The sequence below is a fragment of the Mustela nivalis genome (genome assembly GCF_964662115.1).
Source record: "Mustela nivalis genome assembly, chromosome: 16".
NCBI classification, from domain to species: domain Eukaryota; kingdom Metazoa; phylum Chordata; class Mammalia; order Carnivora; family Mustelidae; genus Mustela; species Mustela nivalis.
Window position 1 is genome coordinate 65,408,830 of NC_139035.1, and position 143,848 is coordinate 65,552,677.

At 43.7% G+C, this 143,848-nt stretch overlaps 8 protein-coding genes across 13 annotated transcripts in view; 6 read left to right on the forward strand and 2 right to left on the reverse strand.

Annotated features, from left to right (window-relative positions):
* Positions 1–1,093: 1,093 nt before the first annotated feature.
* On the forward strand, positions 1,094–2,124 carry LOC309850236 (olfactory receptor 6K3-like; the record flags this gene model as incomplete). The annotated part of the gene is given in 2 exon segments (XM_082703917.1): positions 1,094–2,021; positions 2,024–2,124. Coding segments are annotated over 2 exon segments (945 nt in total). The 5' UTR covers positions 1,094–1,177.
* An 11,035-nt stretch (positions 2,125–13,159) lies between these two features.
* OR6K2 (olfactory receptor family 6 subfamily K member 2) lies at positions 13,160–14,125 on the forward strand (the record flags this gene model as incomplete). Its single annotated transcript, XM_082703914.1, has 1 exon — positions 13,160–14,125. The coding sequence occupies one exon, from the start codon at positions 13,160–13,162 to the stop codon at positions 14,123–14,125; it is 966 nt and encodes a 321-aa protein (XP_082560040.1).
* Positions 14,126–23,620: 9,495 nt separating this feature from the next.
* Positions 23,621–88,127, forward strand: SPTA1 (spectrin alpha, erythrocytic 1). Of its 6 annotated transcripts, none has more exons than XM_082703910.1 (52): positions 23,621–23,797; positions 24,820–25,180; positions 26,630–26,755; positions 28,417–28,557; positions 29,284–29,430; positions 31,388–31,521; positions 32,067–32,211; positions 34,503–34,657; positions 35,613–35,748; positions 35,855–35,956; positions 36,146–36,283; positions 36,902–37,012; positions 38,516–38,593; positions 38,740–38,895; positions 40,981–41,185; positions 42,791–42,972; positions 44,367–44,610; positions 45,852–45,974; positions 49,475–49,692; positions 50,531–50,623; positions 52,418–52,555; positions 53,489–53,640; positions 54,227–54,413; positions 55,725–55,826; positions 56,789–56,880; positions 57,632–57,776; positions 58,572–58,753; positions 61,719–61,818; positions 61,932–62,129; positions 62,892–63,035; positions 63,641–63,744; positions 64,230–64,392; positions 64,649–64,780; positions 65,289–65,426; positions 65,604–65,708; positions 66,767–66,975; positions 68,486–68,606; positions 69,146–69,267; positions 70,069–70,201; positions 73,998–74,096; positions 74,794–74,956; positions 75,531–75,607; positions 78,768–78,977; positions 80,668–80,964; positions 81,851–81,963; positions 83,077–83,094; positions 83,550–83,601; positions 84,700–84,887; positions 85,797–85,850; positions 86,230–86,376; positions 87,010–87,154; positions 87,669–88,127. In XM_082703910.1, the coding sequence occupies exons 2-52, from the start codon at positions 24,944–24,946 to the stop codon at positions 87,816–87,818; spliced, it is 7,251 nt and encodes a 2,416-aa protein (XP_082560036.1). In that variant the 5' UTR covers positions 23,621–23,797; positions 24,820–24,943; the 3' UTR covers positions 87,819–88,127. The 6 variants fall into 6 exon arrangements, 3 of the variants coding, with proteins under 3 accessions (XP_082560036.1, XP_082560038.1, XP_082560037.1); XM_082703912.1 differs by having other exon boundaries at positions 52,421–52,555; XM_082703911.1 differs by having other exon boundaries at positions 23,625–23,797; positions 24,941–25,180.
* Positions 88,128–91,481: 3,354 nt separating this feature from the next.
* Positions 91,482–92,423, reverse strand: OR10Z1 (olfactory receptor family 10 subfamily Z member 1; the record flags this gene model as incomplete). Its single annotated transcript, XM_082703923.1, has 1 exon — positions 91,482–92,423. One exon carries the CDS (start codon positions 92,421–92,423, stop codon positions 91,482–91,484), a length of 942 nt encoding a protein of 313 aa, XP_082560049.1.
* A 14,377-nt stretch (positions 92,424–106,800) lies between these two features.
* OR10X1 (olfactory receptor family 10 subfamily X member 1) lies at positions 106,801–107,766 on the forward strand (the record flags this gene model as incomplete). The annotated part of the gene is made up of 1 exon (XM_082703066.1): positions 106,801–107,766. Exon 1 carries the CDS (start codon positions 106,813–106,815, stop codon positions 107,764–107,766), a length of 954 nt encoding a protein of 317 aa, XP_082559192.1. The 5' UTR covers positions 106,801–106,812.
* A 16,916-nt stretch (positions 107,767–124,682) lies between these two features.
* On the forward strand, positions 124,683–125,636 carry OR6P1 (olfactory receptor family 6 subfamily P member 1; the record flags this gene model as incomplete). Its single annotated transcript, XM_082703916.1, has 1 exon — positions 124,683–125,636. One exon carries the CDS (start codon positions 124,683–124,685, stop codon positions 125,634–125,636), a length of 954 nt encoding a protein of 317 aa, XP_082560042.1.
* Positions 125,637–131,418: 5,782 nt separating this feature from the next.
* On the forward strand, positions 131,419–136,730 carry OR6Y1 (olfactory receptor family 6 subfamily Y member 1). The gene is made up of 2 exons (XM_082703913.1): positions 131,419–131,574; positions 135,008–136,730. The coding sequence occupies exons 1-2, from the start codon at positions 131,524–131,526 to the stop codon at positions 135,989–135,991; spliced, it is 1,035 nt and encodes a 344-aa protein (XP_082560039.1). The 5' UTR covers positions 131,419–131,523; the 3' UTR covers positions 135,992–136,730.
* Positions 136,731–142,540: 5,810 nt separating this feature from the next.
* The window catches only part of LOC309849980 (olfactory receptor 10R2-like), a gene marked incomplete at both ends in the record, with an annotated part of 19,398 nt that continues 18,090 nt past the window's right edge, over positions 142,541–143,848 (reverse strand). The window contains one exon of the mRNA XM_082703067.1: positions 142,541–143,506. Coding sequence (XP_082559193.1) covers positions 142,541–143,506 — 966 coding nt within the window. The remainder of the gene's footprint in view (positions 143,507–143,848) is intronic.

Sequence of the window (143,848 nt, forward strand, 5' to 3'; positions counted from 1 at the left end):
GATGAGAATAACTGAGATGCGTGTGTGCTCGTGTGTGGACATGTATGCGTGTGTGTGTGCACGTGCACATATGTGTGAATGTTGGGAAGGAGATGAGAGCGCAGCAACTTCCTGAGGCTCCTGAGAAAATGAAGTGGCTGAGCTGAAACCTGAAGGAAGCCCGGGAGTATTCCAGTGAAGGAGAGTGAGTCCAAAGGCCTTCCAAGACAAGGGTCGATATTCACGAAGCCATCCCAGGGAAACGGTGGTGAACCCTGAAAACTGCCATAGAGCAGCAGGAGAGAGCAGCAGGTGGGGATTCTGGGTCTTTGGGTGTAAATTCCAGGAAACACACCTGTGCTGGAGACAGATGCTTGATGACTATGCATTGCTCATCAACAGACAGTGCAGAGGACATGATGTTAGCAACCACCACAGGAACGTTCTCTATGGAACCATGAGCCAGGTAGAGAAGACGGGTTCATAACGTGTAAAATAAGGAAATGGTGATATGACACACACCCGGGGGGAAGCTTCCATATAGGAACAGGCAAACCTGCAGTGGGTTTTCAGGAAAGCCAAGGGAGAAAAACTTCAAGTAGTGGTGATCAGGAGTTTCTGTGGCACAAGTATGGTCATAATAGAACAACTGGAACTTTCCATTGTTTTGCAATTATCATGTCACTGACACGTAGGACAGAATGGTTTCTGAACATGGCAGTAAAGGAAGGATTCACACAGCAAATAGTTGAGGTGTGAACGAGATCCAAACAAGATGTTAGTATTACTCTTGGAAAGCTGATCTGGGAAAGAAATGATAATGGATAGGGAGGGATGCCAGGGACTTGAAGACATTGATTCACTTAAGACTCACAACTCTGATCACACCGACATATTTTCAACGACAGAAGAAGTTGCTGAGTCTCAGCCCATTATCCTCCAAATAATAGGTGGCAGGATGAGAATTCAGGTTCAGTATGTTTGATCAGAACCCATGCTATTAATATTAATGCTATACTGTCCCTCAAATAAAAAGGATTACAGATACAGGCAAGTCACTTGTTATTTTGAACCTGGGAAATGTCAAAACACAAAATACCAAGGAAGAAAATAATATTTATGTTCACACTGCTTTGATTTTCTTCTCCTTTGGTTGGGTATAACCTCTCCCTCATTCACAGGTAGCCCTCCTGGGCATATGGAGAGTGCAAATCTATCCACAGTGACTGAATTTATCTTCACTGGGTTCTCCCAGCTCCAAGATGGTGGCCTTCTGTACTTTTTTCCTCTACTTTTCATCTACACCTTTATTGTCATTGGGAACCTATTGATCGTCTTTGCTGTGAGGCTGGACACCCGTCTCCACAATCCCATGTACAATTTCATCAGCATCTTCTCGTTTCTAGAGATCTGGTATACCACAGCCACCATCCCTAAGATGCTCTCCAACCTGGTCAGCCGTCAAAAGACCATCTCTTTTATCGGTTGCCTCTTGCAGATGTATTTCTTCCACTCACTGGGAAACACCGAGGGAGCCTTGCTGACTGTCATGGCCATTGACAGGTACCTCGCCATCTGCAGCCCCCTGCGCTACCCGACCATCATGACTCCCCGTCGGTGCGCACAGATTTCTGTGGGCTCTTGTGTCTTTGGTTTCCTCATCCTTCTACCCGAGATTGTGTGGATTTCTACCCTGCCTTTCTGTGGCCCCAACCAAATCCACCAGATCTTCTGTGATTTCACACCATTATTACATTTAGCCTGTACGGATGCCTCGGTGATCTTAGTACAAGATGTGATTCATGCTCTGGCCATTCTGATAACAGGCCTGATTATTTCTCTTTCTTACATCAGAATTGTCGTTGTGACCCTGGGGATCCCTTCGTGGGAGGGCCGTAAAAAGGCCTTCTCCACCTGTGCTGCCCATATGGCTGTCTTCCTGCTGTTTTTTGGCAGTGTGGGCCTCATGTATCTTAGATTCTCTGCCATGTATACGCCATTCTGGGATGCTGCCATCGCTCTGACCTTCTCTGTCCTTGCTCCTTTTTCAATCCCATAATATACAGCCTGAGGAATAAGGATATGAAAGATGCTATTAAGAAACTCCTCTGCCCTCACAAGATGTTTAATTTCCTTGGTAGGTGATTTAGGCAGGAGTGCCCTGTATACATGGGGCTTCCTCACAAGATATAGACCCCCGCAAACGCTAGAACTTAAAGTTATTATGCAGTTCGTCCCAATTTCTTCTCCGCATGCCGATGAGTAGGTTGATGATGTTCTCTGAGGACTTACAGAGAAGATCAACATACCAATTCCACTCTTTGTTTTTTAGGATCAGCGGACTGTTTTCTTTCCTGTATCTTCCATTTTGTTTGATTGATTGATTTCTTTTTTTTTTTAACCTTTAAAATATCTTTTATTTTTTTAAATTTTTTTAATTTATTTATTTTTTTAATTTTTTATTTTTTATAAACATTTATTTTTATCCCCAGGGGTACAGGTCTGTGAGTCACCAGGTTTACACACTTCACAGCACTCACCAAAGACACCTCCAGATTTAAAGTGAGGAGGTGGAAAAGAATTTACCATGCTAATGGACATCAGAGGGGATTGATTGATTTCTTAAGAGAAAGAGAGAGCACAGGAGGAAGAACGGAGGGGGCAGGGAGGGAGAGAAGCAGACTCCCCGCAGAGTGCGGAGACCATGCTAGGCTCGATCTCACCACCCCAAGACCATGGCCCCATCTGAAACCAAGAGTCAGACACTTAACTGACAGAACCGCTTGGGGCACCCCATATTTGTTTGATTTTAATTTACTCTTTTACTTTAAAATGATTGATTATGTAAATATTGATAATACAGATCTTGACTTTTATGATACTATCTCTTTACCGAGCTCCAGGTGACCTGATGGAACCCATGTAGCTCACTCCCCATGACACTAAGGTGACTAGTCCTACTTCTTTCAAGAAGTCACTGAACATTAAGTAGAAGCAAGAGTTCCTGGTATCCAGAGCATAGACCTAATCCCCCATCTTTTTTCCTCTCGAGTCAGCCTTGCTAATATTTGGAGATCTATGTGCCGGCGTTCTCGGCATGTGAAGATGTCCTGAACCCAGGCATCACAGACTGTATTTGGTATTATGTTAACTACTATAAAGAGAAGTTGAGTAAGTCAGACGTCTGCCCATGAGCACTTACCACCTTATGTAGGACCAGTGTGAGAATGTTAAGACATAATAAATGCCTACATTTACATTTATAGCCAATGACATTTATTGATTTAATTAACCTCTCTAAGAAATTGTCTATTTTCCCTACCATATTTCCCTACCATATCAGTGCTAAGACATATAACTTGTGTAGCAGTTCTAATATAATACTATGTGACTTGGTAATAAATATTTTAGAACTCAAAATTATATGCTAAAATCTATTGATGTCTCCACAAAGTACTTATGCCAATTCAGTTTAAATACGGCAAAATATTTCACGGATTGGGCATAAAAATTATTTCTTTATTTTGAGCCTCTATATTGTTTCCTCACTATCACCATTCTTATAAATGTGGCAAATATCATTTTTTTGCATAACATTCTCTCCATTAAAAAAAAAAAACTTCTGTTTCAAGATGGATTTTAAGAAACTGACCTATTAAAGTAAAATGTGCAAATATGTTTATAGCTGTGGGTAAAGGTACTGTTTTTGCGAAGGTTACACTAGTAATGCTTGAATGTGGTACTTCTAGTATAACTGTAAGAGCAACTGATATGATTAAAGAAGAAGTCTGGTTATTCTGTGGAGCTGTCTTTACTATCACTGACAAGTTGAAATTGCAGGAGGACTATAATAGAGTGATAGATTTCAGTGGTAAATTGAGTTATTAGTCCTGGTTCTTCACATCCCTGGAACAGAAGAATAACTCCACAAATTTGCAATGAGTGAATTCATGGTGGGTGGTGTATACTTCTCTGCCCCTCAACTTTGGATAAGCCTTTTTAATTATTTGATGATTGGGATGTCCGTGGGCATTCCTGAGATCAAATCTGTGCCCTTGCAGTTGGATTTGCTCCCAGCAGCTGCTTCCTTTGCAGCGTTGGACCCATGAGTCCTTGTGCCTGAGAATCCCTGGTTCAGAGAATGCGAGATACTTGGAGCTGACCTGAACCCACCTGCCCAAGCCTCGTGTCTGGAGCCCAGAACCAGAGCCCAGAGCTGGGAGTCCAGCCTAATTCCCCTCGTTGCAACTGGTGAACAGACTCACGAGTCTGAGGCTAAATGATTATTCTTTTATTATCTGCTGTGCATGGGCTTTGTCTGACATAGCACCAGCCTGGGATGGCAGAACTTTAATAACTAGTGCTTATTATCCAATCTTAAGATGTTCTTGTAGGTTGTAAGTATTTTAGAATTGTATTGCTAATTTTAAAAAGCAAAAATGAACTTTTGGGACTTCACCAAAATCAAAAGCTTCTGCACAGCAAAGGAAACAGTCAAGAAAACAAAGAGGCAACCCAGGGAATGGGAGAAGATATTTGCAAATGACAGTACAGACAAAAGGTTGATATCCAGGATCTATAAAGAACTCCTGAAACTCAACACACACAAAACAGACAATCATATCAAAAAAAGGGCAGAAGATATGAACAGACACTTCTCCAATGAAGACATACAAATGGCTATCAGACACATGAAAAAATGTTCATCATCACTAGCCATCAGGGAGATTCAAATTAAAACCACATTGAGATATCACCTTACACCAGTTAGAATGGCCAAAATTAGCAAGACAGGAAACAACGTGTGTTGGAGAGGATGTGGAGAAAGGGGAACCCTCTTACACTGTTGGTGGGAATGCGAGCTGGTGCAGCCACTTTGGAGAACAGTGTGAAGATTCCTCAAGAAATTAAAAGTAGAACTTCCCTATGACCCTGCCATTGACTACTGAGTATTTATCCCAGAGATACAGATGTAGTGAAAAGAAGGGCCATCTGTACCCCAATGTTTATAGCAGCAATGGCCACGGTTGCCAAACTGTGGAAAGAACCAAGATGCCCTTCAACGGATGAATGGTTAAGGAAGATGTGATCCATATACACTATGGAGTATTATGCCTCCATCAGAAAGGATGAATACCCAACTTTTGTAGCAACATGGACGGGACTGGAAGAGATGATGCTGAGTGAAATAAGTCAAGCAGAGAGAGTCAATTATCATATGGTTTCACTTATTTGTGGAGCATAACAAATAACATGGAGGACAAGGGAAGTTAAAGAGGAGCAGGGAGTTGAGGGAAATTGGAAGGGGAGGTGAACCATGAGAGACTATGGACTCTGAAAAACAATCTGAGGGGTTTAAAGGGAAGGGGGGTGGGAGGTTGGGGGAACCAGGTGGTGGGCATTAGAGAGGGCATGGATTGCATGGAGCACTTGGTGTGGTGCAAAAACAATGAATACTGTTATGATGAAAATAAATTTAAAAAAAAATTCTATTATTTTCAGAATGATTACTCGCATCAAATGTGTGGTTACTTAACCATGGTGCCTGTTTTTTTTTTGTTTGTTTGTTTTGTTTTTTTGGTGTGTGTGTGTGTGTGTGTGTGTGTGTGTGTGTGTGTGTGTTTGAAAGAAATTTTACACATTAAAAGGATTTTTGATCACTTAGAAACAAAGCAAGTGCTAAAGACCTGAACCTGTGAAGGCAGGGGGTGGGGTAAAGAGATTTAGGAGAGTTGCTCTTTGGAAGTTACATTATCTTTCCTATACCGTTGTCTTCATCATTTTGTGGCTTATAGTCATCCTGCACTTGAACAGCGAATGAAATTAAAATCATAGTGTTCAAAATCTTTTAAGGTAGAGTAAATGTTCAGTACAAAATCTTATGTGAAAATAAGAAATGTGCACCATAGTGAAACATTGTAGACATTCCCCTTCTTTATTCTTACTGCTTGCTGGGTGCAGAGAAGCACAGTGTTCTGTGTTAGTCCAAACATAGAATAAAATTCATATGAAAACTCTGTGATAGTCTCTAGCTAGAAACTGCTGTGCTAGATAAATCGGTGTGTCTTTGTCTGAAGCCATAATACCATTCCTTATTGCTTATTTTGGGCGAGAAAATCATTATACTTAAGGGAAAAGACTTCTTTAAAAAAAAAAAAACAAAGAAAAAAAAACAACAACAACTGATCTAGGTCAGTAATTTAAGAGAAGATGAGGTTTATATTGTAAGGCTCATAATTACATAAAAAGATTCTTGAACTCTTTATTAAGTCTCTGGTTGGAGGGGATGTGGACACAAAGAAACAGAAACACTTGGCTGCAAATATAAACCGGTGTAGACATTCTGCAGAAAAATCTGGTAGAACTTAAATTACACTGAAGTGTATCCTGTTTTAGTAATCCTCCTCCTAGGAGTGTGTCCCAAAGACATTCCACACTTGTTAATAAACCCCAACGTGTGAAGATGTTGTTTGGGTATTGGGAAGTTGGAAGTAATCTGTAATCTATTATGGCTAAAAGGGATACCTAAAATATGATGAATGAATACTTCAGAGGGTCATAGAGGTGTTAGGTACCATAAACTTAATGAACACAAAGAAACATAAATAACTGAAAAATAATGCTGACTGAAAAAAAAAAAACAGTGCAATGAAATCAATTGAATACAATTGATATAAACAGAGAGTACTTGTAGGTAAAACACAAATGCATCTTTTATAAGAAAACATACCTACAGAAGACATCTTAAAATTAAAGTTAAAATAAATCAAAATAGCTTTATAGGGAGAAAATAAGAGGAAGAATGAAAATAAAGGAAAACAAATAAGAGTAAGTTTCAATATACATTTAGATGTAATCCTTTTTTTTTTTTTAACAAAATGGATCACACCCATTAGTGTTACATTTTTTTTTTTCAACTTGCTTTGGTTATACTTTATTTTTTTTTAAGATTATAAAAAATTAAAATTAAAAAAATTTAAAAAAAAAGGATAAAAATCTTAAAAAATGTTACATTTTCTGAGTTAAGTTTTCTGAGTTAACAATACATTTGTTTATGTCTCTCCAAGTCACAGTACAGAGATCTATGATTTCCATGTAAAATAACCACAACATAATAGTTTGTATCATGATTGTACCTTCTGTTACTCATTTAATCCCTATTGCTGTAAATTTGAGTTTATTTTAATCACTTTTAATCATAAACAAGGCCATAGTATGAAACCACATATGTTTGCACATTACAATATTGTTGTAAGATTAATTCTGGAAATATAACTGCAATATTCAATAGTATTCAAGATTTAAAAATGAAGTAGATAATGCCAAATCACCATCCTAAATACTGTAAAAATCTATATAACCTGCAACACTGAGGGCTTATATTTCAACACATTACCGCATGCAATGTGTATTACTTGTTGTATTCTTTGCCAGCGTAAGGAAACAAAATAAAACGAAATAAATGAAGACACACATTTATTTGAAAGCACCAGAATAATTTATTTAACAATTTATTAATATTTAACAAGCAGAGCAGCTCTTTTCTGTTGCCTCTTTAATTCCTAATTATTATGTGTTGACATTTTTCTATGAGACTTTTGTTTTAGAAAATTTAAAAAACTTTCATATTACAATTTCATATAATTTATGAAAACAGTGTTTTTTTTTTTTTAGTAAATCTAAGATGGCTGGAACTATATAAGTTTTTTAGACACGGTTTCATATACTATCTGAAGGCAACCATTATCTGAATTTAGAATGATGGTACAGAATTAAATGTCATTGTGGGTTTCTAAGTAAATGTGTTTCTATGTAATAGTCAATGTCTTTCATGGAGTCTCATAAAATAAATACAATGCTTAAAATCACGTAGGATTTTAAATTCCAAATTAATTTTCAGAGTAATATTTTGAAGTCAGAGAGATATGTTGGGTCAATTGTACGAAACTTATTATTCTTCGCCCACCTCTGATAAGGGGGGTCTCACCATAGAGATATTGGCAACAGTTTGCCAGGATTTCTGGGGAGCTTTTGCTGATGGGCTCTCAGGCCACAGTTTTCTGCCCTGATGCAGGACAAAGGATGCCTGGTACTTAGAGATCTACTTTGCAACCATAAGCAAAAGTCCAAGAGAATGACTTGTCAATTTGGGATCAAATAAGAAAGGAACATTCCTAACTGATAACAAATATACGTTATTATTTAATTATGAAATAAGAATCAATGAGCAGTCATCTTTTGAAGTACAATGTTAGCATCAAGTTGAACTTGTCCATGTGACCATGCAATTTGTAGGAAAATACAATTCCCATGTAAAATATACTAAAACCAAAAAAATGTAATTTCCTAAAAATTCAGATTTGGGTTTCTAATAGCTGTTTACAATAACAAAACTAGAACTTTTTATTCTTTTTAAGATTTTATTTATTTATTTGACCGTCAGAGATCACAAGTAGGCAGAGAGGCAGGCAGAGAGAGAGAGAGGAAGGGAAACAGGCTCCCTGCCGAGCAGAGAGCCAGATGCGGGGCTCTATCCCAGGACCCTGGGATCATGACCCAAGCCAAAGACAGAGTCTTTAATCCACGAAGCCACCCAGGCACCCCAAAACTAGAACTTTTTTAAAGAAGAGTTGCTTATTCCATAAAACAGGGAAGGAGAAATTCAAAGAGAGAATGGCATATCTTAAGGCCTAAAAGCAAGGTTGCGTTTTCCCAAATTTGGCTTACTGTCCTGGAAATAAGTAATCAGGATGTAAGTTTGGGTCTCGGTTTTTGTTTTCCACCAATCTCTTCCCCTTTGCTGTGTCTGCTTCCTTCAAATCTGAGTCTTGGACTTTCAGCATTTTGATTCTATTAAAAGCCAATCTCACCAGAAGTACCACAGAAAAAGGAAGCTTATAAAAACAATTCATTCCAATGCCTCAGGCTCCCAGACTATCTCATTGGTTCTGGATTGAAGTTCCCCAGAACTGGGGTTCTCCTAATTGTCAGGCTGAACTGTTTTTCCTAATTAGAGCCATTGTGGGAATGACTGTTTTCTTGTCTTAATTAGTTTATGTAAAATTCCCAAAAGTGTCTATCTTCCTACTCAAGTTATGCTCAGAAAAAGATACACACATATAAGAGGGAGGGAGAGAGCTCTACAGGGAGCATCAGATCTATATTTCATTGCCTGGTGAAGGATATAGAGTTTAGATAGAGGACTCGGGTTAGGGACATAGCACAAGAATGAAGGAAGTTGATGGTTGGCCACATCAGGGTAGGGAAAGTTAGAGTCTTCATCTAGATTTGTCCAACTTTGGAAGCCAACAGCAGCAAGGTCAGTGAATTAACTAATTTTGGGGAACTGGAGATATCTGAAGGAAGAATGAGCCACCTGCATAAGAATAGATAACCCAGTGTTCATGCAGATACCATGAATAACTGTTGATAAGATTCTGAACAAAGAGGAGTTAGGAAAAATAATACTGTAGGACAAGTTAGTACAAAGCGTAAATGTTTTAAATATTACAGTTTCCCAGGAAATGGGGCCAAGGCTCAAATGATTGCTTTAAAGCCACAAATGAGCCTTGTAAGCAATTTCTGAAATGTTTTAGGAATCAATGTTTCAGGAATCAAGTGAGATTTCCAGTTAGCTGTTTGCACTAGATTTACAATTACTAAGTTTTAGATAGAGGAGAGTTCAGTGGGAAAAGTCCAATGGTTCTTCTTTCAGGTTTAGATCTTCCTTATACCTTTTTTGAACTAACTGCATTTCTTCGGGAGGGTATTAGGTCTGGGTCTGCTGGGAGGCACCTTCTTCAACTGGTAGCTTGGTTCAATTTAAAGATTTTATTTTTTATTTGACAGAGAGAGATTACAAGTAGGCAGAGAGGCAGGCAGAGAGAGAGAGGAGGAAGCAGGCTCCCCGCTGAGCAGAGAGCCTGATGCGGGACTCGATCCCAGGACCCTGAGATCATGACCCGAGCCGAAGGCAATGGCCTAACCCACTGAGCCACCCAGGCACCCGCTTGGTTCAATTTATAAAACCCTTCCCTGAGAGTCATAGTTAGAAGATGTGGTGACTACCACTGGGGAGATTAAGACTTATGGGGAAGAACAGGTATGTGTCTGAAAAATCAAGAGAACTAGGAATAGGTATATATATGGTAGATATAGATGATAGATAGATGATCAATAGTCATGAATAGAGAGAGATAAATAGATACTAGGTAGATAGTTAGACATAGTTATAGATAATAGATGGACAGACAGATGATCAATGATAGGTAGATCTAGTTCACAGGGAATAGGAAGAGAAAGATTCAAGACCTGTGGGATTAACTTGTTGAAACTAGAAAAGACACACATAGAAATTAGTGAGGTTTAAAAAAATGTTAGAGGTTTGAAGGAAGATGAGGATATTTCAGGTAGGAAAGATTTACTTTAAGGTAATGTTCGGAGACCAGAAAATGAAACTGACGTGTTTGGAATAATTACGTGTTTACTGAATTAGGGTTTGGTGATTAGTAATTTGCCATAACAACAGGAGATATGGGTTTTTTTTTTGTATAAACAAAAAAAATTCTGTACATTAAAGGAAGATGATGTAGTAGATGGTGTAGGAATTTGATGGGTCTTAATTACATAATCAGCGGACAAACACATCTGTAGCTAGTATAAGTAAGAAACTGTAATAAAATGCCATTTTCTAATTCATACACAAGGCTAGAACCTAATGAATGACAGAAAACAAAGGGGGTTTACGACTTCCTGTTCCAGTGATTAAGAGAGTGTTATCCTAGAGGACTTGAGCTGTTCCCTTTTCAAAGCAGAGACACCTCAGAAGAAGAGAATGGAGAGAACGTGAAACTCTCGTAGAGGATGGAAGGAGGTCACGTGTGTAAACTGATAATCTAGCAAGACAGACTTTGAGGGAATGGAAGCTTGTATCGAAAAGTAAGACCTCTGGAAGCTTTGACAGTGGTGTAAGGCTTATGAGTAGGCATCAAATTCGGTGAAGGCAATGAAGATAAAAGATACTGATGATAGAGCAAGAAAAATGGGAAGTTAAGCATAACCGGATGGTTCATTGGGTTTGAGAAGTGAGGCCACGATGGATATAAAATGACTAATGCTGGTATCTAGATGAACAAAAGTAAGGAATTCACTAAGGGGCTCTGGTGGTGTGCTGTGGATGAGGATGGGAGCACAATAAAAAAGTATCACCACCGGAGTCTTCAGCTTCAACGACAAGAATTTATTTTCTTTCAATTCTAGGAGCTCGGGGTCTGCGATCCACGTTTGGACAGAATTGCTTTCTTCTGAGGCCTTTCTCCATGGTTTGCATGTGACTGCCTTCTCCCTGAGTCTTTCTAAGGTCCTCCCTCTGAAGCTGGGTCCACATATCCTCTCCTTAGAAGTCCACTGGTTATATCCGATTAAGGTCTACCCTAGTGTCCTCATTTTGATTTCATTATCTCCTTAAGGACCCTTTCTTCAAGCAGAGCCACATTCGGAGGTTCCAGGGGTTAGAACTTCAACATGTGAACTTTGGGAGGACAGATTTCAGCTTGTAACAGGTGGAGACAACGCGTTTGGGTGAAGGTGGGACCTCTAAGTGGGAGGGTTCTGAAGAAAGTGTGGGGCTCAAGAAAGAGAAGCAAGATGAGAATCTGGAGTCACACTAATTAATGGGAGTAGGAGGCCAATAGACACTGATAAAAAGTCTTGAATAAATAAGATCTTTTCATAAAATATATGGAGTTAGAAACAAAGAACAAAGAAAGAAATTTGGGAGGTGCAACACAGAATAGCCAATGAGGGGGACCAGGGTACTGTGGTGTCAAAAGGCAGAAAGGGAAGGACTTCGTAGGATCAGGTGATTGAGCTTTGGAGGTTAGCAGCAATGAGGACAGAGGGAGGCCACTGAAATTTTAATCAGAAAGCCACTGATACACTTTAAGAAAACTCATATGGAGCGTTGAGAGCAGATCATTGATTCAAAGGGATTCAGGAGGGAATGAAGACAATAAATACATATTCACGCATTAGGGAAGAATGATGTTGGTAAAGAGGAGAGAAATCATCTGTTTAGAGACAGTACTTCTCTCATAAGATAAGATTTGTGCCTATTTGATAACAGAAAAGAAAGACTCAAATAAATGATTCTGAAAAGGGAATAAATTAATAAGACCATATCCTGCAATGTGATGTTTCCATTGCATTCCATGGAGCCTACAGACTCTCTCTCCACCCCAGCTCCCACTAGAGCAGCTCTGCATTTATGGCTCCACGTAGTAACTTCCTATTAATTATGGCATTTGACCAAAGCCTTTGGGCACAAAACATATTTGAGATCCATTTTCCTACAAGAGGGAGGAGAGAAGGAACTGGAGACGTTAGAATGGCCCATCTTTTTTTTTTTTTTTTTAAGAAAAATAACACATAAACATTGATATCATTGGTCTCCTCTGAACATTCTCTGAATAATGATTGCTTACATACATTATGTATATTATATGTATATAAGGAGATAGAGGATATGTCAGAGACAGGGAAGGAAGAGGGTGAAATTCGCCAGTGATGGTTTGTCTTTGCCATTAAAATATTCAATTAAATCACATGCCAGGAATCAGATGAGGAACTGGAAGCCTGAGGAAAGAATTCTGAAATCATTGTGGGGAGATCGTTAGGGTATCAAGTAAGACTTGAACGAGGGGAAAAAACTCACCTACTGTTCCTTCACTGCCTTGTCTAGTTCTTTCTTTGTCTAAACACATGGTTTTAAAATGGGGTTCCCTTAACCAGTAGGATTAGAATCATTTAGAAATGTGTTAGGCATGCAAATTGTTTGGCCTTACCCCAGATCTACTGAATTAGAAACTCTCAGGATAGGGACCAGCAATTTGAGTTTTAACAATGCCTCCATATGGTTCTGAAGATGTGAAAATTAGGGAATCATTGGTTTAAAATATTGACTACACTTTGTGACTGGAGATTGTCCCATACTATAACTTTAGTTGTGAGCATCGTGGGGTATGGACTATTTCCTTCTTTCTTTGTCTTCCTCCACATCCCCAGTACAGGGATCTACACAGAGTTGGCATTTGGTAAGCATATTTACTCTCTGACCAATAGTAGACATCTCCTACAAGGTTGAGTGCACTGGGAGTTGGAAGTCCTTGTTTTCGACTAGAAAATGGAGAGCCCCAATCAAAGCACCAATCAGGAATTCATCTTCTCTGCCTTCCCTTATTCCTGGGAAGGTTCTGTCATCTGTTTTGTTCCACTGCTCTTCATTTACACTTTCATTGTCTTTGGAAACCTGGTCATCATCACAGTGGTCCAGCTGAACGCTCACCTCCACACTCCCATGTACTTCTTCATCAGCGCCCTTTCTTTCCTGGAGATCTGGTACACCACATCGACCATACCGAAGATGCTCACCAGCCTGCTGAGTGAGAAGAAGAGCATTTCCTTGAATGGCTGTCTCCTGCAGATGTATTTCTTCCACTCCACTGGCATCAGTGAGGTTTGTCTCTTGACAGCTATGGCCTTTGACCGCTACCTGGCCATCTGTAGCCCTCTCCATTATCCCACTATCATGACCCCCAGGCTGTGTGTCCAACTGACTTTGAGTTGCTGTGTTTGTGGCTTTATCACACCCCTCCCTGAGATTGCCTGGATCTCCACACTGCCGTTTTGTGGCTCTAATCACCTTGAGCATATCTTCTGTGACTTCCTCCCTGTGCTACGCTTGGCTTGCACAGACCCACAAGCCATCGTCATGATTCAGGTAGTGGATATTGTCCATGCAGTGGAGATTATTATAGCCGTGATGCTCATTTTCTTGTCCTATGTTGGTATTGTGACTGTAATTCTACGCATTCAGTCAGCTGATGGCCGACGCAAGGCATTTTCCACGTGTGTTTCCCACCTCACTGTCTTTCTGCTCTTCTTTGGCAGTGTGGCCCTCATGTACCTACGCTTCTCTGCCACCTATTCCTTATTCTGGGATACAGTCATTGCTCTGGCCTTTGCAGTTTTGTCCCCCTTCTTTAACCCCATAATCTATAGTCTGAGGAATAAAGAAATAAAGGAAGCTATAAAAAAACACTGGGGTCAAGCTAAAATCTTTTTTCATAAGACCAAGGACCTCAAGTAAGATCTAATTATTGGAAGTCTACATAGTTGTTGGTGACTTCTCATTCTCAGCTCTCTGTGATCTTTTCCCACCAGCTTTTACTGAAACTGGTCTTCTGGAGGTCACCAAGAACAAAATTCACTAAAACTAGATATGTAATAGTTTTAGTGATTTTAGTGTATGTAATAGTTTCTTTCAGTCTTTATCCAACCTACATATGGTTGGATCTGACTTTGTTAAATCAGCTTCCTGCCACTCAATTCAGTCAAGATAAATTCATATTATGGAAATGATCTGGGTCAATATTTAATTTTAACATAGTCAAATGTTGATCAGATATGGTAATTGAAAACTCATCTTCATAAGACAAAGTTCCCTCTGTGGTATCACTAATGGATATAGTTGGAAAATAACCCTAATTCCTAAATTAAGTATTCACTGTTTTCCTAATTTAAATTTAATTAGCCGGCATACAGTACATACTTAGTTTCTGAGGTAGGTTGCAATAACTTATCGGTTGTGAATAACACCCAGTATTCATTATTGACGAATATCTGTATAGACATGTTTCAGCAGGTTCTCCTATGCCTCACCTGTTCCATTCACACCTTAGCAGTACTGTACAACATGAGTCCCATGTCTAGATCGGTAACGAGCCAAGGCCATCACAACTATAATGTGTGAAGTGAGTGGAGGCCATTTTGCTCAAGACTCAATCCATTTCATTATTGCTGGTGACTGTAAGAAGCTAGGACCATGGGTAGGCCTCTGTAATAGTGACAGGGGAAGAAGCTTGACAAGGCCATTAGCTGCAATTGTGCAGTAGTTTAAGACTATGGCAAAGAATCTTAGGTCAAGAAGATCACTGAATAATACTATAAGTGCAAAAACAAAATTTAAAACTTAGTCTTAAAAAAAATAAAGCAATATAACCATCAAGGAATCAGTGCTTTTTTTTTTTTTCATAATGAGTCCAAAATCTTAATCTTTGTGTTCAATGCAATTAAAGATATTGTGAATTAAGTGATGACATCAATAAATCCCCATTGAATGAGTAAGCCAGCACAGCCACGCTGCATCCAACAGTACTGAATGACTCTTCCCTTTTCCCTTGGCTTTGAAGATGCTGAACTCTCCTTGTCCTATTTTGTTTGAGGGCTCTTTCTCTTACTGAGTCTTCTTATACATGCTTCATAAAGGGTGATTTTCTCCAGGGCTCATACCCCAATTAAGATGTAATAAAGGGTACATTTACATTTAGTGTAAATTTACATTTACTACAAGGTAAATGCTAGGAGATTTCCTCTCCTCCGTAGCCCGCCCACACAACTCCTATGATTGTCAGTCTCATTTTCCCATGACTGTGCCACACAGCCAGGCCCTCATCCTCACTCCTTAATGTTATGACACCAGACGGAAAGACAGGAGTAAGGGGGAAAGGCTGATAAGAAGAAGCTAATATGATCTAATAAAAATCTTAGATAGAGAAGGGAAGGTAAATGAGAGAAAACCCATAGGCTGTGGGTGGAGATGCCCTAACAAAGAAAGTCTTCAGCATCTACTTGATAGGAGAAAACAAGGGAAAACAGGAAAGAGAGGAGCAGGGAGACCAGTAGTGTTGCTGGGTTTGAGTAGTGCGGCAACGTCTCGTGCTCTTCCGGAGAAATGAGGAAGGAATTACTTCACTCCTTGACTGACTAGTTATTTTAACTGTACTTGCCCCAAGGGTAATATCGTTAGAGAACTGATATGCATGAACCTCCAGCAGGGAAAAGGGTTCATACTTTTCTTATCTCTTCTCTCCACTTTCTGTATTATAGAATCCTTTCCTAGAAATTTTCAGTGTCCCTAGAACTTCATAGAGCTAAAACTATCTCTCTTACATCCATACACTTCCACCTTCAAGCTGTTTTCCCAACTGAGGATGAATTATTTCTTAAAGCTTAGATCTGATCACTTTGTTACTTTGTTAAAAACCTATGATTAAACCTACCCTACTCTGTGAATGGAATTTTACTAGATAACGTGTGTGTGTGTGTGTGTGTGTGTGTGTGTATTTTGAGCAAAAACAATTCCAAGCTGAGGAAAAACAAAAGCAAAGGAAACAGAAAAGAAAGAAAAGAAACACAAAGGAAGCAGAAAATAAAAGAAAGTTCGTGGTGCGTTGACATCCATGAATGACTTTCTTACTATGCCCTTAGTAAATGCATAGGATTTAAGGAAATGTGTGGCCTCTGACTTGGTGAGCATGGGAGCACCTAACTCATTCTTCTTAATTTTAGATGTATTTTATCAACAACTCTGCTGCATTTATTAATCATAGTTTTGCTTCTTGTAATAAAATAACATTTTTTATATTCACAAATGCAATTATATTTATTGATAACAAAAATACAATTTTCTCCTTATTGGGCATGGACTGTATAGAAGATATTGTAATAAATGTCTCCTGTATATATGTTACTTGATAACAATCCTAAGAAATAGGTATTATTATCAATCTTATTGTGTAATTGAGAAAACTGTGACTTCTAAGGGTTAAATGACTTGTCTGAGGCCATGCATTTAGGAAGAGGCTGGGCTGTGATTCGAACTCCATTCACTTTTACTCCAAAAGCCTTGCACTTAACCACCATGCTACATTCCTAACATTGTGCTGATATTCTTGAGAAAACAGAGAGGTGAGGAGGACTCCATTCTCAGAGGCAATAGCATAGGCCATTCCTGGGGTTCTTGTTAATTCTATTAAAATAGCTCAGCTATTTCTTCAAGAAACTTTAAAAATGTATCACTATATACAAAGGAAAGTGCTAGGTGTTGGAATGATAGTGCTATAAGGCCCATTCTCTGATGTGCAGAAACTCACAGTCTGGGACCAGAGTTGACATCAGTTGACCCATGAGCTGGATCCGGGTGATGGGAGGTCTACACCTCTGCCATTGTTCTTGGAACATTGGTTCTGCTTGTCTTCCCCCCTTCAGGAGCTGCTCCAAGGACAGAGTCTTGACATGTTGATAAGGTGCTCACAGAATCTGGGCAGCATATACGACTGAACCCCATTAATGCACCTATATCAACTTTTAAGACTCTGGTGACTGGGTGTGAGGACCCACGCATCCTGTGGTCACCCAAGACAACCTTGTATGCAAGTTCCCTTTGCTTATTAAACCTGCCGTCTACCAATCTGGAGTGACCTGCCTTTTTTTGGGTCTCTCACTGCCCCCCAAATATGGAGACTGGTTTCAGATTACACCTGGAAAGATTCAGAAGAGCTTGTAAACCAACAAAAGGATGCTGTAGAATTTATCCTGAAAATGCTTTTTTTTTTTCCCCCAAATACTTGGAATCTCAGAGTAGGCCACACTAGGCATGAAGGCCATGTCCCCCATCCTGGGCAATGCTCATGGCTTCATAGTTCCATTATGTGGCTGCTTCTTCTGTGGACCTGTGGATATTTCTTCCACAATTGTGAGCCAACCAGCCACATCGTGGCTCAATAATTTCTATGTATCAGGCACTGATACATAGTTTCCACAGGAGAACTGGAGAGAAATCTATGAAAGTACTATGCACAAAGTGATAACAAAACTCATAAAATCATAGCAGACTTAGTATCTATTCTTGGCGAGTCAAGAAAAACTTCAAAGAGAAATTTATTTCTTCTGAGACATGAAGAACCTTTACTGTTTCTTTGCATTGGTTGTTTACCCATAGATCTCCACCCTGATTTAATTTAGGAGATTTCTTGACACACACTAAGGACAGGCAGTAGACTGCTTTTAAGGAATACCTTACTCTTTCATCCTCGATAATGGCGAGAGAGAATTTTTGCTGGGAGGACTAAAAGATTCTTCCTATGTAGTGGAAGTATTTATTCTAAGTAAAACCAAGAGCTGACACATTCAGAAAGTAAATTGAGGTAAATGAGCTTTAAAAAATTGTTTGCAATTAAACTTGTGACATTTAAAGTTATTTTTGCTCATTCATTCATTCTTTTTTTTAAAATTTTTTATTTCTTTTCAATGTAACAGTAGTCATTGTTTTTGCACCACACCCAGTGCTCATGCAATCCGTGCCCTCTCTAATACCCACCACCTGGTTCCCCCAACCTCCCACCCCCCGCCCCTTCAAAACCCTGATTGTTTTTCTGTCATGCATTCTTTACTTTAGAAAAGATTTATCATATGTCTATTATCTATTTTTTAAAGAGTTTATTTATTTGTTTGTTTATTTATTTATTTAAAAGAGAGAGAGAGAGAGCATGAGTGGGGGTGGGGCAGAGAGAGAGGGAGAAGCAGGTTCCCTGCTGAGCAGGAAACCCCATGTGGGACTTGATCCCAGGATCCTAAGATCATGACCTTCGCCAAAGTCCAATGCTTAACAGACTGAGCCACCCAGGAGCCAACTGTCTACTAAATAAGGATTGGTTCTTGCACCTTGAGGTAGACATTTATCACAGGTCTTATAAGGTGTTTTCCTCTTGATAGTAAGATATAATAAGATGCCCAGAAAATCATTTCATTTTGTTTTGAAGACTCTGGCTATCCCTACCCTTCTCTCTCTCTTTTTAAAAAATTTATTTTAATTTATTTTTATTGTTTCAGTGTTTTAAGATTCATTGTTTCTGCACCACACCCAGTGCTCCACGCAATATGTACCCTTCCTAATACCCACCACCGGGCTCACCCATCGCCTCATTCCCCTCCCCTCCAAAACCCTCGGTTTGTTTCTCAGAGGCCACATTCTCATGCCTCGTCTCCCCTCACCTTTCTCCTAATGCCCCGGGTCACTTCCTCTTGTGTACACCCACATGACATTTGCAGTGAGAAGTCTCATCTCTGGACAGTTTTTGAAAGACCATAAAGCAGTACTAATTTTCTTCAAAGTCACCTCAGAAATAGAGCTGGGATTCTCTTCACTGATATTCCTCCGAATCCTACAACACTAATTCATCAAAGTGCAGTGTGACCTTCTCTTGTTTCTGGAAAGCAGAGAAGATGATATAACGGAACTTTCGACGTAGACTTGAAAATGTCTTGTGTTTTAGTGACGGATTGACAAATGTCCTGGTTCAAGTGACTTATATTTGCAAATAACAAACCATTCCTCCACCTTTTAGAAACCATTGTTTTCATGAGAAAAATCAAATGTTACTGATGTCAGTTTGCTTGGTGCATATATATGTGTACATATGTATACATATACATACATATATGCACAGTTTGCATGGAGCCAACTGTAAGCACGGGGGCTGTTAGCATACTCTTATTATATACGTGATGTGGAAAGTGGGCCCTCTACTTTGTAAACTCCCCGAGAATAGGCATCTTGCCTTGTTCACCTCTATGTTCCCAATGTCTGTGAGAATTCTTTGTCCCTAGAAATGCTCAATAGTAGTTTGCTGAAAGAATAAAGTTTTAGGATAGAGGTAGTCTATGTTTCTTGACAAATTACAAGTGATAAAAAATTAAGTTGTAGAAAAACTCAGACTTTTCCCACATCCCCAGAGAAGGACGGGGGGGGGGGGAGATAATGGGAAAGACCTGATATCTGGTCTGTTTGCAGTTGCACATGCAGCCGTTGTAGCAGTGGAATGCAGCCACGTCACAGATAATCCACGTAAATTTCTATGACTGGCATAGATGTTAAATAGAACTTTCATTGACATTGTGGGACTCTAGTCCCTTAAATACAAGAACTAAACTTCATAGTTTAATCATGGCTATGAAGGAGATAATATGTTCAGTCCTGGCCCTTGGTTCCTCCTTTCCTTTATTTTAATGAGAAATAATATTTTTTCGTTGAAGTCTTTTTTCCCTGAGTGGGGCCATGGCACCAAACTTGCTATTTTTATAAGGTTTATGAGGACTTAGGCTTATATAGTTTCCTTCAACACTGCTGTACTCAAAGAAAATTATTAGCAGACGGGAACATCAAGCAACTTAATGTGATATTTTTAAATGATGTGTTGCAAATCATTCTTTAAAAAACACAGCCTTAGCTTTACGAGGAATTATTCCAAAGCAGATCCCAGACCTTTTCATTCTGATTTTCAAAATTAATGATTCAAAATAAAATGTATGGCTTGTAACTAAAATATAAAGTGAGCCATATAACAATTCTAGGAAACAGGTCAATTGGTCATTACTACCCCCATTAGGTACTTAACAAAATTAAAGCAAATTTCTAATGCTCATGGGGTTGTTAAATGGAGGCATCAAGCCTTTTAACTGACGGTCCAGTGTACTTGCCATCAGTCCCACCTCTCCTTCTGCCTCAATCACTTGGTTCGTTGTATAAAGCAAATATCATGGGTTTTGCTTTTTCTTATTCAGTGCATTGATACTAAATAAAAAAATATTAAAAAATATTTAAAAAATTAAAAAAAATAAGTAAGAGAGACTGAGAGAAGATTATAGTAGGGAGCAAAAGAGCTATATTTTTTAATGATAGGATTGCAAACTTGAATAATATATATTCTGAATAGAGTTAAGGCACAAATAACTTTAAAGGACCTGAAGTGTTAAGAATTAACATCAACATATTTAACTGTAAAAAGATCACTTCATGTTTTTGAATTATGTTACGTAATCTTCTAACCCACTTAAGAGGCAAAAATTGGAGACATTTTAAAACAAGAACTAATTCTGGAGAAGCAAAAATTAAAAAGTTTAAAATAATAAAATAATTATGACCTTTATCCCATGGGAAAGAAATGGTTTTATGTTAAAATTAACATCATTTCCTTGTTGGTTTATGAGCCAAGCAAGTGGGACTTCAGAATATACCCAGTAAGTGTGATATCAATGTTCGTGCTGCAAGTTGGGGTACTCCAGAATTTGAGGTAGAGAGCATCTCTTGGAGCTTCTGGGCCCAGGAAAAGATCTGATAACTCAGGGGAGGCCGCAGGCAAGCTGGACAGAGCTGATTAAATGGGTATGGGAAGCACAGATCTGCCTACTGCCGATAACCTTGACCCATACAAGAACCCTGCAAATTACTTTTGCCCTTGCAAAATGGAAGGTAAGACTCCTCTCTCGTGAAGCTGTCTGGGATGCACTCCAGCCTCCTCCACAGCCACCAGCACTCACTCACCTAAGAGCAGCATGCCAACTGAAAGACAGTACGGGGCTCTAAACCTCCTCTGTGTTCTAGTCAGTCTCGATGGCCTCAGAGCCAATGAGCATTCTCAGAAAACTGTAAAAGTAGCAAGAGAGTCAGGGGTCCAAGTGTTAAACCACCAAGATTTAAGATGTTCTCATCCTGTCCCTCCATTAATCCTCAAGTCACCCTGATCCTCGCCCCAACAATGGTGGTGCCAAGGGGACTGCAGCGACTCGGTCAATCTAGATGGACTGAGAAGATGGGGCAGGGCTGAGCCTCGCAGGCAGGGGTCAGAGCAGTAAGAGAAGCTTGTCCTATGAGCCCCTCCTGGCTGCAAAGGCTGAAAACCCAAAGAACACTGGTTATGACACATGAAACCTCGTCCCCAAGTCTTGCACACTGCCACATTGCTCCCTGCTCTAAAGAGTTCTTTTTTTTTTTTTTAATAATCATATTTTTAAAAGACTTTTAAAATTTATTTACTTGAGAGAGAGGAAAAGAAGCAGGCTCCCCACTGAGCAGGGAGCCCAATGCAGGACTCCATCCCAGGACCCTGAGATCATGACCTGAGCCGAAGGCAGATGCTTCACACACTGAGCCCCGAGGCGCCCCAAGACTATTGCTCTTACCCCCTTTTATTTTATTATTTCATAGTGACCAATCCTGCCCTATTATTTCTTGGGTCATAAGCTTATCCCAGGGTTGGCACCACTGGTGAGAAGTTTCTGGAACAGGACAACCAGAAATGTTGATGGATTAAGAGAAGCTTAGCTACAATAGACAAAGGGCAGGAGGTATGGCGGCGACCCTCACAGGGACTTGACTCTGCACACATACAACCAAAAGCCATCGGAGAGGACACCTCTCAGACACTACTTCTGTTCTCAAGTAAAAATAGGATGGTAATAATACCTGCTTCACAGAATTGTCTAAAGATCAGAAAGCAATGTGAATTAATCATGTCAACATGTAAGTTATATTAAGATAATTGATGGTGGTTCTTAACTCTTAAAGATTAAAAATCTTAAAGATTTTTTTAAGGTCTTTATTTATTTATTTGAGGAGAGGGGCAGAAGGAGAGGGAGAAGTAGGCTCCCTGCTGAAAAGAGAGCTTGACCCCAGGACTCTGGGATCATGACCAGAGCTGAAGGCAGATGCTCAACCAATTGGGCCACCCAGGTGCTCCTCTCCTAGATAAAGATTTTAGAGTGTCTTCTCCCCACTCCAACTCCTTCAGAGGTTCCTTGGTGTGTGTGATATAATTCATTGCCCAAGTTGTGTTTCTGCCTTAATACTGTTATATATTTGAATATAATGAAATGATATGGAAAAGTAAAACAATACTAGACTTTCAAGAAGATAATTTTAACCTCTCTCAGTTGAAGGAGAGGAAGGAAGGGAAACCAGAAGTGTAGAACCTAGCTCTACTCCAGTAGAACATGAAGCTAGGATATTTAGGTTGGAATCACACTAGAATGAAGTGTGGGCAGCATATCTAGCTCAGGGAGTTCCCTGCTTTGTAGAAGGGTCTGAAGCCATTCTACCATTTTCTTTTTGTTTGTTTCATTTTTGTAAAGTTGGCAAAAAGAAGTATGCCTTTGGAGAAGAATTTCTGTTTCTCTTTCTCTCCACCAAAAATACAGGTTGACTTTTATCCCACATTTTAGTACTAAAACCATTAAAAAAAAAAAGTGACTTCATTAGTTTGTTCAATGAGGTATCCTAATTTTTGCTTCATGAAATAAAAGTAAATACACATACATCTCACTTCCTTCATCCCTTCCATTTAAATGACTAAGAGTACAGCTAAATCAGATTTTTAAAAAACCCAATCTATGAAGCTAGGAATAAAATTTTCTTCCTATTTTGACAAAGACTCTACAGAGAGAATTAGGCTATCTTGTTAATTTCAAGACTGTTGGAAATCTGCACTTGGGTTTTCATGGAGTTGTTGAGTTATATTTTCTAGAGATACATTGGGGAGAAAAATCAAAAACAAAAAAATAAACAAACACACACAAAAAAACTATGCATGCCCTGAGTTCCTGTCATTCTGGAGTCCAAAGATTGGATGGTCCAGAATTCCATCCTGACTTACATGGAATCTAAGACTAATCAAAGAAACACAACAAAATTTTTACACAACCTTTTTTTTTTTTTTTTTTTACACAACCTTTTTTAACTTACATCTATTAACTGTTTTTTTCTTTTTAATTTTTCACTCAGAAACCTGACTTTATGTTCATAACACATTTATGTTTTACAAAGTCCTACTGAGAAACTTCTGGAGCCACAGTCTCTCTGAAGCGCTGAGTCACCCAGCATCTGCTCAAGTTAGCAGCTCCCTCAGCTGAACCTGTCTCCTGAAGATAACGTGGACTACAGCTGGCGGGATTTGGGGCCCAAGGTTGCTTTTTTTTTTTTTTTTTCTTTTACTCTTCCACATATGTAACGTTTCTTTCATCTTTATCTGGAGAAGACTAGACAACTTTTTGAGAATTGTCTTTGTCTTCCTCTCTCTTTTGGATACAATTTATCTTGCCAGGTTCTTGACCTTCCGGAAAAGTGAAACACTTTCCAAAGGAAACCGTGAGTACAGAATTCTTCCTAGTACAATTTGTCACCAATATAATCAGGAAAGCTGTCTCTTTTGAACTTTCTGCACTGTGTTTGATAGAATCTGTAAGAATTGTTTCCTGGCTTTTAAGAAGTAGAGAAGCTTAATTTTAACTCTTTCTGTGAATATATCACTTTAAACAATGATCTTGAGCTCGTAGCTACACAGTATCAAAATCTAGCAATGACCTGATTACATGGGGTCATAGAGAAAACAAGTAGGTAACTTGGAGCAAAATAATACACAAGAAAGATTGGGGTCTCCATAGAATCATTGGATTCTGTGGCCAAACTACAGAACATCCACCAAGTAGCAATTTTATTTTGGGAGGAAGAAGATTAAAAATTTGAAATTAGTGTTCAGTGTTCTGGCTGAGGTAAGCCAGGGAAAACTGTGCCCATATCCAGACGAAAGAAGGTAAACCCTACGGAGATTTTGCCGGCTATGATCTCAAATAGGTTGGATCCCACTTATGTTGTTTAACAGTGTGACATTTTGCATTGCAAAAGCCAATTACCAAGAGGTTAATAACTTGAAATTTATGATAATTGCTAAAGGATGTGCTGAACTTTTTATCTGTAGTGTTTGTGAATAAAGCAAATAAAAAAGATAAACATATATGGGCTATACTTTATGTGAAAAAACAAACATTTCCAAATGTTTGTGTATGTCATTCATCAAGTTTATTGCAAACCATGTTGAATTATTCATTAGATTAAATTCAGAATGATCAGTACAAGTCAACACTTTTCTAGCCTCTGTAAAGAAAATAAAACTACAACTCTTTTCATCCCTCTGAGATGTGTGATTTTGCTAATTTAAACTTGTCTCCATCATTAATCAAAATTAATTCTATTTATAGGACTTCATAAATGGTGGCACATATTTATGTGAAAAGTTGGGAAAATGTAATCACTGATAAAGAATTACTATCCTAAAGGGTAGCTGCATATGGTTGAAATTATGTAAATATTCTAGTGTCTTGTGACAACAGGTTTTTACAGGCTTCAAGACATCTGAATGTAAGTTCAACCTGTGAAAACACCTTGGAACACAGAAAGGGACATCACAGAGATTTGAGAACCAGCAAGAGATAGAAAATTTCTAACTTTCAGGCTATGGAGAGTGGCGGACCAAAGGTGCTGGAAACAGCAGAGCAGATCCAGGAAAGACGTCAAGAGGTGTTAACTCGCTACAAAAGGTTCAAGGATCTGGTTGCTGAGAGGGGTCAGAAGCTTGAAGATTCCTATCAATACCAGGTTTTCCGACGGGATGCAGAAGACCTGGAGAAGTGGATCTTGGAGAAACTCAAGATTGCAGATGATAAGAGCTATGAAGACCCGACGAACATACAGGTACTCCATTCCTGTGACTTCTTCAGAGCAGACTCTAAGATCTCCAGGGAGGGAAACATTCTTGTAATATAAGTGGGTATTTAACTATAAGGGCATGATGTCATAGAAAGTTCAGACTTCCTGTTAGGGACCATAATTCTGTCACTAAATGGCCTGTGTCCTTAACTTCTCAAGCCCATGTCTTATGTACAGAGGAAACTCACCCTATGGAAGTAATTCTGGTCTGAAGTTCTGTTATGCGCATAACAGTGATTGAGAGTTCGAGGAAGTTATGATGTATCAGGCAACTTTAATATTTCAAGGTTATGAAATGTCAGGGCTTCCACTCTGCTGGGAGATTTTGCCCAGGTTCCTCCCAAGGAGGAACTGAGCTATCTGTGCCCTTGCTCAGTCTACGTGACAGGGGTCAGGAGGAGGCTCCTCTCCCTCCTTCTATCACAGCAGGTGACAGAGTCATGACCAGAAGAAAGGGTTACCTACCTAAAAGGGGTAGTTGATGTTGGAGAGGAAGCACCTGGTTCAAGAACAGAGTAATATTTATTAAAAAGATTGATATACATATGACAACAAGAGTATTAACTGATAAGCAGAAACCTCTCAATTAAAAAAAAAGCCATTATATTAATGATCATTTTCATCATTGTGTTCAGCTTTCCATAGCACTTACTTCCTCTATTCTGAAGAGGAACAAATATGGGGCAACTTTTCATTCTCACTAAAGGCAAGTGAGACTTAAAAATAACAGGGTCCATATTGCATCACCACTTCCTCATATCAGGGAGATCATATGATAGTTGTCTTTCTCTGCTTGACTTATTTCGCTAAGCATGATACACTCTAGTTCCATCCATGTTGTCGCAAATGGCAAGATTTCATTTCTTTTGATGGCTGCATAGTATTCCATTGTGTATATATACCACATCTTCTTGATCCATTAAGTGGGTAGGAGAAGAATAAATGAAACAAGATGGGATTGGGAGGGAGACAAACCATAAGTGACTCTTGATCTCACAAAACAAACTGAGGGTTGCTGGGGGGAGGGGGGTTGGGAGAAGGGGGTGGGGTTATGGACATTGGGGAGGGTATGTGCTTTGGTGAGTGCTGTGAAGTGTGTAAACCTGGTGATTCACAGACCTGTACCCCTGGGGATAAAAATATATGTTTATAAAAAATAAAAAATTAATTAAAAAAAATAACAGGGTAATTACTGGAAACTCCCCAGAGTCAATGGGGACAGGACAGAACATTTTCCTGGGTCCCCTGACCTTGTGCCTGGATTGGCCTCAAGTGGTCATTTCTTTTAGGATGTGACTTCTCCAGCTCTGGTCATCGGTCATCTCTTTATCTAGGTTGTGAAACAAGTTGTTCTGCCCAAAAGTAAGAAAAGGAACTTTATACTCTAAGCATACTAGGGTTCATTAGCCTTAACTTCTGATTTCTAAACTTCAGGCCAAGTATCTGAAGCATGAATCCTTCGAGGCAGAAGTACAAGCAAAATCAGGGGTCATCCCTGAACTGGAAGAAATCAGGGAAACCCGATTTGCTGAGGGGCATTTTGCCCACGAGGACACCAAGGTAAATGTATGGTAGGGCTCTGTAAGAGATGTTTCCAATTGTTGGTTATGTCAGCAGAGTTTTAAGTGACTATGCCAGGTCTAAAGCTTGCTATAGGGGGTTTGGAACCAGGGTTCCTGCTTCTTCTCTTCCACTGGGGTGGGGCAGGAAACATGGTGGACATCTTCACGTCCCCTGAGGCAGGAAGAAGAGAGCAATGATACAAAACCGATCCCAGGACGGCATCGCATCCTCCTTGGCCTCCGGAAGAAAACTTCGCTTAAGATCAAGCCCTCTTTAACCTGGTTGCATGTGTCTCTGATGAACTGGCTTTCCCAAATGCTATTGCTAACGATTTCTTCTGACCTCAGAGTCCTTGTCCCTCACACTCTCCAAACAAGCAATGCGGTGTCATGTGAGTCTTCTCTGAAATACCTCTCCCTAGTCTGCGATACCTCCCTCCCTTCACAGCCCACATGCTGCGACTAATATTATAGTTCTCAAATCCCACTCTTCTGCTCATTTTGAAAAGCTTCTAAAATCCCTTCTCTTCAGAAAATCTTCCCTGAACCCTGAGGATTGAACACCACCATCACTTTGGTATTCATCACTAATCTATCAGTTCTTTCCTGACAATTCGCATGCTCTTCCAACACATTTGTGTTGATAGAGTCCATTCAGGATCTCTCGTGCACAAGTGGATTTGTTTGTTTTTACTGTTGAAGTTTGTTTGAAATTGTCACACTGAATTTATGTGACATGGTCTTTCTACACTTCATACAAATTGTGGTCCATTTTACTGTCAACAAAATATGGTTGGAGAACACGGACTTAACAGAAGATAAAGAAGTATCCTTATTGAAAAGGATAATCCGTAACAAGAAAATCTCAAAAATTATGTATTGATATAAAATAGATTTTTTTCTATATTACTCACAGCTTTGTGTGCCACTAATCACCTACATTAATTAAAATAGTTAAGACATGTTTGAGACATCTTCACAACTATCAGACTCACTGAGCTCCATCAAACCACAAGCACTGGAGAATTCAGGGAGAAATGTGATCTCCTGGCTACCGTAAACAATGGCGTAGTTGAAAAATTCCAGATTTCTGAGGACATGACATAGACAGTACCTTGAATTTGATAAATTATATAATCTGTGATCTTCTAAGCTAACCTGGCATCAAAGCCTGCAATTAAACAGTTTTAAATTCTCTCACTGCTTTGGTGCCAGTAATTTCCATTATAAATTAGCAACATTGTAGCTCTTACTGTTCCTGGCAAACAGCTCATGCTAAATTTCTTCCATGACTCGCCCGTACTTAGAACATCCTCTGCCTGTCCCCTACCTGTCCAAATCCTATCTGCTTCTCAAGCTTCAATTCAAATCGAGCACTGTTACGTGAATCCTTATTCCATGCTGTCTCATTATTTATGACCCTCTCATCCTCTAAAACCTCAAAGCATTTTTACATTTTTTTTCTCGTGTGGCAGATCACGTGTGGCTTGATTTAACATCTACTGCAAGGCTCATCGATTTCCTCCTTTAAATATCTGTTGAGCAATTAATGCACGAGAGAATGCAATTTTTATCCAGGGCCCTCTCTGCACACATCTCCATGTCTTGCCGCTCCTCAGTAGGTGCGGTGCCTGAGCAGTTTTGTGTCTCCTCCCAAAGGCCCATCTGGAAGAACTGCACAGACTATGGGACCTGCTGCTAGAGCTGACTCAGGAGAGGGGCGTCCTGCTGCTGCGGGCCCTGAAGCTTCAGCAGTACCTGCAGGAGTGCGCTGACATCCTGGAGTGGATCGGAGACAAGGTATGGGACCCACAGGACACAAGCAGGACTTTCCATCCCTGTCCCAGGCACCCCCCCCCCCCACCCCCGGCAATCTAATGCAGGCTGCTGGAAAGCATTCTGGGTGTCTGTTTCTGGATTTTGTTCCTTCTAAGAAGCCATTCTGGCAAAGATTTAGGGGTATCCCGGAGATCAGTGACCTTGTATGTGGGGAAAAGTGCCCTGTCTCCCTCCCACCAACCTTTGCTCCTCCTCCTAAGTTTTGCTCTTACTCTGGGTTCAGGCTGAGGGTGTTGCTAGCTCCTCTCCTAAGGGCTGCCTCTCAGTACATATAACTAAGGAGGTTTCTATTTTCCGAGTACCTGATGGATAGGCCTATAGTTAGGACTGAAGAGGCACTCACGTGAGGGCTCAGTCCAGGGCTTTTGCAGATACCAGTGGGTTGAACTGAGTAGAATCAGGATGAATTTATTTTTCATGTTCCAGAACACACAAGGGCACTTCCAGGAGCCTTGACCAACAATGTTCCTGATCTTTCTGAAGGGTTACCCCAAACAGTAATGTCCCTGGGACCAGGATACTCCCTCAGGAAATATATTCCTGCCTCCGGCTCTCTCCTGAAGGGCCTCTCCCAGGCTCCACCCGCCATTCCTTCTGAGCTTTCCTGGGAGTGTGCGCAATGGTTTTGGGCATTTGAACTGCAAAAAACGACTTGCTAGTGACTCAACAGGCTGCCTTTACCCACAGGAGACAATAGTGACGTCCGTGGAGCTGGGTGAGGACTGGGAGCGCACCGAGGCGCTGCATAAGAAGTTTGAGGAGTTCCAGGCAGACCTGGAAGCTCGACGGGAGAAAGTGGAAGAAATAAACAAGTATGCCAGAGAGTCCGCCGAGGTGAGGTGGGGCGCAAAGGGTCAGTGTGGGGGAAAGGTTCTGGGGTCCCAAACCTTCCAGCCATCAGTAGATGAGCTAAGAAGGACGTGGGACGTTGTGAGAAAACAGGGATGCATGGCCCTGAGGCAACATGCCGGGAGCAATTTCCTCTCCTGTCTGGGTCCATCTCTTGCCCGTCCAGGGAAATAGAGGCGTGAGCGGGTGAGCCAGTGTATGTGTGCGCACACGCATGCATGTGGAGGTCCTAGACCACAGCGAGGTCACTCCTGGGCAGAAGGCCCATCACCCATGTTCCTGCTGTACCTTTTCCTCATGAAGAAGAACCAGAACAAAGTAGCAAAGGATATAAAGTAACAGTGCGCTCTCATAATGTATACGATGTCATTATACATGATGTTTTTGTGAGTCATTATACATGATGTTTTTGTGAGAGGGGCAAGAAGGAAGGCAGTTTTACCTTCATTCACTCGAGACAGTGTTTAAACAGATTTTCAGCATCTGAGCAAACAATTTGGTGTGGGCATAAATAATATTAGGATACGCAGGAAGACTGGGGAGCCCGTCTGATTCCATGTGCTGTGAGGGAACTAGAAACTCTGACCGTCGGCTGCTGTGCCTGTCCATTTGGTTTCTTCATTGTCTCAGCTCTTGTACAGGGACACTCCTTCTGTAGGAACAGACCTGAGACTTCAGGCTGAATGGGTATTGGAGTACAGGAAGTAAAATGCATCTCAATTTTTTTTTTTCAGGTCACGTTTCTAATCTCTAAACTTTCTCTCTCCGCCACCTTTGTCTCATTGTGGAAGTTTCTTGGTTGTTCAGTGCTATCTAAAACACTGCCCCCAAACTTCAAACAACAAACATGTTCTTTTTCCCCAATTGGGTGATTCGGCTGCCTGGCTAGGCAATTCTTCTGACCCCACCTCAAGGGCGACAGTTGGGGTGGAGGGTCTAAAATGGCCTTGCCCCCATGTCTGGGGCCTTGGCTATCACTTTCCAGGAGTGCATGCTTTGTGTATGTCAGTGGCCCAAAGGTAAGAACAGAAGCTGAAGGGTCTCTTGAGACCAAGGGGCAGGAGCTTGGATCATGCCAGACACATTCTACGGTAACCCAGGCCGAGGCCAACCCAGACCCAAAGCCTGAGGAAATGGACTTCCCTTCTTGCAAGGAGGGCTTCATGGCAAAATAACATGGCCGTTTTGTCTAGTCGACCATAGGACGCATTGATTCTTAGAGAGTGTGGCCTCTGCTCTTGTGGAGTGAGACCCGCACACAGCTACAAACACAAAGGCCATCCATTCAGGAAGGGGAATGTAGACAACTCCATCTGGAGAGGATTCAGAATGGGGGTGGGAATTCCAAGAGACAGGGGCAGAGGGAGTAGGAAGGTTGGATGCATAGGAACTGCTCCAGATTGCCAAGTGTCCAAATAGGCTGATACCGTTAACTTGATCTAGTATACATACATCTCAGTGCTTCAGATGGTTTGCAATGATGTATGAGATTTTCTGCAAAATTAAATGTGTGTGCATGTAATTCTGGGAAGAGGGAAACATATCTTATTAGATTCTCAAAGGTGCTGGGACCCCAAAGGAGTTAAGAACCACAATAGTAGAGTTTTGGAAAATAAAGTCCTAGTTCACAGAGGGAATTTTTTCTTCCTGGGTTTTCTGGGGACTTGGCAGGCATCAACAAGGTGGAATTCTGAGAATAACTTCATGGCCGGGCGATCTGTTAATCGTCTTTCCCAGGGTCGCGAGCAAAGATAGAGTATCTGGTGGGTTGGTTTCTGGATCTTGGTAAAACTAGGGCACAGGGCTATGGTGAAGACTGGCATCTTGCTAGATGATCTTTCTCTATTCCTGGCAAAGTAGGAACCAGTGTGGAATGAAACGTATTCAATGATTTTTGCAATAGGCTCACCTTTGCCTATCCCCGGCCCTGGTTTCCTTCCAGGAGAACCATCCTGAGCTGCCCTTGATCAAGTTGAAGCAGGATGAGGTGAACGAAGCCTGGGAACGTCTCCTCAATCTGGCTCTGCAGCGGCAGGAAACATTGTCCAGTGCTGCAGACCTCCAGCGGTTCAGAAGGTATGAATCTGGCCAACACATTATGGGAAACTCTGCAACAGCACCGTCTTTGTGCTTGTGCTAGCTTCTGGCTACAGTTAGCAATTAGTGGCCAGTATCTCAAACCAGAGTAAATCATGTGCTTGCACCTGAGGCAGCAAGGGAGAGTGTAGTTACAACAACTGTAGTTACAACAGCGAAGTGTGTGGTGACTGGAGCCCAGAGCAATAGATCTGACACAGGTGAGTTAGTGATGGAAGTGCTGTGAGATAAGGAACGTGTAGCAGGACCTGGATGGGAGTGGAAGGTTGAGTGGGAAGAAAAGACAGTAAGAGCTCACCCAGATATGGGAAGTGTATCTAGAGGCCCAAGGACCAGATAACACTCAGGCCTCTCATCTCAAAGGAAACCATTACAAGCAGGAACTCTTACATTACTTTTTGCTAGTGAGTAGGAACTCAAGGTAATTGCTAACTGAGTGAACCAGGGTGGTCCTTGCTGTGTATGTTGCTTGCCCTGGAATGCCTGCCATTGACTTTGTTGGGACTCCTGTGGCTCTCTGGCAGGGATGTGACTGAAGCCATTCAGTGGATCAAGGAGAAGGAGCCTCAAGTCACCTCTGAGGACTATGGCAAAGACCTTGTTACCTCTGAGGCCCTGTTTCATAGTCACAAGGGCCTTGAGAGGAGCCTTGCAGTCATGGAGGACAAGGTAAGCCCCTGTTGGAAGCCTGGCTGGTCTCTTGGCCTGGGAGAGACATTTGGTGAATACCTTGCCTCCAGAGGACACAGTAAATTCACTATTTTGATAAAGAGAAATTCCTTATCCCTGAATACACTTCCTTGTTCTAGTTCATAACTTTCCCATGGAGTTTTATTTAAATATATGTACGTGTTTTATATACTCGTGTGTGTGCGTGTGTGTTCTGTAATGTACTTCATGATTTAAAAACCAAAAAGCTACCTCCAGGAATGGCTCCCTAATCTTATTCAGGACCTGCAGTCAGAGAATCTTTCCTTTTGTCAAACCACATTTCTGTCAGTTCCAGCTGAATCCTGTTTCTTTTTGTCCTTCTCTCAGTAGATAAGGGAAGAAATTTCTCCTTCTTCTTCACCTTCTCACCCTCCTCCTCCTCCTCCTCTTCCTCCCCATCTGCCTCCTCCTCCTCCTTCTTTTTTCCTTCCTTCCTTCCTTCCTTCCTTCCTTCCTTCCTTCCTTCCTTCCTTCCCTCCTCTTCCTCCTCCTCCTCTTCTTCTTCCTTCCTTCCTTCCTTCTTATTTTTTATCTTCTCCCTTCAGATAAACTCAGGGACACCTAGAGCATGTTACTAGATCCACTTTTCTGTTCTCTTCTGAAAGCTGGAAGACCCTAGTCCCTATCTCTAGAGGAGGAGACAGAGGCAGGTTGAACTTGGAGTAAGCCCCTGCCCCTGATAGGCTCCCATCCTTGCTTCTTCCCCTTACAACATTACCCATAACCTCAACCAACTCCTCCAGAGTGTGTACAGTGGAGTCAGCCCTGAAGGTTCCCATGTGCTGCCCCCGACCATAGCTTTGTCTCTAGAACCAGTTTCTGAAAACTATTCCATTATTCTATTTCTTTCATTCTTCTCCATTTTTGTATTTTGACTTTTTCCCCTAATAATGAATAATAAAATCCCATGATTTGATGCATAATGATAATGAAATTTTAAATCCTAGACAACACCTGATTGTAGTTAAATATAATGTAAGCACTAATGGTAGCATGTGGGAAAGTCACGCATACCCACATTTTTGACCCAATGGTCCTGCTCCTTAGGAATTGTTCACAGAATGGTCTGGCACTGCTAGAATTCTTGGCAGAAATTCTCCTGGGCAAACGTGTCTCTCTGATTCTCACAACAGTATTTATGAGACAGTATAGAGTGTGGTGAAGAACAGTCTGAGGTCCAACCTTGCTTCTGACACTTAGTAGCTAATGACCTTGACCAAATAAAATACTTCACCTCTCAGTTTTCATGTGAAGGAGGAAATAAAAATAGTTTCTGCTTCTGAGTGTTATTTTAAAAAGACAATAATTGAGTGCATGTTCAGTGCTGAGCAGTAAGCACTCGATAAGAGACAGAAGTGGTCAGTACATTATTGTTGCTGATGCAGTATGTTAGCGTATTCATACAGAACTATCCTTGGAAAACAGTGTGGAGATTCCTCAAAAAATTAAAAACAGAGCTTCCCTATGGCCCTTCCATTGCACTATTGGGTATTTACCCCAAAGATACAGATGTAGTGAAAAGAAGGCCCCAATGTTCATAGCAGCAATGGCCACAGTCACCAAACAGTGGAAAGAACCAAGATGCCCTTCAACAGACGAATGCATATGGAAGATATGGTCCATATACACTATGGAGCATTATGCCTCCATCAGAAAGGATGAACACCCAGCTTTTGTATCAACATGGACGGGACTGGGGGAGATTATGCTGAGTGAAATAAGTCAAGCAGAGAGTCAAGTATCATATGGTCTCACTTACTTGTGGAGCATTAGGAATAACATGGAGGACATTAGGAGAAGGAAAGGAAAAGTGAATTGGGCAAAATTGGAGGGGGAGATGAAACAGGAGAGACTGTGGACTCTGAGAAACAAACTGAGGGTTTTGGAGGGGAGGGGGTTGGGGTGAGCCTGGTGGTGGGTATTATGGAGGGTATGTATTGCGTGGAGCACTGGGTGTGGTGCATCAACAACGAATCTTGGAGCACTGCATCAAAAACTAATGATGTATTTCATGGTGACTAACATAACACAATAAAAAATAAATAAAATTATTTTAACATTTTAATTTACTATTTGTTATTTTTATATTTATTATGCATTTTATTTAATATCTTTATTTATTTTAATTTAATAAGTATGTTACTGTTATCAATAGTTATTAGTTGTTTTGTCAGATCCCTCCCATAAGACTTTGTCAGGATGAATCAGAATGCTTGGATTTCCCATTAGGTTTCTTTTTCATCCCAAAGGTGAAGGAGTTGTGTGCCAGAGCAGACAAGCTGATGCTTTCCCATCCTCCAGAGGCATCTCAGATCCAGCAGATGAAAGAGGACCTAGTCTCCAACTGGGGGCACATTCGAGCCTTGGCTACCAACAGATACGCGAAGCTGGAGGCTTCTTATGGGTCAGAAATCCCTCCTCTCTGTTGCTCTGACTATCTCTACAGGGTTCAGATATGACATCAAAAGCAGAAATAAAGAGTGAAAAGAATCTAATAATGAGGGACCCAGCCCTCCTGCCTACTGGTGGTGGTGGCAAAGGAAGCTTTATTTGTTAAGGGAAGCCCTCTGCTGTAGGACGTAACACCCAGAGCGACTCCTCCCCGCACTGTACCCCATTGGTCTTCCTCTACTTAGAAACTGTAGAATGCTATCAAATGACCCACGCACCTGGAGAAGCAGCTGAAGAAGCATCAAAATCCCCAGCCCTAGCTCAGGAACTGAAGTATATTTCCAAGCTGAACAGTGTAAAAATAAATCTAGAATTATTTCCTGAATGTAGGTTAGCTTGCCAAACTGTTGGGCATCATTTCAGTAGTTAGTGTTTATAGTTAGTCATTAAAACACCAGAGAGCAGTGTTGATCTTACTTTTACAATTCCAAATTACCTGGTGAGCATTTAATTATTTGAACAGGTAAACGTTTTAGTGTCTTGTTTTTAGTCATAGGGTTAAGGGTGAGCTAAGGCGCGCAAGGGCTCCTGATCTTAACACTGGTCCCCTTTCCTGCCAGGTGCCCCGTGTTATTCATGTGTCATGTCTTATTTATTGGCCTCATTGGGAGGACTTGACTTCACTTCATGGGCCTCTGGGGTGGTGTGACCTTGTGATGTTGGAGAAGCAAGGCACAGATGTGTCATCACACAATGACACACCCATCCCAGGAATCAGCAACCTGGAGTGAAGGACAACCTGCCCGACGTGCCCCACTAAAGGAACAGGAAGCCCATCAGGGGGACGGAAGGGGGAGGAAGGGGCAGGATTAGGACTGCATGTCTCAGCTCAACCCAACCTTAACTCTTGGCTCGGTCCACGTGCACCTGGTTTCTCCTTCCTGTCCTTTACCTTACCTTTTCCGCAGGTACCAGAGGTTCTTATCGGACTATGAGGAGCTCTCAGGCTGGATGAAGGAGAAGGCCGCTCTGATCAGTGCTGATGAGCTGCCCACAGACGTGGCTAGCGGGGAGGCCTTGCTGGACAGGCATCGACAACACAAGGTAGACAGGAAGAGCCCCCCGCCACCCAGGGGGAGGAAGAGGGAGGGGCCAGGAGTGCCAGAAGGTTTCTTGCTGCATTTTAAGACATTTTGTCTTGTGGCCACAGCACGAGATTGACTCTTATGATGAGCGATTCCAATCTGTCGATGAGACTGGTCAGGCTCTGCTAGATGCTGGTCATGAAGCCTCTGAAGAAGTTCGGGAAAAGGTAACCCAGTTGAACAGTGGGTGGAATTTTGATACATATTTAGTCCCACTTAATCTCATCATAATATGAAGCATGCTACCCACTCAGACCTTGAAGTCGTGAGAGAAAAGCCCACTTCTTGTCCATGTGTGCATCCTTCCAAAGCCCTCGCACTTACTAGGTGCTCATGTTGTCTCTTCCTTTCCAAAGATGACAGCACTTGCCAACAGCTGGGCGGCCCTGCTGGGGCTGTGGGACCAACGGCAGCTTCAGTACCTGCAGTGCCTGTACCTGCACCTCTTCTATCGCGACAGCGAGCAGGTGGACAGCTGGATGAGCAGACAAGAGGTAATGGGGGGGAGAGGGGCCAAGCCAGTGTCCAGAAGCCATTTCCTCCACCCCTCATTTATCCCATGACTACTGTCAGCTCCCTCACAACCACTTCTGTGGGCTGGAGATTGTCTTAGGAAGTAGAGGGTGATGTACAGGAAGAAGATGAGATTGGCCCCTTCTTTGCGGCTCTTACAATTCCCTCATGAACAGACAACTAGAGGAATACCTACATACACAGCAGAGGAGTGTTAACCTCCACTGAACATAAGGCCAGATAAATATCACATTTCTGAGGGATCAGGAATAGAAAGTTGTGACGAGTCAGGGAACGTCAACCAGAGATTTCCTGGAGGAGGTGACTGGTCCTCTTGGATGAGTGTTGGGAAGTCAGAATGGAGCAGGGATTGGCCAGGACAACTAACCAGAAACAAAGGTGATCAAGTTGTGTGAGAGGATTGGGGAGGAGTCTGAAGTTACTGCTGTTCAAGGTTGGTCCTTACCCACCATCCCACCATATCCCACCTTGCTCTCCCACTGTCTCCTCTCCATCCTTAGTCCTTGTCTCAGAGATGCTCCAAAAGCAATGTTTCTCACCAATGAGGAAGAGCTGAGATGTGTCTCTGTCTTCTACAGGCCTTCCTGGAGAATGAGGACTTGGGGAACTCCCTGGGCAGTGTGGAAGCCCTTCTTGAGAAGCATGATGACTTTGAAGAGGCCTTCACCGCCCAGGAGGAGAAGATCACAGTGAGATGCGGGCTCTGGCGTGGGCACCTGCTCTGTGTTTGTTTGTGTCACTTCATACAACACCCGTCCTTAGAGAGAACCACTCGTCACTTTTAGACATAACATGAGTGTTCTTTTCAAAAGAGAAAACATTGAGAAAAGTAATCATACCAATTTTTACCATCCCTTTTTGTATTCCACAAAGCATATTTAGAAAATTTTTAAAGAGGAATTTTTTAGCCACTTATGTTTTCCCAATGACCTGATGATTGTTTTATTTTTTCTGCAGCATAGATACTATTGGATCCGTATCTGACACAGAATCATGACTTGGAAGTTTAAAGTGTATTATTTACTTTTTCAGGTTTTTTTTTCCTCTCCAGTAATGTCTCCATTTAGTTTCCTCTAGTAAAATCTAGATGTCTAAGCAATACTCTTCTTTTCCAGTACATCTTCAGCTTTGTGTTCTCCAAAGTGACCACAGCTTTCCTGTGAACCCTACACTATGATGCCCCAGAAACTGGTCAATGTATAAGCCGGGCTCAGACAAGTGTGGGAGGATTTTATTGATCCAATGTACTCTATGTCTTTGGCGGTCCCCTCGGCCGGTTCTGGCTTTTAACCCATGCATCCTGCCACTGGCAACAGCAGCAACCAGAACAATAGAATTCCAAGTCAATACAGGGATTAATATGGCCCTTATCCATCCATACGCTTGTTCTGTTGATTTTTATTGGTAAAAATGAACAAACAGTATAAAATAAGTTGTTATTTATAAAATGGTATCATGTGTTTTAGATTATTTTCCCATTCTCTATCACTTAATGCACCCTGAGTTCTAACAATTTGAGAAGTTCATGTAAGAATATGAGTAAAAATTTCTAGCCCTTCTTCCTGTGAGGCTAGAGATATGAATACATATAATCAGGCAGAAGAGGGAGGGGGGGAGAGCAAGAGAGTGAGAGAGTGAGAGCGAGAGGCTGGCCACGGCACAAGACGATATCCACAGTGCTTCCTCTTGAAAACTTAAGAACAGGAGCACCTGGGGGGCTCAGTCTGGTAAGCCTTTGACTCTAAGTTTCAGATCAGGACTTGATTTCCTGGTCGTGAGATCAAGCCCTGAGCAGGGCTCTGCGTTCAGCATGGAGTCTGCTTGGGATTCTCTCCCCCAACTTGAACACATGCTCACTCTCTCTCACTCTCTCTAATAAATAAATAAATAAATAAATACAGTCTTAAAAAAGAATTAAGAATAAATCAAATGTTCACCTTCAAGTGGCATCAAAATTCATTTACTATAACCTCGATATTAAAAATATGGCATCAAAGAGTAATTAACTCAACGAAACATTCTGAAACGGAATTTGTAATAGAAATCAGAACGAGGTCCCAGATGTCTGACCTGAGAGTTGTTCACTTCCCACATTGCCATGCTTTCTCTTTCAAGAGCTAACCCAGTGGTGGCCACTTACTCAGGGGGCACTGAGGGAAACCCACTCCAGTTTTTGTTGTTTTGCTTTTCAGACTGTAGACAACAATGCAACGAAGCTGATCAATGGCGGCCATTACGACTCTGAGAACATTGCTGCTCTGCGGGATAGCGTACGTCGGAAGCCCCGAATGCGTGTCTGCCCGTCTGTGCCCTGGGGCCCGGGGAGGAGGTGGGGCCCAGGGACCGAGCTGGGCAGCGAATCTCATGTGTTCCTACTTGGCTTTGAAGACGATGAGTCTCATCTTGGTTTTTGCAGCTCTTGGCCCGGCGGGATGCCCTACGTAAGAAGGCGGCCACTCGGCGCAAACTCCTGGAGGATTCCTGGCTTCTGCAGAAACTCTATGAGGATTCAGATGACCTGAAGAACTGGATCAATAAGAAAAAGAAGTTGGCCGATGATGAAGATTATAAGGTAAGTGGGTTTTCGGACCCTGGGCACACTCATCAGGACTGTTTCAGGGGACCGGAGTCCTAGAGCTGAAAGGACTGGTGAACCTCTTTACAGAAAAGCCTGGTGAACCTCTTGCCCTGAGCCCCTCAAGGCATGATACTTGGTTAAAAGCAAAGAATCTGGTTTCCGGATTTCTGTGTCCCACAGCCTCTCATTTATTTTCTTCAGCACAAATTCTTTTTTCCCTTTCCTTTCCTTTCCTTTCTTTTTTTCTTTTCTCTTTTTTTCCTTTATCCCTTTTCTTTTTCTTTTTTTAAATTTTATTTAATTATTTGAAAGAGAGAGAAAACGAGGGGCTGGGCAGTGGGAGAAGGAGAAGCAGACCCCCCACTGAGCAGGGAGCCTGGCACAGGGGCTTGATCCCAAGATGCTGGGATCAGGACCTAAACCGAAGACAGACTCTTAGCTGACTAGTGCATCCAGGCACCCTTCTCCAGCACAACTTCTAACGTTTTATAACGGAGTGGGGGAAGGGAGGCATGGCTCCTTATTTAGCTGCTTCTTGTCCCTCCACCACCTCTGCTGCTTCCCTCTGCACCGCGTAATAGAAAAACATTATGTCTGATCCCGTTGTAGGTTCAAATTTACTCAAAGCTCCTCGGAACCTAAAGGTAACCTCAAGGTTTGACATAATGCAGAGTTACACAGTTTTGTAGCTAGAAGGGAACAACCCCTCATTTTATTGATGAGGAGACCAAGGATTTGAATTGGGAAGTGACTTGTGCAGAGTTACCCAGTTATTTGGAAGGCAGTTTAACATAAGTGTTAGAGCATGAATTCTGGAGAAGGTGAACCTGGGCTTGAATTCTCTTAGTTCTGTCTTATTTATGTGACTTTGGGAAACCCTTGACTTCTCTCTAAGTCATAGATTTCTCTACGTTGGGATTGTGTAAAACATGGATTTTTCATTCACAAGCGTTACGTCCTGCAAACTATTATACTCACATATATACACTCATACACTTTCACACTTAGTTGAGGCTAGAATGAGTCTCCTAATTTCGAGGCCAATACCTATTCACAATATTTACTTTTGTTTCATATCTTTATAGAGCTATGGGCACCTTATCTGTACCTTTCATCTTGTTAAACTTGGAAATATGTGTTTGTGTTCTTGGGAGGAGGTGTGGTTTCTGCGTACAGAAGGTATACAGACCTTCTCTAGAGGAAGAGATCATGCATCAGGACAGAAATGGGAAAAATGTTGTCCTCATTCATGACAGCTCCCTGTGTTTGTTTTTCCTTCTTTTTTTTAAATTTCAAATTTTTATTTAAAATTGAATTAATGAACCTATGTGGTAAAATGGGTTCCAGGAGGAGAGTGCAACGGTCCATCACTTTCCTAAACACCTACTGCTTATCCCCATCCCCCTTCCTGCCCATCCCCCCGCCCACCTCCCTTCACCATCCCTCAGTTTGTTCTCCATCATTAAGGGTCTCCTGATGGTTTGCCTTCCTCTTCCTGCCCACCCATGAGTATCTGTTTTTGTTTCCTAAATTCCATATATATGAATGAGATCATATGGTACTTGTCTTTCTCTGACAGATTTATTCCTTTTAGCATACTGCACTCTAGATCCATCCATGTCATTGCCAATGGCAAGCTGTCATTCTTTTTGATGGCTGAGTAATATTCCATTGCTTATATATACCACCTGTTACTTATCCATTCATCGGACAATGAATATTGGGTTCTCCCCGTAGTTTGGCTGTTGTTGATCATGTCTGATTGTTAATTTTTGCATGGCGTGCCTTGTTCGAAATGATCTTTAGGAGCTGTCTAGGCTGCACAAATCCATTAGCCATGTGTGACGTGTGGCTAGAAGGAGGGGTTGGCCACATGAGTTTGTTCACGTTCCCTGGCTCAGTAGTTGAACTAGGACAGTTCCCTTGTTTCCTCTCCTTAATGCAGTTGTATTTATAGTGAGAAGTAACCCCTTGTTTCCTCTCCTTAATGCAGTTGTATTTATAGTGAGAAGTAACCCCAATCCTCAATATTTCTGCTCCCCATTCTTCGGATAAGTTTCCTTCATCGTTTGGATTTAGGACATACAGAACTTGAAGAGCCGCGTTCAAAAGCAGGAGGAGTTTAAAAATGAATTGGAAGATTATCAACGCCTGCTCGACACACTGGAGAAAACTGGCCAGGAGATGATTGAGGCTGATCACTATGCCTCGGACAAGGTGGCCGAGCGTATGGACGAGGTGGTCAGCCTCTGGAAGGAGCTGCTGGCAGCTACAGAGCAGAAAGGTGAGAAGCAGAGGTTTTGGTGAACGTCTACCTCCTAAGTTCTGAAACCTAGCATTTTAATCTCTACCACTTTGAATTTTCCTGGTGACCTCCATAAAAAGGGAGGCTACTCATTTCTTCCTGTATTGAACAGAGTTTTTATAACTTAACATAAGTTTACCACATTATACACATACAATTTTATGTTTTCTTCAGGCACACAGGTTTAAGTGAAATTTCTTCCGTTTTCTTCACTTTGCTCCCACTTTTTTTTTTTTTTTCTGTCTCCTTAACAAATATTCCAGAGCCATGAATCCAGTATTGGCTATGCACTTGAAACTGGTGTTCTTAAGTTAGATTTTCCCTACTTGGGTTCTATAGATGAGACAAGATATTTTGCCCCAGGTTATTAAAGCAGACATCACAAGATTGTCAGCACCACATGTGATGTTCTTACAATAGTTTATTCTTTTTAAAAATTATTTTTATTAACATATAATGTATTATTTGCCCCAAGGGTACAGGTCTGTGAATCATCAGGCTTACACATTTCACAGCACTCACCATAGCACATACCTTCCCCAATGTCCATCACCCCGCCACCCTATCCCTGCCCCCTCACCCCCCGCAACCCTCAGTTTGTTTTGTGAGATTAAGAGTCTCTTGTGGTTTACCCTCTCCCAATCCCATTAAAAAAAAAAAAAACTTTTATTCTTATAAATGGAGTTTGATGATGCTTTTTTTCACATATCTGAAAGTGTTCAGGCCCTACTGTAAGCTCTTAAAAAAATTCCCACATGTCTGTTTGAATAACCTCTACTTACATGTAACCTCCCCTCTCTGGAAAATCAGTTAGTTGTGGTAATTAACACAAATAATGAGGTCTTCCTGTCAATATTCTTCTTGTGAGACGGAGACTCCATTTATAGACACAACTTTGCCCTGGTTATAGAATAGATATACCATGCTGATTCCTTTAGATATCAACCCAATTTGGGGTTTAGGAAAAAAAAATCCAAATTTACAGTAACAATAAGGTGGTACTGCTACTCCCCAGTATCAGGAGATACAGCAATTACTTAGCAGAAATAATATAAATGATCATTCAAAGAATAAAGAATTTAGCTGAGAATGGTGGAAAATTGTGAGGCAGGGCTGCTGATGAAGGAGGTACCAGGAAGGGCTGGTAATGTTCTCAGGAAGACATTTATAAAAAGGTAGTTCAAAATTTCAAATGTGAAACCCATCCCGATTTTTATACTTCTATTGGGGAATGCAGAGTTTGGGTTTGAATCCCTTTGAAAAGGAGGTCTTGATAGAGAGTTACGGTTGAAATATTAAACACCCAAGATGGTCAGATCTCACACAATAGGACTGTACCTCCTCAGCAGAGAATAAACATTATTTATCTTTGTTTTGGGAATGAAAGTTACTATATTTAAAAACAGATACCATCTAAATTGCACAAATTTAAGATTTTTTTTTGTATAATCACATATGGAATGGATATTTTTTCTCATTCGGATATCAAAATATTGTATTTCCCCTTAAGTCTTACGGAAGGTGTATTACTGTGTAGTGAGGAAGGGTGACGGTGTCTGTCACATTCTTACTGCCTCATTCTAGGGAGCCAGCTGCACGAAGCCAACCAGGAGCTACAGTTCAAGAACACTGCAGAAGACCTGGAGCGCTGGCTGGGGGACGTGGAGCAGCAGGTGGCCTCCAAGGACTACGGGAAAGGCCTGTCTGATGTACAGAACCTACTCAGGAAACACGGCTTCCTGGAGTCTGCTGTGGGCGCCCATCAGGTCGGTTGCCAGCTCTCTGGCCATGGTAGACCGAGCTCCCGTCCATGCGCTGAGCACACTTGTAATAAGTAACTATTGACAGAGAAAGAGAGCAAAGGATCGAAGGCAAAACTTCCAGAATTTTAGTTGGTCAGCTGTCCCTTCCTAAGACCTTGTGTGGTGCAGTCATTGTCCTAGGTGCGGTTGTCGGAACCCCATGGCCAGGGGATCTTTGTGGGCTCCCCTGTATCTGGTGTTGCACTCTGACTCCAGAAACTTGGACTTCGTATTCCTGCTCGTCACCTGCTGCTGATGGGACCTTTGATGCATCTTTTCACCTTCTCGCATCTCTATATGCTCATCTGTACTGCAAGGTTTGCACAACATGGTCTCTTCCTGTCCTAGCATTCCATGGGTCAAGGCTTGCAATTATCTTTAATCCTACTGCTTTATTTTTTGGTTAAGAACATTGAAGCCCATAGCTGTGAAGTGACTTCCATGAGGTCACAGAGAGAACTGGCAGCAGGGCGAGGACTAGGATGTGGATATGTAGGATGTGCACTCTGGAGTGCAGGGTTATTCCCCCAGCATCCCACCAGATTGTCACTTGAGTTTATCTAGTCAGTTGTGAGACTGTGGACACTGGGTGATTTTCTGGAGAACACACTTCCAGCTGACTCACTTTCTCATCCAAGGGCTCTCATGCTTGTACTTAAGCATGACTCTGTTGTTCCCTAGAAAGTCCTACTGATCTATCTTGTTAAAATCCACTTTTATGATGCCTGCTTCTTGGGTTAAATGGGAAAGACAGAATAATCTACAGGAAACAGAAAACGGGAAAGAAGACAAATCCCTTAGATAACTCCAGGGATGGCTTGATGAGGGTGCAAACAAGATAACAAAATAATGAGATTCTTTTTGGAAACACCCCATTTCATCTCCTGGGCATTGTTTCTGGGATGCCACAAACTTCAGCCTGGGGAGTTTCTGTGTTAGTCACACCTGCAGCTCATATGCAGGAGGGGTGTGGGAGGGAATCGGACAGAAAGTGCCCCCCCCCACCCGTTTTCCTCCAGGCCATGGTTTATTAACACTCTCTGACAGTTACTTGTGCTTTATTAATACTCCTGATAGTTAAGGCGCTGTGTCTGTGGTTTCCCTGAGTTCCTTGGCACACTCTCTGTATATTATGTTTTTCTGAAATGTTTAGGAATCACTTTCCTATAAATAGCTCTTGGGTGATGCTGTGGCCCTCGGTTCAGCATCCCCTGTCACTCTGTCTCATGGATTCGGTTAGAAGTCATCACACAGTACTGGGGGAGCTGATTCTCCTCAAGCCTCCTCATGCTGAACCCCACCCCCCTCTTTCTACTAAACAATGGCATTTCCTGACACTTATTCTGTCTCTCCCTCAGGATCAGGTGGACACCCTCACAGACCTGGCAGTATATTTTGAAAAAATAGACCATCCCGATGCTGGAGACATAAAAGCAAGGCAGGAGTCCCTAGTATCCCGGTTTGAAGCTCTGAAGGAACCACTGAGCGCCCGGAAAAAGACGCTTATTGACCATCTCCTCCTGCACCAGATCTGCAGGGACACGGAGGATGAGGAAGCCTGGATCCAGGAGACTGAGCCCTCAGTGGCTTCCACCTACCTTGGTTAGTTCCTAAGCATGTGTGGGTTGAGCCATAGAAGACCAAGGTCTGCAGACTCTCAGAGAGATCTGGGACAGCCTGAGACACAGTTGTGGGGGATGCAGAGTTTGCTCTCAGCTCTTCCCTCTCACACTCAGGAACAATTTTTCCATCTTCCATAGAAGATTTTGTTAAAATTCATACCGAACAGATTACCTCCTAAATTAAACCATGAACAATGCCATGAATTGAAGGCCTCTGAGAAGAGCTGGAGGGCTCAACCGTTTGCTACTTGCTCTAACTTAAGTTACTGCCAAGGCCCTTGGCTGAGCCATCATGGTTGGTGCTCGAGGTCCCAAATAATTTTGTCCATAGTGTCAGTGCCTCCCTTCTGTGAAGATCTGAGCTACAGGAAAGAGAAAAGTGGTGGGACAGCAGAAAAAAGTACATACACCTTCCTTTCCTTTGGGAGCTGTCCATCATTGCAGTGCTGGGGTACAAGCAGAATGCAAACTTCATACCCAATAGTGGGAGCATCTATGAGGTGTTGATGATGGTGACAGTGGAGGGGCCAGCCTGGGAGAACTTCTAGAAGAGAAAAGACATTTTGAAGGGTGGACAGGCATGGAGAGCTTCTGGAAAGTCATTTAGTGGGAAGTCCAGGGAAGGATTTTTGAAGGGAAGAGGGGGAACCGGTGGATGGGAGATAGGTAGTTGACATCTGGAACTGGAGTGCTGAGAAACTGGAGGGAATTAACGATGTATAGCATTTAGTGGGTGCTTGTTCATGCTAGCAGCAAGGGAGGCATATTTTTATAAGTTATTTCTAATCTTTACAAAGAAAACTTTAAAACATATAACACGTCATTTTCATGGTGAAAAACACCTAAGTTCAAGGATTTGATAACTTTCTGACATCCATAGGAATTAGTAAGTGGAAGAGTCTGCTTTTTACACCGTAATATGCTAAAACAAAATTGGTTGTGTGCTATTGAAATTTCTGGTTGAAGAGTTACTTGCCTTTCTGCCTATATTATTCTCTTTTGTAAAATAATGAGTTGAACTTTCTCAGTACAAAGAGACAAGGGGAACAACAGTGAGCAGAGTTAATTCAGACAAATGATATAAATTTCAGGAAGTCCAGACAGAGACTACAGCCTCAAAGGGAAAAACGTGTAGGTCCAAGAGTAATAAAAGGTAGAGTAGCCTCTCCTTATTTCATGCACTAGAACAATACCTGACCTTATATTTATTTTTCTCTGTAGGCAAGGACCTGATTGTCTCCAAGAAGCTTCTGAACAGACACCAAGTCATCCAGGATAACATTGCCAGCCATGAGCCAAGCATCCAAGCGATAACAGAGAAGGGAAACAAAATGGTAGAGGAAGGTATGTATGGTTCAGGTTGAACTGGTCAATAATCACATGCTAAACTTAAAGGAAGACGTTTGCTCAATTTCAGGGTTTTAAGGGAATTTAAAGATCTCTGATTCACATTCCCTTTTAATGCAGAAATTCCCCTTGGGCATTTCTGACAAACACAATGATGATACAATATTGCTTATATAATCCAATAGCAGGAAACTCCCTACCTCATAAACAAACCATTCTTCAGTTAAGCCAAAATTATTAAATAAAATATTTTTATGCTAATTATCAATATGATCTTCTGTAGAAGTTCTAGAATTTAGAATTTAAGTTACAAAGCCCCAGAAAACAAATCAGGTCCGTTTCCCACATGGGAATTTCTGGATCTGTGAAGACTTGCCTCAGATCATTTGCATTTATTTATTTTGATCATTTACATTTAAAGCAGTTATAGTCTGGATAGTTACTAGTACCATTTCTATAAATTCCTTATTTGTATAGTCTCAGTATCTCTCCTCCACCTGGCTTCTTGTTTTTAAAAACCCCCTACTGCTTAATGATGATGTTTGAAACTGAACATCAAAACATCAAGTTCTGGCTGTACTATAAGCAACACAGATTACATTGGATCTTCTCTCCTTTGATTCAAGAATAATTTGTTGCCAACAAAAGAAGGAGGAGGAGGAGGAGGGGGAGGAGGAGGGTAGGAGGAAAAGAAGGAGAAGCGTAAAGTGTTGCTAGCCAGCATCCGGCTATCAAAAGTATAGTTTAAAATTCACATTGCTGACCAAAAATTCAGATCTCAACTGAGGGATTCAAACTAAAAATGTTTATTTGCAGTTCCTATTTTACTATAGTGACTCCTCTTCTTTCTCTCCTTGAATTGTAATTGTGGATTTCATCTATTTCATTCAGTTCTATCAGTTTTTGTTTCATGTATTTTGAAACTAGATTTTTGTGTGCGTACATATTTAGGCTTGTTGTGTCTTCTTAATGAATTAAAATCTTTCACATTACGATAGATAGCCCTCTTTGTCCCTGGCCATACTCTGAAGGCTACTTGGTGCTACATCAGTACAGCCACTCCAGCTGTCTTTGATTCATGTTTGCACAATATATGTTTCTCCATCTTTTTGGTTGTACTCTATTTCTTTATGTTTAAAGCAGATTTCTTACAGAAAGCATAGAGTTATGCTTCACTTTTATGTTATGCAATACGGTAATCTCTCTCTTTTATGGGATTGTTTAGACCATTTAATTTTAAGGCAATTATTAATATGGTTAAGCTTAAATCTAACATCTTGCTATTCATTTTTCTTTGTCCATCAGTTTCCACTTTATTTGAATTAATGATGCATTTACTACAATTCCATTTTATCTCCATATTTGCTAGATATAGTTCTGTGGGGTACATGTCTATGGGAGACGTGTGCATATGTGTTTATTCTAGAGTAGTGATTCTCCAAGTATGGTTTTGATAATGCTAAGACATTATTTGCCTTTTTTATATTCATTCTTTTGTAAGTGCACAGTCAAATTTTCTACATGATGTTTGATAATGCCTTTGTTCTAGTGGCTAATAGAATTGGATATTCTTTTGTTTTAAAAATTTTTGTTTCAATTTCTGATATGGTGACTATTAATAGGTATCACCATATGAGCAAAAGCTCTTAGGGGTCCTCAATAATTTTTGAAGTTATAAGGGGATTCTTAACTATAGGGAACGAGCTAAGACTTGTTGGAGAGAAGTGGGCAGGAGATGGGCTAGATGGATGATGGGGATTAAGGAGGCCTTTTGTGATGAGCCCTAGGTGTTATATGTAAGTGATGAACCACTGAATTCTACACAAGAAACTAATTTTAGAACCCAATTTTCCATGTATGTTAACTAACTAGAATTTAAATAAAAGCTCGAAATGAATTTAAAAAAAATATAACAGGATTCTGGGAGCAAAAATTTAAGAGCCACTGTCCTGGGATTTAAATATATAGATCTTTAATGTGTCACATCCTAACTTTATAAAAGCTACTATTTCATGTGTAGAATAAGATCCGTAAACAGTATGTTTCCATTTCTCCTATTTTCTCCTTTGTATATCGATGTCACGCATTTTAATTTTACATATGTTATAAATCCCACTGTAGATTGTTGCTAATTTTGCCTTAGCAGTCAATCAGTTTTAAGAGGAAGAATGGAGTAAAAAACCCTTTTATATTTATTCTATATGTATTCACATACATTCACATATTTTGTTCTTTGTTCTTTTGACTACACTGATATTTTTACCTCATAATTTTTCTTCTACATGGAGAGCTTTCCCTAATCGCTCTTGTAGTGCAGGTCTGCTAACCCCACATCCTCTAAGCTTTTGTTGGTCTGAAAGACTTCATTTTGAAGCACATTTTTAGTTGACACAAATTCTTGGTTGGCAGTTTCTTTCTGGAATTAATGATGCTGCTGCTTTGTCTGTCGACTCGTGGGGCTTCTGATGCGGAGTCCACTCTCCCTACTATCTCTGCTCCTCCCTGTGTAAAATACCTCTTTCCCCTATTACTCTTTTAAGCTTTTTATCACTGGCTTTCAGAAATTTGATTACAGTATAACTTGATGTGCTTGTCTTTGTTTGTTAAGCTTGTGATCACTGAAGCTCTTGGAACCTCCAGGGAGCACTCTTAAGGGGGAACTGATTTAACGATGGGGCCAATACTGAGGCGTCATTCTTCTGGTCCACTTTGGTGGGAACTGATGTTAACTACTTGCAGCCCTATGTTGAGCCTTAGGGATTTGGGCCTCCTGTTTTTTCACCCCCTTGTCCTAACCTTGAGGAGTCTCCTGACATGGGCCTGTAAGTCTCAAACATGCGGGGAAACCCCCCTGTACATCTCCAGGGCTCTGTCTGTGGGTGGTGTCCTCCTTGGCCCCTGCTCCTCGAGCTTGGGTGGTCTTGCCTGCCCTGCTCACTCTGCCTGCTCAGCTCAGTGTGCCGGCTGGTTTTGTGTGGCGTCACCCCGGCCCTGTAGCCCAGAGACTGCCCTGCACGTGGGGGCACATCTCATTTCCTTCCCTTCTCTGAAGAGTCACAGTCTTCTGCCTGTGGTCTGGGCGTCGTCATATGTGGCAGTCTGTCCTGTTTTTTCATTGTTAGGGTGAGAGAACTGGTCGTGTGATGATAAACCCCTTCTGGGCAGAACTGGCAATCTGTTGGATTTTCTGTTTATTCCAGAAAATACATGTTTTTGGAACCCTGGGCAGGACCCACACGAAGTCTTCTGTTTTCAAGTCTATGTAGCACAGACTACGCCACACCCTTCTCCACCGCACAGACACCCATCCTCCCTGACCACCTACCGACGTTCCATCTCAGAACATTCTAACTCCCAGGAATTTCGGTGAATCGCTACACTGACAGCGTAAAGCAGCAGTCTCATGCCTTCTCTTCTCTCTCCCAGGTCACCAAGAAGACTAAAGGAAAGTGACATTACTGAGGGCGATACTCATCCTTTCTCTCACTCCTCCACAGGGCACTTTGCTGCAGAAGATGTGGCCTCCAGGGTCAAGAGTTTAAATGACAATATGGAGTCTCTCCAGGCTCGGGCCAGCAGACGGCAGAATGATCTTGAGGCCAATGTCCAGTTCCAGCAGTATCTGGCTGACCTGAATGAAGCAGAAGCATGGATTCAAGAGAAGGAACCTATCGTAGACAACACTAACTATGGGGCTGATGAAGAAGCAGCTGGGGTAAGGGGGCATGGAGGTAGACATTGCCTAGTTCTCACCAAACGGTACCAAATTAGACTGTGGGAGGGCTATAGGTTCTTGTGAGATTATTTGGCTGTTTCCAGAATGATGATCTTTGGCCTTGCTTTGGTTGGGATAACCTCGGAGTTGACACAAATCCTAAAATGTACACACATTTTCCTGATCCCACAGAGGTTTATAGTTTCCTTAAAGATTATCTAAACCCCAAAGGGCATGGCCAGAGATCCATGCATGCCTGTCTTGGTCCATCCTAAATTTCCCAGAATAACCTTGGGCTTTCACAAATCAACCATGGTTCTAAGATATATACAGTGTCATTACTTTATTGACATAAAATCAGGCAGACATGTTGGGACAAGAACCTGAAAGGTCATAATTACCCTCTATGTCTGCTTCTTGTTTTGTTCATTGTCTCATAAGCTGGCCTAGTGTTTAACGAACCTTCAGCACTAGAAGTAATTGTGGTGGGCGTCTAAAGTCATGCTAGTATGTAATACCAAAAACGAACACCATTCGCTGCACCTCTTCTAGCTGTGGTGTGGGTCAATAAAACACTTGCGCAATTTTGACTTCATTTTCATTAAAGCAAAAGTGGTGAATATATTGAAATTGTCGATCATTTAATTCCTAGCTTCCCAATACTTGCAAATTTAGAGTTAAACAAACAAACAAAAACCTCTCTTTATTATAGATGGAGAGTGTCTCTTACCAGGAATTAGGACAATTGATACAATCCAAATAATACCTGAACGACTCCCCAGAATGCTTAGGGCTCTTCCCATGCTCACTTCTAATGGCCCCTCATCAACAAATCCAGGCTCTTCTGAAGAAGCACGAGGCCTTCCTGGTGGACCTGAGTGCCTTCGGGAACAGCATGCAAGCCCTGCGGGACCAGGCGGCGGCTTGCCAGGTGAGAAGGTGGAGATGCCAGGAGCCACACTCCCTGCCCGACAAGAGAGGATTCTCTTTCTTACTGGCTTTCCTGTATTCTACGTCATCCCTCTCTTAAAAAACAAAAAAAGCCCATTTTTCACTGATGTAATAATTTAAGGGTGAAGGGGTTGGAAGGATTGTCAGTATAGGCCTGGGAAAGGCAGAAGGCCACGATAATAACCCAGGAAGCAACTGCAAAGGAAATCCTAAGTTCTCTGGGCCTTCTAAGCAGGAATGGTAGCCTCTCGGTAGCGTTCACAGACCTCGTTCGCAACGGGCTCTCGGGGAGCGCAGTCACACGCTCATGGGTGTGCTCCTGCTTTCCACCTTCCTTCCTTCGATATGTTCATTCCTGCTGCTTTCCTGCCCACCCCCTTACGCACACCTCTCCTTCTCACAGTCCCTCCTGATTCCTCGTGTCCCTTCCTGGTTGTTTGTGTAACTTGTGAAATGTCAACCGTGCACAACCTCGAATGAAGCAGAATCCCGACTGCAGGAAGACTCCAGTCTATTAGGAGATCAGAAAGTGCGGCAAATAAGAGCCCATGACAGACATCCGGACAGGAGGGAGGGTCTCAGGAAATGGAGCTCCTCTCACCAGAAATAAAACCATTGCAAAGTAGGAGGATCCTCACGGCTGAGGCGAACCAGTTTATCTGGGTTATTTTTTAAGATGGTTTACTGTGTAGATGAGAAGGGCTTTTCTAGTCAATAAGATTTGAGTGCGAAGACACGAAAGCCCCGAATACTCAGGTGCGTTGGGGAAATGGGTCCTGCGAGTGCCGGAGAATGTGAAGATGGTCAGGAACGAGCCCGCGCTCAGGGCTTGTCCCGCACAGCAGCGAGGCTGGGACCCACTGAGTGACGGGGCGCCTCCTTGCAGTAGCGGAAGGAAAGAGAGAGGCTCTGGGCTCGTACTCTGGGAGTAGACAGCAGACGTGGGCAGGACATGCCAGGTCACCATGCGGGCACAGAGCCTGTGTGCCATGCCTTCCTCAGGGACAGGTGGGAGAGTGCATTGTGCCTGGTGAGGAAACATGGTGCTCCAAGGATATAAAATCAGGAGGGTCTGTAAGGGAGGCACACATCTTCCACTCTGAGGGGAAGCAGGCGTGGGCCATGGCTTACAAAGGTGTGTCGTACTCCGTTCATTCTCTCAGAGGTCTGACATTTGCATAAAGTATAAATCAGAGAAGGCTACACCTTGGAGAGCAGGTTGCTTGCTAAAGAGAGGTCCAAGATCTCTGATCTCAGTTTACGGTGTCAGTTTTTGCAGTTCTGTGGGCTTTCCTGTATTCTACGTCATCCCTCTCTTAAAAAACAAAAAAAGCCCATTTTTCACTGATGTAATAATTTAAGGGTGAAGGGGTTGGAAGGATTGTCAGTATAGGCCTGGGAAAGGCAGAAGGCCACGAGAGATAGTGGGTTTTTCACTTTCTCGAAGAATCTTCTGAAATGTTGGGGCGTAGCAACCTTATTACCTGCTTTACACCCTGGAGGCTCGGGGCACTCCCTACGTTTCTGACAAACTACACACTCAGCGACTCATTCTGTGTTCACGCTTCCCGGCCCCCTGTCCCCTCAAGGGTCAGGGCGGCACCGTTGTCTGAGAACGGTTCATTGCAATCTCCCTCTGGCTGGTGGCCGTGTGGGACGGCCCGGCCCGAGGCTCTCCTCTCCAGGCAGCCGAGCACGGCTCCCCACCACGGGGCTGGAGAGAGACGTGCTTCGAGCCGGTGACTGACGGGATCTGCTTCCTGCTCTTGTTCAGCAGCAGCAGGCCGCGCCCGTGGAGGGAGCCGCTCCAGAACAGAGGGTGGTGGCTTTATACGACTTCCAGGCCCGCAGCAACCGCGAAGTCTCCATGAAGAAAGGCGACGTCTTAACTCTGCTCAGTTCCATCAACAAGGTGACCTTCCCTTCTAACCTTCTTCCCATCAGCAAGACAGCTCCTCCATGGTCAGCCTTCCCAGCCCTGCCAGATATCCAGATTTTGCCCAAAGAACATTTTTCTATGGCTGTCTCTCTTCAATCACCATAATTTATTAAGTAGCATCTTTCCTTCGGGTATTTTGTAAGGTCTGCTGTATGTCCTTTGGGGTTATACTGTTAATTACAGCGAAAAAAAAATGAAGACTCATGAAGCCTAAGTAAGTTGCCCAAAGACATAGAAGCTATGAATGCAATTCCGTGATCCTAATTGGTCCCTTTCTCCTCATCTCTGCTTGTCCCTCCTTCATGCCCTTGGTCCCAGTGCTGGAACGACAATGGCCAGGGTGAGGAGGAACCTGGAAAAAAAGAGAAGTTTTTTGTTAACTCGGTTTTCTTTAACGTCTGAGGAACAGGTCTGTGAAAGAGCCTGTGAGAATAGGGACAAAATATCGGCTCTCTTCATAAGCGCTCAGATGATTTTTTTTTTCATTGCAATAATTTCCAAAAATTATTGGGAAGAAAAGAAGAGCGTCCAGGATATGGTTGTCCTGGGGCGAGCGAATGTTTGAGAGGCAGGAAGGACGGTCCATGAGCAAGTAAGCTCTATGCCGGTCCGCATCTTCTCTCTGCTCAGCCTTCTCCCTGCCGTCACGTCGAATCCGGAGTGTTCGTTCAGTGACACCCCTGATTGCTCTGTGGGGCCCAGGGTGATACTGGAACACAAAACATCCACGAGCGAATTTTAAGGCCGTGCACAATTTTTAGGTGCTCTGGGAGCGGTGGGGAGGAGAGGCCCACGCCCACCATAGTCCGGCCGGTGCCTGCAGACTTAGTTCTAAGAGTTGAAGCCTCTCCTATTTGCGGTTTTTCAAGAACTACAGAAGGAGTGGGGATCTTTCTCTCTCTCCAGGACTGGTGGAAGGTGGAATCTGGTGACCACCAAGGCTTCGTGCCTGCTGTCTATGTCAGGAAACTGGCTCAGGATGAACTGCCCGCACCCCTGCAGCGGCAGCGAGAAGACCCGAGCAGCATCGCCGAGCGCCAGGAACAGATTGAGAACCAGTACGTTTTAGAAGCAGGAGAACTGGACAGCACTTGGCTAAGTATTTCTTATTGGCAAAGACACTTCTCATGACTGCTGTTAGATTAACGATGCCATTGTAAATTCTCAGATTTTATGAGCTGAAAGTCAACTTTGTGTCCTTGAAAAACTTCAGTTTTTGTATGAGAATGATTAAGGGAATTGCCTGAGGTCAGGCACTTCATGGAGGGACTCCTTCTGGTTGCCTGCCCAGCGTTCTGAGGTTATCGAAGTCTTCTGACTTCCACGTGAACTTAGTCACTCCACCAGCTTCTCACCCAGGTGTTGGCTGGCATGTGAACATCTCATGTCTATAGAATAGGGGAGGTGTGATGGCAGTCACACTGTTGGAACACTGACATTTGTATTATTTTTAATGGAACCCCGTGCGTTTGTCTCTCTGCTCTCAATGCTGTTTCCTCCCAACTTTACTTCCTCCCCTCCTCTGTTCTTCGTTTGATTTTCCCTCTCTCTTCTTCTTGTTCCTTTGACTCTCCCTGCTTCCACTCCTCAGTGTTTCTTCCATGTTTCACAACACCATTCCCCGTCTTTCTGTTTCTCACACAGGTACCGCTCCCTCCTTGATAGGGCAGAGGAGCGCAGGCGTCGTCTGCTGCAACGCTACAACGAGTTTTTGCTGGCCTATGAGGCGGGCGACATGCTGGAGTGGATCCAAGAGAAGAAGGCAGAGAACACCGGGGTGGAGCTAGAGGATGTCTGGGAGCTGCAGAAGAAGTTCGACGAGTTCCAGACGGTGAGAACGAGCAACCTTCTCCTCCAGATGGCTTCGGACAGTGACCCTGCTTCCGTTTATCCCACATGTTCTCCTACGTGGTTCCTCAACTCCACATCTGCTAAATATGCTTCCCAGAGCTGCTGAGAGTCCCACATTTCAGATCTCCCTCTGGGTATGAGACGTGGAAGGGAAATACAGAGGGGTTAGTGGCCTTGGCTCTGCAGCCTACAGTCCCTGCCACTCCCAGGCCCTCCTGGAAGTGGTGGTCTCCCTGAGCTCTTTAGCACTCATCCCACACCATGCTTTGTTCTGGGATCCCAGGTTGAGGTGGGAGGCTGTGGGACTCTTCAGAAGCTCTTAATTATGGGACAGAAGCTGAGATGGGAAGGTGGGAAGAACTTACAGCTAGTTTCTAAGTTTCTACCAGCCTGAAACCATCCATCCTCCGTTCTCACAGACTCATAGCATACGTTAGCTAGCCGTGAATATAAACCTCTTCCTTCCTTTCTTTTCCTTATGACGTTTTCTACATAGAATTCAAAGACCCACATGGGTAGATGATACATAGATAGATAGATAGATAGATAAACGAATGGATAGAGAGATGGTAGATGGTTGATATATGGATAGATGGATGGATGGACAGATGGATGGATGGATAGATGGATGGATGGATGGACAGATGGATGGATGGATAGATGGATGATAGATACTTAGATAGATGATGGATACTTAGATAGATGATGGATGGATGGATGGACAGAGATAGGTAAGTAGGGATTTTATATACACATATAGAATATATAAAGAAAGAGGAAAGTGAAATAAAGGGAAGCAAGGGCAAAATTATAAAAGAACACCAGGAATGACACTCCCATGAGGAAGCTCATTTAGAGGCATTTGTAAAATGTAATGGGTAATCTCAACCCCATAAGCATCGTGATGAGCTCCTCAGAGCTATTTCTTATAACACGCCTTAACACAAACGGATTACAACTTAGTCCATGAAATTCTATAGAGGGCAGAGGAGTTTCTGTTGGTAGGAAAGCACAGGCTGCAGCTTAAGTAAATCAGAAGAGATTTTTCAGATATCTCAGAAATTGTATGTGCTGCACACTCCAGAAAAATGGCAGCTCTCTTGCCAAGTTCTCAATAGCCACTGGGGTCAGGGAGTTTAAAACTCCCCTTCTTAGCGGCAGATTGGAGGGCGGCTTCTTGTGCATTGCATGTGAGGTTAAGGTTATTAATATTTAGGGCAGGAGGTGCAGGCAGGTATGAAGACTCCTGAGAAGGGGATTTATGCTGCTTTGGACAAATTTTCCCACCCAGGATTTGAAGACCAATGAGCCTCGGCTGAGGGATATCAATAAGGTGGCCGATGATCTTCTATTTGAAAAGCTTCTAACACCAGAAGGAGCTCAAATACGGCAGGTAAGTAGAACTCCTTCCATGGTTTCCTCACTGCCCGCCTGAGCTCGGGGGCCACATTGTGCTTTGATACACTCAACCTCATGTTCTACAGATCAGCTAGACAGGCGGAAGATGGAAAGCCGGCTTCAGGAAAGGTCAAAGACGATAGCTCAAGCAGTCCACCCATATATGTATTTAAACTGATCTGAAATGTATAAATTGCAACACATATCTCCCTCCTCCCCACATCTTCACTTACAGAACAGAAAATTCATGCTCATACACACGAATATAAAGAAAATGTAGGTAAGAAGCTGTAGCAGTGGAAAGGGGCTGGTCAGGAAAGCTGACTAGGGGAGACAGGCGCTGATAAAATCTGATGAAAGAATAAGAAAAACACAGGTCAGTACGAGGAGAGGTGGGACGTTCTAGACCTGATTTAGACTGGGACCCTTCGTTCCATGGAAGATAGAAGGAGCATGAGTGGGATGTCTAGACCAGCTCTCTGAGTGGTCATAACCAGGGAAGAGGAGTTCTCTGCCTCTTCTCAGGTGGTTGAGGTGGAGTAGGAGGGAGAAGAGAGGTGCATAGGAATAATGCATGTGCTCTCTGCGGAAAGTTGAGCTCTAAGTGGTGGCTTGATTTGGTCCATTCAGGATCCATAAATATAATAGCTGCTAACGACCAAGGCAACATGCTGTACCCATCTTCTGGAGGTTGGTATGTCGTCTCTGTAGCAGTCCATGTCGGTTGCTGCTCTAGGGTTGGGTTTCCATTCCAGAACATCATTTGGGGAGGAAAACATCCCTTTGTCAACTGTGTGAATGAGGACCAAGTACTCCAGAGAGGAAAGAAACCTACTGAAGCTTCCGAAGTAGATCACACAACAACAATGAGCATTCAAACATCATTGGGTCTTTGGACAACACTGAGCCACCTGAGTTAGCTTTCTAGCCAACACCCATTGTGTCTGCCTCTTCTAGGAGTTGAATACTCGCTGGAACTCCTTGCAGAGCCTCGCGGAGGAGCAGCGCCAGCTGCTGGGCAGCGCCCACGCTGTCCAGGTGTTTCAAAGGTGAGAGGGCAACCCTGAGAGGCAGTGCTGCTCTAGAACCCACTCGAAAACCCAAGTCTGATTGCTGCAGGAGACTCATCGATATTACTACAACATGCAGAGACTAGATCGGCGGAGGTCAGGTGATTCTGTAGCCAATTTGTTACTCAGCACATGGGGTCCTCCCAGGCAACCAGCTCTAATATTCTAGTGCCTGGTCTTGGATCCTGATGTGTAAGTAGCTGTTTTCATGATAGGTAATGAAACTCGGAGTAGAGATAAGAGGTTTATGTAATTTGTTTCAGAACTAGCTATAGACAGCAGCCAGTCACCAATACCACATTGGTTTCAACAGTTGATTTTTTTATGTCTGATTCCAAATCTGTGTCTGCACACACCTAGCTAAGCAAGCAAGCAAGCAGGCAAATGGTAACCAAACACTGTCACTAGGTCTAAACGTAGTGTTGAGTGTTTGGAGCAGGAAAACAGAGATGCAGAATTTGGCTGGGCAGTCAGGTCCTCTGGCCTGGACAGGCTGCACCAGTTAGTAGTGGTCTAAACCTTGAGCAGATAGCCTCCTTAAGGCTCTGGTCTTGCCTGTGGAAATTGGTCACAGTAGCTACTCCTTAAGTCGTAGCTGGGAAGATGAGGTGAGCCTATGTTCTAGCACATCAGGAAGGGGGTGGGGATGAGTAGAAAGGATGTCCCTGGAGTCAGCTGGGTTGCCTGTGGAACACACTGTCACCCTCAGTCCTTCACTCTCGTGAGCCAGAGAAGCAGATGATATGAAGGAGCAGATCGAGAAGAAGCGCCAGGCCCTCCAGGTGGCCGATCCCGGTTCAGACCTGTTCAGCGTTCAGGCCCTTCAGCGGCAGCATGAGATCTTTGAGAGAGACTTCATGCCTCTGGGAGAAAAGGTGGGACATTTGCTCCCAAGCTGTTCCAACACATCCCTCTTCACATCAATGCCTCTGTGTGGCCTCCTCTGTGTTTCTATTCCCCAGTCCCTCCTCTCAAGTTTCTCCTTGTCTTACTCCGTACTTGACCTTGTACCTGTCCCTAAGATGAGGGCACCCAAAGGTCATGGCCAGGACCTCAGAACATGGAGGGAAAACATCCTGAAATGACCTCTTTTACTGTCCAAGCACCTCTTAGTGGCTTCCAAGTGCCTAAACCATATAAAAGGCCCGCAGCCTCAGACCAGGAGTTACTGGCCACCCCCAGAATGGCCTGGGCCGGGCGTGTTGCAGTTTTCTTAATAAGGAACTGAAAGAGCTTAATCCTACTTGACTTACAAGAAAGCTCTGGAACTTGCCAGATGCACTCTGGGATAAATCAGGGGCATCCTGCAGCCTGGAGTTATCTTGCAGAGCAGAAAGGGCACAGAAAATATCTGTATTGAAACGGTCTTCACATTAAAAGTCAGGACTCTTGGGTGCAAAGTTGACCTTGCCACTTATCAACAGGTTCACTTAACCATCTGCCCAACACCCTCTCATCTTAAAAAGAAGTTTGGTAATGTCCAGTTTAACTACTAGAGGGAGTTACCGTGTGTACTGAAAGGATTGGCCCTATTTTATGAAGTGGCAAATGTTCTCTTACCTCCCTGACATCTACTGGAGAGTGAGCATTTCCAGGGCTCAGAAGTGGTATTTCGCTAAGATTAGGTATGGCTCTAACTGCTGATTTTCAGAGCTCCTGCATCTCCTCAGGTGACCATGCTGGTGGAGACAGCAGAGCGGCTCAGTGAGTCCCACCCAGATGCTGCTGATGACCTGCGGAGGCAGGGGACAGAGCTGAAGGAGGCATGGGACAGCCTGCTGAAGGACTCAGAGGAGCGGAAGGAGAACTTAAATGAGGCCCAGAAATTCTACACCTTCCTTATGCGAGCCAGGTAAAGCTCCAATGGCAGGCTCCGCCAGATGGGGTGGGCGATATCACATCTGGCCCCATGCAGACCTTCTAGGAGCAGTCTGGATATAGGTGCTCTTTACTCCTGGTTTGGAGGGTATGTCCACATCCAGACCATACCTTGGTGGAGGCACAGAAAGCATAGCCCCAGTAGTTCAAGCCACAGAATACCCAAGTTTGAACGAACGTGACACCACTGAGGCCCGTCAAGTCAGCCTAGAGCACATATGCTACATAGGGTGCTGTGTGGAGTGGTGTAGACGACGGGCGTTTTCTTCCTACTGGAAAGACAGAGCAGAGCACAGATACCCACGGTCGGACGCAATACAGTCCAAACGCGCATCCTAACAAATGCACAGAACTAGCATGGAAAGGTAGGAGGTTAAGAATGGTATAGTATGTTCAGGAAGTGGGGGCAGCCGGAGCACAAGTTTGCATATCAGAGGGCTCAAGACAACTGTTGGGACATAAGCAACAGAACTTCCGTTGCCTTGCTAGAGACCCTAGACATTATCACAGTGGAGCAAACAGACACTTTATCTGTGGAATAGCTTCCATGTTCTGCCCCATCACCATCGTCTGCTGGGAGGAGCATTTGGAATCAAGGATCCAAGAAGTAGCTCCTCACAATGTTATACTTTTGGGAAAAAAAAATTATTTACTTTTGGTAAATAATTGCAGTTCCTCTTGGTAACCTCCTCCCTCCCCACTTTGGCATCTCTGGGATGCTGTAGTTTTTCATACAATATAAATAAATAGCATCCACAGCCACCCCCCAAATCATACCTGCTCACAGCTCTCTGGACATACAGATTCTGCTCTGACTTCAGACTCAAGTCAGATGCTGCCTCCTTCCCTTTGTGAACTCTACTCTTCAGTACGCAGCGGTAATATTCCCTCCATCCAAGCAACTCTGACACTGGCTTTTATCTCTTTATGACCCTCTGCTTTCCAGGCTGTTTTAGCCTTTTGTGTTTTTTTGCTTTTTTTTTTTTTTTCTCTTTACTCTAAAGGGTGAATTCCTCTTCTGCGATGTTTGGTACTTAGTAAGTACCCAGTGAAACTTAGTTGTTTAAGTGAATACACGAGTTTATAAAAGAAAAGACCCTTCTGCCCTAGAGTAGATGTTTGTTTTTTCTTCAGCAAGAGAAAAGAGTCTCTGTATGTGATGCTAATATGGGCGTCACACAGAATTACAAATGAGTGCATTGTTACCTGATATTTATCCTCTGGGTCATGGACCTTAGCTTTCCCCTTGACTGCTGACGGTAAGAAGTGGGCCCTGGTCTCATCAACAGCATGGAGAGAGAGAGAGAGAGTTTACATAAATGTGTGTGTACATGCATGAGTGTGTGGGCGTGTGTGTTTGTGTATGTGTGCACGCATGCTGGGAATCAAAGTAAGAATAAAGACATACCTTCCTGAGATTCCATAGAGAATTCATCCTTAAACCCAAGAATTTACTCCTTATGTACAAGAATCATTTAGAGTAATGGAGTATGTATTGGTCGAGGATTTGAGTGTCCGGGTTCTTCCCAGACGTCCGTTTTTTATTTCTATTACATGGACAAATCACTTACATTCTCTAGGCTGACCTCCTCATCTCCAAACTGAAAACAGAAGAGTTCCCAGAATTCTCTACTGGATTATTACAAGAATGGAAAGAGACAATATGTGTGAAGACATTTTCAAACATAAGGGATTCCCATTATTAAGTCAAAGAGTGTAAACAACAGAACTCAGTGATGCATCACTTACACACAACACCCAGGGCTCATCACAACCGCCCACCCTCCATCTAGCCACCCCCACCCACCTCCCTCTGTCAACCCTCAGTTTGTTCTTTATAGTTGCGAGTCGTTCACAGTTTTCTTCTCTCTCTCTTTCTTTCCTCCCCCCACAATGCTCATCTGTTTTCTTTCTTAAATTCCACATTTGAATGAAATCATATGGTATATGTTTTTCTCTGACTTATTTGCTTAACATAATACATTCTAGCTCCAGTCATGTCATTGCAAATGGGAAGATTTCATTCTTTTTGATGGCTGAGTAATATTCCATTGTATATAAACACCACATCTTCTTTATCCATTTATCAGTAAATGGACATTTGGGCTGTCTACATAGTTTGGCTATTGTTGATAATGCTGTTGAAAACATTGGGGTGCAGGTACCCCTTCTAATATTAACTAATTAGGATTTTTTTTGAAATCTAATGTATTTATTTAATTTTTTTTCATTTATTTATTTTCAGCATAACAGTATCATTATTTTTTCACCACGCCCAGTGCTCCATGCAATCCGTGCCCTCTATAATACCCACCACCTGGTAGCCCGACCTCCCACCCCCCCGCCACTTCAAACCCCTCAGATTGTTTTTCAGAGTCCATAGTCTCTCATGATTCACTTCCCCTTTCAATTTACCCCAACCCCCTTCTCTCTAACTCCCCATGTCCTCCATGCTTTTTGTTATGCTCCACATAACTAGAATTTATGTAAAGCTTTGAAAAAAAAATAACAGCTTGTCAAAATAAAAAACGCAAACATTTCCAATTGGTTTCTAGTAAATCGTCTTTATCCCACTTGTCTTCTTCCTGATTTTCCTTTTACTTGGAATTTTTCTTAGGCATCGTTATCAAATTCAAGAAAGTGTCTGTCTGTCTTCATCTCTATAATTTTATATTTTTATCTATTTCATTTTAAAGATTATTTTCATTCCTGATACACAAGAAGATTCATGTGCAATGAATTTACAATAGTAAATTCGCTTTTTAAAACAAGCAAACAAAAACCAGTGTGAACAACAAACCTAAGGTCTGTGAAGCATATAAAGCCAGATGGAAGGTGTGAATCCACAAATATTCTCTAGGGAGGAAAAAGCCAAGGACAGATAGCCTTGTTGCAAGCTGCACGGATTTTTGTCAATCCAAGTACATCTATTTCTCTAGGGACCTGGAGAACTGGATCAGTAACATTGGTGGCTTGGTGTCCTCAGAGGAGCTGGCTGAAGATTTAATCGGCACGGAGATCCTGCTGGAGCGACACCAGGTCTGGCTACAAAATCCACAGCCACTGATCACATGACCCCCCACCCTTCCCTCACTTTGCAACACTGTTGAGATGTCCCTGGTGCCACCAGCCTCTTCCTTTTTCCAACACAGGAGCGTCGTGCTGACATGGAGGCGGAAGCGCCCACCTTCCAGGCCTTAGAAGACTTCGGTGCAGAACTTATAAGCAGTGGGCACCGTTCCAGTCCTGAAATTGAAGAAAAGCTTGAGGCAGTCAGGCTGAAGAAGGACAACTTGGAGAAAGCCTGGAATCAACGCAAGAGGATATTGGATCAGTGTCTGGAGTTGCAGGTGATGCACACTTGACCCCGTTAAGAAGGATTAAGCTCAGTCTGTTCCTTCTAGGCAAGTTTGCACAGTTCCTGCAGGTGCTCGTGTCACCAGGCTTGCCATCCTGGAGGCACAAGGGCGTTTCTTGGCTCTCTGCCATTCTGCTCTCAACATCCTGGTGTTCTCTGCTCGTATCCCTGTTAGAAGGACCAAAGTAGGGATCTGCTTTTGGCACAAGAGAGGGTGATTCAAATGTATTTATTGATTGAGAGTTTGGTTGATTGATTCTTGTTGAGAACCTGCTGGGTGTGGAGTCCTGGAAACACAAAGATTTGTAACATAACATCCTTTTTCTGAAGTAGTGAAATTAGATGTGTAAACAGACCATTCAGGAACAGAAAGTGATTATTAATAAAACAAAATGATGAACATTTTGAGGCTAAAGAAGTCTGAGTGATTAGTGCCAGTGATGGAAGAGATGAGCGGATTACTGGTGGCCCTGAGGGTAGTGGTTATGATGGTCCTAAAGCAATAACCAGCCAGCATCCACTAGGTGCAGCATATGGGAAATGCACTAGGGGAATGGAGTGTAGCTTAAACAGAAGCAATGTGTTTTCAGGGAAGAATAAAAGGTACAGAATAGCTAAGATCAACCATGTGAATGTTTCTTGGAAGAACATAAGCAACCCATATAGGATCTCTTATATTCGTGTTGTAGGAGAAAAATAGATCCTTTCCTCTGTCCCCTGGATTGGATATAACTTCTACCTTCATTTCCCATAGTTGTTCCACGGGAACTGTGATCAGGCTGAGAGCTGGATGCTGGCGCGCGAGAATTTCCTGAGGTCAGAAGGCCATAGTTCCTTAGACACTCTAGCGGCCTTGCAGAAGAAACGGGATGATTTGGACGAAGCAATCGCTTCCCAGGTAATAACGGCCAACGCAAGAGTTCCAATAACAAATATTAGTGATGATAACAAAGATTCTATACATGTTTGTGGTTTTGTGACTTACAAGTATCTTAATTCCCATTTGCTTCTTAGAGAAAACTCTGAGGTAGACAGGGCAGTTCACATGGTGACTTAGTCTCAACTCAAGTCACTCATGGTCTCGGACCAACTTACCGCCAGCCCAGCCTTTTACAAGTTAACTTTTAGAATTGGAAGTGACTTTATATACTGCTTATGCTAACATCCCACCCAATGCAGGAGTCACCCTTTGCCATGGTCATGGGAGGAGTCTGTTCTTTAGGGAGGTCAGTACCATAGGAACTCAGTACCGCAGGAGCTCAGTATCGTAGGAGTCCCTAACAGAAGAGTACATACCATAGCAGCCCTTCTTAGTGTCACTACTAATGTTTCTACTCCTGTTGAGTTAAAAGCCAGTTTCATGGCATTTATTCTCAGGCCCTTGTTTTGTTCCCCTTTGTGAAGCCACAAAGGGTGTCTTTGTCCTTTTCTAGGAGAGAGTCTGGGATTCCGCTGAAGGCCTAACCTCCAGACATCTGGGCTTTTTTCTTTTCCTCTATCTAGGAAAAAAAGATCACTGAGCTAGACCATGTTGTAGAGCGGCTCATAGCGGATGACCACTATGCCAAGGAGGAGATTGCTGCTCGGTTCCAACGGGTGCAAGACAGGTCAGGCCTCAGCAGGTGTTCTGTGAGCTACGGAAGATGTAGCAGAGTGGCTCTTTGCTAGCATGGAGGATGGAGGTCCCGTTCTCAGTTCTTTTCATTTCTAAATGCCTAAAACTATCTTGACACTTGGAAACATTCCTGATCTAGACTCACAGAATGAAAGGCATGGAATACGACTTAAAAATTACTGACTTAACCAGTGTTTTTTGTATTTGAAAATAATAAGACTATGCAACAACTAAACCTATGTGCATAATATGTAATATTAGATGCAATATATATGTTATATAATATGTATATGTACACTCTACATGATATTATAATATATAGTATATAACTAAATAATATATAGCTACGTTATATAAAGCATGCAAATATGTAAAGAATGAGAGAAGGCACAGGTTGGCAAATGAGAAGATTGCAGATATGGCATCAAAGCTTGCTGGAAGGGTCGAGGGCAGAGAGCGATCTAGTCTCTTCTTCAGATGGAATGCTCTCAAAGAACTGCTGACTGCTGAGCTGAAAAGACTTGGTGCCTATGCTGACCTCAAAAAATTCCACCATGACCTTGAGGACCTGGAGGAATGGATCAGTGAGATGCTACCCGTAGCCTGCGATGAATCCTACAAAGATCCCACCAACATTCAGGCAAGTTCGAAATAGAAATCTTGGAAAACTCCAGCATATCCAGATTGTTGGATGAAGGGTCGCCTCCCTACACAAAACTCTTGCTCACTGTTGAGACCACTGCCAGCCCTCAGGGGCTTCTGAGTCTAACGTGAAGGGGTGGCTCCTTTGGAAGCCCCCGTTTATTATGGCAGAACATTACTTTTTCTTTGAAACAGAATTTATCTATCTTGCTTCCCTAGATTACAGGCTAATTTAGTTTCTGCTTTCCCTTCAGAGAAAATTCGTGAAGCACCAGGCTTTTGAAAAAGAGGTCCTGGGCCGAGCTGATGAGGTAGAGGGAGTCCTCAGACTGGGGGAATCTCTGATTGACCAGAAGGCATGTGACATCAGTGAAGAGACCATGAAGGTAGGGATTCTGTTCAGGGTGGTTTGGGCTAAAGGCACGTGAGGAGAATCCTCTTCTTCTTTCAACGGTTCCGTGGATGGGGATGTGGAGTGTGTTCTTTGGTTAGCGATCTTCCCTCTGGCTGCCACATAAAGAAGGCAGGAAACCATGATGCTCAGAGCTTATCACTTCTGTCAAACTCAGTACCTAGAACTCTGAGAAAGTTTTAGACCTAAGTCCTAAGTGTTGTCATGCTTGTTTGATGTTTTCTATCCCTACTGCCAAGAGTTTTGGCAGTTAGGCCGGCACCAGTTTCTCTATACAGACCAGGACCCTTTCCTCAAACTTCCTTCCAACACCTCCTATTGTTTCCCAGACTAACTAACTAACTGGTTAAAAATGTATGGCATTCAACGGTTGGCGGATTTTGGCTAGTCCCTAGCTCCTAGCCCCCTCCAGTATCCTTTGAAGTTGTCACAGGACTCAGGATCCTAAAGACCATAGTGATTCCCCAATTTCTTTGGGTTAGGATCAACTGAAAGACCTGGAAGACCACTGGAACCACCTGCTTGAGAAGACAATTGACAAAGGACAGAAGCTCGAAGAGGCAAGTCGCCAACAGAGGTTCAACACGGGCATCCAAGACTTTAAGTTCTGGCTCTCAGAGGTAATTATACTCAGAATGGTGGGGGCATGTGAGCTTAATAAATACGTGCCAGTAAATGGATTATGCATGAACAATTTCCTTGACTTTCTTGGGAAAAGTTGGGGGATATGGTTGCTAATGTTCTCCTTAAAGGCAGTTTTCATCTGGAAGCTTCATTGCGTTTTCCTTTATTTGCAGGCAGAGACACTGCTGGCCATGAAAGATCAGGCCAGGGACTTAGCTTCAGCAGGAAACTTGCTCAAGAAACATCAGCTGTTGGAAACAGAGATGTTGGCCCGAAAGGTAAGCGGTGTTGGGATCTCACTCCTCTGGGCAGAATGGAAATGGTTCCGGCTGCCCTCTCTCATCTTAGGAGGCCATTTGAAAATATTTTCTTGCAAAACTGACCTTAGCCTTCTTAGCCAGCAGTCATTATAACCAGATCAAATCCGTGAGCTGCAGAGCTGTGACATTTCACTCTTAGCCACTTACCGTGAAACTACAGTTCTAAGGAAGAGGATCCAGGAAGGGGGTCCTAAAGCTATCTTGTCTACCTCTTAGTGAGGCATTCGTATAAACTCACTATCCTCCAAAGCTCATATTTTATCTGGCCTTTGAAAGAATGTTTATTTTACATAATTATAGAGAGCAAAAAAAAAATTGGAGTGTGATGTTATGTACAATGAAATTGAACTATACATACACTCTGGAAATTCGCTGGAGAATTCCATTTGCCTTCCAACATCAAGTAGAAATGTGTCTTGGGAGCAGTGATAAACATGTTGGCAGGTATTGATTTCCTCCTGGAGAATTTTATATTATCAGTTTTACTTGGTGGCAGAGGTAGACACAGAAAGAACACGAAGTCAAAGGCTTTCTGAGTTCCAGAGCTTTAGGATTGATGACATTTCCCAAGACAACACTAGAAGGGCAGACTTAGAATAAAAACAGACAGAAGAGCCTGGGTGTGCTCTGGACGTGGCCACCCTAGAAATGTTATGGTAGAATAGGTCTTCTTGAATACTTCTATCCATCAATCTGTGCCAGACTCAGTACTGTCAGGAACAAAGTCCTGTTTGGAGACACGCACTTACACTCGTTTTCTAGTTGGGAAGAGGAGGAAAAAGCAAGGGAGAATGTCAGGAGGTGAATGGACAGGTTGAGTATTACAGTCACGTTACGCATCGTGCTCTCTGATCTTGTCCCCAACTGAGCTGAGATAAAAGAGCATATCATCAAATGGACTATCTTCAAAAAGAGTCTATTTGACACAGCCTTTGAACCTGGACCAGTGGTTAAAGTCCAGGGCTGTTTTTCCTACCTGCATTGTTCTGTTCACTGAGCACACCTGGAATTTCTAGGATGCACTCAAGGATCTGAATGAGTTGGCTGCTGACCTGCTCTCCAGCGGGACTTTCAACGTTGACCAGATCGTGGAGGAAAGGGATAGTGTCAACGAGCGCTTCCTGAATGTCCAGGATTTGGCCTCTGCGCACCATGAGAAACTCAAGGAGGCCTATGCCTTGTTCCGGTTCTTCCAGGACCTAGATGATGAGGAATCATGGATAGAGTATGTACGGCTGACCCACACTGCACCAATAACCAAAGAGAACCGATGATCTGCCAAGCACATTCCCATTTGGTGCTGAAATGAAATATGTAATGGTTTCTTACAGTGGGTAATACCTCTAACCACGCGTGCCCTAGCCTAAAGTTAACATGGGTTTTATTCTTCTCAAATTACCTTGCCGTAGGCAGGCAGAAGGAGACAGGCTTAGAGAAGTGGAGAGCAATTCACGTACACTCTGGGAACAAAATTAAGTAACCGTGTATGCTCGCTTGTTCTAAACAGTTCATAGAATGTGTAATGTCTGAATGAGACAGCTGGGCCTTTATAACGTACTCAACTGATGAGATTCTTGTCATTAAAAAATATATATATATATTGAAGCTCTAGTTGGTTAACATGCAAAAAAAAAAAAAATACTGTGCAACACTGGTTTCCAGAATTCAGTGATTCTTGACTTCCATATAATACCCAGCGCTCATCACAACAGGTACCCTCCTTAACCTCCATCACCCACCTAGCCCAGCTCCCGCACACCTCCCTCCATCAATCCTCAGTGTGTTTTCTGTCTTTAAGAGTCTCTGTCTTTAAGAGTTTGCCTCCCTCTTTTTCTTTTTTCCCCCTTCTGCCATGTTGATCCGTTTTGTTTCTTAAATTCCACATCTGAGCGAAATCATAGGGTGTCTGCCTTTCTCTGACTTATTTTGCTCAGCACACTACCATCTAGCTCCATCCTCGGAATCTGAGGGGCCACCAGACTGCACACAGGACATCACCCAGTACCTGCCATAGTTTCATTACTAATTTCGCTTTTGTGGTAAAACGTGTGATTGGGAAAATCTTAGTAGATCCTATTATTTTCCCGACTTCCCATTTAACCTGCCTCATTGTGTTCCCCTTCTATAAGCCTGATGATTCTTTCTGGTAATCAATGAATTAGAGGGGAGTCTTGTGCTTAGGGCAGCAAGGAGAACATCTCAGGAACTTCAGAAACAGTGAGATGACAGAATCTTGTCTGTGCTTTGTGGCAGTGGTCAAACGTTTTACACTCGGAAACTACTCAACAGCCGTGGCTCCTACCATATCAGCTTTTTATATCCATTCTACCTAAATTCATTATTGATATTAATAGACAAAATAATGAAGGCCATGAAGGCCACATATGTACATAAGGTCGTTTATATGTGTGTGTGTATATTTTTCACACATTTGGAAAGAGAATCATTTCTCTTTCCAAAGAGAAATGTGTGTTCTTGAGCAAAGAAGACAAGACACACAGGTAGACAGGCGAGGGAGCGGACGGGACGTGGGGACCAGCATATCATTTTCATTTGTGTGGTCAGAAGTTTCGCAGAAGACCTCCAGTGCTAATTATCTTTGTGGTTACGGACACCTGAGTGTTCCAGAATTTACTGCCTCCCCACCTCTAGCCACACACCCACTCTTAGAAAACCTGTGTTCTAGCGTGACCTCGCATGTCTAAAGCACTATCCATTGCCTGCCTTGGTCCCAGGGAGAAGTTGTTACGTGTGAGCTCCCAGGACTACGGGAGGGACCTTCAGGGGGTTCAGAACTTGCTGAAGAAGCAGAAGCGCCTCGAGGGGGAGCTGGTTGCCCACGAGCCCACCATCCAGGTAGGAAGGATCGAGGTCTGTGGATCCATAGGGTGAGGCTGCACCAGGGGGTGGCTGCATGCAGGGCCACAGGAGCTCGGCATCGAGCTCACAGCCGTTCTCCCCACCTCTGCACCTTGTCTCCTGTGAGCAGGATTCTGCCCAGGGTCTGTGCTTTTCCCTGGAAGGGACACTTTCAACCCTGCAGGCACAGTTTTTTGCTGACTCTGGTGCAGGCTGGGACATCTGGGAAAGTTGTACTTGAGCCGAGCCCCAGGGGAAGAAGACAGCTCTGCATTGCCCTGTGACCATGAATAATGCAGAAAGCAGGTCACGGAATGTAGCCTAGTATGGACACTGAAGTTGCACGAGGGGCTATTTAGCATGGTGAACCTGATGGCAGGTGACTTCACTCTCCCAAGATTTTCATGACCACCCCAAGTACCATAGAGTTTATAAAGAACATAGAGGCCAGGAGGAGCTGACTGCCTTGCCAGGGCACTCTAACTAAATGGGGAAGGTCTTCGGGGTAAGGTGACGTGGGTGTGTGTGTCCTTCAGAGTGTGCTGGATGCAGCAGACAGACTGGGAGATAAGGCGGCTGTGGAGCAAGAGGAGGTCCAGGAGCGGCTGACTCAACTTTTTCAACACTGGGAGGAGCTCAAAGAGTCGGCTGCCGCTCGGTGAGTGGGGGTTAGGGGGCCAAGCCGTCTTCCTGGGTTGCTGGTCCCCAGCTCCCCTTCTCTGTTTATCATCAAAGTCCCTGCTCAGATGCCAGTCTGTCATGAAGCTTGCCCCCACAACCCCAAGGAGAGGCATGGAGGACCATGGTGTCCATGGTCCGAACACACGTCTGCTCCCACGCATACTTGCTGTCGTCCTTTATCGTCATGGGCCTCACGTGCCAATCCTTCACACCAGGTCACACCCTTGGGTCTGTCTTACTTTGTACACCGCCCCCCCCTCTCCGGCCCCAAGTTTAGCACTGTGTGCCCCTCGGAACTAAAGACCAAGGGGATATATTTTCTTCTGGAGAGCCACATAGCCATTGAGAACCCTGAAGCCACAAAGCCAAAGAGAACAGTTTCTGTCTAGGATTCCATACCTACTGGTGGCAGGAAGACATGTCTTTCTGGGAAATACAAGGAAACTTCTAGCACTGTGAGCTGCCTTCACCGTGTAAGAGGAACCACAGTGCTCTGAGTGGAAAGAGACACTACTTCACTGATGCTGTCCTCTAACTCTGATACGGGGCCCTCGTGTTTGGACAAGTCTTCCTTCCCCTAACAAAGATTCCCAGAGAGCAGATGATGCCAGAAAACAGAACTTCTGGGGCCAGAGCCTCCCCCATTCACAGGAGCTCAGGCCAGACTGTTCTGAGGCTCAGGCCCACTGCAGCTGCCTGGTGCAGCCATTCTACTCGCGGTCCTCCCCCGAGTCCTGCTATCTTCTCGTCCTCACTGAGGCTCCCTGCCCTGTTGCAGAGGGCGTCGGCTGGAGGAATCCCTGGAGTACTTGGAATTCCTGCAGAATGCGGAGGAGGAGGAAGCTTGGATCAGTGAGAAGGAAGCTATGGTTACCCGAGGGGGCTCTGGAGACACACTGGCCATGACCCAGGTGAGCCGGAGGCTGAACGGCCAGTATCTTCCTTTTGTTTGAATCTTTTCTTAAGTAGTCAACACTTCATCTATGAAAAGAATCACTCTGGTGGGAGAAAAAGACGATGGAAATATGGATACTCCTGCCAGTTTTAAATATGAAAAATCAAGGTGCAGTGATCTAAGTAACTTGCCCAAGATCGTGGAATCAGTCAGGTGTGAAGGCGGGACTCAAAGCTCAGTCCCATGACTTAAGGTCTTTCTGTGACTTCAAGTCATCATTGTTACAGATCTTCCCTCCTAGGGGTAGGTTCTCTAAAGATTCCCTCAAATACTAATATTACACCGAATAGGAGAGATTCTTATGCCAGGGCATTGGTTGTGGTTTCTAGAAAATACAGTTTTAGCGGGGCTACCTGGCAGGTGCACCAGTTCCACAATTTAGAGACATCCTTGTAAATACAGTGTAGAGTTTCCAATAAAGACAAGAACAAATGGTCCACATGATCTCAAGTTAATATGGATTTTTAAAGCTTCTGAGAGTGGTCATAAGAAAATAATGTTTTTAGGACCTTGACTTCTGTGCCTACTGGCCTTACAACTTAGGGATTTACCAAGAATTCTCTGTGAGGATTAATTCGCTCTTATGTGATGACATAAGGAAAAACTTACACTGGCAAGAGAAAGGTTAAAACCTGCATAGCGTACAAGTCACACTACCGACCCCTTTCTTCTGAAAATACTTTTGGGACATGTGCACCCATGGGACACATTTAAATGGTTTAAGGTTTCACCTCAAATATTCCCAAAGGCTTCCCCTTTCTAAATGAAACCTTTGGTCTTGAGAATTGGGGACAGACATTGCAGTTGTAAGAATAAAGGGAGGCCCCATGCTACCATCTACCCAGGTTCCTCCAATGGCAGCATCTGCTGGGACCCTGACCCCAATGCAGTCAGGACGCAGCACATCATCCTCTCCCCGTTTACAGAGCACGCCTTCCCTCCAGCCCCCACCCCATCCTTAGCCTTGGGCAACCACCATTCTGTTCTACGCCTCCACAATTTTTGACATCTCGAGAACGTGGTGTAAATGAGCTCACACGATATGTCCCTTTGGAGGGTCGGCTTCTCACGCAGCATAATTGTCTGCTGATTGAATTGATTCAGTTGTGTGCAGCCTCAGTGCCTTTGTCGTGACTGCTGGGTGGTATTTCATGGGATGGACCTACCAGTTCAATCTGCTCATCTGCTGAAGGGTATCGGTTTCCCCGTTTGAGCTGTTAGGAGTAGAGCTGCCTTTAATATTCATGCAGAAGCTTCCTCATAAACATGGATTTCATTTCTCAGGAATAAATGTCCAGGAGTCCAACAGCTGCATCATAGATTAGCAGCGTGTTTGGTTTTGTAAAAGCAGTTAATAGATACAGAAAAAATATATATACATAAAAATACATAATAAATATAAAAAATTTTAAAAATACATAAAAAATCTTTCTGGAGAGGCTGTACCATGTTGCACACTGGCTGGCTGGGTGTGCGTGACCCTGGCTTCCTCCCCACCCTTGCAGGATCTGAGGCCGTCATCATCTTTATCTTAGGAGCGCAGGGTAGCTCATTGTGGTTTGAATGTGAATTTCCTTTATGGCAGATTTTTTATGTGCTTATTTGCCATCTCTGTATTTTCTTCAGCGATGTGTCTCCTCTCCTCTGTTGCCCATTTTCTGGTCTAAATGATTGTTTGCTCTAACTGTTGACCTTCTGTGCTTTGTGTCAAATCTAAAGAAAAAATTTTTGTCTAGTCCTGGATCTTGAAGATCTTTTCCTATGTCTTCTTCCAAAAGTTTAGAGCTTTGCCTTTTAATTTTAGTAATCCATCTAGAGCTCACTGTGGTCTGAGATGAGAGCTAGGGCACCCTTCATCTTTTTGCGCAGGAACGTCTGGTGGTTCCAGGGCTATGTTCCACAGCGTTCCCTACGGCCAGCGTGCCGCTTTCACAACTGCCCACACCACTGTAGATGATGCGTGGTTTTGTAGACAATGTAGGGTTGGATCAGATGTTTGAACCCATTCTGCCAATCCTGATCTTTCAATAGGAATTTCTATACCATCACATTCAGAAACTCATTTTAATGAGAAGGTTTTGCACTAACGTACGAATTCCAGGAAAAGATTTTATGAAGCTTTTTTGCTAATCCTTCTATTACCTTAAGATATATGTCTCCATAGCCCTTCTATGTCATCTTTCATGAAGAAAACACTGACCTTCTGAGTGTTTGGTTTCCTGAGCTCATATGCACTGGCTAATAAGAGAAAAGAGAGTTGTTTACCTGCTGTTGAATTTCAATTTCTTTCCAGGGATCTCATCTTCTCCTTTTGTTTAACATGTCAGGAGAAGAGAATAGGTTTCTGATCTACTTCTTGCAATCATGAGACACGTAATAGATATATTTAAAATATGTTTTAAGCTTTGGCTTTATCAACTTTTAACACAATATTAAGGAGGCTACCTAGGAATATATTTGAAAGAGGAACACCTATCCAATTTTAATTAAATGAAATTTGTGTTTGATGTGGGGTACCTGAGCTTCTGAGGTGTCCAAGGATAAGCACAGAAAAGACACTGGAAACAGAAGGTGGTGGTATTAAAGAGACTTTATTTCATGCATTATGTGTATATGAAAACTTAGCTGAATCAGTCTATTTTATACAGTGGATCATGTGTCCAATCTCCATGTATGGTTTCTGCATCAGGTTGACATATAATACAATCATACAAGATCATGTAGCCCATCTTGTACTTAAAGAAATAACCATCTTATTTTATTCCTAAAAATACCATACAACAGAAATCCTTTTATTTTCAAAATGTGGTAGTTAAAAGTATGAGAGTCACATGAAATCTGTTTCTCCCTTTGGCCCAGGTTAGTATGCAATGTAGAAGGAAAAGTGAACAGGTGTCTTTGTGACAAGACGAGGCAAAGGCAGCAGAGGCAGCCCAGGCCTTTCAGGATGGGAGTAGCAGTGGGCAGAGCAGGCTGGACTGGATAACACTCAGAAGAACACTGAGAAGGAGGAGACACAGTGTTCCTGGGCTTTGTCCTAACTCCATTCTCCATCCTTGCAACAGCAGGTAGACATAGAGAAGTGTAATGCTGAGGTTCAAAACAGCTCAGAGTTTCTTTAGCTACCTTTAAGTCAGTTTTTCTTTTTCTTATTTTTTAAATTTTATTTATTTATTTGAGAGAGAGAGGGAGAGAGTGAGTGAGCAGGAGAGCAGGAGAGAGAGCATGAGCAGTGGGAAGAGGGAAACTCAGACTCCTCACTGGACAGGGAGCCTGGTCTGGGGCTCCATCCCAGGACCTTGGGATCATAACCTGAGCCAAAGACAGATGCTTAACCCACTGAGCCACCCAGGCACTCCTAGGTCTGTTCTAGGTATAAGATGATACTTATTATCTATATGTTAGATACAACTTTTCATGGAATTATATAAATTTCAAGATGGTAGAATTCTTACATTTTACCTTGACCCACACTTTCATTCCGAAGTTCAAAAAAAAAGCTGAAGTTCACACAGTCAGTTAGAAAGAATATCACTGTAGTCCTTTGTCTCTTTTCTGGTAAGATCGCCACTTTTGGCAAGTGAAGAGCTTCAGGAGAAGCGTTCAGCGGCACGATGGGAGAAGTGGACACGCCCCTGTTCTGTCCATGTAGCTCAGTCGTCCCTGTGGGGAGCGTCAGTGGGAGTCAGAATGGGGGTGGGTTAGATTGTCCAGGCTTCGAAGTATTGATTCTCACGGACTCGTTTATATAGAGCTTGCTAAAGAAGCACGAAACCCTGGAAAGTGACTTTGCTGTCCATGAGACCCGAGTGCAAGATATATGTGCTCAAGGAGAAGACATCTTGAATAAGGTGAGCAACTCGGGGGTTCCAGACCAAGCTCATTTTCCAAAAGGGATTGCTTCGAATATAGTATCCTGAGCAGTGCTAAAACTCACACATCAAATTTTAATACTCTCTGCCTAGCTACCTTGTTTTTGTTCTGAGCAAATAGTTATCTCTTCGGTTGCTGCTTTTAATAAATTCTTTTTTCAAGTTTTCAAGTATATCCTGCAGATGTCCTTCAGTCTTTTGTTGACCCTCCTACTCACTGTGTGCAGAACATGGCATTTATAAAGAGCTCATGGCACGATTTGGTTATAGAGTATTGTAAAAATATAAAGAGGTTTCTTTGTACGCCACTAGGCAGGAGGACCAGACTGAAACCTCCTTGTGACTTGAAAATCATTCTTTTGTTTAAATGCTTGTTTTTACAAATCCTCACTGATTAAGTACTACATAAAGAGCTTTAGACAGAGGGCATTCCAGCTAAGAAGACCACACTCGGGTAGACAAACATGTGAAGCTCTCCCAAATGCTAGAGTGGAAATAACCATCCCAGGCATGGACGAAAAATAAAATAAATGCATTAGACCCAGAAGAGAGTCGTTACATATTTGGAGTGGGGGAAATGACACCTCTTTTATCATAGTAAAGAATTCCAACTTTTAGCTCTGGACGTCCACCCATGTATCTGTCTCTTCTTCTCCCTTCCACCTTGGTGTCCCAGGAGAAAAGTCAGCAAAAGGAGAAGATTTCTGCCAAGATAGAGTCTCTCAAAGAAAAGATCCCTTCTCTGTCCATGGCAATAAAAGCTTGGAAGTTGCAACTAGAAGACGATCACGCCTTTCAGCAGTTTAACTGGAAGGCTGACGTGGTGGAGGCCTGGATAGGTATGACGTGTGAGGGACAGAAGATGCTGGTGGGCTCCACTGATAGGTTCTGGGATGTTTTCACTTCCTATGGGAAGAGAGATCCTCCCTCCTCACCGACTCCTACACTTTCTGGACATAATTACACTCACATTTGTGTGCTTGTGTGTGCACACACACACCTCAGAAAACATGCTGATGGCTGACTGCAGACCAGAATTCCAGAAAACACATTTTTGGGAAGTTGGGGATTTTATCTGTGATATTCAAAATGATAGAGCTGTGGCAAAACATTCTTTAAAAAGCAGTGTGTTTGATTACTCCCAGTTTATGTTTAATCTGCAATTTTCTTTTCTTTTTTTTTCTCAAGATACTCAGAAGTTTTCTTGGCTCTAGCTCTGTTCAGTCAGTTCTATGTTGTACATGTCCAAACAACCCATCCATCAGCCCCTACTACTCCCATCTTCCAGTAAATGATCCACTCCCAAGTTAGGGGGCTCTCTTGTGACCTAGAGTAAATATTTCTTTTCTCCTTACCAAGGCTGATTCAAGAGCAGCTACCTTTCCCCTCTAATCAATCATCTTTGCTCTCTAGCTGAGAAGGAAGCAAGTCTGAAGACCAATGGCAATGGGACAGACCTCGCTGCCTCCCTCACTCTCCTGGCAAAGCAGGTGAGGAAAGGGCAGCTCCTGGGCAGGGTGCCAAGCATGTCCATGGCCCACATACATGGAAGTTAAACACTAGGATTATCCTGTTCCCCAAGTCTGTGGTTTTCTTATGTGTAGGATATGAGATATTGTTACATTTTCCTTTCCCAATATTGGTAACTTGCAGTTTTTCCTCCCTCTCCCTCCTACCAGTCTTGCTGTTGCTAAGAGTATATGATTTTTATTAAATAACCAATTTTTAAAATTTTTCTTTTTTTATTATTTTCCATTAATATCTTTTTACATTTTTATCATTTTATTTTACTTTCTTTAAGATTAACTTATTTTAAAAAAATCTGTTGAGGTAAACATTTAGAACATCAAATATGTAGGCATTCTCCTTTTTAGCATTTTGATGTAAGGTTATAAATTTCCCTCTAACATTGCTTTGGCTGCACCTCACAATTTCATATGTTACTTCCGTTATAATCACTCAGATTAGATATTTTTGTTGTTTCTAATTAATTATTTAACTCGTTGGCTATTCCACAGTTTATTTCACTGAAATTCCAAACATTTGGGAATTTTCTCTTTTTTGACATATATGGCTAGCTTAATTCTACTTTATTTTAAAAACACATTCTATATTGTTTTGGAAGCTTGAGTTACATCCAGCAAATGGCCTGTTTGTGAATAGTTTATGTATAGTTGAAAATAATGTGTGTGTTTTACAGTGGTTTATATTACCTGTCAGATTTTCGTGGTTAATCATGTTGTTTAAATACTTTGTTATTTTTATATATTTTGAAGCTAGTTTCACAGTTGTGTTGACATTTCAAATTATAAAGCATCTTAATGAATTGACACTTTTAATTATGAAATGCTCTTTCTAATAACATTTCCTTAATATTTTTAAAAGATTTTATTTATTTATTTGACAGACATAAATCACAAGTAGGCAGAGAGGCAGGCGGGGGGGGGGTGGGGGGGTGGGAAGCAGGCTCCCTGCTGAGCAGAGAGGCCAATGCTAGTCTCTATCCCAGGACCCTGGGATCATGACCTGAGCCAAAGACAGAGGCTTTAACCCACTGAGCCACCAGGTGCCCCTCTAATAACATTTCTTGATTTAAAGTTTTCTTCTTCACATACTAGAGTACCAGGGTTTTTTTTTTGTTTGTTTGTTTGTTTTATTTTATTTTGTTTCTGAAGTATATATCAATTTTCATCCTTTGGTTGTTTTCTTTTATTTCTTTACATTTATGTCTTTATATCTTATATTTTTGTTGTTGGTTTGATACATTTATACACTGCTAAATGATTGCCATTGTAGCATTAGCTGACACCTCTATTCCTCTATGTAATTACCACTTCTTTTTTGTTTTGAGAATATTTCAGATCTACTCTCTTACCAGTTTCAAGTATATCATACAGGACTCTGAGCTGTAATCATGTTATACATTAGATTCCCAGAATTAGTGATTCTTTTAGTTGAAAGTTTGTATTCTTTGACCAATATCTCCTCATTTCCCCCTCTTGCCAACCCTTGGCAACCGCCAGCCTACTGTTTCTCTACATTTGACCTTTCTAGATTCCACTGGTGAGTGATATCAACAGCAATTGTGCTTCTCTGACTTGTTTCATTTAACATATGCTCTCAAGTTTCATGCAAATTGTCACAAATGGCAGGATTTCCTTCCATTTCATGGCAGAATAGTATTCCATTTCACACATACACAAACACACACACAACACATCTTCTTCGGTTTATTTGTTGATGGACACACAGATTGTTTCCATATCGCAGCTAATATGAATGATGTTGAAATAAACACAAAAACATGGAGTGTCTTCATATTTTACATGTGCTTCCTAAAATTTCAGGGTTGAGTGTTGTTTGTCTACTTTGATCATTTTATTGGAATAGTGAGTTCATTTACATTCAAAGTCATGTAACTTGTGAATTTTGATTCAAAGCATTTGTACCCTCCCCCTTCCCTGCTCCTTCCCCCCTACGTTTTGGCCAGGGACTGAAATGATTCAAGATATATATATAGAGAGAGATATCTATCTACCTATATATACATATATAGAGAGAGAGGGAGAGAGAGAGACTTTTTTTTTTTTTTCCTTAGGACTTGACCTTTTCAGGTAGCTCTTACTTCTAGGGCCTCTTAGGGGTTCAACTAAATCCCTTTAATTGGTGCTGCTCCTCTGTGTCCTCAGTTCAGTGCTGTGATGCCATTGAGGATTCTACTTAGCATCTTTGACTCTTTGCGACTGTTTTCTGCTTGGCTTCTGGGACTCCTATCCTATAGAGTTTAGGAACCCATGGGTGCCTCAAGGGGAAAACAGGCAGAATATTGAACCAAATTTTTTCCACCACTGCTCCAGTCCTGGCTGCCTGGTTCCCCAGAAACTGTCTGTTTAGTCCCATGAGATTATCAGGAGCTCTGAGCAGCTGCTTTCCCTCAGTCTCTTGACCTATGCAGCTCACGTGTCACAGGGAAGGGTGACAGAGACTATTACTCTGATTTTACTACTATTTTGCCTTTCTAGAGTTTTGATTCCTGGAAGTCTAGTGACCTTAGCTGTGTACCAATCTCGTTCAAACAGCTGATGTGTTGTACTTTTATCCAACAATTAAAGCTGTTCTCAAAGGAAGAATTATTTAAACACAAGCCACCGTGTAAAAGCTGGAAGTATAGTGTCTAGAATTTTGTGATTTTGATATCAACACCACACTAAATGTGTAACTGGCCTCTCTAGGGGATCTGTTGTTAGTGTGCATACTTCCAAGATCTCTAGCAGTGCATCGCTACTTCTCAGAACACAAAATCTAACAGGGGATGTAAGAGACTGAGGAAGGATGTGAGCTGTAGGGAGCATTTAGTTTGGACTCCAAAAATGAAGATCATATCATGCTGCAACATTCCTTTATTATTGATTATATAGCTAACCTAAGCTCTGATTATAGAACATGCATCCACCAGAACTTAGCCATAACTCCAGCCACAAATGTTCATGTAGGTCTCTAAGTTATGTTTCCTTTTGCTTGGCCCTCCCTCTAATTCTTTCCTAGACCTTCTCTGGTCCATGATGAACATCTGGTGGAACCCAGGTTTGAATGGTCCCTGGGAACCTACATTGTTTCTCTGTTCACAGCTCCTCTTTGGGTCTTTCCCAGGACACTCTGGATGCCAGCCTGCAGAGTTTCCAGCGAGACAGACTGTCAGAGATAACTGACCTAAAGGACCAACTGGTGGCTGCTCAGCACAGTCAGACCAAAGCTATTGAGCAGCGCCATGACGCTCTGCTGAGGCGCTGGGAACAGCTGCTGGAAGCCTCTGCAGCCCATAAAGAGAAGTTGCTAGAGAAGCAGCTGCCCCTACAGCAGGTAAAAAAAAAAAAAAAAAAAAAAAAAAAAGGCTTTCCTTACATTGTCCTCTAACCAAATGAAAGGAGCACTCAACAAGGGAAACGGGAAACCTGAGTTCTCATCTTGTGTTGCCCTGAGCTGGGAGACCTTGTATATGTCACTTCACATCTCTCAGCCTTGATTCCTTTATTTGTGAAATATGACTATATTACCATTGTCTCCTGCTGGTCTGTGTTACAACCATTGAGAGAGATCATGGACCTGAGAATGCAGTGCAAGGCACTAAGCTCTCTATAGGCTTATGCGATGACAATGTTCTGTCTACTGGTGGCTGCTAAGGTTCGATGCTGATCATAAAAAATAATCAATAATAAAAGGAAGTCAAGATGCTCAGTGAAATTACCAAGCATTCCTAGACCATAAGAAGTCTTGTACCAGGCAGCAAGTCAGGGTAGGCAGGAAAGGGAATTAAGAAACAAGCACACAGATAAAAATCAGTCAGTATGGACCCTTAACTAATTATTGAAGGGCTTGGTACCTACAGAAATAAGTCCTAAGTGAAAAACTAAATAAACTTATGGGCAACTTTACACACATATATGCGTTCTACATAGAAAGATGTTTTACATATTTATTCTATTTTGCTTAACTTTCAACCTCTGCAAAGAGGTTTGTCATTTGATTTCCTGCTTATAGAATCTTTGTAAAATACAGAGACAATGCATAATATTAAGGAAGTGATACTAGGTACCTTATAGATTTTTGTGTCTTTCCCGTGTAGGGGCCATATCAACTGTTTCTGTATTTTACATTTTACAAAGAGAGTGCCGAAGGGAGTACAGGGTAAGATGTAATGGTCTAACACCTTTGACATCCCTCTTCCATTAGGACCAATTTTCTCCTCCTTAACCTCCATATTTGGGAATGAAAACTCATTTTCACATTTTCCTTAGCTAAATCTCTTGGGAAATACAAACTGCTGACCCTAAGTCTATGGAACATTTTAATCTAAAACCATTTTTGGTCACCTACTGTTTGGAACAATCCATACTATTTCTCTTGTTCAGAAATTCAGACAGTTCAGTCATTCAGAGCATCTGGATAATTCCAGACCGTAACAGAGGGATAAGGGTACAGTTTAGAGGGTAGGAACTGGATTGAGCCCTGAATAAATTTTGGAAAGAAAGCAAGAAAAGGACTTGGTACAGACAAAAAGACACCAGAGAGGTGTTGTCTTCAGAAGAGAGAAAGAAGAAGCCAGCAGAGTGGGAGAGACTGGCCTAGCCCATCAGTGATCTCAGATTGAATGATTCACCCATTCATTCATTTAATGCCTACTTGTACATGTTCGCCATGTGCCAGGAAGAAGGAGGGCACACACTTCAGAATAAGAAACCGTGAAATCTCATCACTGGAAATGGACCTTGCTTCGTTTGGACTCTTGGCGCTAAAACAACTCTAGGAGTCCTTCAGCCTCTTTATTTGTAGATGTTGAAGACTTGACTAGTTTCACATCAGGGGACCAGGACCTGGGCAGTGCCTCAGATGCACCCGTGCACCCACTGATTTCATGTCCTCGGTAGTTTCAGTTCTGCCCTCTTGGAGAGCTGACCCTGAAAATACTTAAATATGGTCTTTTTAATCCTCAGTCTTTTCTCTTGCTGACGGCCTTTATCAGGAAAGATGGAGATGACTTTTTTCTCTGCAGGCTGAGGAGCTGTTCATGGAATTTGCACACAAGGCTTCCGCTTTCAACCACTGGTGTGAGAATGCCGAGGAGGACCTGTCGGAGCCTGTGCACTGTGTCTCCCTGAACGCGGTCCGGCAGCTGCAGAAGGATCATGAGGCCTTTTTGGCCTCCTTGGCCGGGGCCCAATCTGACTTCAACAATCTGCTGGAGCTGGACCAGCAGATTAAGGCCTTAAATGTGCCCTCAAGCCCTTACACGTGGTTAACGATGGAGGTGCTAGAGAAGTTCTGGAAGAACCTGTCTGACATCATCAAGGTAACGGCACACAACAGAGGCTTTCTTTCACGGTGGTGAGCATGACAACCCAATGTATTATACAAGTTGTGGGGGGATCTTTTGAGAAAGAAAGGACACAGTTAATAAGTATGCTGGGTCAGCAGTCACGAATAGGAACTGTCTAAGGAAATGTCAGAAATATGCTCTTGGTGGGTACAACCCTACGCCCCAGCATTCAGACACTCTCATGCCTCTGGCTGTTGAGCAGTGATTCAAGGAAGCAAACACGGCTCCAGGAGGTGGCTCTAAACACGGGGTATGGAAGTTCATGAGGTTCATGTATAAGTTCACAGTCTATAGATTCCCTACAACCTTATTTTATACCTACCTCCAAAGTGCCTTTTTAATGTGTTTATGTATAATTTTATGTGTATAATATTATTGATCATAGAAACTATGGAGAACATTAAAAAGTTTCACAAAGAAAAATGTCACCCAACTACCACCAATTTTATTTTATTTTTTAAAAGATTTTATTTATTTATTTGTCAGAGAGAGACCACAGTGATGGGGTGTGGGGTGGGGCAGCTTGTTTCTACTTTTCCCTTTAGGGCTGTGTTTATGTTCATTTAAATGAAGATTTCACCTAAAAAAAAAAAATGAGAAGAGGACGATTTGCCTTTATTACTAGCTTATTTGTTACTGGGCTTGGTCTTAGTGACACCTGCAACCACTCTCGGGTGTGAGGGGAGCTTCCCGCCCCTTTGCAAGGAGAGGTGGTCGGGAGGAAATACAAGCGCGTAGGTAGCACATGCTTCCGGAAGATGTGTTAGACTGGGGGGAGGGGCGCGTGTAGGAACCAGCTATTTCACTGCAAAGAAAGGTCTTCAATGTTCATGCCACTATTTGTGATTCGGGGTTTTAGGAACGGGAGCAGGAGCTGCAAAGGGAAGAAGCAAGACAGGTCAAGAACTTTGAGATGCGCCAGGAGTTTGAGCAGAACGCCAGCGCCTTCCTTCAGTGGATCTTGGAGACCAGGTGCACAGTGACCCCTGCATCAGCCTGGGGATGAAATACATGCCTGAAGGGAGCGGGAAGGGGTCCTACAGCACTTACGTGGTTCTAAATTCACCATATCCTGTGAGTGCTTCTCAAGTCTGGAACTGATGGTTTTCTAAAGTAATCCTTGCAAAACCAAGAAAAGAGAATGTCATGTCACTGCCCATTGTCCACACGTCCGTATTCTCGCCTAGACACTCTCATTTTTTATTCCTGTTGCCTGTGATTAAGTCTGAAATAACATAGGCCCTTATGTCTGCACTTTACAAAGTGCCTCTATACCCATGGCCTCCCTAACTCTCCCTGCAAACTTGAAAATTGTATAGCGCAGATGTGATTACCTCTGCCTCCAAGTGTGTTAAGAAGTTCCATAGACAAATGGACTCGCTCAAGGTCACATATGTATTTATGGGCACGAGCCTACTGTGAGCACCTGCAGTGAAGCTATCATGCTGCCTGATCACGGAGCCCTGGTGAGAATCAGTGAGATACTCTACGCTAATTGCTTTTATTAGAGGCAGAATGTCTTCTACACGAAAATAGCATTTGTCACATGCTCCGGGGCAAATGACCTGGAAAAGAGGAGACTTGGAAGGTTGTAATACATTAGAATAAATGTCAAACTTGGTGGACCCTATCCAGTAGCTGGGTCAGAAATGGGGACTTTTGAGAGTTGAAGGGGTGGTTTAGACAATCCGTGATATATCCTGTTCCTACGAACCCAACAAAGAAAAACCAGATGGTGAGCAAAAGGAAAACCTGTGTCACAGCTAAAAGTCATGGGGCAGAAGGCAGAGGGAGCACAGCTCATCCTCCTGTGCCTCTGGTTTGGTCCCTCATCCATCCCCCGGCAGCATGTGCCCAGCACTGAGCACATCACCTGAAACCAGAGCTCTTCATCCTAACACAGCAGCTGCACAGAGGCTCTGAGTTCCTCCAAGACGGAGAGACTCCGGGAGCAGTGCGAAACAGGTTCCTATTAGATTTAGAATATTTCATTAATCTAGGGAAAGAAGATCATTGAAGTAATTTGTGTTAATGTGTGATTTCTCTTTTCTCTCATTTGATTCCTGTCCGGACCTCCATGCCCAGGGCTTATTTTCTGGACGGGTCAGTATCTTATGTTATTATGTATGTTTTGTTCTATTCTGTAAAACTAATAATGAGGAGGACTTAGCGCCCAGGCATCTTCGTCATCACCTCCGTCACCATCAGACCCAGAGGGTGCCTGACTGAAGGTGGGGTGGAGAGAGAACGCTGAGTGTCAGACTGTCTGCATCCCACCCGGGGGCGTCTGAACCTCATTAGGTTCAGGGTATGTGTCGAGTAAGAGCCATGAGGAAGGGACGGAAGCCTTGCAGACACGAAGAACAAGAGTAGACCTTCCTTCTCTTCAAATCCATCGAGCAGCTTGCCAGTTGGCAGAACAGTTGTTTCTTGAAAATCTGGTGTGAAAATTCAGTTCAGAGGAGCCGTATAATAGACACAGGAGTAGAGAAACGTAGGGTGTTGGAATTGGTCTGTCTGGGTGAAATACTGACTTCTGATATCTGGTTCACAACTAGGTCTTTGCTCAAAGAAACAGGAACTCTGGAATCCCAGCTGGAAGCAAATAAAGTAAGTAGCATTTGCTTATTAGCTGAGATATGGCCAGAATTATGAGGAATGCAAGGGAAACGCTTTAAAGGCAACCCCCGTAGTACTTCTAGGTAAACTCCCCAGGCAGAAGATCAAGAGCCTCGGGGTCTAGTTCCAGCGCTGCCAGCGGCTTGTGTTCTAGCCTCTCACGGCTGCTCCGTGGGCACGGCCTTTGGTTTACCTCAGTAACCTCGACTTCTGTGTCTATACAATGGAGTTCATAATACAGGCGTCACAGTCACTGTGATAATTAAGAAAGAAAACAGGTGCAGAAGCTGTCATCATTGACAATCACTTGATAATATAATTAAATCCAGGTGGTCTCTCAACAGCTGAGTGAAGCAACGGGCTAGAACAGTGTTTCTTAACCGTATTTTCACTTCTGCTCCATCTCAAGGAGAACATTTAATTAATTAAATCTAATTGCTCCCATATGAAAGGCCTTGAATAATGAAGAGTAAGATGCCGTCAGGTAGGACGGATCCCTGGAAGGTCACAAGCCTTTGTACCATGTCGTACACTCAGTATCTCCATCCTCCCTCATCCTCAGAACCCTCCCCTCCTCCCCTGCTCAGGAGAAAGCATGGCCTGGATGCAGGCAGTTGGCATCAGATGTGCCTGGAGGACAGGTACGTCCTGTGGAAGTCTGTCCACGGGGTGGCAGGGGAGCCGGCTGGAGCTAGCCAGTCCCCAGTGCAGATAACTCGAGGCGCAGATCGCTAGGAGCCAGCCATGCAGGTGTCCTGGGAGTACACCTCCTCTCTGCTGCAAGATGTAGCTACTAACCCTTAGATTTATATATTACACATGACCAGAATGACTGAAGTCACATCTCCTAACCTTCCCCCATTGCATAAGCAAGGAACAAATAAGTGTATTTCCTGAGCGGTTCATTTTTTACAGAGGACAGGAAGAGTTCCGAGAATAATTAAAAAAAAAAAAAAAAAGAAAGAAAGAATGAAAGAAAGAAAAAGAAAACAATTAGAGGAAACTCAAGCTCATTGGCTTCTTCTCTACCATCCCTTGGTTTGAAGCCAGTACCTTGCATGACTGGTCTCTCCTTCTTGGCTTTTCTAGCGGAAGCAGAAGGAGATCCAGGCCATGAAGCGCCAGCTGACCAAGATTGAGGATCTGGGAGACAGCCTGGAGGAGGCACTGGTCCTGGACATCAAGTACAGCACCATCGGGCTGGCCCAACAGTGGGACCAGCTCCACCAGCTGGGGATGAGGATGCAGCACAACCTGGAACAGCAGATCCAAGCCAAGTACTGCAGACCCATGACAGGGTTGCAGGGTGTGGGTGGGATTAGGTGTTGGAACTTAGCCCCAGGATCTAGAGATCAGGATGTTGAATGAAAGAGCTGCTTCAGAGATAGGACACAAGCTATCTCCAGAATCAAAATTCTCGTTCTCTCTTTTCTGTCCCACAGAATGACTATTTCTTTTTATTTGGGAGTCTATTATGAAACAGGAGACCATGCTCCTATCCCACTGAAGCTACTCATCACCCAGTTCTTAGAGTCCCTTCTCCATCTTAAGTAGTCCCTTCAGGAGACCATCCCTTTTGTAAAGTCCCTCTCAAATGCCTAGAATGCAAGAAATATCCAAGGTGTAGAGCCAGAAGAGCAGAATTCACATGTTTTGTTTTGTTTTCTAAATAAATTAATTACATCAAAGCAGCTTTAGGTCTTGGTAATAATGGCAGCATTATTGTCTAGATCGGAGATTGGCAAACTTTTCCTATAGAGAGACTGACTGATCATAAGTGTGTCAACTGTGGTGAGTCCTGTGGTCTCTGCTGTGACTACTCACTCACTGTCATAGAAAGAACAGGCTATTGACAGCCCACAAATTCATGAGCATGTCCATGTTTCGGTAAAATTCTATTTATGGACACTGAAATTTGAATTTCATGCAATTTTTATGTTTAATGGAACACTTCCTCTTTTGATCATTTCCAACCATGTAAAGAGGTAAAAACCCATTCATAACTCACTAAACTGTACAAAAGCAAGTGGCAGACTAGATTTGGCCCATAGGCTATAGTTTGCCAACCCCTGAATTACATGACCGAGTAGCCTAATACCCACTAGCATCCCTCTCTGTTCCACATGGCATGTCTTTTGCTACTTTTCTGTTTTATTTCTTGGGTTAATGTATGTTTTTCCTTTCAGAGACACCATAGGCGTGAGTGAGGAGACACTAAAGGAGTTTAGCACAACATATAAGTGAGTATAACTTCATAGCTGGTCAGTTCTTTATTTTCCAACCCATTCAAAAGGAATCTCCAAATAAGTAATTTTTTCCCCTCAGTGCTGGTGTAGGATCTTAAATGAAAACCTAGATGTCTTAATTACCTTCATGTCATGGTTTTTAATAGGTCTATGAGATTCCTGGACTTCAGAAAATACATTTCTCCCATGCTCAACATTTTACTGTCTTTGTTCCATTCCTTGGGTTAAAAATAATTCAGAAACAGGGGCAAGCTCCCCATTCCATTCTGATGACCTGTGATGAGTTAAAGCCTCAGCTGACCCAATAAGAACTGTTCTTTTCTGTTCTAACCTGGTTCTCTATTGAACTTGATAAAATGTTTTTGTTCTTCAGACATTTTGATGAGAATCTGACCGGGCGCCTGAGCCACAAAGATTTCCGGTCCTGCTTGAGAGGGCTCAATTACTACCTGCCCATGGTGGAGGAGGATGAACCTGAGCCCAAGTTTGAGAAGTTCTTGGATGTTGTCGATCCTGGGAGGTAAGAAGACCAACAGCCAGACCATCATAGGGATTGGGGTTTGGAGGGACAAGTACAGAGGGTAAAATGATCCAAGAAACACCGTACCAACTCATCACGAGAATAGGAAGACACTATCCTATGTGAGTTGGGCAGGTTTTGATGCCTTGCAGGATTAGCTCAGAAGTTCATGGCACTGACTCCAACTCAGGCACAGCCTCTGTCATTTCCTCAGTCCCTGTTTTCTGCTTGATTTATGAATCTTACCTGGTTCTGAGAATGGACCTTGAGAGAAGAATCCTTCCATGTGTGTAAGGTTGTAAGGAGACCTGCATGATTTGGAGGTCGACTGACAAGAGTGGGGTTGTTGTGCCTGTGGGGATGGAGTACAGTCATGGAGAGATCACACCACTGTTAGGGATGAATTCTTTCTAACGCCAAAGATGACAGAATCTTGAAAATCTTGAAGTGCCTGGGAATGGGTGCTGATGGAGATCCCCAGACTGTGTAGAGAGTCCAGTCAGAGGGCTCTTGTGGGCATGGAGGCTGGGGCTTGGGAAGCGGCATTTACTTTCCTACAAGGGCATGAGGAGTGGGGTCAAAGTAGAAGTCGCAGCCCACGGTCTCAGAGTGAGGAAACCATTTCTCCCATAGGAAGGGCTATGTCTCCCTGGAGGACTACACCTCATTCCTGATCGACAAGGAGTCCGAGAACATCAAGTCCAGTGATGAAATTGAGAATGCTTTCCAAGCCCTGGCAGAAGGCAAGGCCTATATTACCAAAGAGGACATGAAGCAGGTCAGATTCCAGTTGCGTCCACTGTCACTGAACTTGTCTTGGGCCTGGCGGCCCACTGTTGGCAACTACCCTCCCCTACACATCTTGTTGTTGTTGCTCGAACATTGTCCTGCATAAGTGACCATTTGCTTCTCTCACCATTTCATTTTGCTTTGGCCCAGCTTGAAAATTAAAGTCATTCTCTAATGACCGTAAGGGTCGATTCCAATTCTGAAACTCAATTTTTAAGGCTATTTCTTTTCCCACTTCTTGAATAACCTAAATTTAGGGAATGGGATGAAGTGTGTAGACCAAGTGAGATAGGACTCCTCAGGTAAGGGCTAAGTCGAGAAGACGAGCTGGAGGTATGCGTTAGAAATGAGAGACCTCTGCGAAGGTCTGTGATGGGAACCGGGCAGGCTGCCGCTCCCCCGTCTCTCTGTCCCCTGGGTCCCAGGTTCGGGGTATGTTGCCAGCTCCAAGGAGCCAGCTGTTTTTAATCCCTATGGCTGTATCTCTTTCTGCTTTTTTTCAGGCCCTAACCCCAGAACAAGTGCAGTTCTGTGCCTCACATATGCAGCAGTATGTGGACCCACGAGGCAAAAGCCATCTTGCCGGCTATGACTATGTGGGTTTCACCAATTCCTTCTTTGGAAACGGAGAAGCAGCTTTTCCTGAATCATAGCAAATCTTGGTGTGGTGGGAAGTACTGGGGGAGGAAGGGACAGCAGGTATGGGGGAGGAGGGAGACCGTCTTGTGTGTGTGGGTGTGTGTGTATTTATTACACTTATTAGAACACCTGGACACGTATCAGGCTTGGGGAATAGAAGGCATTCCCAGAGCTGGGGGAGAGGACGCATCACAGCCTCATTTTGTATGCAACCTGTCACTACTCTGGGGACAAGCTCTCCATTTTTTCTTCGTTGGATTCTACACATCTGTATTCCTTTGTTTTGTTTTGATTTTGAAATAAAACATTTCCTTTAAAAAAAAGTTCATTTTTTAAAGTATTTCTTTTTAATAGGGCACTGTGAAATCAAATGTTACTGACACATGTGAACATCTGTATTTATGAGAAATAATTGTTCTCTAGAGGTAGAAAGCTAGTCACACCACAAACAAAAGTCATGGCGGAATGAATAAAGTCTAGGAATCACATCTGTAACTCACAAATGGTTTCTCTTGAGGTTTGGAATGCATATAAATTCTTACATTTGAAAATATATCATTTGAAAAGATATCTGATGATCTGGATATCTATGGAAGAGGAAGAAGACCAACGCTTGTGTTCTTCTCAACCTGCCCTTTCTCCATACTTCTGCATTAGAGAGGACATCATTAATCTCAGAACGACGAGGCTGTGGCTGGGCAGAGCTTTTTTGCCCTCCGTGGCCCCACACTCATGCTTACATTTTAATGTGATGAAAAGAAAGTTTTGATTGACTTCTGCCTCCTATTAGACTAAGAGTTAGATTTACAAAATGAGGAATTAAGAAAAAAACAAACAAACAAGAAAAGGGAGTGCTGTCTCCAAAGAGTGTTCAGGCCAATGCCAACATTCTGTCTGGATTTGTAAAAGTCGACAGTGTTGTTTGCCAGTGAGAATCCTTCCATCACATCTCTGCCTTGTGTGAGACTACTAGTATCCTGCACTGCCTTCACCACCAGCCCATGAATATTGACACCTGACTACCACTTTGTCTCAATCTCATCCTTTGCACAAAAGGTAGTCCTTCCTCAGTCAGGGACAAATTCTTTCAGGAACCATTCAAACGAATTTTGGTTAAATCTAAAATGCTGTCTCTGTTGCTAATAATGTATAAGTGCCTTTTACTGATTTTTGCTTCAACAGTTGGATCCTATCGAACATGACCATTGAAAGTATTTTTTAAAAACTTGGTTATGAATTACCAAGAATGGTTGCATTTGAAAAAAAAAACACATCAAAAATTAGTGTCATTGATATCACATTTACCAAGAAGTACGGGGACTCCAACAAATTGTGCTTGTAATAACCAAGGCAAGGTGAATATGGTTGTGTTCTCCTCCCAACCCCCACCAAGTATCTGCAAGACCTAAATCAGATTATTAAGCATGTGATAGGTGAATAAATGCTCTTTATGGCTAAGGGCTGTTAACATCTTATGAAAGAGATTGAATAGTATAAAGTCCAGAGAAGATAATATTTGTCTGAAGAACCAACGAAATGCCTTAAGAAGATGACACCGTTGGCGTCAAATACAGCTCCCTCTGAAGTCAGATCCTGACCACCTAGGCACGCAAGCAGAAATGGAAATGCAGAAGCAGTATATGTAACTTGGTTAGGTCTATAAATACTCAACTTCTAACAATTAGCACTTTTATCAAATGTTCCTTGTGATTTGTGATTAAGCTCCTCCCGGTACTCATCTTCCCTTGACCTTCTGTTCACTTACTTTAAACTGGAGCCCCTGACTTATTCTTACTAATTCTTTTCCTTTACAATCTATAGATTGGAGCCTGTGTTTAAGCCCCCGCCCTATAGCTACATCCCTGAGTTTTTTTGTGATCCCTACTGCTTGAGACCCAGGCCCTTTCTGCCATCTGACTGACTCTCCTACCTCTCTCCAACCTGTTCTCTTCTCTGGGCTCTGGCTTCCTTTCTCCCAAATTCAGTTTCCATGAAGTTCTAACTAGAGGCTATGATTCTTCCCTGAGGGCATGGAAAAAAGATTGATTCCTATTTGAGAAAAATGCCCCCTTAATGTAAGTTCTCTCTCTCAAATCATGCCCCAGTGCTCCCTCATTGCTGAATTATGCGAATCCTGCATTTTCAAAATCTCTCCTGTTTGTCATTTTCTTCATCTTCCTGCCCCACTCTCCATGTTCTGGTCCCCAGGTCTTTGCTTAGGATGACGGCAGTGGATTCCTTACTGATCCCTGCCTCTGTTCCCTCCCTGCCGGGCTCTGTCATCCTCTCTGCAGCTGGATTAATCTTCCGAAATCGGTTCCCAGATGCCACTCTAATCTCTGCTCAGAGGCTTACTTTCCCTGATGAAGGGATCAAGTCTGAGGCAAGGTATTAAACCTCCTGTCTGCAAAGAAGTCTTCACCCAAACTAACTTAGCATCGTTTGGGACACAGTTTCAGTGAGTGGAGAGCTCACTACACTCTGAAGCAGGCCTAGACTGCCTCTTGCCACAAAGCTTCAGTTACTCTATTCCCTCTTTTGGAATATACTCTCTTCCCACTTAATTGCAGTCAAGACTTACCCACCTGTTAGGAACACATTCGAGTACTACCTTAGACATGAAGCCTCTGATTCTCCATGCAATTAACCTCTCCCTAAACTAAAAGCCAATATCACTCTGCTTAGCACATTCACAGTAAACTCAGCTCACATCTATTGGAAGATCATTATGATCCAGGTCTGGTGCTAAATTCTTTGCATGCATAGTCCTGTTCAGTAATCAATGCAAAACTGCAAGGTTACAGCCATTTTACAGACGAGGACATGGGGGCAGAGACCTAGCATGACACCATAAGTTATAGGGCCTGACAGCCGTGTGGCTTCATTACCCTTTCATTGGTCCCTAAGCACACTGGGGCCGAGCACCGTATATTGCAGGCGGGAAGTGAACACGTCCCCAGCAGATCCCACAGGGCGGTATCCATGCTAGGGAGGGAGACAAGCGAGGAGGTCCTCAACACCCAAGATTATGAGGCCGTCACGGAGCTTTGACGAGTATCAAAGAAAACAGGAGATCTACGTCTTCTCTGAGATACAATCTACCAACTGGGAAAGCCAATGACAAGGAAGAGCACAAAGTGACAGTGATACAAAAATAATAATAAAGGGGAAAGAACCCCACGGGGAGAGAAAACAGCCTACCTTTTCACTTAACAGAGCATTTAAGCTACTCATTCAAACAGATTCCCACCAAGTTTCAGATCTTGGAAGATCATCAGAGGTGGGTTGGTTTAATTATGCAGTATTTTAACACTCTGTACCATACCCCTGGATTGGACTCCAGCCAGAGCGGCTCTGAACTCGAGCAGGCCAAACTGCTCTCCACTCGTTCAGTTCAGCTGGGAAATTCTTAAGGAGCTGGACTTCTGCAGTGATGGTGAGAAAGTGCGAGTTCAGATTCCGAGCTCAGTGCGAGTTAAACACAGTGAACTGAGCGGGTTCCCTGCTCCATGTTCCCCAGCAGCCCTGGGCAAGTGCAGGCAGCAGGACAGGGCTCTCCCAGAGGGTTGCAGGGGAAGGACGGCTTTGATCGGGGACCCTGAGCATCTGGCCCATTTTCCTGGGTTCCTGGTCTCAGTCCAGCCTGCGCAGAAGAGACGGTGCCGCTGGGGGAGCCTTCATCCTCTACGAAGCAGTGTCCCTCGGAAGGCGCTTCTCAGGGCCGTCTGCACAGCCCTATTCCTCAGACTGTAAACGATCGGGTTGAGGAGGGGGGTCACCACGGTGTAGGTGACCGCGATGAGCTGGTCCCGCTCCAGGGAGTAGCTGGCTTTGGGCCTCAAGTACATGAAGGAGGCGCAGCCGTAGTGGACGACGACCACCGTGAGGTGTGAGACGCAGGTGGAGAAGGCCTTCTTCCGGCCCTCGGCCGACGAGATCCGCAGGATGGCCGTCAGAATGTGGGCGTAGGAGACGGTGATGAGGGAGAAAGACACGAGGAGGACCAGCAGGCTGAGGATAAGGATGCCCAGTTCACTCGGGCCCGTGTCCCCGCAGGCCAGGCTCAGCACCGGAGGCGTGTCACAGAAAAAATGCTGGATCTCATGGGAGCCGCAGAACGGGAGGCGGAAAATGACTAGTGTCATTCCCAGCCCGAAGAGGTACCCGCTGAGGAAGGAGGTGCCGACCAGCTGGGAGCAGAAGGCAGGGCTCATGCGGCTGGCGTAGTGCAGCGGGACACAGATGGCCACATATCGGTCGAAGCCCATGACCGCCAGAAGGAAGCAGTCGGTGCAGGCCCAGGAAGCAGAGAAGAACATCTGGGTGGCACAGCCCACATAGGAGATGGCCTGGCCCCCCATGACCAGGCTGGACAGCATCCGAGGAATGATGCCCAACGTGTAGCAGGTCTCGGAGAAAGACAGGAAGGAGAGGAAGAGGTACATGGGGGTGTGCAGGTGGCTGTCCAGCCTGATGACCACGATAATGAAGACATTGGCGGTCAGGGTAGCAAGATACAGAAGTAGGAAGAGGGCAAAGAGCAGGAACTGCAGCTCCCCAAAGCTGGAGAAACCCAGGAACACAAAACCCTTCCAGGCGGTTGCATTGACCTGACCCATCCTGAGGGGGCCCTGGTCACCTGTGTGCTGACGCCTTCCGCCTGGCGGGCAGGTGCCTCGTTTCCTTAGAGGGCAGGATGAGGCGGGTTCTCCTTTCTTTGTGCCTGTTGTAACTCAGAAAGGAACCTCTCATTGGGACAGCAACCAGACCTCAGGAAGGGATCCACAGCACCAGACAGATAGATGTACGGACCCGCTCTCACTTGCGTGCAGGTACGTGTCCGTGTGCGAGGACACACAGTGTGCACACACACGCCCACCCACACACACTACACAGAGAGACACGCATGCCACAGGTAAAGCACTCATCCCCAACCACGCCCAGGTCACAGGTCCCAAACCCTGTGCCCCCGTATCCCCCGGTGACCGTGTCCATCATCCACAAGTCCATCAGGCGTGTTCCCAACACCTGCCTTCCGAGACAGCACATCAACACGCAGAAGGTGCACCGGACACTCCGGTTCATACCGACATCCTACAGGCACCCACGTAAGAATACACACGTGGGCACGGACGCACCCTGTTGGAACAGGACGCGCGGCAGCCTGTGGGATATTATTTTCTGGGTCAGGGGACAGAGACGGGACCAGAGAAAAAGTGCCGACTCCTAATCCAACAGTCCAGCCCCCAAACAACGACCACCCTCTGACACCGTGGGCCTCGGTACCCGTGAACACGGAGCTCTGTCCCAGTCCCGTATCTCTGCCGCCCTCCGCGGAGCGTCTTGGGTGCGCGTCCAGGCGAGGCCCTGCGGCGGCTGGGAGACCCGGCAAGGGGAGCCTCCACTCAGCCGACGAGGCTCACGGGGAGGAGAGCAGAGCCCCGCTTCGCAGCAGCCAGGCCCCAGACGCCTCGGCGCCGCCCTGCCTGCAGGGGAACAGCCCCGAGACCCGTCTCAGAGGCTTCTCTGAGCACAAGGGATGCTCCCAGGTGAGCCCGAGACAGCCTCCGCCCCTGTGGCCCCACGGGGCGAGTCCTCTCTGCTTCCGTGGAGCAGCCTCTGTCTCTGAGGGGCCCCAGTCCCCGGGGCGCTGTCTCAGGACGCACTTCCGACTGCGGGTACCGCGGAGAACTCCTGCGGGGAAAGAGATGCTGCGATCTGATGTAAACAATAATCCCTTATGTCCTAAGTATTATATTCGCTCTTTTCACATGTTAAATCTCCTTGAAAACTTCAAATAACCTGGTTAAAAAAGGGTGAACCAGGTTTGGGAGAAGGGGGTGGGATTATGGACATTGGGGAAGGTATGTGCTTTGGTAAGTGCTGTGAAGTGTGTAAACCTGGTGATTCACAGACCTGTACCCCTGGGGATAAAAATATATGTTTATAAAAAATAAAAAATTAATAAAAGAAAAAAATAAATAAAACAAAACAAAACAAAATAAAATAATAAACATAGCCTTTCAAAAAAAAAAAAAAAAGGGTGAACCATTGCATTTTATAGTAGAGGAAACCGAGCCTCATAGAGTCTAAGGGACCCGACCCTCCCCCCCACACACACACCCCTCCCCAGGTCACAGAGCTCAGATTCATGGTTTTAGAGTCTCCTGGTGAGGTGTTCAGTAGAACACAGGGATTCGCCTTCCCTGCTTTTGTCGCAAGAGCGGAGACGACCCTTTCCAGGGCGCGCCCGGTTTCCAAGGCCCACACGGTCACGTCCACACCCGAGAGCGCGGTCCTCCCTCAGCCTCACCCCTGCGCGCTCCTCCCTCAGCCCCACCCCTGCGCGCTCCTCCCTCAGCCCCACCCCTGCGCGCTCCTCCCTCAGCCCCACCCCTGCGCGCTCCTCCCTCAGCCCCACCCCTGCGCGCTCCTCCCTCAGCCCCACCCCTGCGCGCTCCTCCCTCAGCCCCACCCCTGCGCGCTCCTCCCTCAGCCTCACCCCTGCGCGCTCCTCCCTCAGCCCCACCCCTGCGCCCTCCTCCCTCAGCCCCACCCCTGCGCGCTCCTCCCTCAGCCTCACCCCTGCGCGCTCCTCCCTCAGCCTCACCCCTGCGCGCTCCTCCCTCAGCCCCACCCCTGCGCGCTCCTCCCTCAGCCTCACCCCTGCGCGCTCCTCCCTCAGCCCCACCCCTGCGCCCTCCTCCCTCAGCCCCACCCCTGCGCGCTCCTCCCTCAGCCTCACCCCTGCGCGCTCCTCCCTCAGCCTCACCCCTGCGCGCTCCTCCCTCAGCCCCACCCCTGCGCGCTCCTCCCTCAGCCGCACCCTCTGCCCACGTCCTCGTCTGTCCACTGCGCTTCTTTCAGACGCATGTTTGTATTTTATTATTTTTAAGATTATTTATTTTGGGGGGAGAGAGAGCACACGCGGGGGTGGGGAGAAGGAGAGAAGACGGGGACTGAGCCCCGCGTCGCTGAGCTGCCGCGCCGCGCGTGGGGACCCGCGTCCGTCCGAGAGCGGCGGAGCCCTGCACGCGGGTCTCCCCGCAGCGCGACTGCCGGCTTCCGCGGGGTCCCCGGCGCGCGGTTTCCCCTGCTGGTCTCGGTCCCAGCACGCTTGGTCTCCGGCACCCCCTCTCCGGCAACGGAGTTCTGGATGGTTTCCCGCAAAACGCAGGAACGTTGCAACGGCAGAGCCGCGTTTCCTGGCGTTCCCTAACCGCGTCGGGAGGATGTCCAACAAGCACATGCGCCTTTTTTAGGGAAATTCGGAGCGTACTAGTGTACGTGCGTACACTCTCCTCGGCTAGCCCCGCGCTCACCGCGCTCAGCTCAGTCGTCCGTGTCCCACCGAGTTCTTCGCGCGCTCCTGCGCCTCCAGGTCCCCGCGGGTCGCCTTCCCGTCCGCCCTCCCTCGGGGCTTCCTAAAGCGCGTGCTCGCGGCCGCGGTCTTCAGGTTTCTTTACCTGAAAATGCCTTCACTTTGCCTTCACTTGTGGAATTTAGTTTTCCGGAATAAAAAGTCCGTCGCTTCATCTTCCCTCGTGCCACTTACTGAGTCTCTGTCCCCCGACCTTCCGATGCCCGAGCTGCCAGCAATGGTGTCGCGTTGCTCCCCGTGCCGGGTCGGATTCCTCCTGTTCCCACGCGTTCCCCTGGCCTGCGGCTGGCATCAGTTGGAGGATGCGGCGTGGGCACATGCTGTTGTGCGTTTCCTCCGTGGGATTTGTGGCACATCTTGACTTTGTACGTTATTGTCTTCCACCATGTACGGGAGATTTCCAGCTATTATTTCTTAAAATATTTTCTTCTTTATCTTTATTTTTCTCTTTATCTCTTCATTTCCTTCTGATATTCTAATCATTGGACTACTTGATATTGTCTGGAAAATCTCACGGAATTGATTCATTTTAACTTTTTTTCTTCTTCAGATCAACTTATTTCTATGGATTTATTTCCCGTCATCAGTCCTTTCTTCTATCATCTCCAACATGTTCTTGAGCCTATTTCATGAAAAATCTATATTCCAGCAGTATGTAAATAATAATAATAATATTTCATAACAAAAGGGATTTATTCCAAGAATGCAGAACTAATTTACTATTTGAAAATGTTAACATAATTCACCAAATCAGTCAAATAAGTGAAGAAATGTAATCTACTCATCTCAATATTTGTGTAAAAATTATTGGTAAAAATCAATATCCATTGATTTTTTTTAAAAAACTCTGTTTCTATTTAAATTTAAAGCCACTATCATACCTCTTTGTGAAATATTGAACTCTTTTCCCTAGAATAAGCACTCTGGCTACTCTATACAACATTGTACTGGAGGTCCAAACCAGTGTAATAATGTGAGAAAAATATATAAAAGATCTAATGATTTGAAAAGGATGATGAAACTCTTCATTTGCAAATGACATGACGGTGTACTGAGAAAATCTTACTAAATCTACAGAAGGTCTACAAACCTAATAAGTACATTTAGCAAGTTCTCAAGTTAATTGTTTTTCTTTTTTTTTTTTAAGATTTTATTTATTTATTTGACAGACAGAGATCACAAGTAGGCAGAGAGGCAGGCAGAGAGAGAGAGGAGGAAGCAGGCTTCCCGCCGAGCAGAGAGTCCGATGTGGGCTCGATCCCAGGACCCTGAGATCAAGACCCGAGGCTTTAACCCACTGAGCCACACAGGCGCCCCTGTTTTTCTTCATATTAGTTGCAAAAAATAAGAAATTACATTTTATTTTAATAGTATCAAAACACAGATGCTTAAAATCAACACTTAGAATTAAATTTTTAAAAAGATGAGGAAGTACCCTATACTTTAAAATTCTAAACATTAAGAGATAAGATTAAAATAAATCTAAGTAAATTTAATACGTTAAATTTCATGGATAAAACGATTCAATATTGTAATTTTGATTTCCCAAATTTATCTATAGATTCAATATACCTTTATAAAAAAACTCCAACAGGATGTGTGTAGAAATTGGGAAGCTAATTCTAGACATCATTTGGAAATGAAAAGATCTAAACATACAAATTAAACACCTGAACTCAAAATTACTATAAAGTAACAATAATGAAAAAAACTGCTACCAGCAAAAAGGTAGGTATATAGACCAATAAAAAATATAAAGTCCAGAAACAGTCACATCTGTATCCAGTACCATCAGTTTCCGTAAGGTTGCCTTGCAAATCAATGAGGAAAGGAAAGTCTTTCCAACTGATGGTACGGGCATGACTGAATCTCGGGGTAAGAAAAAAGAGCAAAACCAAAATAAAAACGTAGTCCTCACTGCATTCCGTATACAGAAATTATCCCAGATGAGGTGTAGACCTAAATGTCTGAAAGGACAAAACAACTAAAAGAATACACAGAAAATATCTTCATTACCTTGGGGAAGGCAAAATATTTTTTTAGGCAGGAGACAAAAATGCATAGGCATAAAAAATTGATCAATCAAACCATAAAAATTAAACATATGCTTATCAAAGAGCAGATGGCAGAGCGAAATGGCAGAGCAACTTTGAAAGAAAAGCCAATTTGTACAAAGCTGAACAGAGAGAGAGTAGGCATGTGGCCACACGGAGACTTGGATAAATGTTTTAGCTGTTTAATCTGTAATTATGAAAAACTTAGAAACAGCCCAAATGACCATGACCATGGGAATACTAAACAATATCCTGAAACAAAAAGGAATAAACGTGTAACCCCATGGAAATTCTCAAAAGCATTCCCTTGAGTAAAAGAAGCCACAAGCAACACAGCTCTTAGAATTTGTTTCCATTTATGAATTTAAAGAACAGGAACGTTGTATAACGTTTGAGAAAATCACCTCGCTCGTGGTCCCCTCAGCCCTGACTGGATAAGGGCACGAACGAACTTCTTGAAGTGATGGAGAAGTTTCAGGTCTCGAACTCAGACTTGACTAATTATGGAAATACAAATTTAAAACACACTCCTGAACAACCAAGTGGTCGGAAAAGAACTCAAAAGAGAAATAAAAACCTATCTTGCCCCAGACGCCATGACAAAACTGAGGAGGCGCAGCAAGAGCACTTCTAAGAGTAAGGTTGATGATGATGAATAACCCACACTAAGGGAAAAGAGAGATCTTGAACAGACGACCTAACTTCACACCCGACAGAACTAGAAGATGGAGAACACGCAAAACCCAAAGAGAGCAGGGAGAAGGAAATTACAAAATGGGAGCAGAAACAAATAAAGACTAGAACAACAATAGAAAAGGTCAACAAAATCAGCAGTAAGGGTGTTGGTTGTTTGTTTGTTTCTTTTTTGGGGGTTGGGGGGGTCTGATTAGTGTTTCCAGGCTGTCTACTTCAGCAGCTCCAGGACTGGGAAGTACAAGGCAACAAGAAAACCCAGAGAACTGGTCACCGTACTGTTCCTTGGGCCCCAAAGTCGCAGTTATTCTTGTCCTTCCCAGCGTTCGGATACGTCGGTGTGCTTTATGCATAATGTCCAGCGTTTTCAGTTACAGGAGGCAGGCGGCACGGGAAGGTCCTTCTACTCTGGGATCTGGAAGTGAAAGTCCTATAGTCAGTTAGGTTGTGTCACAAAGTTTCCTAAATCGAATGAATGAAAAAATATATGACAAAATCAGAGAGGGAGACAAACCCTGAGAGACTCCGAACTGTAGGAGACACACTGAGGGAGGCTGGAAGGGCGGTGGGGGGATGGGGTGACTGGGGGACGGGCATTCAGGAGGGCAGTGGCGTCTGATACTGGCTGCTGTTTGCAGCTGACGCGTCATTGAGCTCTACCTGTAAAACCAACGGTGCATGATATGTTAACTCACTGAATTTAAATAAAATAAGTAAATCCAAGGAATGAAATCTTAACTCCCGCCTTTTCAAAGTTAAGTAAATTGAGGGATAAAAAAAGTGGGTAGGAGAAGAATCAATGAAACAAGATGGGATTGGGAGGGAGACAAATCATAAGTGACTCTTTTTTTTTTTTTTTTAAAGATTTTATCCATTTATTTGACAGACAGAGATCACCGGTAGGCAGAGAGGCAGGCAGAGAGAGAGGAGGAAGCAGGCTCCCCGCTGAGCAGAGAGCCCCATGCGGGGCTCGATCCCAGGACCCTGGGATCATGACCTGAGCCAAAGGCAGAGGCTTTAACCCACTGAGCCACCCAGGCGCCCCCCATAAGTGACTCTTAATCTCACAAAACAAACTGAGGGTTGCTGGGGGGAGGGGGGTGGGATTATGGACATTGGGGAGGGTATGTGCTTTGGTGAGTGCTGTGAAGTGTGTAAACCTGGCGATTCACAGACCTGTACCCCTGGGGATAAAAATATATGTTTATAAAAAATAAAAAATTAAAAAAAAAAAGAGACAGCCAAAGCATGTGAGAGGCTAAGAGGATTGACCAGGTGACTGAAATCCAGAGTGTTTTTATTTCCCCCATACTTCCGAATAGATAAACTTAGGCAATGTGTTTATAAATAACAGATAAATGATCATAGTTGACCATCATTTTGTGACAACTAGAAAACCCTATTACGATAAACTTCTCAGAAACTGAAAAACTGCATGCTCGTGATAGACAAAGAATAGTTTTTCAAGTCCTTTCCAGGAATAGATTCTGTATCACTGTTTTTGAGAAAGTAGAAATAAAGAACTGATAAATTCATTCTCCATTAAATTATTAAAAATACCTTTTGATGATAGACCATTCGGCTACTAATGAACTATAACTTAAAAGGAATTTTAAAAGCTTGAGTAGCACTGCTTTTCTTAAAAACAAACAAACAAAAAAGCAAACTTTTTTTGGAGTAAAGGTGATCCTGAGCTCATTTTAGCAAAAAGAAATATCATTCATTGATATATAAGGTAATTTTTAAAGCACTACTGTTACTCAGAGATAATTTTACATTAAAATTCTAATTTTCACATTTAATAAGAGTTTTTTTTTATTATATTACCTTAGTCATCATTCAGCACATCATTATTTTTGACGTAGGGTTCCGTGATTCATTGCGCATAACACCCAGTGCTCCAAGCAGTCCATGCCCTCCTGAATCCCCATCACTGAGCTCACCCAACCCCCACACCCCTCCCCTCTGAAAGCCTCGGTTTGTTCCCCAGAGTCCACAGTCTGGCAAGATGTATTCAGGCATTCAGTGAGAAGCACATGGAGCCAAGCCCACTTGATCCAGCAAGGCTGTCATTCAGAATGGACGATAAAAACACTTTAAAAGAATCAACCTATAGACATTTTTGTTACCAAGAAGTATGGTAAGGTGACCCATCAAAAACTCATAAACAAATATTTAGGGACACATATATCCGAGAAGTTCACAGAGAAAAATACAAAATATATTTTAAAATGGAAGATCTAAGAGAGCAAATTACTTTTGCATCTAAATTCCATTGACTACATTTTTTAAAATGAACCGTAGGAGCGGCCTTAAAACACCAGTACATGCAATATGGGATTGTATGGAGAGGGAGATTTTACAGACGTGGGTACACGTGTCCGTCTGTCTCCCCCCGTAAAGAAACAGGGACGCAGCTCTGCACCCAACGGGCACTGACCAGGCGGACTGGCCGGTCCCCTCCCTGAGGGCTAGGGAGCGAGTGCTCCGGGTGGGACCCCACACCGAAGGGGCCTGGTTTGCACCTCCCGCAGGCGCCCCAGGACAGAGCGGCAGGCTTGTCCATCAGCTTGCCCAGCTGTGTGCCAGGAGGGCAGGAGGTGGGAGTGGGAAGGTTTCACGGCCGCCAGAACACCACGAAGCAGAGTCGGGCTCCTCGGTGGCTTCGGCCCGTATCACCGCGTCTTGATTAACGCGGGTCTGCGGGGGGTGTTACCGCTGGGTGCAGTGATTTCCGCTCGACTCTTCTTTTTGAAGAGAGTTACAGGTGTTCCTGAACTTGTTCCTTTCCGTGTAAATTAAAATGTTTGTCCTTCTCTACAAAAATAAATAAAATAAAATAGAGATAGATAGAGATAGATAGAGATAGATAGATATCTAGCGCTATCTATTGATGCAGTCCTTTCCAAATCCCAGATAGATATCTAGATCTAGATATATAGAGAAGATTTGTATTTGCAGAGAAGATAGATATATCTAGATCTATCTATCTATCTGTAGATATAGATGTATATTATCTACAGATGTGTATCTATAGATTTAGATGTTTATCTATAGATATCTATGTAGATATCTATATCTATGTAGATCTATCTATCTATCTATCTATCTCTATATATCTTTCTATCTATATATACCTTTCTGGGATTTGGAAAGGACTGCGTCAAGCCTATAAATGAACTTGGGGATGAATTTTGTTATGTTTTTCTGGGTTCTCGAGACAGGAATTCAATTCCCTATTAGGGGCTGCCCTCCTCTCAGACGCTTCGGCCGCATCCCACACACGGGCATGTTGTAATCGCGGGTGGACTGGTTAATATTGTTTCCTTTCCACGTGTTTATAGACTTTCTGTCCTTGACTTCTAGCTTGATCCCATGGTGGTGAGAGAACCACATGTCCTCTGTAGGGTTCCCGTCCCTTGAAACTTCCGGCAGTTGAAGAGGGGATGGGGACGGAGGCCTGCCCTTGTGGGGACCATGGGGTAGTGTCTGCAAGTGCACAATTACCGCAGTCGACACCTGAAACTCGAAGAAAACCGTATGCTAGCTAACTGTGGTTTGTCTTGTGGCTCAGGATATGGCTTTCCCTGGTGTGAGGTGGACGGCAGGTCGCCCCCCCAGGCTCTGCTGGCAATGCTGCTGTGGGTGGATGGTGTGGGGGAGCGGTGGGGGCTGACACCGCAGGACCAGGCAGATCAGGGCGCCCACTGTCACTGGTTTTAGGTCTCCCTACTACGTCCCTGCTGGACTTCCCCTTTCTTGGTTCTTTGCCAGAGAGAACAGCCTTAGCTTGCGTTTATTATTTATTTATTATGTATTTATTAATGTATTTATTTATGTTTTCATTTTGCCTTTGCCTGGGCCAGTCCATCCTCTCTGCCTCACCTTTCCGAGTCATGCTTAGGATTGTTATTTCCAGGCTTTGTAGGTGTATTTAAAGGGGAGTGCTGAGAAACATGAATATAGACCGTTTCCCTGGGACTCAAATAGATCAAACTTTTAAGGAATCTGTAAACTACTTTCCAAAATTGTGAACTATTTTCTAGCTTTTACATTTGCAACAATAGCATACATGTTACACTTCTTCCAATCCTCACCAACACTAACATGACTAATCTTCTTCTTCTTCTTCTTCTTCTTCTTTTTAATAAAGATATTTATTTACTTATTTGACAGACAGAGATCACAAGTAGGCAGAGAGGCAGGCAGAGAGAGAGGAGAAAGCAGGCTCCCCGCTGAGCAAAGAGCCTGATGTGGGGCTAGATCCGGGTACCCTGAGATCATGACCTGAGCTGAAGGCAGAGGCTTAACCACTGAGCCACCCATTCGCCCCTCCAGTCTTCTTTTTACTAGTTGTGTCGTGGAATCATATTGTGTTTTTATTTTGTGTTTCCTAATGAGTGATCATGATGAGCACCTTTTCAAGTGCTTATTTCCCATCTGTGTATATTCTTCACATGTTTTTAAGATCTCATTACTGGGGCGTCTGGGTGGCTCAGGTGGTGAAGCATCTGCCTTCGACTCAGGTCACGATCCCAGAGTCCTGGAATCGAGCCCCGCGTCAGACTCTCTGCTCAGCAGGGAGCCTGCTTCTCCTTCTCCCTCTGTCCCCCCTCCCCACTTGTGTTCAATATCTCTCTCTGAAATTAATAAGCTTTTTTTTTTTTTAAAAGATGTCATTTATTTATTTATTTGACAGATCACAAGTAGGCAGAGAGACAGGTAGAGGGGTGGTGGTGGGGGGGAGCCCCCTCAACGCTGAGCAGATCCTGATGCAGGGTTAATCCCAGGACCCTGGGATCATGACCTGAGCCAAAGGCAGAGGCTTTAAGCCACTGAGCCACCCAGGGGCCCTGAAATAAATAAGCTTTTTTTAAAAAAAATCTCATTGCCATTATATTTATACACAATACACATATATGCCAATTATTCTTTTGAAATATATTTATTTGATCAATTTTGTGTCGTTACAGAGTTGCAAGCGCTGGACTACAGCAATACATGATACCAGCCTTCTTATTTCGTGGTCTTTCCCTCCTGGGGCCACTCGGCTCCAATATGTGCCGTCTTGTCTGAGCACTTTCAGCCCTCGGCACACTGTGCCTGCACCTTCTTTCCTCCATCTGCAAATTCCTTGTAAGAAGAGCCCATTCCTTCTCAGCCTCATCTTCAAACACTGGGAGCGCTTCCCAAATGCCCAGGACAGGGGCTGGTGATGAGAGGGTGAGAGCGTCGGGCAGGGAGACGTCAGGGATGGGCCTCCCTCCCTTCTCTGCCAAAACAAAACCTGCGAATTAACAAGGACAGAACATGAACTCTGCAAGTTTTAAATCCCCAGAGACTCCCAGCAGAGTTTTACTAGCACGTGTTCCACAAAGCCCTGTAACTAATGAGAGAAAATTACAAAGTCAAGTGAGAAAGTTCTCTTGCTTCCTCTGATGAAAGGAGAGAGGAATCCCCGAGGGTCTCCTAACCAGAGCAAACCTCCAGAGCGGAGGAGCCTCGGGTCCTCGTAATGATCAGGCAACATCCTAAACTGGTGGAAGAGAAGGTTCTTAACCACTGGGATTGGGCGAGTGGTAGACACAGAGCAGAGGTCATGCCGCCCAGCCTCACAACTCATGTCGGAAGCTCTGGGCCACAGGACACCAACGCTTGCACAGAATCGGGGCCTTATCCTCACTCCCCAACCTTAGACCCAGAAGCTTCATGGACTTCCAAGGTCACTAAACTAACAGTGACGAGGTGAAAAATGTAGCCTGTTCAATCAATGATTGTGTAGGAAGCAGATCTCTGTCTCTTCTGAGCGAAGAACAAAGCAGGTTTCCAGCCACGTGAAGACCATCGTGGAAGAGGATAAGCCCAGCACTGAGCTAGCCCTAGGGCCCTGATAAAGCACACGAGGTAGGAGACTCTTGGACTCTGATTTCCCCACAATTAATTGTCCCTGCATTTTCTTCAAATTGCATTTCTCTGGGACTTCGGAAAGGGTGTGCATTTCTTTTGTCAGTGGATCCATATCCCAAACTAAATTTGTCACAAGTCGATTTTGGGATAACTTCAGAAACAGGTGAGGGTGAGGTGTATGACTCCCTCACCCCTACACACACAGGCATTCAGAATACGTCAGAGTAGTGGAGATTCTGGAAGTCACCCTCCAACACCAGAGCTTCACCAAGTAGGCACTGAGCGCACCATTAGGTAAGAACTAGGTAAGGGACCATCTGTCTTGGGACATGAATTGCTGATTCTTTGCATGTTCAAAATGCTCCCGAATTTAATGATGGATTTGAACCCAAGCCCTTTGGGCTGTTGAGGAGGGAATGTGGCATATCATGGGAATCAGGCTGTTCTGCAATCGGTATGTTAGAAAGAGCTTGAAGGACACCTGGGTCTCAGAGTCGATTAAACATCTGACTCTTGGTTTGGGCTCAGGTCATGATCTCAAGGTCACGATCTCTGGGTTGTGAGATCAAGCCCCACATCAGGCTCCATGCTCCTCACAGAGACTGCTTAAGACTCTCCCTCTGCCTCTCCCTGCACTGCTAGCCCCCCATCCTGTTCTCTCTCTCTTCAAGTAAATAAATCAATCTTTAAAAAAAAGAAGGAAAGAAAGAGAGAGAGAGAGAGAGAAAGACAGAAAAAAGAAAGAAAGAAAAGAAAAGAAAGGAAAAAAGAGCCGTGAGGTCTGCACTGAGGATGCCAGGTACGAAAAACAACTTGTTTTGCTCTTCTCTTCTGCCCCTCACGCCACTTTATTCATCTTTTCATTCCACAATCTGATTGCTCTTCCTCAGAATTCCTGTGGAGAGTCGAGAGAACTGGGAGACGTCCATGCTCTCCTGAGGGAGGGATTGTTCACAAGGTCTCAGCCGTGGGCAGAAGGGTGAGGAGGACCTAGTACTTCTGGGAGGACAAAGTCGTCTGAGACAGTCCAAAGGGCGTGAGAAGGCCGTTTGCAGGGGAAAATAGAACTACGAGCTTCAAGTGTGGGTGTGGAGATCTTAAATTTGGATGTTAAGGAGGCCTAAGTCTTGCTTAACGTACCTCATGCGAAGGAAGCCCACGGATCGTTTAGACACTGTCCCCTTCTAATATAATTGCCTAAGGCAGGAAGACAAAAAAAAAAAAAAAGAATGCTCTAGTTTCCTTTTGGGAAGATAATTGCCCATAGATAGCAGGTGTGGATACAGTGAGAGAAAGTGGGAAACAGGAAAGGAGAAAGCGTGGTGAGAAAGATTAGACCCATGATTCTCGCGTGGCCAAAAACGAAATCAAGCCTCATCAGGTCTAAGAGGACGGAAGCAGCAGGAGATCTCTGAGGAGAGTCCATCGGGCCATGAGTTGTTTTTGTAGCCTTTGATGATAAAATTTATAATTACATATTTATTTTATTTATATTTATTTGTGCTTGTTAAAGTGTATAATTATAACTTAGACCATTTCCTTATTGCCTGTTTTGACTGTCAGTGACCAAGCTCGATGCTGCTGACAGAAGACTTAATCTTTGCCTGAACAAAATCTAATTAAGAGTGGGAAGTCTGTCTAGCTGTGTGCTCCTCACGCTCCACAGTGCTGAATAACAAAGTAAAAGGGAAACTGTTTATAGATTCCACAGCTTTTTTGATAACTAACCTATCCATACAACACATACTGGGAACCATTACTTTCTTAATGCATTTTGTTAGCGCTGTGAGAAATACAGAAATCTGTGACTGATAGCCTCTTTCCTCAAGGAAGAGACATTGATAAATAGAAAGAATACACAATTAAACTCAAAACAGGTGGATTCCAGCTCCAAACATGCCACTTCATAGACACAACTATCTTATTTCTAAAACACAAAAACCACAGCTTCCATACACACGTCCCAGCCATGCCATGTGCTTCACATTTTCATTGTCAAGAATAAAACCAATAAACATTACAAGGAATTTGGCAAAATGCAGACCCTACCGATGCTAGTTATTAAATATGTTGACGTGTAGGAAAGGAAAATCAGCAGCTCAGTATAGCATTAAATATAAGGAAAGACGGCATGTTGTAGAAGTTTAATCTGAGATTAAATCAGATGCAGAATGATTGATGAATTCACGGAATCTCTAGAATTTAACTTTTTCAGATGCCAGGGTTGGCATTGAAGAAGTGGGCAAATTTTCAGCTGCTACCTGCACTGTGCTTGTGTAAAGGGTCTGTTTATCAATAGCATCCATGTACTCTATTGGTCACTTTTCATCTGAAGGGTCCTGGAGTATCACGATCTTCCCTCTCCTCAGAGCAAGAGGAGGGAATGTGTTCTTCACTTTCAGGACCTAAATTCTTCTCCAAGAAGAGATAATGACTTTGGGCTCCTTACAATTATAAGCTGTTGTCCAAAAGTGGTCCCCAATTTCCTAACAAAAAATTATCAACCTTCACTCATTAGATATTCACAATGTTATATGTGGAAGTTGCTCTGTCAGACTCTGACTGCGTATTAACTACTTGGTAGGGTTTTTATTTTATTTTATTTTTTTTAATTCAGAATCTGATCAAATCTGGCTCACCTAATGCACCTGAATTTCCTTTATCCGGATACCAATCAGAATATTTTTCCCCTCATTATATTACCAGCCAGTAAAGTCATTCTAACAAATAAGCCTGAAGGTGTGTCTGTCACCCAATAAGTGATCAAGGATTGATCACTGAACAAAGATGTAACAAGTGGGTTAAAAATTAGGAAAACACATAACCTATATACACAGGGTATTTTGCTGAACTAAATGAAAAATCAGTTAGTAATTATAACGCTGATCATCTGTCTTCGTCACAACATAATTTTCAAAGAATCATGGAGAATGGAGTATTTGTTCTTTCTTTTAGATTTCAGACACGGAAACAATGAAGGTCAACCAGACAGTCGTGGGAGAATTCATTCTTATTGGCTTCTCCGTGTACCCACATGTGCAGATGTTCCTCTTCCTGGTCTTTCTTGGCCTCTACCTTCTCACCCTCACAGGTAACCTGGCCATCATGGGTCTCACTTGGGTGGACAGATCTCTCCACATCCCCATGTATCTCTTCCTTGGTGCCCTCTCTTTCTCCGAGACGTGCTACACGCTGACCATCATCCCCAAGATGCTGGCAGATCTGCTGACTGGGAACAGAGGCATCTCCGTCACGGGGTGTGGCTTGCAGATGTGTTTCTTCTTGGGACTTGGTGGCACCAATTGCATCATCCTGACCTTGATGGGATATGATCGCTTTCTGGCCATCTGCAACCCTCTCAGATATCCACTGCTTATGACCAACGTGGGGTGTGGACAACTTGTGGCATCTGCTTGGGCTGGAGGCTTCCTTATCTCTCTGATAGAGACTGCGCTGATATTCAGGGGCTCCTTCTGCAGCCCCAACCTTGTCAGACATTTCTTCTGCCACATGCGAGCAGTGGTGAGGCTGTCCTGTCTAGACACCGACCTCACGGGGTCCGTTGTGACAGTGATCTCCGTGTCTGGCCTGATAGGCACGTTCCTGCTCATCATCATCACTTACATGTTCATTCTTTCCACTGTCTTCAGGATCCCGTCAGCCGAGGGCAAGCAGAAGGCCTTCTCTACCTGTGCCTCACATCTCACAGTGGTCCTTGTCCACTTTGGGTTTGCAGCCATTGTCTATCTGAAGCCAGAAGCTTCAGGAGGGGATGACACGCTCATGGCCATCCCTTACACGGTCATTACCCCTTTCCTCAGTCCTCTAATTTTCAGCCTCAGGAATAAGGACATGAAGAAGGCCCTAAGAAAGGTGCTTGGAAAGAGGAGATTCTTGAAAAAACAATTTTGGATTAATGCTACGTGAGTGACTGTCCCCTGATGTCAGTACGCATTTATCCTGTGACATCAGGAGAAGCCTGGGGCATTTGCCTTTTTCGAGTTGTCATGGAGGAATCCATAGACTGAGTGCGGGAACTTAAGCATCACAAATTTTTACTTAGTTTGTTAAGAAAGTTGTTCAACTACTTCTACTTCTACTGGCTCTTGTAAAGACCCTCGGCTTCTGCCAGTCAGCCTTCCACTGATGGATGGGGAAAAGCAAGATTGTAGAAGGGAAGAACAACCTTTATGACCACAACACTAAGAGATGCTTAAAAATATCTAAAGATTCAAGAGATGAGGAATTTTTCTTGGAAACACTGTGAGACATTGGACTGTGCCTCCTAGGAGATAGGCCATTTCTAGTAGGTGACACACTATGTAGAAATCATCAACTGTCTCCTTGTGCATATCTGGATTGATACCTCCATTTGTTAAGTCCACTGCCATACTGATGACTGAAGAATTTTTTTTTTTAACATTTTACTTATTTATTAGAGAGAGAAAGCAAGGATGAAGGGGAGGAGAGGTAGAGAGAGAGGGAGAGAGCATCCCAAGCGGACTCCAAACTGAGCACAGAGCCTGACTCGGGGCTCGATCCCATGACCCTGAGATCATGACCTGAGACAGAATCAAGAGTTGGATGCTTAACCGACTGAGCCACCCAAGCACCCTTGATTACTGAAGGTTTTTAAAAACACTGTTCATGACTGTGTCCTTCCACTGACAGACGCTCACTTCTGACTATGCAGGATATCTTGGAACATTGATCAGCCAAGCAGACAGGACAGCAGAGCCTGCATGTCCTGTGAAATGGATGAGGGCTGGAAATAACCCCCATTTTCTTTAAGATGACCATATTCAAAAGCGAATGTTACACACACACACACGCACACACACACATCATGGTACTGAAGGGGCCCACAGTGGCAGGCATTCTGGAATTATTTTGGCAGACATATAACGTGTAATGAAGGAAACCACATGAACACAGCATTACACCTTGATATCACCCAGAAGACTTAGAATTAGAAACATGGTAGAGGTTATACCACACAGGACTAGCAAAGGATCTTATGGACTAGCTGAAACATGAGCCTCGAGACTTCTCCGAGTCCGTTGCTCAGTTCTGCTGTTAACCAGGTCTGTGCCTTCTCATGATGGACATAACCTTTGTATTAAGGCTTGATGTACATCGAACACATGAAAAGTATAGGGGCAAGGTCTGAGCTCCATTATTTACAGGGATGTTATAAAGATAAATGAGATAATGGATGAAAAATATCATGAGCACACACTGATTACAGTTTCCTCTTGCCACGACTCTATTTTCTTCCTTGGGACCATTCTTGTGGTGGGTGTGCAGGCAGAGCCTGTACCCACTTCAGTCATGGTCACTGCCTCAATGACAAGTGTTTCCTCGACTCCTGTTCCACCCCGAGAATGGATTATTCAATCGAGGGAAGCCATAAAATCTTGGGAATAGATGCTAAGAATTTACTCACTCAAGGTGGGTGTAGAAAACATGATGAAGCCTAGATACAAGTTTCTGAACTTGAATTTGGACCAATTAGCTTGCATATACCTGATACAGTAACTGGGGTGGTCTCTACTAGTCACCGATTTAATATTCATTGTTGACATAGAAATAAGTAAGTAACCGGGAGCTGGAAAATATCTGCGTGTTTAAAAATCAAGAAACACATTTCTAAATGCATCATGAATCAAATTAAAAAATTTATGAATACTAGAGAAATGATTTGAATTGGAGAAAATGGAAATACTACAAGTCAAAGCTTTGGGATATAGCTTTTCGGTATTCAGATGGAAACAGAGGCTCTTTAAAATGCATATTAAAAAAGTTCACAGGCTGGAGAGCAATAGCTTGAGCATTCATCTCAAGAATTTGGGAAAAGAATAAATGAACACAAAAAGATTATAAATAAAAAAATGAATAAACGAGAGCAGAAATCAATTAAATAAGTATACAGTACAGTGACTTAAAAAGTCAAAAGTTGAAATATTGAAAATATCAATAAATCTTATTATTTTCTGGCGAGGCTGATGAAACAATGAAGACAGGATGTACGAGTCAACTCTGATGGGAATGGAAGGGGAGCATTTCTCAGGTCACACCACAGAAACGATCAGAGAATGTTGTGACTGACTTCATGAACATAAATTTGAGAACTTATGTAAAGTGGGAAAGTTCTGGTAAAGCTCATATAGGGAGAACGGCTATTTGATTCTCAAGAAATAGAATTTTAATTCATATGTACCACATTAAAAAACCAACCAACCAACCAACCAACCCACCCACCCACCTCTGGGTTGCTTCATTAGCTTTAGTAGTAGATTCTGCCAAAATTTTAAAGGGGAAGTTTTGCCAAACTTGCCCCAAACCTCCCATGGGAGAGAAAAGAGTAAAATCCCCAACTCATCTTTTGGGCCCGTAGAATGTAGAAACTAGATCTTGAAATCTCACTCAGGAGCATAGACACAGAACTCTTGGGTAAAATTCAAGCTTCATTTAATCCAGAAATGCAAGATTGGCACATTTGAAATCAATCAATATAATTTAGCATGTTATCAACATAAAGGATATTAATTATGTATTATGTAATTATGTAATTATATGTAATTAACTGATAAAGAAAAAATTTTTGGCAAAATTTAACATCCTCACAGGGAAAGAATAAAACCTGTTAGCATAATAGGAATTAAAAGAAGGTTCTTTAAACTCATGAGGCTGTGGAATTCTGTTTGTATCTGAGTGTAGTCGCCACATGTTACACTGGTTTCAGGGGTCCAGAATGGGGACTCGGCAATCAGCTTCTCACCGGGCGGTGACACAGGTAAACACCACGGTGCTGAATCAGGAACAAGCAAGAACGGCGTCTCCCATCTCTGGGATCTCATTCCAGACAGTGCAGTAAGAAAGAAGCAAAAAGCAGAAGGATTATAAAGGAAGAAAAATGGTCATTTCTCATGAATTACAAAATTTCGTATGTTAGAAAAATCCAGAAATAATCTGCAGATCAATCATTACAGGGCTGAGAACTCAGTACATATATACACCAGCTACATCCCTATCATTAGCAAAACTTAGAATCTGGCTTTAAAAAATATATCGCATTTTGAAGCTTTGAAAATATCAAAGCCCTTGGAATAAATTTAACAAAAGACATGCAAGGCCTCTGCACAGAAAACTAAAAGACCTATGTAATGGTGAGATATACTATGTCACGGATTAGAAGACTCTGTGGTACAGATGTCCGTCTCTCCCCATGCTAACCTATGCTTTGAAGAAATCCCAGGGAAAATCCTCATAGTGTCCTTTTCTGGGTATGAAAGCTTTACGGGGGGGCTAAAATTGATTTACAAATAGCCAAGACATTCTTAAAGAATAACATATATATGTCATATATATATATTATGATATATTTTTATTTATATTTATTATATATTTATATGATTCATATTTATACTTTATTTATATATTCATATTTATTTAAAAATATAAATATATCCAATATAATATATAAACATACTTAATATATTTAAATAAATTTATACATTCATAAAGGTCCTATTTTTAAATGTATATTTATATATTACTTATATAAATTCATATTTATTATATATAGTATAATACATGTGTGTGTGTGTGTGTGTGTGTATATATATATATATATATTTTTTTTTTAACCAAAAATCAAGACTCATGCAGCTACCATGTGGAATTGGCCCAAGTGACAAACAGGCCAACAGAGGATGAGCAGAGAACCCCCAAAGACCCACGCACACACAGGCATTGGCTTTATGATAAATATGGCTTAGAAAACAACAGACTTTTCGAAAACTCATGCTAGGAAAATTGGATTTCCATATACACATATCTATATGGAGGAAACCTGTCTCCATAAATAACTACATCAAGGAAATCAATTTCTGAGTATCCAAACCTGAATTTGAAAGACAAAACAAGAAAACTTTTACATATATTAAAATTATTGCTGATATAAAAAAAATTAGCTTTACAATATTCTTAGGGCATGAGAAGAGTGTTTGAAGTGGGCATTAAAGCATTAATTAAAACTGAAAAGATTGATTAAATTGAAATTGAGAAATTGTGTTCACTAAAACACAGCATTATTCAGCAGATGGATAGGCGAGCCACATAAAACTGAAAGGAAATTTAAAGAAAAGATTAATGTAAAATTTAGGATAGAGATTACTTTCTGAGGGAGGGGCACGCAGAGGGATTCCTAGCTGGTAAAATTCTTTTCTTGATCTGGGCAGTGATTAGAAAGGTGTTTGCATAATAAAAATTTCACTAAGCTCTCTATTCCTTTGGGTGATTTTCTGAATCTGTGTTTTATTTTAAAATATAAAATACTTTATTTTATTTAAAATATAAAGGCTAAGCAAGGAATTCCACAGAATGAGAGTGTAAGGGCCTATTCAGTCAGAGCAGCCCCACCCCAGTTGAACCGCCATTTTGTTGTAAAGCTTAAATTGACCTTGCCGCCACCCCCCCCCCAACTTATTTAAAAGCAAGTCCTGGAAAACAGTTCCACGTAACAAAGTCCAAATACAAGGGTGGGTCAGGCCAGGTGGAGGTATTCAATCAGCGGGGGGATGCATACTGTCTCCTAGTTACCAAAGATTATGGGCCCCCGCCCTTAAGGAGCCTTTTGGCGCCAATCCTAGCCAAGGTGTGATAGGCTGGTTCAAATGTCTACTATGGTAAATTGTAATTCAATTGTTCACCTAGAATCACTGTGGAGCTTCCTGTGTGTGTCATAATCTAATTGGCCACCTGTGTGTGGCCAGGGCCAACCACATGGCCTTTGCTCTATAAGTTAGTCTGAAAAGCAGGGCGGGGTCGTCCTCTCTGGAAGGGTGGCCTCGACCAGTCTGTTTGACGGTCAGTATGATTCCTGATGCTTGGCGCGAAATAATGCTTTGCTTGACCTTCACTTTGTATCAGTCCCGCTCCTTTAATCACGGACCCATTATTGGCGTGCCCAATTTTGGGGGACCCAACAGAGAGAAAATATATACAACGGATACAATTGGCCAAAGGCTCTTACGCAGTATATATACAATCCCTATCAAAAACCAAACAATAAACAAAAATATCATACATAGAACATTCCAATCAATAGAAAAAATGTTCTAGAGCCGTGAAGAGATCCTTCCTAAAAGAAAAGATCCAAATGTCCAATAAATACAGAAAGATGCTTCATCTTGTTGGTAAGCATGGTCATGGACATTCACTCCCCCACGTGGGCGGTGAGCATTGGCAGGGTGGGGTAAAGAGGGGGCCACAGACTCTCCGGTGTTCCCCCAAGAGTGCTCATGGGCTCAGTCACTGCAGAGAGCAGCCTGTATTACACACTGACCTTGGAGAAACCTACGGTCCGGGGATCTACTTCTCTACTCTTAGGTATGGGAATTACTCAACTGTTCCCCAACAGCAGAACAGACCAATAACTTGTCCATGTCCACACAGAGGATTAGCAGGCAGCAAGCGGACGGTAACCACGGCTACAGACTCCCACCCGCACGAAGTGTGCATAGCGCTTTCCCCTCTACACTGTCACTTTCTCAGACAATCTAAACCACAAGTTGTAACCCAAGACCTTTGCCTCTGATCTATTTTCTCATTAGATTTTGCTAAATGTTTGTTCTATAAATGTCCCTGATACAAAGCAGTAAGATAGTCTGTCTTGTCAATAAGAAATATAATAAAATAATAATAATAAAATAAATCTGAAGAAATAAAATCAGAGATCAATGCGATGTGGGAAACGGAAGCAAAATTAAATTAAACTCCTTTCCTACTTGCAGCCCATTGATGACTCCCGAAACAGGAAAGTGACATTCCTGCAAGAGCCCAGCTGCCTTGACGTTCATACTTCGCTGAGGGCAAAAGGCAATTTTAGCTTAGCATTATCCCAACCCTCTAAGATCCTGTAAGTCAACTTTAACACACACAAATTCCTTTGGAAACTTCTTTTATCTCTAAATCCCCAAGCACATGGCCCACCGATACACATCTGAAGGGTCTCGTGACTCAAGTTTTATCAGACAGTGATGGATGAAGTTTTCCTAACAACAGCTTGCCCCCTCAAAGCCCTGGAAGCCTTGCTGCCAAATTCCTTAGATTTACACGATCCCTGACCCCCTCCCAACTTGAAAGGATATAATGGGCTGCGAACCCTGTGCCGTTCTTTCTGCCCCCAGGTCCTGTCCCCGCGCTTAAAACCACCCTTTTGCATGAAAGACATCTCAAGAATTCTTTCTTGGCCATCAGCTCCGAATCCTGACGTCTTTCGCGCATCAAGTCACTTCTGTTCCCAACGTAAATGTGCAAAGTGGTCATTTTGTTTCTTCTACATATTTTAAGAATTTACCCTGTTCAAGACACTGCACTGGCTACGGGGAAAAACAAAACCACAAAGGAAAGTTTTTCTTCCAAGAGACTCCCATTCTCCTTGTGGAAAGGCCAGGAAGTGGTGGTGTAAGGTGGACTGGAGCTTTCACAGAGATCTGTGGGAGTGCTCGGTGTATGGGCCTATTTAGCCAGAGCAGCTCCATCCTGACCCTGCCCTACTCCACCTCCTCCCCCCACAGCTTCAGGGAACTTACTTAAAAACAAGTCTGGGAAACCAGTCCCAGGTAACAAAGCCCAAATACAAGGGTGGATCAGGCCAGATGGAGGTATCCTATCAGTGGGGGCGCATACAGTCTCCCTAGCTACCAAGGAGTATGGGCCCTGCCCTTTGGGTGTCCTTTGGGCACCAATTCTGACCGAGGTGATAGGCTAGTTTAAATTTCTACTATAGGGTAAACTGTAATTCAGTTGCTCACTTATGTGTGACCTAGCAGGACTGTGCAGCTTTCCCTGTATTATAATCTCATTGGTCACCTGTATGTGGCCAGGCCCAACCACATGGCCTTTGACCTTAAAAGCTAGTCTATAAAGAAGAGAGAGGTCACCCTTTCTGTAAGGGGTGGCCCCGACCGGTCTGTTTGACGGTCGGTTTGATTCTTGATGCTTGGAGCTTTGCTTGACCTTAGCTTTGTTTCAGTCTCGCTCCTTTGACCATGGACCCATTCTTGGGGGACCCAACACTCGGGACACAGACCCACGTGAGATAAGACGATGAGATGGTTTCAGCCATACTGAGGGCCATTGTCCCCAGAAAAGACTGCTTTGCCCCAGAGTATCAGCCTCCCTGAAGAAGCCCAGAACAGACAAGAAAGAGACAACCAGGAGAAGCTTGGGGGGTCAGAACAAATCTCGGATACTGACCCTGGGAGCTGTCCTTTCGAAGGAGCCTGCATTTGTTATTATTGTGAGCAGCCTATGTTCCAGCCCAGAGTGCTGGGCATGGTCAGGAAAAGACAAAGGAAGAAAACCGAGGATCTTGGACCCAGAAGCATTATTTTGAGGATGGCAGAGCTGGCTACCCACCGGAGCCTCGTGCATCCTTGTAAACCTGCCCAGCGCCCCTTGCCAATCACAGCGGCTTGTCGCTGTACTGTCCTGGGATAGAGAAATAGAATTCTTTTATTTAGGCCACTTTAATTTGGGGGTTTGGGTGGTTAAAATTGTCGCTGCACTGTATTAATATAATTCGATGCAATATTTATCAAATTCCTAACGTGTCCACCTTGTCAAAGTGCTCCCTACATGTCAGCTGTTTTGTTGGGGCTCCCTTGGAAGGAGCATAAGCACAGCCCATTCTGCTTGACTTCACTCCTGATTGTCACCACCCTCCGCTCCCCAAAACTATCTGACTATACTCCTGTGATTTCCTTTCTTGGATCATTGTTGGTCTTTTTCCTTCTTTGGTCGGCCACAGGCCGTTCCTCCAGCATGTCTGTTCACCTTCCTCTCTCTCTAGAGTCTGTTTCTCCGCTTACATCTATCCCATCAATGTCTGTCATATTCGTGATTACTTTTTATTATTTCCAGGCTTGTAATATGAAGACAGACCCAAGATCCAGGCCAACAATTCCAACATCGCTGCCTTTCTTTGGGCTTCATATGTGAAGAGCAAATTCCTCCCTGAGTTCTCCCTGCTCACCCCTCCAGCCGAAAAGGGAGATAACTCTAATTCTCCCAATCCTTATAGCATCATCTAATGTTTTGCAAAGTACTATGGTTTGTAGGCCTATTGTTTTGCAGAGAGGCGTGGGGAATTCCAGAGCTGGGCACTCCCTCCCCTTCTCTCTCCTCCCAATATTGCATCCTAAACAGGAGGGCATTTTGATGTGGTTTGGGGAGTTGGAGTCCAGAGCCAGTGGCCAAGAAAGCATTCTTGAGACATCTTTGGTGCAAAAATGGTGGCTTTATTAAAGCACAGGAACAGGACCCGAGAGCAGAAAGGGCTGCCACCCTGGGGTGGTGAGAGGCAGGGAGGAATGGCGGGTGATGTCCTTGCGAGACGGAGGAAGTAAAGACAAAGGGAGGACGGGTTCCCAAAGGACTTTTGTGTGTGAAAGGAGACTCACAGGACCCACAGGCCTCGCTATGGTGGGGCTAAGGTTGTTTCCCCTCTAGCAAAGCATGAACATTAGGACAGATGGAGCTTCCTGGAGGAAGGCTGTCCTCTGTGGGCTTCAGGTGTTTGTCAATGGGCCGCAGGTTGAGAAGGGCGTTTAATTGTATCTACATTTCCTTCTGTCTTTGTTTCCCACATCAATTCGACCTCTGGTTGAATAATTCCAGTGATGGGGAGATCAGCACAGACCGCAGGAGGTAACTGTCCCTTTCCTGACAGCCCAGGTAGACAGAGGCACACTGAAGCTGCCTGGGCATGAGGGGCAGGCAGGGACCCAGGGTTTTGGGACAAGGAAAAGCCCTCATGGTGAGGAACAGATTCAGTTTGAGCCAGGAATCCGGTGCCTGAAATGAGTCCCCTGGCCAGCCTCAGCCCCTGGGCCGCGCAGGCCCCCTCCTAGCCCTGTGCTATCCATGGAGGGACATGAATAGGGGAGAGCAGGGAAAGAGGCTAACCCGCTGGATCGCAGATGTGGAGAGGAAGCATCTCCTCCTCACTCATGGGCAGACGACACTGACGAAGGCAGTCCGAGTTTGACAGATATTTTCTCAAAAAAAGAAGTAATGATCTAAAATACCAGTCAATGAATGTATCTGGAACTTTCTCACTTCGTTGTTCTACTTCCTCAGTCTTGAGGAAGCCAGACGGACTTTAACGCGAATCGTTGTTAAGTCTGTCTAAGGATGTGGATGCTGATGAGGGAGCACGATGCTGACTGAGGACAAAGCAAAAGCTGGCACCTTGCACCCCTTCCCCACCCGCTGCCCTCGGTAATTTGTGTGACCCCTGACCGCTGTAAACGAGAAACAAATAGTTAACTTGCAGAGATCACAATCCTGCAGGACAGGAATCTCCCAACTATCTTGATGTGAATGGCTGGCCAAAGGACAACATTGATCAAGCTGCAAGGCTTCTGGTATCCAGGCACCTTGTAGGCCCTCTTTAGCATATGAGAGCTCCGTTGAAACCACTCTTTCCCTCACCCTCCCCCAACTGCAGGGTACAGAACCTGCCATCCCTCACAACCCAGGGCAGCGGCTCCTCCTGCCCATGGGTCCTGTCCCCATGCTTTAAAAAACCACCATTCTGCACCAAAGATGTCTCAAGAATTTTTTCTTGGTCATCTGCTTTGGACCTCACCCCACCAAACCTCACCTAGGTTCTAGAACTTCGTCAGATGCCACCTGGCCAGTGCTCAGGTGGTGGAGTCGACAGCATTATCCTGGCTCCCTCACCGGCTATGTCCCAACGGAGTTTGCTCTTTCATGACAGAACGGCCTCTGGGTGTCTTGGAGCCAGTCTTGTTGGGGAGAAGTAGGTCACCATGGCAATGCATCCTAAGGGACTCTGTCCCCAAGGATGACATGACAAGACCTGGCTACCACTGCCCCTGTCTGCTTCAGGGCTCACCTGCCAAGCCTCTGTCCTGTCATGCCACAGACGATTCCGAGACCAACAGGAAAAAGCAGCTTTCCTGACAAGCGGCTGGAGCCGACGGCAGCTGTCCAGAAGCAGCAGGTAACCAGCCTCCTGACCAGCCTCCAAAGACAGAGCATGTGAGCACATGCAGGAGTCAGGCAAGCACAGAACTAGGCAAACCCCTGTGAGAAACTTTTGCCTCATTCTTTCCCTATGGCCTCCAAATCCCTCAAAATCCTGAAAATCTCTTGAATTTCTCCAGGTATTTGATTGGCTTAAAACCTGAACAAGCTTAGTCATGAAAATATCTCATTCTGAGAACCCTGCTATTTTGCTAGTATCCAAATGTGTGCAGTTACAGAGCTGATGCCAAGAGGTGCCTTTAAAATGCTCCTGGGGATGAGGAATGATTCTCAGTTCCACTGAAGTGGAGTGTTGGGGATCTGTGACCGTGTCCGAGGACAGGACATTGTGTAGGGAGAGGGGGACTGCTAAGAGCAGAGGCTCATAGGAGGACAGGCAGGGACCCATCCTGGCATGTTGGGAGAGTAGCCCCGTCTTTGCCTGAATGCAGGACCAAAACCATATCTACCATATTTGGTCCTGAGCTTCATAGCCCAAATTCAAATGAGAACGTTAGAAAACTGTTGATTGAATTTGACCGCTGAACACAGATGAGCCAACAACACACATCTGTTTTTATCTGACTGAGTCCATCTAGCTGCACCAGTGAGCCGCTGCTTGTGTCCGGAAACACAGAGAGGATGGTGACTCAGTTTGCTGCCAGGTCTCCACGGCCAGAGTTTTCTGGGTATATCCAAAGTCCACAATTTCCTACATGTGTGATCTGGGAGAAAAAAAAAAAAATCACTCCTCTATCTTTATTCTCTCTAAAAAGGGACCACGGTGCTGGGCTCATAGGGCCGCTGGGGGGATTAAGCCAGCACAGGAAAAGGTCTCATCGTACCTTGCACATCGTATCAATTGTATTACGTCTTCTCTTGATGATGAAGTCTTAGAATGTAAGTGAGGTTCGGTGGGGTAATGTCCAGAGCCAAGAAATGTCCAGTGACCAAGAAAGAGTTTGTGAGACATCTTTGGTGCAAAATGGTGGTTTATTAAAGCACAGGGACAGGACCCATGGGCAGGAAGAGCTGCTGCCCCGAGGCTGTGAGGAGTGGTCCATTATATAATTGCAGGTTGGGAGGGGGCCGGGGATGGCGTAAGTCTGTAAGGAATTTTGGAAGCAAGGTTTCCAGGACCTTGAGGGGCTAGCTGTTGTTGGGAAAAGGTCATTTATTGCCATCTAATAAAACCATAGTCACGAGATCCTTTAGATGTGCATCAATGGGCCATATGCTTGGGAATGACTGTCAACACTGTCTTGGAGGGCTTGGAGATAAAGTTCCCAAAGGACACAATTGTTCAAGTAGACTTACAGGATCCCTGCAGGGTGTAGGGGCCAGTCAGGCTAGGATTGCCCCTTGCCCTTAGCAAAGTGTTAAGGTGCAGGCAGTTGAGTCCCTAGGGAATGTCACTCTACCTTTTTTAAGGGCTTGTCAGTGGGTAAGGAAATTTAATAATTTTTCTTTGGCCTCTGTTTCCCACATCATATATGCCATGTGGACACAGACTGGGATGATAATTACGTTTCAGACAGATCTCAGCTTTTGATTCGTGACATGGCTTACTGAGTTACAGTTACTCAATTTGTGATAATCCAGTGAAGAATTCAAGGGAAATAAAACAAAGCGTTTTCCCTGAGCTTGGGGGGTGGCTGGGTGCAGGGTGTCTCTGGAGGAAGGTTTGTGTGGTTTCTTCTGGGGCCCTGGGGCCAGGCAGGTACCAGTCAGGCTCCATTTCTATGACGTGGAAGAGGGGCACACTGGGAGAGAAACAGCCAGGAGGCCAGGCACTCGTGCTGCTGTCAGGACACAGGGTGTCCCCAGTGATGTCCACATGGTCTCACGCCCACAGACCACCAACGCGTTTTGCAGTCATGAGTACGTTCCACGCTGTGGGCAGATCATGCTCACATAGATCCTGTCTTTGTCACACGGCCTAACCAAGGAAGAATGGCCCCTGTCACCAGCAGGAGCAGCAGCCCGTTTGCTAAGATAAGAAATGGGTTCAGCCTTCCACCTCTGAAATAGAGAAGGGGCATCGATTTGCGAAGCTTCTAAATTATGACATTATTTACCTACTACCTCACTCAAGAGACGTTTATTTGTATCTATTATTTGCAAAGCACTGAATTAATGAGGCTCAAGAAATGAGTGAGAGTTTCTGCTCTGGAGGAGGGAAAATCCAGGTCAATGCATAACTACTCCCGATCTGCTGGCGGATCTGTTAATAGAGTCCTCGTCCCAGTACAGATGCGAGGGACTCCTGGGCAAAGTCTTCCCAGAACTGATGTTCATGGTGTCTGTCCGTCTGCAGACGACCCGAGCTATAGCGTGGAGGTGTCCTAATGAGCCGCGGCTCCCCTGCAGGGGTGGCAGGTAACGGATGGGGGAGGGGCCGTGGAGGGGAGCAGGAGAGCCAAGGCAAGGCGCCTCCTGCAGCGTCACCCGGTCCTGAGTGCGGGTCACGAGCTGCTCCGGGGTCTTAGGGCAAACGCTATGGATTATTCCTCGTTAAATGAGATCTTCCTTGTTAATTATTCTCTGGAACCTAAGTTGTCAAACGAGAAGGATGTTTTAGAAGAGCTTATTACTGTGAGTGTTGAAATTCAGGCTCCTCTGTCCCGTGCTGGCCTCATGGCGGAATGCTGCCCTGACCTCCTGTCGAGGTGGCAGCAGAGGAGGGCTGTGGGGCTAAGCCCGACCGTGAGGACCAGACGTGGCTCAGAGGTTAAACAAGGGAAAACAAGGAACAAACAACACAAGAGATCAGTGTGCACAGCGCACGGGTAACTCAGAGCGACCTGAGGCATCTGACGGCCGAGAGTCCGAAGCACTCTGTCTAGGAGGGCCTCCTCGGAAAGGAAGGGCAGGTCTAGAGCCTGGAGAGATGGGGCCACAGGGGCGAGGGGCCAGCATTGCTCCGGCTGGAGGAGAAAGTCCTTGGCAACAGCAGGCCAGTCTGAGCAGCACACGTCAGTCATTTTGTTTTCAATGACTTAGCTGGAAACCAAGGGTGATGGTGATGGGAAGTGACACTGCAGAGTGGGAGTCTTGGGGACCTCGTCTTGGGGACCTCGTCTGCTGGCTTGCAATGCAACCAGCAGACAACTGAAGGCACCAGGGGCTGCGGAGCAAGACTGGCCCCAGACACACCTGAAACCAGACGGTGTGTACTTTCCAGTCTGTACTTTCCACCCGCCACCTGCTCTCTAACAGCTTCTTCCCACCCCGACCCTCGGGACTTTCAAGCAACTTTCATGCGGTGTCGCAGCTGGAAAGAACTCTAGCTTGTGTTCCGTGTGTGTACGTTCCAAAATGTGTGACCAAATGAAGTAAATGATTCACGATTGTACAAATCAAGGCTGAACCTCAGCCCCGCTCATGGGTTCGTTGCCTGCCATGTTCTAGGCACGGATCTGTACACCGAGGAAAGGTGAGGTGGGGTCCCTTTTCAGACGTGGGGACATTGCTCACTCTAGGGCACCAGCTAATGCCCTGAACTTGGCTGTGGCATTTCCAGCTAGCCGTTTCCAACCTCTATTGCAATCAACCCCAGGGCGCGCTATGCCTCCTTCCTGTCCTGCTCCTCTTGTTGCCCCGCCCCCGACTGGCTGCCCAGTCCTCCTCTCCCAACGTGCTCTCAGAAAAGTATCTGATGCATGAAGTCCGTTTTCCAAACCCAGGTTTATGCGCTCAGGATGGTGCAGAAAGGCTTTCCAAGATCCAGGTATGTCTCCTTCCAAGGGAAACATTCCCTGATCTTCAAAGATCTTATCAGCTTTTCCTAGAACGTCTTCACCTTTCTCTCTCTGCTTTTCAAAACCTGTTCTCCCTCGGTACAAAGGAGGGCATAACTGACCCACCACGTCCGGCAGAGGGAAGGTAGTGTGGGGGCAGCGTCTGTGCTGGGAGAGGGAAGGAGCCGTTCTGGGCAGCACGTCCTTTTACAAGTCGGCCTTTTCCAATTTATTTCTTTCAACACAACTGAATGGAAGCTGATTGAGTTGTCAGTTAATAGATCAATAAAAACCATTTTGATGATAGATGACTGTGTAATTTCTGGCATATAACTAATAGAAAGTTCAAATAATTTAGTGTTATTACTATAACCAAACGACTTTCATCCCCCGAACTGTGGTGTATCAATGTCATTTATTTCCATGAACTAGTTTCCTCGGTATTTATATCTCCAAAATGAAGAGTAAGAAAGGAATGGATTCTGAAACTGCTCTCATTCTGATGATAAGTGGTTTTCATGGATGCACACAAGAACCGAGAGGAAGCACAGTCCTCGTTATTATAAAATGATATGCCAATAAAAAATAAGATATTTTAAAATATGTCCTGTATTTTTATTGTTTTGGTGAAATGCATGCTGATTACAGAATAAAATCTAATAGAAAATTTTTTCAAAACTTTTATAGCCTCCAGAGTACAAGAGATAAGAAAGACATGCAGATATAGAGAAATCAATAAAAGACTTGTAATTATAAAAATATAATACCTTGAATTATGAGTTCAGTGAGAAAAATTAAAGTAAAATTTCAATTTTTTTAAAGATTTTATTTATTTATTGGACCGACAGAGATCACAAGTAGCAGAGAGGCAGGCAGAGAGAGAGGGGGAGGCAGGCTTCCCACTGAGCAGAGAGCCCGACGTGGGGCTCCATCCCAGGACCCTGAGATCATGACCTGAGCCGGAGGCAGAGGCTTTAACCCACTGAGCCACCCAGGCGCCCCTGAAATTTCAATTTTTTAAAAAGGCACATGCACTCACGTAATTTTTGAAAGACGTATTCATCAACATCCCCTCACCAACATGTAGGTATCACTGAGCACATAAAGGAGTGACATAATAACCTCATTTAAAATGTCAGTGCTCACATGCAGTGGACATTAGATTCCACGCAACTATTTAAACGTTTGATAAAAATAATGTGATGTCCAGTTTACAATTGGCACGCCCACGTATTGTTGTTTTAGTTTGTCTTTTGTGGTTGGGAGTGGGATTTTGTTGTTTTCAATTTTTATTTTTTTTTCAAACTTGAGTCTCGTTGACACAGAGGGTTACAGGGTCGAGGATACAGCATCCGGATTCAGCTTCTCTGTGCCTCTGTGCTCCCCTCGCTTGCAGCTGCCTTCTCTCCCCGCCCAGCAGCGCTGTGACCATGATGTATTGTTTTTTATGTTGCTTACAGAAAAAAATGGGAAGTCCCACCAAAAATGAGAGAGCGTGATGATATGTAGCCCGTGATCGAATCTCAGGTCAGATGTTTGTGTCTGTCAGGTGCCCTCCCCCGGCAGTCTGGAGAGGACACTGCTGGGCTCAGAGGGGAGGCCAGGGGCATATGATGGTCTCTTCCAATCTGAGGTTTCAACGGCTGCATCCGTTTTGTACTGTTGTAACAAATTCCACACATTTGGTGGCTCAAAATAATGGGGATTGATTCTTTCTCTCCTTTCTGGTGAGCCGTGTGAAATCAACGTGCCAGGTGTTGGCCGGGTCACACCCCCTCCGAGGGCTCCGGGGCAGAATCCACCTCTTGCCTCTGGTGGCCGCTGGCGTGCCTCGGGTGGTAGTCCCTGGACTTCTAGTCCTCCGGGCCAGCGTCGCCAAATCTCACCCCGTTCCACCTCCGCAGTTCCTTCTCCGTGTGTCCAGCTCACGTTTCTCTCTGCCTCTCTCTTATAAGGACCCTTGACATTGCATTTAAGGTGCACCTGAATGGTCCAGGATAGACCACCGTCTCAGTACCCTTACTGTCGTCACACCCGCAGAGACTGTCAGCGGCTGTAACATGTACAGGTTCTGGAGCTTGGGTGTGAGCACTTTGGGGGGGTCCATGTTTCAACCTCCACACCAGCCCTGCAAGGAGACAACCTAATTCTAGCACAGAAAATGTACTCAAAAATAGTTGTAAAATGAATGGAAAAATAATTCTTTGTTGGGCTCACTCTCTCTCTCTCAGATTAATTAATTAACTAGTTATTTAATTAATTTTAAAAGAATGAGGCACCTGGGTAGCGCAGTTGATGGAACATCTGACTCTTGATTTCTGCTCAGGTCACGATCTCAGGGTTGTGAAATCAAGCCCATGGGGGGGTGGGCTACATGCTAAATGTGGAGGCCGCTCAGGATTCTCTCTCTCTCTCTCCCTCTGTCCCACTCCTCCACCACTGGCATTCTCTCTGTAAAAAATAATATTTTTTTTAAAAGAACTCTTTTAGCTCATCTCTACTGAATTATTTCTCTAACTGTGCATGGATATTTGGGAAATATCCAGGCTGCCTAGCCTATAGCTCAGTGATGTCCTCGACCTACCACTTCCTCTTTTCTTGGAGAGAGAAGCCCTCAGTCTCCAGCTAGCTATCCCTCCTTTTTTTTTTTTTTTTTTTTTATTCATTCACTCAACAAATACGGATTCCAGATGCTCTGGGGCTTACAGTTTTGCAGGGAGTGAAGGAAGAGCATGTCATGGATAAGAAAACAAAAATGGAAATAGTAAGACCGGTATGACAAGCATTTATCAAATACCCACTGCCGTTAGATTGCTGAATTCTCAAGTACAATCCTCAAGTCTGAGAACTCTTCCCTTGAGCTGGGAGATGAAACAGCGAAGTGAAGGCACTAAAAGATGTCGCGGTAATTGATAGCGTACTACCGAGCGCCTTCGCAAGGTTGTTACCTGCGGTTGCGCGGGAGGGTAGCAGTTTGGTCCTCCTGTCTCTCAACATCTTGCTCTTCCTGTTGTTCTTCAGGTAGGCAGGTGGACAGAGACGATGGGAAATTTGAGTGGAGGCCACGTCGCAGAGTTTGTCTTGGTGGGCTTCCCTACCTCACCACCCTTCCAGCTACTCCTCTTTGTCCTCTTCCTCGCAATTTACCTGCTGACACTGTTGGAGAATGCGCTCATCGTTTCTACAATCTGGCTCACTCCAAGCCTCCACCGCCCGATGTACTTTTTCCTCGCCCACCTCTCCTTCTTGGAGCTGTGGTACATCAATGTCACGGTTCCCCGTCTTCTGGGAGCATTTCTCACCCAGGACCGAAGAGTGTCCTATGTAGGCTGCATGACCCAGCTCTACTTCTTCATTGCCCTGGCCTGCACTGAATGTGTCTTGCTCGCGGTCATGGCCTATGACCGCTACCTGGCCATCTGTGAGCCCCTCCGGTACCCCACTCTCATGCCTTCCAGCCTGGCCATTCGCCTTGCAGCTTCCTCGTGGGGTAGTGGTTTCTTCAGCTCCATGATGAAGCTTCTTTTCATTTCCCGACTGTCCTACTGTGGACCCAACATCATCAACCACTTCTTCTGTGATATCTCTCCCCTACTCAACCTCACCTGCTCTGACAAGGAGCAAGCAGAACTGGTAGACTTCCTCTTGGCCCTGGTGATGATCCTTCTCCCTCTGTTGGCTGTGGTTTCATCATACGCTGCCATCATCGCCGCCATCGTGAGAATTCCTACTGCCCAGGGCCGTCGCAAGGCCTTCTCCACCTGTGCCTCTCACCTGGCAGTGGTTGTCATCTACTATTCCTCCACCCTCTTCACCTATGCGCGGCCCCGGGCCATGTACACCTTCAACCACAACAAGATCATCTCTGTGCTCTACACAGTCATTGTGCCATTCCTCAATCCAGCCATCTACTGCCTGAGGAACAAGGAGGTGAAGGATGCTCTCAGAAAGTTGGTCCTGGGCAGATGCCACTATTCTAGGGATGTTCCAGATTGATGTGCAGCAGAACCTAGCAGGCAGGCAGGCAGGAAGAGCGTCTTAGTAGTGCCACATCAAGGAATCATAAAATAGGCTCAGAGGGAACATAAGTATCAATTAGTATGTGGTTCTGCTAAATAGCCTCTGGGAATCTCCTGACACAAACAAACGTTTATGAGTCATTGATCTTGAACAGGTTTTCTGAACTAAAGTTGAGTTAGCTGCATACGAATCTCCTGGGGGTTGGTTAAGATGCAAATTCCCAGAAAAAAAAAAAAAGTCCGTAGAGGGTCTGATAAGGTATGTCTAGGTTACAACTCTGCTGTGCACAGTTTCCAACTTCATAGCAACTCTTGGTTCATAGTTAGTTGGAGATTCCCTACTTTAGATCAACCCTCTTATGTTACAAATGAGAAAATAAAAGAAAGGGGACTTACAGATGGGTATGTCAAGGTGATATATGCTTTATCGTAGCAGTTTCAAAGATCCAAATTCTCAAATCCCACTTCCATGAGGAATCACAAAAGTACAATTATTGCACCCCAAGAACCGAAACTCATGTCACCTAATCAATACTCTGCACCTCTACAAGTCTTACACCCTCTGCAAGGCAAGGAGGAGGAAAGCGTCACGTCGATACTCAGCTATATGTGCACCAATCTGAACACGGTCCCATATTCATCAGCCTCTCCCTTCTTTGACTCTCAGGGGGATTGACATAATGAGTATTGATTCCGGAGTCAACAAAATGCAGTCGCAATCTTGTATATAGGTTGCTCTCAGAATCTTCTCCAGCGCTCGGGACAGTTTCTGCTTTAATTAGTTGGTACCTGGGTTATACCAGTTGCTAAATACTTTTTAAGTTTTGCTCCTGAAGCAAATGAGCACAAGAGCAGAAAATGTCTCTCTCTCTCTTTTTTAAAGATTTTATTTATTTATTTATTTGACAGAGAGAGAGAGAGAGAGAGAGAGAGAGGAAAGACAAGCAGGGGGAGTGGGAGAGGGAGAAGCAGGCTTCCTGCTGAGCAAGGGGGCCTGATGCAGGGCTCGATCCCAGGACCCTGGGATCATGACCTGAGCTGAAGGCAAATGCTTAACAACCTGAGCCACCCAGGCGCCCTAAGAGTAGAAAATGTCTTAATAAGAGAGGGAATGAAGGAATGAGATATGGGACGCAGGTATTTCCCTTAGAGTGAGTGAGATGCCTCAGATTCAAAGCCTGAACTATATACATTCTTTCAAGTTTCTTTGAGTTTTGGAAACTTGCTTGAATTGCTTAGGGAGATTTTCACACCCTGACTCAAGGTTACGTTCTGCACATGTGAACCACATTGGATGTTTCTTTAGTTGTGGGATATGTAGAATAATGATAATGATAAAAAATTGTAGTGAACAAATATTCGTAAATACAAATTGTGCTTAAAACAATTTGTGAGGGGAAAAGATGATTGTTTATTAAAGAAAACTACTTGGTCAATAATCATTTTGGGTTTTCCAGGTTCTAAAATGAAATAACAAAAGCAACAAAGAAATCTGACCCTTTTAAAAATATAAGTTACTTTATTTTCATGGAATTTCTAAATAGCCTTTTAAAGAAACATTTCTGAGATTGGCTCCATGGAGCTTTGCCTCACTATGTTCTCTTTTCCATTCATAGAGCTATGGAAGGCCTGGTGTTTTATGCTAAGAATTTTGCTCCTAAAACCAAGAAATCTCACTTGGATCTTAGTTTTACCTCTACGTCATCCCTATTACAATGAAAATATTATCACCTACCTCATATGCTTGCTGTGAATATCAACTAGTGTACCTGGGAGTGAAGTGTTAACATCTTTTCTCTTCGTAGGTAAATTTCACCTTGGATCAGCTTTTTTTTTTTTTTCCTTCCCCCAGCTTTCCTGAACTACAACTGACAAATAAACTGTAAGGTATTGAAAGCATATAATGTGACAACTTGATATTCATATACACCGGGAAAGAATTCACCTTCTGTGAACTTTCTAGCTCAGGGCTCTTGGAAGCCTGGTAAATGTTGCCAAGCAACACTGCATATGGTACAAATGAGGTCCAATGAGCAAAAGTCCTTTGGATTGGGAGAATGATGAAAAGTATTATAGGTAACTGGGTGTAAGTTGCAGCTCCAGGCTGCTTTCGTAACTTGGCGTGCCTTTTGCTGGGAACCCTGGAAACCATGGACCCCACAGAGCTTTTAGAAGAGACGATAATTCTTCTGGGGCTTGAGAGTTCCAAATTGAGGTGGACCATGTGCTCCTGTGTGTGAATCTCATGGCCTCTCCCTTGCCCTATAAATTTGAAGCCCAGAGACAAAGCCCCATCTGTTTTCAGTACTCCTTCCACGGGAGAGAAATTCCTGAAGCTGCCTGCCTGCCTGTTGTGTCTCTGTCCTCTATTTCTCTAAGTGACACTGAAGCCAAGGGTGGCCTTTGATTATTTGGTGAAGACTCATATCTTCCGGCATGTAATAGCTAATGTGCAGTAACTATTTAATAAATGCTAAGCCCCATCTTTATTATCATTTTGTCATAAATCATATGATTATGCACTTCTAAAAGATGTGTCTGTTTTACTAACCATGAATGGAGATTGGAGGACTGAGCAGGTCCTCAAGACCATTACGTGGAAAGCTAAGCTCAGAGCACCCTTTGTAATTATGTGGAAAGGGTGATAAATTGATTAGAAAACTCAGCATTTCCAATACCCAATCACTCAATATCACAACTCAATATCACAGCTCGTCATTGAGTTGACTCAGTAAGGTTTGCACTCCCTTCAAAGATGATCGGAATGGATCATAACTCTATTAGAATATTAGCATAGAACGTTAATCTCTTCCTAGCCATTTTGGTCTTGGATTTTGTGCTTGATACCAACCTTCTTGGAAGAAAGAGCTAGAGAAGGTCAGATGGCCTTCAGGTATGGTTCTCGTCCGGTCATCTCTTCCCAGCAGGAGGTGGAAGCCCTTCTTGTTTGCTCTTCTTCTAGTGTGAGAGGTGCCCAAGGTGGACTCACTGGGGTGGATAGCTCATTTTTCTTTGCTAAGACAACCCAGTAGTCCACGAGGTAACAGACACGAGGAAGGGTGGTCAGCTCACTGAGCCTGGAGATGCAGAAACATATGAAAATCATGGGTCTTTGATACCACGGTGGAGAAGCAGAACCAGCACCAGCTAATTCCTGTATCCTAGTTGTTTTTTTTTTTTTTAATTTTTTTTTAATGTTTATTTTGTTTATTTTAGAGGGAAGGAGAGTAGGTGAGTGGGGGGAAAGGCTGAGGGAGAGGAAGATGGAACCCTCAAGCAGACTCCCCAGGGAGCATGAAGCCCAACACGGGGCTTGATCCCAGGACCCTGAGATCATGGCCCGAGATGAAATCTTAGAGTGGGCTGCTTAACTGACTAAGCCACCCAGGGATCTTCCGAGTTCTGTTTATTTTTTTAAAATAAACGATAAAAAATCAATCCCCATTTGTTGGAGTCATTGTGATTTGTGCTTTCTTTCATTTTCAACTTTATGTGCCTGATGTAATAGATTTATCTGCTTTTTGTCTTGCATTCTTTGAGAAGTTTTCAAATGATTTTTAGTTTTAGATTTTTAAAAATTTTTCAAAAGACATATATTTTACTAAGTTGCCAGATTAAGATGGTGACACCTCCCTCCACACCTCCTATTTTGTCTTTCTAGGAAGTGTGAGATTTATTGTCTCTTTAAAGTTGTAATTCACAGGCTAGCCGGAGAGTGGTGGGTTAATTCCCAGACACTATACCTAGGATTCCAGTAACTACTGCAAGTAAGTTCTACGTTCTTTTATGTTGCCACACTTTATTTTATTTCGTTTTGTTTTATTTCCTCTTCTTTAGGTTATGAACATCCACTCAGTGGAGCCAACTTTTCACCGGAGAGAGATAGCAGAAAGGGAACAAGAGAAGAGCCTGTGTTCATTATGATTCTTTAAATAAACTTCATTTATTTTAAAACAGGGGCACTCTTCATCACAATTAACTCAGAATATTCTTGCATTTAAAAAGAAAACATAAATTGTGTAATTTTTTATTCATAAGACAGGGCATAGAAAGCACACAATGTGGTTATCTGCCTCAAAATTTTTATATTGAGAGGAAATAGAAAGCACAATTTTCAGAAACAACTATAAAATACAAGGAAAAATGTGAATTTCTCCAGTAAACTTCAACCTTTCCATTTAAAAATCACTCTATTTATTTTTACTAAAGCTAAGTACATAATTGTACTAAAACATAATGATCTTGAATACGGTTCAGAGTCAGACACATTACAGTACATAAGCTCTGCGCTTTTTCTCACTCAATTCAAAGCTATAGGCTCTGCCTATCTTTCAATATTATCCCTTAATTAACTGTTTTTTTTTTCTTCTGTGACAAGAAACAGTAGAATGAAATTAGAATTCCTTTTTTCCTTTAAGCGCTCAGAGTTTTAACTATAGCTTTTTTTTCTTTGTAGCAAGGAATGGTTGTAAATAGTTGTAACAAGAAGGGATGGTATTTTGTTTTATTAACTTCTGGGTTAATGTTGCCATTGCCTTTTAAAAATGAGGAACATAGTACTTGGAGAGACCTGAGACATGTGTTTGCCCACAGAGCTAACAGAGAGCAATGAAAACTCATGTTTTTTGTTGTTGTTGTTGTTATTGTTTGTTTGTTTTTATGTTTGTTTGTTTTAATTGAATATATTTGACACATAACACTGGGTAAATTGAAGGTGTACAACATGGTACTTTGATACATTTATATATTGTAATATGATTGTCTTTGTAGCCATATTTGTCCCGTTACATGATTATAGTCCCATATTGTTGTCTATATCTATTATACTGTGCATTGAAAATTATGGCTTATTTGCTACTCATTGCGAATGTGTACCCTTAAACTCCGTGAGTCTCATCTCCTCACTCCCATTCCCTAATAAACACCATTTTACCATCCGTTTTTTATGAGTATGACTTTTTTTTTTTTTTTAAGGATTCCACATATAAGCGATGTCATACAGTACTTGTCTTTCTCTATCTGACTTACCTCACTTAGCACTTGTGCTTATAGGGTTCATCCATGTTGTCTCACATGGTGGGATTCCCTCCTTTCTCATGGCCAGAGTCTCATGGCACATCTTTTTATCCAATCATGCACTGATGGGCATTTAGGTGGTTTCCATATCTTGGCTACTGCTAATAATGCTGTGGTGGGCATGGGGGTATGTAAATCTCTTTGAAATACATATGGATGTGCTCATCTACTGAGTCACTGACACATGAGAATCGTGTAGGTGTATAGAACTGACACTCGTGTGTGTGACATCTAAGGGTGTTTGGAGCTTGTAGATGTGTGTGTACATGTACTTGGGTCCCCAAATAAGAGTGAGTAGATGCCATTCTGATTTTCTGCTGAATGACTTCAGTTATAGCACTATATTCCCCCAGAGGATCTTGTTATTTGCGAGACCATTCTCCAGAAAGAGAAGAGGACACACACATGCCCTGTTCCCTCACCTTCCTCTGCTCCAGAGTCTGGTGGGAGGACGATGATGTGCCTCCAGCCTAAGGTCTCTCTTGTGCCATTTAAATTTAATATTTAACTGAGCTCTTCTCTAGTACTTCTCCCGAGTCCTCTTGGGCCCTGGAAAGGCCAAACACTTTCCTGAGGGTTGTGTCTACTGGGAGGTCCCCTGTGGGCAGGAGGGAGTTGTCTGCTCCTCTAGTAGCTCAGAAGCTGGCAGAGCATAAATAGCTCATTCTACGCCTACTTCAAGCTGAACAGGCACAACTGGGCTTGCCTAGCACCTCTTGAGCCTGGGGACATGGCCTTCCTCCTCCTGGTCTACATGATCTCTCCTCTTTTCTCCATCCACAGTGGACATGCCTGACAACACTGGGAGAAGAGTCCTCAGTTACATGACTGGGAAAATGGTGGGTTGAGAAAAGGCTCTTAGGTATTTCCAGGGGATGATTTAAAATCATTTTTATTTCAATCACTGGTTCTTAGGAGCTTTCATTTTATTGGTATTTTAAAACTAGTTGTCCTCCGTGAGCTTATTGTGTGGTGAGCTTAAGTGCAGGTACACCGTACAGTTGGGGAGTGAGGTTAGTACACTTTGCTTCAGCGGTATTTCCCTCTCACGGGTGCATATTGAGCCGGATGAAGAAGTGCTGGTAATGTAGGCTGTCATGTCGTTTTAAGACTCTGCTGTAATCTGATTGCCCAGTGATCTGTGCTCCTGAAGATCCCTCAGTTTACTGCATCGGCCCACCTGTATGCCTCGCAAAATGCAGAGTCCAGGAGTGCTCCGCCCTGGGAAACAGACAGAGAGAAAGTGGCAGGGAAAGTGGAATGACTGTAGGAGAGAAGGAGAATGAGGACATGGGGGAGGGGAAGGCGCGAATGAGGACATGGGGGAGGGGAAGGTGCGACACAGGGACAGGAGTGAGCGGGTTGTTGCTCCGTTAAGTGAGGGCGGGTCTGGCAAAGGGGATGGTGGTTGCAGTTCGGATGATTTCTAACCCTTTAGAAGGTTTCACTGTTCATTGTGCGGTATATACCGTAAGAGGAAGACGGTAAGACTCAACGAGGCACTATGATGTTTGTCCGGGCTAACTGCCGACGGTGAGGCTCACGTGAAGTACTGTGCCGTCAGATCTTGCAAACGTGAGGCCTCGTCTGCCATGGGGGCAGCCCATTCTGTTCAGGGACCTGCTTGCTGCCGATCTTGTGTGGGAACAAAGGCTGTCACTCTCGGAGCCTTGCTCTCTTCCTCCTCTGTCTGCCAGACAGAATTGATAAGTGACCTTGGAAGCCACTGATGGGACTAAGATGACCAGCCCTGGAGATCTGAGACCTAGATCCCGTCCTGCATTTACATAGCATGGGACTATTGGCAAAGCATATTATATATATAGATACAAGTCTGTCTATCCATCTACCTACCCATCATCCATCTATTATCTATCATCTGTCTATCTCTCTGTAATATGTACATGTTCTATATATGGAGAGTTTCAAGGCTCAGAGGTGCTCATACTGTAATTCCAATTTTTTTTCTCTCTTATGTGACTTTTCCTCTTTTAGTGGACTACTGGAAAACAAAGCTAATCCTATGCTTAGATGATAAGATTGCTCAGTCAGATGTTTTTGCCAGAATTCTGTATACCTTCTTCTTCCTCCTTTATTTTGTCCTATCCTTCTCTCATGCTCATTTCCCCAGCAGCGCTGCCTCTGACCCTGACATTCCTGGGGGAAGTACAGGAAAGAATGCACGATGCCTGTGAGAACACCCCCCCCCCCCGCATGTGCTAGGTCTTCATCTCCAGTTGCAGGGGCTGCCTTCATGCCCAGCTTCAGGGCTGAGGCTTCTCCTCTGACAATGACAGCCAGTGCCTGTTGCTGAAGTCCTGACAATATGTTGCATCATCACATTTCCTGGGGGGCCCTGGGAAGGGTTCCAGGAAGAAAGGACTTCCAGGTATAATGCCCTCCCTGCCCATTGTTGGAATAGAGAAATGCAAGAGGGAATGAGTCCAAGGACACAGCTCAAGAGACTGGTGTCTTATTACCGGGCATCAAGGATGTGCCTCCCAAATGGACATGCTCCCCCCATTTGGGAGGGAGGAAACAGGTTGATCTCATGGGTCCTCAGTAGCTGGAAACAGGTTGATCTCGTGCATCCATTTGCCAGGACAGAGGTGTGCTGAGCAAAAGCCTGGCTGGAGGGTGGGCCTAAGTTATTCACTAACAAGTTTCCTGCCGCTGGATCCTCACCCTCAGAGAAGAGTAGAAAGAAGCTGAGGGAGTTCGGGGTTCAGGGACCGTCCCTTGTTTGTAAGCTCCACCATCCCTACACTACCTCATGAATCCTAGGCCATGGCAAGCAGGGGCCATTTTGTGCCCTGTGTGTGTGTGTGTGTGTGAATTAAAGGCTGAGTTCCAACAGAAAACAAACTTGCTTGTTGAATTTGCACTATCAGGTATTGGTTTGTTTATCCGTGTCTGTGTTCCTCTCTAACGCGGGTCCCTAAGAGGTGGCTGTTCTGCCTCCCTTTAGTATCCTAAAGCAAGGTCTGGGTAGCGAGAGGGAGGTGGATGGGGTGGGCGGCCATTTTCCAGCTCAGGAAAAACAGACAGCCTTCCCCAGCCGTGCGTCATACGTCCTGCACACAAGCAGAGTTGTTGAGGAGAAGAGAAGGAGAGAGACTGACTCTGGGCGAGTGTGGGAGGGAGGAATCAGGCCGTAGATGCCAGAGAAAGCCTGGGAAGGGGGAGGCACTCGACATGGGAGGTGGGAGTTTTGAGGTTCAGGTTCGGAGTGATTCTCAGCCCCCCTGGAAGGAGACTGCATCCATGGTGGTGGTGGTGGGGGGGTAACCATACAGGAGGCTCACTGATGGCAGAAGGCATCAGGTTCTCCATTTTTCCTGATACCCCTGGAAAGGTCTTACAATCCCCTCCTTCTTCATTAACAATGGCTGTGTCGATCTGTGTTGAGTTTTTGGCAGAGAGAATTAGCAGAGCATCCTGGAAAGGTCACAAGAATTTCCATGGGAATTTAATTTAAACCTTAAAGCTCATTAGATGTTTACAGATGTGATGAAATTATATTATATCCACCTTGAAAATAAAAGAATTAGTATTCTGAAAATGAAGTCACGTGCTCACTTAGCTGGAGGGAGACAAAAGTGGGATTTGATTTACTTTTTCCAGACTCCTAATCAAGTACTCCATACAATGAATTGGATGAAAGAAAACATTACCTTGTAAAATATCTATTTGATTTTGTTCTCCAGGAAGCTGGTGAATATTCATATAAAATTTGCTATTAACCCTGTGTGTTTGCTCAAATATTGCTTCATTTAAGCTCTATGACCTTGTTAAATAGGAAACAAAACAAAACAGTAGAAATCTTTTCTTATAGGTAAGTGGGGCCATAAGACTTTTCCAGAGTCCCCCAGAATCTGGGTGATGAACACTTGAGTCTCCTATCTCCTTCCCATATGCAGTAAATTGGATTTCTTGCTTATAGTGAAGGGGTGCTATGAAGGCCATCCTCCTTTGCCCAATGGAGATGTATTAGGAAGGTATAGAACTAACTGGAGTCCGAAGTTTCCAATTTCACTTCTATGGGACCTTGGATGAGTTATCACTCTTGGCTCAATTTGAGAAAAAAATAAAATATAAGCTCTCTAAAGTACATTTTTGCCCAAATTTTGGTTTTGATCATGCCATAGGAGGAAGTAAAGTTGTAACGGCAGGAGGACTTCTATTGACATGAGTTTGCTGGGCTCTGTCAATGTCAGGAACCATAGGCTGGTGCTCAGGAAACGAAAAAACTGATTTTGTCTGTGCCCCCAGCCAGGTATGATCAGCAAGGTTCTGGAAGTAGATAACCGTACAGCGACCATACATTTCATTCTTCTGGGATTTCCAACACGGCCGGCCTTCCAGATGTTGCTCTTCCTCTTGTTCCTGGCAGCCTACCTGCTGACCTTGCTGGAGAACGCTCTCATTATCCTGGCCATTCGCAGTGATGGGAAGTTGCACAAGCCCATGTACTTCTTCTTGAGCAATCTTTCCTTCCTGGAGATGTGGTATGTCACAGTCATCAGCCCCAAGATGCTGGTAGACTTCCTTAGCCATGATAAGACCATCTCCTTCAATGGCTGCATGACTCAACTTTACTTCTTTGTGACCTTTGTCTGCACGGAGTACATCCTCCTTGCTGTCATGGCCTTTGACCGCCACGTTGCCATTTGTAATCCACTACGCTACTCAGTTATCATGACCAACCAGCTGTGTGGTACATTGGCTGGGGGATGCTGGCTCTGTGGGCTCATGACTGCCATGATTAAGATGGTGTTCATAGCCCGACTCTACTACTGTGGCACACCCCACATCAATCATTACTTTTGTGATATTTCTCCGCTCCTCAATGTCTGCTGTGAGGACTCCTCACAGGCTGAGCTAGTAGACTTCTTCTTGGCCCTCATGGTCATCGCCGTCCCCCTTTGTGTAGTGGTGGCATCTTACGCCTCCATTCTCAGCACCATTCTCAGGATCCCTTCCGCACAGGGCCGCCAAAAGGCATTTTCCACCTGCGCCTCTCACCTGACAGTTGTAATCCTCTTCTATTCCACAACCCTCTTCACCTACGCCCGCCCCAAGCTCATGTATGCCTATGATTCCAACAAAGCGGTGTCTGTGCTCTACACTGTCATTGTCCCCCTCCTCAACCCTATCATATACTGTCTGAGGAATCGTGAAGTAAAGGCAGCCCTCAAGAAGACCATACTTTGCAAAGGAAGTGGGCCCACGGAAGACGTGGCTTTGAGTAATTAAAAACGTACAGAATCCCTTAAGGCCTGAGTCAGGAGCACATGAATCCACACCCCACACTTTGTCCATCAGCCTCCAGTACTTCAACACTGATCCCCTGTGTTTGCATGTCTGTGCATGCATGAGCGTGGCTGAAGAGCCAGATCCCCAAGAGGTAGCCTCTTCTAGCTCAGTAGACAAGCTTTAAACATTTTCCAAGAATTATTTGAAATGAGGACATATTTTGCTCTTCCACTAACATGCGGAGTCCATAAGAGCATGGATTTGTCTGTCTACTAATGTGTCATCTGTGCATTCAGCTCTGTCACATAGGAGGTCTTTAATACGTATTTGTAGAAGGGATAATTGAATAAATAGACATTTGAACACAGAAGATGAAAATGGGAATTGTAAATACATTTTGACATTTTGGCTCTTCCTGTTCCTTCCTTTCTCCCATCTTTCTTTCCGTTCTCCCTCTTTTTCTTCTTCCCTTCTAACTCTGTCCCACCTTCCCTCTTACAGACTTGAAGATTTGCTCCCTCTCTCCCTGCCTCTCTCCTTCCCTCCCCACTTCCTCCCACCTTTCTCTTTTTCTAGAGACACTGGTATGTGTTCATCCAAATAAAGTCATCATCTTATCATTTGTGGATTCCAAAAGTTCAAAGCCAATGAGTGGCCCAAGCTTTGTGAAAACCTCGGTAAATTTTAGAATGTATACCATGTGTTTTCAAAATATTAACATTAAAAAGAAGATTTTCTATGTCTGCTTACTGTAGATTTTATTAGCAATTACTTTGCACTTCTTATACTGCAGTCAGCCTTTTTAAAATCAGATTTGTAAAGTATAATTCCATTCAATAAATTTCACCTTTTTTAAAGTCCATTAAGTTTTGGAAAAGTATATAGTTGTCAAACAACAACAATCACTACACAGAGCATTTCCATCATCCCAAAAATTTCTTTGTGCCTTTCTCACTAAGTCTTTTACTCATACCGCTAGACCTACCACTGGCAACTGACATGCTTTTTGTCCCTTTAGCTTTCCCTTTTCTAGAAATTCATATACATGGAATCATTCAATCTATAATCTTCTGTGTCAGGCTCATTTGTCATAACGCCTTTAAGGTTCTTAAATTTTTTTAAGAACATGCAGTATCGTCAGTTTCAGGTATACAATATAATTATTCAACAGGTTTTGTAATTTTTTTAAAGATTTTATTTATTTATTTGACAGAGATCACAAGTAGGCAGAGAGGCAGGCAGAGAGAGAGGGGGAAGCAAGCTCCCTGCTGAGCAGAGAGCCCGATGCGGGACTCGGTCCCAGGACCCTGAGATCATGGCCCAAGAGGAAGGCAGAGGCCCAACCCACTGAGCCACCCAGGCGCCCCTCTTTGCCCTTTTATATCCTTATTTGAGGTATCCTTGTTCTTTCAGTTACTGAGTCAATTATAACGGCAGGTTTGTCAGTTATCAGAGTTTTCTTTAATGAATTTTTAATTTTTATGATTGTATACATATATATTTGGGATTTTTACGTTTTTTTGATAAATTGAACACTTTACTATTCTGAAATTACACCCTTTATCTCAAAGAATGTCCCTGGTTCTAAAATTAACATTAGCTGATATTAATACAGTCACTACAGCTTGGATTCAATTTGGGGGTCATGGCATGTATTTTTCCCATCTTTGAATCTTTAAGTGACCTGTGGTTCATAATTAAAGTAGACATCTTAGAGATTGTATATAAGTAGATTTTTTTTTTATCCAACTGAGTAATCTCTGGTGTTAAATTTTAATCTCATTTTTTACTGCCTTTTGAAATTAATTGAGTAGATTCCATTTTGAGCAACTCCATTTTATGTCACCTTTGCCTTATAGGTGTTTGTTTTAGGGCAACTCTCTGTGACGATGGAAGTGTTACGGGTCTGTGCCTTCTCTTCTCTTGGGGGCCTTATGCTGCCTGTTGTACAATGTCTGGAAAATGTTCATTTTTCCCAGAATTTAATTTTTTAAGATGGGAGTTCAACTCCAATTTCTATTAACCTATCTTGGTAAGAGCAAGAGTCATTACTTACCTTTTTAATAATCATTAAGTTCTCAAGGCAACTTAAAAAATTTATAACAACTCAATAAATATATATTTATTATTTGTATATTTGTAAATATTATATAATATATACTAATTATTATAATATAAGAATATAAATATATACATATTTTATAATAAATATAATGTAAATACATAATAAACATAACACATATTTATTATTAAATAATATATGTATAATATACATATATAACATATTTTACACCTTTATTATTATACATAATATATATTACATGTGTGATATACATACATTATATATACACATATACCATGCATAATATAACATGTTATATATTATTTAATGCAATAAATATTAATTATTAATACATTTATATGATTAACAGTTGTATTTAAATATAAATAACACATTATAAATATATTATTTAATATTATAAATAAATAATAAAATTTGAGGACATTGGTATATACATTTTTATTTTATTTTCTCTGGGCAATTATTTTTTATTTTTTATTATTTTTTAAATTTTTTTTTAAGATTTTATTTATCTATTAGACAGAGATCACAAGTAGGCTGAGAGGCAGGCAGAGGGGGAAGCAGGCTCCCTGCTGAGCAGAGAGCCCGATGCGGGGCTTGATCCCAGGACCCTGGGATCATGACCTGAGCTGAAGGCAGAGGCTTTAACCCACTGAGCCACCCAGGCGACCCAGAAATGATTTTTTAAGATTTTATTTTATTTTTTCAGTGTTCCAAGTTCATTGTTTATGCACCTCACCCAGTGCTTACTATAAATAAAATTTGAGGATGTTGGTATATATATATATATGTATGTGTGTGTGTGTGTGTGTATATACATATATATATATATAATTTTTTTTTTTTAATTTAAAAATGTGTAGAAAAGGAGGCCTGAGTGGCTCAGTCCATTAAGCGTCTGCCTTCAGCTCAGGTGATGACCCCAGGGTCTGGGATCGAGCCCCGCATCCGGCTCCCTGCTCAGCGGGGAGCCTGCTCCTCCCTCGGCCTCTGCACCTGCCCCGGGCTTGGGCTCTGTCTCTCTCTCTCTCAAATGAGTAAATAAAATATTTTTAAAAGTGTAGGAAGGGAGGGGAGCATCACTTCAACGTGGAGTCCGTCGCTCTGAGCATCCTTAGGTCATGAGCTGGGACCACGAGTGCCTCCGCGGAGGACCCTGCGGGAGGGAGCGCGGGCAGGGAGCTGGAAACCGGACCCGAGTCCCTTCGCCGCCGCATCTCCCTGCAGGGCAGGTGCTGGGTCAATGTGTGCGGAAGGAGCAAGTCAGGGCCGGCCTTTGGAGCTGGTGCACTCCGTGGTCGCCCCGGCATCAGCCGGTCGCTCCCTCCTCCTTTCCCAGGGTCCTGCCTCCGCGCTTCTGCCTGAAAAGGTCACGATCAAGGGGCCGTGGGTCGACCTCTGGCGTCGGTTGCCTGGTTCCTTCGAGCTGGGCTGCGGCTTCTCGCACACCCGCTCCGGGAGGGCGTGTGTGATCTGGCGTAAACCCGCAGTCTGAAAACACCCGGACACACGCCTGCTCCGTGTCTGCGCCCCAGTGTCAAGCCTGCCGTCCAGGATGGGGGAGGCCGGCTGGCTTAGGGTTCAGGGCATCAGTCGGCAGGGGGAGGACCGAACGCGGGCACGGAGAAGGAAGTGTAACCGAGAACACTGAAGGGGACGCTTGGGCTACAGCAGGGATGGAAGAAGATACAGGAATGATTGTGGGGCAGGTACATTTGCAAAGTCCGAGACAAGAGGAACAGGGCATTTCAGTCCACTCCTTGGCGTTTTCCCCTAACGAATGATGCGGGTCCTGGAGTGGCACTGTGTTTGGAAGGACTGACGGAGAGGGCTGTGCGAGGGACCCGTGAGTTAATGTTTTAGGTAGAAGGGAGCCTATGTGCGGCAGCTTCAGCAAAGAATAGGTTGATATTTTTCAGGAAAAAAAAAAAAAAAATATATATATATATATATATAAAAATGTACATTTTAGATGTTGATTGTCAGCTTATTGTAATAAGCAGATTTATTACAGAATTTTCTCCAGCCGCATTCACTTCAAAGGGAATGGTGGAAAAATTAGATCTCTGGGTGTTTAAGGTTGAGGTCTTGCCATACAACACTTCTCTCTTCTTTTCTTACATAAACAAACATTTAAGAAGGACAAGTGAAACGGAGGACAGTAGGCAGGTGGGCTGGCTAGAGGTTCTGACTGGAGAGTCAGGAAAAGTGGTGTGATGAGCAAGGAGAGTCTTGCAGGGGTGAGGCCGCCTTCTCAGGATCATCTCTGGATCCGGAAACCTTACGCTCTGCACCTTTTCTGCCCACTTACCCTCATCACAGTGGGGTTTTGTAAGAAGGAAGAAAGAAGGGAAGCCCTCAGTAATAAAGCGTAGAACTTGAGCTTTAAGAGGGGTTACAAATAGCATAATTGTTACGGTGCATGGTTGCCACCACCGTGCCTTGCAAGGGGTATGAGGTGGGGACGTGGGGACTGGACAGGGAGCAGGACTGTGGCACCGGTCTCTGTGACAATGGAGGGGACTTTTCAAGCCCCTCAAAAGATTTTCTGATGGTACTTCAGAAAGCCATGCCCAGTTTCCCTCAGGCTCCTGCTTCCGTCATCAGACTACTGGAAGACTGCCGGAGCCCCCAGGGAGTCCCTACCGTGCCACAGAGCATCTCGTCGTCTTGCCCACCAATCTGACATCCCTTCCCAGAGTGGAGTTTGTGAAAGGGAGGAACTATTTCTTTTTAGAACTCACAGTTGCTGGAGAAGTGACGTGGAGCTGAAGTCAAAGTGTAAGTGCCCCTAAATGGAACCTTCTGGAGACAGAGAAAGTGACTCTGTTTTGTGGAGCACCCAAGATGAGGGTGCAAAGCCTCTGAGCACGAGCACCCTCAGAACGAGGGCTTGGCAGGCATGTGTATCTAGTGCAGGGCTCCTTGCCACTGACCATAATCAATATGGGCTTCCGTGCAGCCACTGTTAATTGTGTTTCTGTACAATACATGTACCGTGTAGCCTCAAGCTCTGGAAGGAACAGAATGCAGTTATATGAGAGATGACCAGTAGCCTCGAAGTTATAAGTAAAGTATGAAAAGAGCTGGATATTCTAGGCACAAGCTAAAGGCAGAGATTTAAGGGGCAAAATACCAGATATGAGATTGCCTTAGAGAATAACACAACTAAACTAAACTAACCAAAATAGGCTTCGTAAAGATAGGACTGGGGATTTACAACATAAAATCCTGTAGCCTAAGGGACGCAGGAGTTAGGGAAGAGCACGCCTGTGACAGAATTAACAGGAAATGGGAGAGAAAACAAAACACAAAACCCTAAGGTGTATTAACATAAAATTGACTTCCAGCACAAGGCAGATGACTATCCTGTCACCTGGAATATTGTCCCCATTTCCTGGTGACCCATTTGAACAATACTCTTAACAAAATGGGAAATTTCTTGAAAATAATGAAGAGATGGATGACCAGGATTTTGAGGGGTCTGTGGGCTCTGAGTTGTCATGAAGGTCAAAGGAGTCGTCAGCTGAGACAGGACAGTGCATCATCCTGTTAAAATGTTTCAGTTGTGGGACGCCTGGGTGGCTCAGTTGGTTAAGCAGCTGCCTTCGGCTCAGGTCATGATCCCAGCGTCCTGGGATCGAGTCCCACATCGGGCTCCTTGCTCCGCAGGGAGCCTGCTTCTCCCTCTGACTCTGCCTTCCACTCTGTCTGCCTATGCTCGCTCTCGCTCGCTCTCTCTCTGACAAATAAATAAATAAAATCTTTAAAAAAAAAAAAAAATAAAATGTTTCAGTTGTCACCACATAAGTGAAATAGTAGATAGAAGATATGCACATCCAGAGGTAAAAACTAGGACCAAAAGGAGGAAGAGAAACAAAGGTGGGACTTGATAACACTTCGGGGCGTTTAATATTGTCTGGTCCCCTAGTTAGCCTTCAGTCAGAGGCTGGGCTTCTACAGGTGGGACTCCGTGATGAGAGAGTGATTGGAAGTGATAGCTTTGGATCCTTTCCAGTGTGGATGGCTCCTGATTATAGTAATAATTTTCAGTTAGATGTATTCCATTTTACCCATGGTTTTTGTGAAAAACCCTACGAAGATTTTTCTAAATCACTGAGAACTTGTGATGGTTGAACCTTCTAGACGGAATGACCTTTCACAACGTGTTGCCCTTCCTGAAATGGAATGAACTTGGTCTGCGCATCCAAGGACGCCTGTTTCCAGTTCTGGGAAATCAAAATACTTACTTGTGCAAGTTTAAAGGCATTTGAGACTTGTATCTGATTAACAATCAACTCAATTTCACAGCTGCACTCCACAATGCTTATCAAAATAATATCCTGGGGAAGCTTGCACTGTGAGGCTATCCCATGCTATGTAAATTAAAGGTGACAGTATCATCAGCTGTATCATTATTGTTACATCCTCCGAAAGGAGGGTTTCATAGATGCCAAGTACTCTCATCACAGAGCTTTAGGATAAAACCTTCCTCTGGCAATCACTTTTCTTATGGCCATCTGGACATCTTTGTTCCTGAGGCTATACACCATTGGGTTCAACAATGGAGTCACAACTGTGTAGGTCACTGTCACAAGCCTATCTTTGTTAGATGAGAACTTGGTTGAGGGTCGAAGGTAGACAGAGGAGGCACAGCCATAGTGGACAATGACCACAGTGAGGTGGGAGGCGCAGGTGGAGAAGGCTTTCCGCTTGCCCGCAGTGGATGGGATCTTCAGGATGGTACGGACAATGAAACCGTAAGAGATGCATATGAAAGTCAGGGGGACCATGAGTGCTAGAACTCCACCAGCGAAGATGACCAGCTCATTGATGTAGGTTTCTGTACAGGCAAGCTGGATAACTGGTGAAATGTCACAGAAGTAGTGGTTGATTTTATTGGGACCACAAAAAGGGAGTTCAAAGACTAAGAATGAGCCTGTCAGTGAGAACAAAAAGCCAATCACAGCACAGGTGGCTGCCAGCTGTCCACATACCTGCCAGCGCATTAGGATAGGGTACCGAAGTGGATGGCAGATAGCAGCATACCGGTCATAGCCCATGACCCCCAGCAACATGCAATTAGTGACAGCAAAACCAAGGAAGAAAAACATCTGAATGGCACAGTTAATGAATGAGATTGTTCTGAGCAGAGACAACAGATTTAGGAGCATCTTGGGCAGGATGACGAAGGTGTAGCATGTCTCAGAGATGGAGAGGATTCCCAGGAAGAAGTACATAGGTACATGGAGGCTGCGATCCAGGCGTATGACTGAGACAATGGTGAGGTTCCCACTCAGAATAATCAGATACAGGCACAGAAACACAGCAAAGAGGATGAGCTGGATTTCTCCAAGGTTGGAGAACCCCAGCAACACAAACTCTGTGACCGAGGAGAAGTTAGCTTGGTTGACTCGGTCCTCAAGATTGACCTACAAAGAACAGGAATGAAGGAATAGACTGTTTACTTACCCTGAAAGATGAAGGTAGCATATCCCACTATGATGGAGGAACAACAAATAGAAGGGGAAAGGCAGATGCTGGCAAGAAATGTCCTGTGCATCGTGTCAGTTTATGGAGCTGTTTCAAAACTCAGAGTACACCTGTTTCCACGACATTTCTGACTTTCTTACAATGCTTAGGTCAAAGTAAATCTTTCACACTGCCTATCTCAAATAGCAATTAGGGATGTAAATATCTGAAGAGTTCCCATGTGACAACCCAGCTCTGCCGTTTTTCATCTGTGTAGCCTCCTGTGCCTCCGTGTTCCCATC

Excerpts from the sequence above, each read along its gene's own strand:
- SPTA1 (XM_082703910.1), top strand. The coding sequence starts at position 24,944 with ATGGAGAGTGGCGGACCAAAGGTGCTGGAAACAGCAGAGCAGATCCAG. Across the intron at positions 38,896-40,980 it reads CCGATGATGAAGATTATAAG|GACATACAGAACTTGAAGAG; the intron begins GTAAGTGGGTTT and ends GTTTGGATTTAG. Across the intron at positions 49,693-50,530 it reads CTGATGAAGAAGCAGCTGGG|GCTCTTCTGAAGAAGCACGA; the intron begins GTAAGGGGGCAT and ends CAACAAATCCAG.
- OR6Y1 (XM_082703913.1), top strand. The coding sequence starts at position 131,524 with ATGCCTGACAACACTGGGAGAAGAGTCCTCAGTTACATGACTGGGAAA. Across the intron at positions 131,575-135,007 it reads GTTACATGACTGGGAAAATG|CCAGGTATGATCAGCAAGGT; the intron begins GTGGGTTGAGAA and ends CTGTGCCCCCAG.